The sequence below is a fragment of the Rosa chinensis genome, chromosome 4 (assembly GCF_002994745.2).
Source record: "Rosa chinensis cultivar Old Blush chromosome 4, RchiOBHm-V2, whole genome shotgun sequence".
In the NCBI taxonomy this organism is placed as follows: Eukaryota; Viridiplantae; Streptophyta; class Magnoliopsida; order Rosales; family Rosaceae; genus Rosa; species Rosa chinensis.
Window position 1 is genome coordinate 59,182,114 of NC_037091.1, and position 141,977 is coordinate 59,324,090.

Sequence of the window (141,977 nt, forward strand, 5' to 3'; positions counted from 1 at the left end):
TGTAGAAAGTCGCTACATCTGCCAAGAAATTAGCTTCAAAAGATTGAGCAGTAATACTTTGAATATCTCGGATCAGGGATTTAAGCCTCCAAGGGACTTCACAGGTATTGCTGACACAATTAGGGCTGCGTCTTCTTCAATCAAAATATTTTGATGGTTGAATCTTTTGGCAGCCATAGGACCATCCTTGAGAGTTGAACATTCAACAAGAGGGACATTTGAACATTTTAAACCACGAGCACTAGCAATACGGGGATAGCAACAGTGATTACTGATAACAAATCCTGAAGCAGCAAGACCATTAGAAGAAAGTCAAGAAACCGAACCATTAAAATTTAGTTTGACACAATTTAAGGGTTAGAAAATATGATGAAATTCATGTATATATGCATTTAATTTTTAGTTTATTACACCAAGAAGAGGCTCTTCAACCGATGCGTAATTTCCACATGTGATCAAGGCAAACCTCGACAATACGATGATAGCAAAGACATGTTACTAGAGTCATGAGATGAGGCATTATTGGACCCATTTAAGCCTAAGCCCAAAAGGATAGCCCAGGATTGATCTGGGCTCCATGCACCTAGATGGTTTTGACCGGCAAAACAAAATTGATTTAGGGTTTTGGGGAAAAGTAATTAAACTCCTCGGTTCACAATGGAAAAGATGCCAATAACCGACGATATGGATCAGTTATCCCAGTTGCCGGAAATCATTATGGAGAAAATCCTCCATCTGTTGCCTAGTGCAGAAGATGCAGTGCGCATGAGCTTGTACGCTGTCGAGGACATGGAAGAGTTTTTGGGACTCACTACCATAGTTTCATTATCGTTTTGACCTCGGCATCGATGGAAACTCCCCAGGAGATTTTGTAACTTTTGAGGAAGATAAAACCTTGAGTATACTCTAATACTCCAGCAACAGAAACACGATGGTCCAAAAAGAAAAATCGGAGCCTTTCAGATGAGAGGAATCGAAGAGCACGAAGAAATGGAGTGCAGACCCATGATCATCTTGTTGACCGCTGGATCAAGTTGGTAACGAAACACTATCTCACATCCTTAGATATCTCCTTCATGGGTAACCTACTTGCCGGGTACCGTTTTCCTTGTAGTCCTACTTTGAATCTCGGATCATATATTACAAAGATTGCGTTAAGTGTTTGTATATTGGACAAAGCATTAGTTCAAAACGGTACAAGGTTAAACTGTCTGAAGTCCCTCGATTTGTTGCAAGTTAATTGACTTGAATGGGGTGTTCTGGGAGTTCCTTTCTAGATGTCCTTCCCTTGAAAATTTGGGCGTCGAATACTGTCACGACCAAGGTTAATTATCTTGCCTTTCATTCTCGGCACTGTTCGAACGGTTAGTTACAAGATTACAGCACCCAAAGTTCGAACTCTTCGTTACACATCAAGCACTTCCAAGGGTTTGGATGTCAAAGTAATATATCATGATTTGGAATTTAGAGGTTTTGCACATACATACACCGAATGCTACGATTACAGACAAATATATGGAGAATCTGACTTCGTCATTTCCCTCTCTGGTGGAGTTGAGTTTGGATACCGGTCTCTGATTAACAGGCTGGACAGTTTCGAGTCATCAACTCAAATCCCCAACAATGGGTATTATGGGTGGATGCAAAAACTTTAACGTCAACTTAGATACTCCGGATCTTCTTTATTACTCATACAAGGGTCCTGTATCAATCCCATCCTTGTATAGGCAACAGGACTGTATGAACCTGAAGGTAATGAAGCTTAATCTAAGGACGAACCCTCCAAATAGCCTCGATTCTCATTGGTTTCTTGCATTGCGAAAATATCTTGGGAAGTCGCCACAACTTGAAGGATTCACCTTAGAACTTCATTCTAATCCTATAAAAGTAAGTCAAATATAAGCTCATTGCATTGAGTGGTTTATTTGTTTATTTATTGTAGTAATCACGTCTTATTCCTCTACAAAATAAGCAGATCACATTTTCTCCGGAAGTACCAAGAGAAGAAGAAATTCATCCACCTTCACAAGTCTTGGGTTTGTCACTGCACTTGCCCTTTTTCCAATCACCTTATCTGTAAAAATAAACCATTCCAGATATTCATTTCCTGACATCTAATTCATGAAGGTTGTTGGATTTTAATTTAAGTTGGAAAGTCCAGTCGAGTTTTGTCACGCTCATTTGTATATATTGATGATCAGCTTTTTGTGTATTGCAGTTCATGTGCTTGGAAGAAAATCTCCTCTGCTGTGGAATATCAACAGTAAATGTTGGCGGCATTACATAAAGTCGGTTAAAATAAAAAACTTTTATGCCATCAAAGATGGACATAGATATGGTGAAGATTCATTGACGATATTGGCAGATCTTAAAGAAGGAATAGGAGCGACTTTAGAGCAACAATGGTTGGATACATAAATAGTTTTCACAGAGCACATACATTAATGTGATTCTATCAGTTGAGAATTATAAGTTTTGTTTCATATATTCTCACTGGTGCAATATTATCGATCTTCAGTATTATATGTACTTTCAGTTTCAGCAATGGCAGGTTGCCCAACCGTTATGAACTCATGATCATCAGCAATGGGCATTTTTGGCAGACTAGTGGATCACCGGTGTAGAAAGAAAGGCATATAAAAACATAACCAAAAACACGACTCTCATTGATTTCCAAATGATAGATTTGGAGTGTATAATGTAGAGGACGCTTCAATCTTGTTATAAAAAGTGAGAATCGGTGTATCCCGACTTATAATTTAATAATCAAATTTATCTACATATTAAGTTGGGCTACCAATCAAGGATCAAGAGCAACTGCACCAGCCATTTTTCTTAAGAATAAAAAATTGGGCTACTGAGATCAATTTTGAAAGAAAACACAATAATTTGAAATGTGATAGTAATAATAACAATTATAATTGTAATAATAATATTTTCCTCCTATGTTAATGTTTTTCCATTAGGCTACTGCAAAAATGGAGTGCGTATGAGGTTGTTACTGAACCCTTCAACATAATTCTTATTCAATTTCTTAATCTGGTGTGGTAAGGTTGCCTGAGCTGTCTAGTATGGAACCCCCATGTGTAGAGTTTGAGTTTCAACTTTCACCAGTTTGTGGCCATCAGGTTTGAGAGGCCTTCGGGTTGCGGTGGAGCCTAGTCTGGCTTTGTGGGGATACTATCGTGGACCTCAGTCCGAATATTGACTGGTTGGGTGTGTCATTAACTCGCTAAAGTAACCGAGGTGGCTTGCTACCTCACTCCCAATAAAAAAAAATAAATAAATAAATAAATAAATAATAATAATAATAAAATTAAAATAAAAAAATCAAGAAGACTTTTAAATTCTAATGATGATGAATTCTCGAGTATACTCCATCCACACTAGTATGACCCACATACTATGTGTCTGGAGAGAAATTTAAAGTAATTGAGAAAACAATGGGGAGATTTTTCACACAATCACTACGTTTTTTGCAATTTCTTTTCTTTTTAATCTTTATTTTCTATGTTGTCAATTTACCATATTATTCCTATTGATTAATTATATTTCAAATTTTTTTAATTTATAAGGGCTATATTGGTAAAAAAATTCAAGTTATAGAGAACAAGCTCTATTCTCTTAATAATAGTAGGGTAGAATAGCCAAATTACCCCCTGACTTTTTCCATGACTGCCGATTTACCGGCTGACATTTCAATTTTGATTATCTACACCCTCACTTTTCTAAATGTTGCCGATTTACAGCCTATAGCTAAATTGTAGACATTCCATCTAATTTATCCGTTAACTTGGTTAGCACGTGAAGAGGATTTTCGTCTTTGTAATTGTCACCAAAGAAAAATCTTAATACACCGGCCAACTATAAATTTTTTCCTCTTATCTTCCAATATTACCCTCATATATTAATAAATCAAGAAAAAATACAAACTTACTTTGTTAAAAAAAAATTAAAAAAAATACTGCTATTCGTCGTTTTTTTTTTTGCCTCATTCTCTCCTCTTCTCTGTCTATCTCTCAGTTATCTTCTTCTCAGCATGCCCTCTTCCTCTGTGTTTCTTTTTATCGAGATCAATATAACACAATCCCAACTTGAATCAATCAAGATGACCTTCACATGCTTGTTGTAATTTTAAGTTTCATATTCCATACATATAAATATTTTAATTTGTTCAATGGCTTCTAAATCTTTTGCACAATTCAAATCTCCAATTGGAATCATGGAATACCAAGTTCTCTTATGAATGTTTGAAATATGAATGACCAGTCCTACCTTTAAAGAAACAGAAAACCAGAAACCTCAATTATCAAAGATGGTTTCTCCCTCAGTGATATGATATGATCATGTGACTAGGAAATATTAATTAATTGATCAGTTGCACGCTAACGACCAATCTAGAAATAAAAGGGGAGTGAAGAAGAAGAAGAAGAGATGGACAAGGAAAAACAACAAAGGGCAAGTTTTTTTTTTTTTTTTCCTTCTTTCTTCTGTTTTTTTCCTTCTTTTAATGAAGAACAATTTTGCATTTTTTATTTATTTCTTTCACGAAGTGTTGGTTTGTTTAACTTTTTTTTTTTGGGTGATAGTTGAAAAGACAAAAAAGCCCCTCATGTTCTAACCAAGTAAACGGAAAATTGGATGGAAAGTCTAAAAAATAACGGTAGGGTGTAAATTGGCAATACTTGAAAAAGTGAAGGTGTAGATAATCAAAACTGAAATGTCATGGGATAAATCGACCACCATGAGAAAAGTCAGGGGGAAATTTAGCTATTTTGCCTAATAGTATAGATGAACACGATGAACATCTGATGTTGTCAAATCGGAGCCTTTCTTGGGGCAGGATTCAGAATACCGACCTGCACTTACGCACACCAACATGAATGGATGACTGAATTACATCAAATATACTTTTTGGTTAATAAAAAAAATGTTGATTATAAATATTAAAAGTTGAGATCATCTTATAAGTACTGGGTCACTTGAATTGGTGGTACATAGGAGAATTTCCAGCCTTTCAGATGAGAGGAACACCACCAACACTGACAGCTATCAGGATCATGACTATTGCATCAAATTAATTGGTAGCCAAACACTATCTCATATCCCAAGATCTCTCATTCAATAATGGACAATTAACAAGGTACCGTTTTCCTTCCTAATACTAATTCTAGCTTGGATTTTGGATCACTACAGAAATTGTGTTTAAGGAATTGTACATTGGACGGATCCTTGTTTCAAAAGGGCACGAGGCTAAACCGTCTGAAATTGCTTGATATGTCCTATGTTGATTTGAATGGGCTGCTATATATGGGAGCTCATTTCAATTTGCCCTTGTGAGTTTGGGATTCAAAAACTGTAGTGACTGAACTCTCTATAAACCTTCCAAATTGGAATGTTTGGGTAGGCCTAGGATTAGATGCAAACATGATTTCGAGTTAGTTTATTCGGATTTGCATTAGAATAAAGCAGCCAGATTGCTTCAAACTCTTCGTTACTCATCGCACAAGCCTTTAGATCTCAAAGCAGTCAGCTTTTGGAATTTAGAGGTGTTGCACATACACACAGCGTGTGCCATTACAAACCAATATATGGAGAAACTGATTTGTAGTCTCCCCTCTGTCGTGGAGTTGAGCTTGGTTGCTACTGTCAAAACAGGTGGATTGAGAATTTCGAGTCCGCAACCGAAGTCCTTAACAATATTTTTTAGAGATGGTGGATGCAAGTATGGAGATGGTGGATGCAAATATGTTAATGTCAACCTAGATACTCCAAATGTTCTCTATTACTCATACTAAGGTCCCTTATTAATCCCACTACTGAATTGGCAAGAACTGGAGTATATGAATCTAAAAGAAGTCAAGCTTGACTTAAGGACAAACCCTTTGTTTTATCTGGACACTTGGTGGTTTCTCAACTTGACAAAATGTCTTGGGAGGTTGAAGCAACTTGAAAGATTCACCTTAGAGCTTTCTTCTCCTACACAAGTAAGTCAACAAATATGTGCTCTTCAATATGTTTATATCCGGCCGTGTAATTGTGTCTGTTAATTACCTTAATAATTCCTATTGTTCTCTAAAAATATGTATGTCACCTTTTCTCGAGAACAACTAAGAGATGAAAACATTGATGCACCTTCAACAGTCTTGGATTTGTCTATACGGATGCCACCATCAATAGATTTGCGATCATCTGTATTTATAGGTGGATTTCTTTGGAGTTGTCATCCATTTAATCACCTTAATTATCTGTTCGTGAAACTGGTCCAGTGATCCACATTACAACAGCAATTTAATGAAGATACGTAGTTGGATGGCAATTTATTTAGTTTGGAAAGTTTAGTGTGCTATATATATAGATATGCTCATAATTTATATATTGATGACACTTTTGTGCATTGCAGCTCATATACGAGGAGCTCGTGTTGGGAAGAAAATGTCCTCTGTTGTAGATCACTCCAAAGCAAATGTTGGCGCCATTACATCAAGTCAGTTAATGTCAGAAGCTTCTATGGGACTAAAGATGGACAAAATTACCACATTGAAGATTTGTCGATGTTACTGACAGATCTTGAACAAGTAGGGCAGCCACTTTTGAGCTACAGTGGTTGTTGGATCGAATTAAGTTATTTGTATTCACATAACAATTTTTTTTTTTTTTATAACATTTGTGCGTTCCACTTCTTACATTTGGAAACCCATCAAAATAATGTATAGTTGGTTTATATTTAAGCCAGCTGAACGGCAATATTTAGTCTTGAAACAGAAATCTGTGATATATGGAATGGCAGTATGGCTAATTAATGGGACAGGCATGCATTTAGTCTCATATTATCGTCGACTGTTTTTTGTGAAGATGGCTGCTGAGATGAGAGTCATGAGACTATGACTAATGGGATTACTATAACGGATGACAGCAACACACACACACCTAGCTAGATCCGTTGTCATGGCATGGAACAAAGGTTTGGGATTTTAAATTGCAAGGATTCTCTTCACACTGGTGTAAGGTACGTACACAATCAGAATTGAATATCAAAATATTCTATGTATATTTACGATCAGAATTGGGAGCTAATTCCTTTTTTTTTTTTTTTTTTAAAAAAAAGAGAAAAATCACTCAAAGAGAGCATATTTCCAGAGTCTTCGAAACCTACTACCCAGTCAGAAATTTCAAATATGAACAGTAGTACCATACACAGAGGCGCTGAACTGCAGCTATAGATTCCTCGATCTTCTTTGGAACTGGGGTGGAGTCAAAAAATAAAATCTTGACTGTTAAGCAGTGTTGTGATTGATGATAGAGTTTGGCACTGCCATTTGAACAGTAGTTAATTAGCTATAGAATCAGGGCTCTCTCTGTGTGTGATTGACAGATCAATGGGGGCGGCTATGAAGTCTGATCAGATACCACTCTTAGCTTTTCCCCAGTTTCTTTTTTCAGACTAGACGAAGAATTGGAAACTTTTACTTTGCCTTTCCTACATTCAAGTCTCGCATAGACAAATTTTCACAAGGCAACACTCATGCGTGACCAACACTTTGTCTCTCAGAGTCTCAATTCATCCATCTTCAATTCTATAGCTAGCACATGTCATTCAATACAGATACTAGTAACTAGGAGTACTTGCATGCACCACTATATATTAGAAAAGCCTTGGATTCATAATAATGCACATGAACCATGAATTATTAAAGCAAAACGAAAATTCTAGTATAGACCAAAGTGCACGTGGACTCTTTGAACTTTCAAAGCTATAGTTATTGCCCATTTCAAATTGTACAAAAAGAACTGCTTATTACTCTCAATATATAGTAGTCCTTATAGCTAGGTCTAGGGCTTAGGGGGGGGGGGGGTATCTATGACTAATGGTCAAGACTCAAAATCCATTTTCCCACTACATTTCTGGGTAGAAAAAGCAAAAAGGGTGGATGAAGATTAAAGGGTTCTTATCCCACATGTAGAACTTGGCCTTTGTCTCTCAGAGTCTCAGAGATAGAAGTACACAATCAGCATAGCAATTTCATGTGCAAAAGTACCACTCAAATTGTCATCTATATATGTATATATAGCCTCCTAGCTGGATCTAGGGTTTTAGCAAATTACCCTTGTCTTCTGCTTTTCTGTTAGCGAGGTTTAGTCATGATCACCCAGTGGTCTCTTAGTCTTGATAAGCAACTTTAAAGTTTAAAGTTAAAAGTGGAGGTGATCAAACCTAGTAATACTTTTTACTAGACCTTTTGCCAGTCTAGTCCTTATTTTCTTTGGGAAGAAGCGCAATGATCGATAGCGTTTTTACCATCTGTGTTTTAATCCATGTGGTGAGATCACTATTGATGGGATGGTTTGAATTTTATATTTCTATTCCATTCAAGTTTTCTGTTTTGGGCCATATCTAGTCAAACTGTAGTACTTCTCTGGTTGGCCCATTAATTAATGTACCAAAAATGATGCTAATAAACAAATAAACAAGATAAATAAATTGCAATATATATGTGTCAATGTGTGTGTACAAAACCAGTACATCCATTCATTTGTGTGTGTATACACACTAGTTTTGTAAATGCTTTAGCAAATTATTTCCGCAAAAATTATTGACAGAGTTTTTATCTCCTACTAATCCACTGTTAGTGCTTATTGTAACAAATAAAATATGTAGTGTTAACTATTATTATATGGGAAGGAAAGTACATACTATACTGAGCGGGAAATTGTTAGATTAGTATATATTTATGGTATGCCCTATACGATTAGCTAATGAACAGCTCCGGCTTTGGAGTTGTAGGGTTATTGCCTTTTGTAATAAATAAAGTATGTAATGTCAACTATTATTTATGGAAAAAATACATGTGAAAATTCTATACTGAGCGGAAAACCATTAGATTAGTGTAATTTTATGGTATGCCCTATACAATTAGCTAATCAAACAGCTCCCGACTCCTAATTATCAATTCTCAAAAGGACTATAGAATATCCCAAAAAGTGATAGGTGTATGTTTAAAGTAGTATTTTGAGACAATTTAAGCTATAGATGATTTTGAGTTTGGAGATGGGGAAGACAAAGATATCTTCACTTTTTAGCCAACATTGAGATTTTTGTTCAATTATGTACGATGATGGCACTTATGCTTGCATTTTGTCTAAGATTCGCAAAAAATATGTACCACCATCCCAGGAAAAAAGAATTGGAAAAGTATATAGGTACATAATCAACATGAGAGAGCAGATGATCAACAAACATATATTAGTTACCTTTAGCAGGAGGGACAGTAGTCACAGTAGCACTCATAATGTTAGCGAGCTCTCTTTTACAATCTCAGTGTTTGGCCCTTCAAAAAATTGTACCACAATAACATAAATTTGTATATGCACTTTCATGTAATTGATTAGCACTCAGGTCTCAGGAATCAGTGTATTTTTGGTAATTGGTAATTTTAAGTGTTAAATAAACTGGGGATGTGGTAAGTAGTAATGTCCCTTTCCCACCAAAATTACTATCACTATCATCACCGTCTCTCTTTTAATAACAAAAGTTGGGAAAAGAAAACTCATGCCTTCCGATCTACAGTTCTCCATGCCTGCCTTCTGTGTCCATCTCTGCATATATATCTCCCTATCTATGACTCTCTCTCTCTCTCTCTCTCTGCTTTTTGGGTTTGAGAGAGAGAGAGAGACAGAGATGGAGACTGAAAGAGAGTCTTTTAGAGATCAGAGTAAGTAAGGGCAGAGATCAGATTACTATATTCATATAAACGAAATGAAAAGAGACAGAAAGCTTACACATAGAGAGAGAGTTGGGAATCGAGCATTATTTGGAGCAAAGTGAGTGAGAGTGGTATTGGTAATGAATGAATATTGGTACGCTGTTCTATGCATATATTGCATTACTCTCCTCCTTTGCTGGTCTTTGTCTCCTCTTGTTTCCAAACACGCCAAAACCTAAAACGCACATATAATCAAATGTATTTCCTCCTCTACACGTGCAACTTTTCTCGCTCTCAACCCAAGCACAACCAATCTCTCTCATTTGATTGATAGATTTTGACATTATATATAATAGCTATCTACCTATAGCTTTAGCTTGGCTAGGATTTCCCTGCGCCTGAAAATAGTGAGGAAAAAAAAAAAAGACGATCCCAACATTAAATCTGGATTGTTTTATGCCTCCTCCTAGCTAGCTCTCTTTCTCTCATTTATCTTATTCTCCGGTCTCTCTTTGTCATCCAACAAACACCTAGCTACCATGCATCACCAAAAAGATGAAGACGACTCGGTTTTTCTCACTCTCGGCCCTCCCGGACAGCCAGTTCACCGCCACATCCTCTACCACCAACAATCATCCTCCTCCTCATCTACCCAGCCTCACCATCAAAACCCTAATTATAGCACAAACCATGAGGATGGTGTCACAGTAGCCCTTCACATTGGGCAGCCCTTTACCACTTCTGGACCTTCAAGCAACAACAACAACAACAATGTTCACATTGGTGCTCCTATGGAAGGCCAGTACTGGATCCCTTCTCCAGCGCAAATCCTCGTCGGCCCGACTCAGTTCTCCTGCCCCGTCTGCGGCAAAACCTTCAACAGATACAACAACATGCAGGTGGGTGAGATCACGCTAATCCGGCCTCATAATGAAACGATAAATAAATTAATTACTTGTTATTGTTCCTCGTGTTTCATTAGATGCATATGTGGGGGCACGGCTCGCAGTACCGGAAGGGACCAGAATCGTTGAGGGGAACGAAGCCATCTTCATCCATACTCCGTCTTCCATGTTACTGCTGCGCCGAGGGCTGCAGGAATAACATAGACCACCCGAGGTCAAGGCCGCTGAAAGACTTCAGAACTCTGCAGACACATTACAAGAGGAAGCACGGGACGAAGCCGTTTGGTTGCCGCAAATGCGGCAAGCCATTTGCGGTGAGAGGAGACTGGAGAACCCACGAGAAGAACTGCGGCAAGCTCTGGTTCTGCATCTGTGGCTCGGATTTCAAGCACAAAAGGTCGCTCAAGGACCACGTGAGAAGTTTCGGTGATGGCCACGCGCAGTACGCTGTGGAGCTGTGCGCTGAAGCTGAGGAGGATGAAGAAGAAGATCTAGAGGATGAGGATGATAATGACGAAAGCAGGGACACTAATGGAGGAGGTCAGCATCATGGAGTTGGGTCTGTTTATTTTAACTATTAATTAAGCTAAGCTAAGACATTATAATGGGATGCAGTAGGAGTATGGGACTAGTTGGAGTTGGCTAATTGTTTTGGATATGGTGTAATTAATTAGATTTAGTTTGGTGAGGACTACTTAATTGACTGTCTGAATGTCTGTGTCCGTGTCTTGTGTGTGTATGAGACTGAGAGAGAAAGAGGGAGCGAGAAGAAGAGGACAAATAGTATGATAGCCAAGGTCCTATGCATTTAATGTTGGAAGTGGCAGTTCAATCCTTTAATTCAAGTATCTACCTCTCGGAGATCTCATATTTCCTTTTATTATTCATCTTTTCACGTTGTTTTAACTCTAGTCCCACCGATATCCTTTAACCATCCATTCGACAGTGTTAGAGCAATTCCAACGGCTTCTCTATAATTTTTGTATTATAAGAAAGTAAAAATCAAAATTTTAAGCAATTTTTCTTCTCCAACTCTAACAAATTCTTTATTTTACAGCAATCTCTAAAATCTTCGTAATTGTTCCTTAAAATTTTAGAGATTGTTGTAAATTTAGGGAATTTTATTTTCTCTTTCCTCACTATCCTTAAAAGGGGATAGTTATAGGGAATCTGTTGGAGCAAAAGAGGCTCATTTTTTCCTAAAATAAAGAAAAATCAAAATATAGGGAAGTTGTTGGAGTTGCTATAATCAAGAAGGTTCGCTCGATAAAATGTCTCAAATAGATCAAATAGGAGCATTTATTATTTGAGATATAAATTTTTTGAAACTGATGTCATTCACTACGCATTTGTTTCCTTCAACAATTAAGTACAGCAGAAGGAGAGCGAGTATGGAGTTGTATGGCTTGTATCTCCAAAAAAATGCTTGGTATTATCCTCGTTAACAATTATGTATGATAAATTATTGTGTCATGTTTTCTGTAAGTGAATTTAATTTTTATGCACGCAACGGCGCTCAATGATGAATGTATAGAGGAGTGAAATTCGTACTTCTTATTTTACAATCCACACTTCATGTTTCTTTTTTTAGTATCTTTATATCACTTTTTTTTTTGGCAATTAAAATAATTTATTAATTAAAAAATATAGTACGTAAGGGGGGTGGGGGTGGGGGGGGACATGAAACCAAGACCCCTTAGAAAAGAAAAAACAGCTAACTCAAAAGGCAACAAAACATAAGAAAGATTTAGCAGAGCCGATTGAATCAAAGATCAAGACGCACAACGGGCGTTCGATTGCGGGTAGGGTAAGGATCACATGAATCTCTCTTGGTCTTCAATTTTTTATTTTGAGACTTTGAGAGAGACTTAAGAACATTCTCATCTGCCAGAATTGCTTCACCCTCATCAAGCCAAGAACACACCGGACTTATCTCAGCCTGAGCATATGTTTGATGACCAAGGGGTTCTTCATCTTCCAAATCACCCCAACAGAACTTAGCTTGATGAGCAATAGATTCTACCAAAGTAGAATTTGTATTATTATTGCCAACCAAATTGTCATTGCACTCTCCAACTTCCTCTTGCTCATCTACAACAATGCTCTTTCCTTGCTGCATTCGAGAAAGAATTTCAAATCTATTACCAGTGGAAATATCACATTGTTACAATTCACACTACAAAAAGACAATTTAAGTTACTGAAAAATAAAACATGAAGTGTAGATTGTAAAATAAGGAGTGTGAATTATACTTCCCAATGTATATAAGAGAAAGCAGGACTCTCACCTTTGAGGAATAATCCTATCATGTATTTCTAAGGTAGCTAGACATACTTCAACTTAATCAAAATATAGGATGAGATGTTCTCTAAAATGTGTCAAAATTAAACCCTTTTGTATATTTGGTGAAGATAGACTTCAACTTAGACAAAGTATTCGATAAAATACTGTCAAAAACTGGAGACTAAACTCTGGGATTTCAACCCAATTCGCCACTGTCCTTACCATAACTCACACATATCGAGCCACACAAATGAACAGAGTCGACATTGAAATCGTGAATGTGGTCAGCGAGTGCAGAGAGGAGGGCAGATATACATGAGACAATGACACAGTAGAGAGTCACAGATTCTACTGTTGATACATGGCTTTATGTATATCTTTAGCCCTAGCTTCAATATATATCATACATTATTAACTAATACCTAGCTAGCCCGGTCCGAGTACTATGAGTGTGTATGAACTTCACTTGCTTTTACTACCACTGGTAAAACTTACGTGTCAGTGACCTAGCTAGGGTATGGATATGGACCACTGGTAAAACTTACTACTGTATTTGGGGTTTCGCCCAATAGAGATCGAAGAGCTCTACCTTTTTCCTTTTCAGAACAACTACAAACAGATCATTACGAAACATTTTTAGACTCCCTCTGCTTCTCTCTTCTGCTTTGCTTTGCTCTCTTTAAATTGATTAACCCAACCCTATCTCTCTCTGCACTGTCGACTCCGTCTCTGTCTATCAATCTCAATTCTGTGTATGGAATTACTGAGTACTAAGTATCAATATGGTCCCTTTTTGTTGTCTTTATTACCATTTTTCTACATGTTATGTTTCAGCCTCGATCCTTTCGTTTTCCTTTTTGGCCACTTCAAATTGCCCCTGCATGCATGGATTCATCATGCGAAATTAATTACCAGGGTAATTAATTAGGAGGTTATTTTACTATAATTTTTCAGTTAATTATAAACTAATTAGTCGTGTCTGATCTGTGCGTCTGTGCATGCATTTTGTGCTGCGTTCATGTCTCCGATAAGGGTTACACAAGGTAAAAACATAAGGACTTTGGTCTAAGATTCTAGAACCTAATTAATAAATCAATGCTTTTACTAATTAGTTAAATATTTGTGCAGAGAGATCGAACTTTGGGGTTTAAGATCCGAGGCTTGTTTGCATGCATACATATATAAAATTAAAATTATTAAGATCTTGTTAAACATTTTGATGTGTATCTGTTTGTCACTGCAAACATGGATCTTCGAAAATGAGGCTCCACCATATTCATGCTAAGCAGAAAAAGCTTTGCTTTTAGACATGCTATATATTATGTTTCCCACTCTGTCAATTTTACTCTGTCAGCTCTGCAGTTACCAGTTATTTACCCACAGTGAAAAAGACTGCTTCCAAATAAAAGTGTCCAGAGTACAAAACTTGAATCTTTTTTTTATCAACAAAACTTGAATCTTCACACAAATATAACCAGGCACCCAGGCAGGCAGGCTTCTGATCATATATGATGACGCTGCACTCTCTCTCTCGTTTAGATTCGCATGTGAGCCTTGATATTATATTTATGAATATGAATTGGCTAGCTAGCAGATCATTCGACAATGAATAAGATCATCAAGTTGATACCATAAATATATATGATAATTCAACATTTCCGACGTACTTATTCTGAACCCTGAATCTTAGCTGATATTAAATTATTATGTATCGATCTGCTACTGCTATATGAATTATGAGCCTGTGGAGACTGGACATAATCATCAAATTTTAGATCTTTTCGGATTCGATTCCAGCGTGTAATGAATACATATACCTGAGGTCCGGATGAGCTTTTAATGCATCAACCGGTAAAAACAAAGTCACGTAAATTTAGCTCCTTTCCTTATTGAAGAGATTAGTAAAATGAAAGGAGTTTTAGGACGGATTTGAGAATATTTGTTAGTTGTTACTTCTGTAGTGTAAAATTTCACTTTCTTCATCTGTGAAACTGAAAGGTGTTTGTGAGGTGGAATTGAAAACGATCTGTCGTCTTGTAGTTGTCAATTTGTGACGTGGATCTTTATTCCTTTGTAAAGACTTCACTCACTTCAGTCAAGCTAGCCAGGCACAAGCAGTTGAAAGACGAAGAACAGTTCTTTATGGCTGGAAATGCGCTAAAAGCCTAAAAGCATCCCGACCTTTCTTTCTTTCTTCTTTTTTAACTTACTAACACATCTCATACTAGATCAAAATGGCGCTTGAGATAGCTTCTCATCCATTGTAGTGAAATCTGATGCGCAGGACGTTGTTTGTAATCGTCATGAGAATAACCCTAGCCTAGCATATCCTAGCTCAAGAATTTGCAGAGTTTGTTCCGAAATGTTTTCTGCAATTGTGTGCCTAGATGTTTTAATAATATAGCACATCAATTAGCTACATTTTCTTGGAGATGTAACATTACCATGTACGTTGATTCTTCATCTTCATCGTAATTTAACTTTGCTTTCACTAAATAGAAATTTGCTTCGGAAAAAAACATTGCTCGGTTTCTCTATTTTTTCTGAAGTGCATGTTTCTGATGAGAAAAAAAAAAAAAAAGGCATTTGTTGAAGTAAGAAAAGAGGCTGAGAGGCTGGTAAAAGAGTAAATCCGACAAGGCCCAATGGGCCAGCCTGAGCTTGGACAATACAGCAAAATGGAAAGTGGGCCGAGTCGCTTCTTAGAAACTACGTTGTTCCGGTTTTCTAGTTACAGGTTCTTCCTATTCTTTGAAGCTGCTTCCCTGATTACCTTCTCTGATCCCACCAAAAAAGAGTTGCATTGTTTGAGTTGATCTTGATGACCAAAGAAATGGCACCATTAGAGAGTTCCATTAGTATTCATACTAGACTGTAATTTTAACTTTATGGAGGCTTGAAGTTTCTCAAATACATAAACAAAAACACAGAGGATAAAGAGACCCCAAATCTAGCATTAAATGGAAAATACATCACAAAAATTTAGATTTTGAACTTCCACTTTCCACTCTCAGTTGGTGAAGTTCTTAACAGTTGCTTGAGGCTCTGTGGCCTTGGCCGCCGGAAACGGCTCAACGGTAGGAGACGGCGCTACCGGCTTCCCGGTAAGTTCAGCCGGCAAATCAGCAATACCCTTCAAATAAAACGTGTAAAACAGCTTGAAGGGGAACACAATCTGCTTCAGCTTCACCTGTCCATACACACCCTCAAAGATACCAGATCCACCAGTCACAGCCAAGTAGGTGTCCTCATAGGTCAAATAGGCTCCTTGAACTGAAATATGGCCATAGTCCCCGAAGTAGAAGCTGTAGATTGCCTCGTACCGGTCCCCTTTCTTCTCCGGCACGTTTTGGATCAGCACACATATCCCTGCTGTGATCCCCAGCCTCTTTTCCAAGTCGCCGGAGTAGATCTTGTTGCTGAATGGGACTAGGTCTCCGAGTGAGTTGACTTCTTTCTTGCTCAATCTCAAGTATGCAGGGCTGCCTCTGTCTCGCTCATTCATCTCATACACATTTAGCTCTTGAACTTTTGCTGAAACAAATGAAAGCATCGTGTAAATTTAACAGAGAACAGTATAAATTAGATGATCCGAAAAGGGTTAGTGAGAAAAGTACTTACCGGGTCTTGAAGAGGGCTCTGCAGTCTTCTGCTTCTGGCCGAAGAAGGCTTCGGTGGTGAAGTTCTTCGAGTTTGAGAAGGTTTGGTGGGTTGGTGTGGACTTGAGGGTAGGGAAGGAGTGTGAGAGATTGAAACCCAACAATCTTTGGGTTTGAGAAGGTGAAGAAGACTTGATTGGATTGGAGAGATACAGAGAAGAAATGGCTTTCAGAGAACTTGCAGACGCCATGGGAAAGAATAGAAGTCTAAGACAGTTTCTAAGCTTTTGATCTTGAAATTAAGGAGGTTGAAGATGATGGATATACTGACTGGGGATCTAGGTGGGGGTTATATAATAGGAATAGTTCTCAATAATGGTGTTGAACACGTGGCAGTACTCAATTTTCATTTAAAAAAATGGCGGACGGGATCGGTAGTATAGTGTTTCCCACGTGGATTCTTCTCGGTCTTTTTCAAATAAAATTGAGTTATGTTGCGACTTCCCAATCCAATGTTCCAATGAATCCAATCTCACTCGAGCTAATTTCCAAAGTCTCTGAAAAGTCCATGTTCTTCAATCTTTACAGATTTATATTGACCAATCTACATGTCAAGCAATTCCAGCTACACCACCACATAATGCCATAGCAAGCACGAACAAAATAGGCAATCAGGCTTGAATGTTTCGAAGGTATGACTAGGGTGCCTGATCCAGGTGGGAAAATTCACTAGCACTGAAATTATATATACACCAGAAATCTGCCGGAAAGGAACACGTGTTGATTGGCCGAAGCTTCACACCGTCACGGAGACTTGGACGGTGAGTAATCGAATTTGAGGCTGCATTTTCAAAATCCCGACACAACATTGCTGGTTTTTACTAACCGGCCAAAGGACCTGCATAAAATTGAAAAGGGCATGTACCAAATCAAATTGGAATTACTGAGAAAGTTGGGTCAAACCTTCTGATGTCTAAATATAAAACTTTATCTCTTTATCCCTCTCTGTCACTGGCCTCATTGATGCTTTTTTTTTTTCGATTCAGCCTCATTGATGCATTGCATGTTGGGTATTGAATAGGGAATATATTCTAATTTTGAGGAGACTTTTCAATTTGGGATTAATTATTACATGAATCCAAGTATCTAACAGAAAAGAAGATGAATGGAAACTCATTTGGTTTCTAGTTTTCTACTATATATGCAAGACTTCTGACTATGATGAAATATTAAAGAAAAGGGGAAATACCTTTACCATATCAACATGTGGTTAAAATTTCAGCACCAGTTCTAGTAATCAGAATGGTATGCTCAAACTGCGCGGCAGGGCTACCATCGGCGGTTAGAGTTGTCCAATTGTCTGGCCATGTTACGCACTCAATGCTTCCCATAGTAAGGATGGGTTCTGCAGTAAATATAAAAAGAGAGAGACATTGATGGAATAAGGATTCAAAAATCAAAGTTCTACTGCTCACTCCATAACTTTTGTGCTTCTGGTTATAATATTTATGGTTCCAATAAGGTAAATTCTATGTTGTAGTCATCATACTAGTTTAATGAGTCGCCTTCAGTAAATTCTTTGTGTATTATGTAATACAAAATGCACTCACCAATAGTAAATGTTTGACCTTCAACCATGCTACCAGACTGGTCATTGCCTGTAAAAGATGTGAGAATTAGATACAAAAGATTACTCGAGAGTTATTAATTCAAAGGAGAATTATTAGCAGGCTACAAAAAAACTTGCATCCTCCCTGCCCAAAGCAAAAAAAAGGACATAGGGGAGATAAGAGAATTTTCCAGTCCACATTTCCACAGGAATCATTTGTTTATATTTACATATATCTGACACCCAACCATCACATCATGTGTGATATGTATATCGCTTAAACCTTTGAGGCTGGTGGTGCATTGATTAGATTATTCTTAAGAAGCTGTTCTTTTAAGACGCAAATCCTACCTATCGATGTTATGCAATGGGATAAAAATGTCTTATAATGTCTTGGTATAGTAACCATATACAAGTAGTTCATTGCCTCCTGATATAAAAACCCAACAATTAGCAACAGATTATGTAATAAGTTAGTATCAACTAGTCACTTACGGTGATGTAATATCAATGGTTCAGAATGAAATACAGTACCCACACCATGCCCAACAAAACGTTCTACCACGCCATAACCAAATTTTTCAGCATGTTCACTGAAAAGGATCCAAATACAATGTTAACACTAACAGAGGAATTTATGAAATCAGCCGTGATGTGAAATAAGCATTCACCATATGCAATACACTTTTCACTCTATCAATTACAATTCATAGTATCCAGCATCTATCAAAATAGCGTGTTCAGAGAAGCTAATTTTTCTTGCAAATATAAAAGCCAAAAAAATGACATAGAGAATTAGAGAGTAATGAAGATAACCACTGAATGACCCACATAATGATTTTAAAAATAATCATTTAATACAGTACAAACAAAAGCTTCGGTTTGACTTTATGTTCAAGTAGTTAAGCAAACCGACAATATTCCTTCAGAAGTGCCACACGAGGTAGCTAATTTCAATATTATATAAACCACACATAGAAACTGTTGTTTTGTTATTCAACTCTAAACACTTAAACATAAATCATGCATGCCATCACAGTTATGACACAAATCTATATCCAAAAGCTGACATTGTGAATGCTGCTTACAGTTTGGTACATTCTTTTTGTTGAGGATAGAACTTATTATCTAAAAGATATCTAGAAACTTTTTCTTATCCAACGTATCACGAATAAGTGAAATAATACCTAATTCTCTTTCCAATTTTCTTGAAGCTAGCACCATCCTTGCAAACTGCTATGCCTCTTTCCAAGCACTCTTCCGTTACCTACCACCAAAAGAAACAAAATGACGATATATGAATTAAGGTGACGCATAGATTCTACACGTGGGAAAAATAAAATCTTCATAAAGAACAGACAAGCATAGATCAAGAATAATATTCAATGGGCATGAATGACAAAAATCAACTTTCCACATGTTCAGAGGGGTAATAACCACAAGCTGCAATGATACCAAGCTGAAAAAAGCTTACCTTCACTAGGCGTTGCATACTATCACTGACCTCCCCACAAAGAAATGTCTTTGATGTGTCCCCATGATATCCCTGTTACAGAAAGACATAACAGAGTATGAATAAGAATTGAGCTTCCACCTTTGATAAGGAAGAAAAACTGTACCAAACATCATACATTCATTATCAAATAACAGACAATGATAAAAGCAGCCAATGCACTGAAATACACCACCGATTGAATCATGCTATTCATTATCCAATTATGCAGTGAGGTTTTCAAATATTGATCACCTTTCAGGTCTTAAATTCCACTCATTTTAATGACTTCACACAATAAACTACAGATAATTAATATATACTTAGTTTTCTATAAATACAGTAACACCTATATGATTCTTTATGTAAATCAGTAATAACTAGAACAGATTACTGATAAAATCATTTTGTTAAATCAAATTCAGTAGGTTAAGCATGGAATGAGCTAAGATGAAAATCTTATAAATCATTAAATCAGGAACATACATTTAGGTAGACAGTAACATCTATGTTTATGATGTCTCCGTCCTGCAAGAGTAGAATATCATTAGTGAGTAATTCACAAGGAAAGAAAAAGCTAGTGAGGAAAGGTTTGAGTACTGTGCATGGAGCACCTTGCAAAGTATTCCGAACCTGTAATTGACGAGAATCAGGTATTCCATGGCACATGCACTCGTTAACAGATGTGCACACACTCTTTGGAAATCCCCCATATCCAAGAGGTGAGGGATAAGCACCAGCATCAATAATCATCTGATGCACTGCTTTGTCAATTTCATTAGTGGTTACTGAAGGCTGAAAGGACGAAAAGGCATGTCAATAGTATGCCAATAATGCATCAATTTTCCAAGAGTAAAATACCAATGGTGAATAGTCATAGTTAGAATTGCAAAGGAAAAGTACCAAATTGAAGAACAAAAGGACATTCATTGTTCAGAAAGAAAGTTAATTGAGCATCTGATACATGAAGATGATCAATAAAAAAGCAGTGCTAACTTAAGGGACCTATTCAACTTTTAAAGTCCAAGATGAATGAAAGGTGATCAACATCAACTTTCCAAAAAAAAAAAATCCGACCGTATCATGATTTATTTACATGTTGCTTGAAAATTAAGCAGTTCTGAAAAATCATGGCATTTGGCATTTCAATCTACTCATATAGCCCAATGCTGAACTGTGAGCCAGAAAGTGTATGACCTAAGAAGTCAAATTATGCAAAAAAAAAAAAAAAAGGAACAATAAGCATACACATGCAAGGCTCTGCACTTTGACACTGAGTTGAAGTCAGCAGGCTTTGTTATAAACTCAGCATAGTGAGACTACCTAGAGGCCAAAATATTAACCATTATTAGTTCACAAACTCACCCTAACTAACTTCCCTGCATTGTCTAAGACACGAGCAGCAAGTTCACATGCAGCTCTCATGGCAGCAATGCCTTCAGAACCAGGAAATTGATAGTCACTGGCAATTTCTGGCAGTACAGATGTAGCTGCATAAGGAGGCCTCGGAATGTCATCTGGAACAGGAAGTGTCGGTGACACTCTTCCACGCCTCAATGGCACCGTTCTTCTAACCTTTGTCGTAACTTGACTCTCGCGTAATCTACACAGTATCAAACAATCAACCAACAAGGCCAACTAAGATCATTGACAAACATTCTTAGCATCAATTATCAATATTAATGAGTGAATTCGAATGAAACGCTTTATATCATGGCTTCATTCATGTATATACCTAACACACTATCATATTTCAACTCTACTTTCGAACTTATAACACTTAAAAAGTATCAAATTGCTACTCAGGTGACTGTTACAGGCTACTCTATTCGAATTTTCGCAACACCAAATAGACTGTTACTTATCTACTTTGCAATGAACTAGAGTTTTGATGAATCAGAAACCTAGAACCAAAAAAAAGCAAACGGTGAGTACCTTTTGATTCTCATGGCCTCTTCCAAGCCTGAAAGCCTCCGAGCAAAAACGACGAGTTGTTTCCGAGAAAACGACGCCCTTCCTGGATATAGACAACACATAAACGGCGATTAAGGACCAAAACGGAGGAAATTCAAAAGGAGAAAGAGGATTTGATGAGGTGGCGGTGGTGGTGAAAAGTGTGAAAGGGAACAGAGACAAACCGGAGGGAGTGGAGAGTGGAAATGTGAGCGGGGTCGCCATGAAGAGAGTTGACTTGGCTGAGCTTAGTACGACCTGGCCGTGGACCGGAGCTGAGAGGTGCAGACCGGCGACGGCGGCCATTCTCTCTACGCCGAGAGAGAGTGGAGGAGGGAGTGAGGATAATGGAATTAGAATTCTGTTTTTTTTTTAGAGATTTGGATTTGCTTTCTGGTGAGAGCTGCGGGCTTTAGATTATACTGGGCTTCATTGGCCCATCATATTAAAGGTAGAGGCCCAATTTTGAGGAAGAGACGAGTCCTCCTTTCTTCCCATAGGTTTGAATTTGTTAGGATCAGATAAATGAAATGGTGATTGCCAGTCCAATGATCCAGACATAGGGGACGTGGGAGATTGCTAGATTGTTTAAATAAGACGACGATGGCCCAATAAAACTCGAAGGCTCAACCTCACGCAAGTGTTATTGGTAGGCAGATTAGAACAGAGGTGAACCCGAAATCTGATAATTAGAGGGGCCAGAAAATCTTTTTAGCGGGTTTGTCGAGTTCTTGGCTGTGATGAAATTAATCCTCACTTTTGCTTTTAAATTATCAAAGCCGTCTTGATCAATACAAAACACGAGTCAATTAATCCTCTGACTAAAATTTTTTTAAAAAAAAGCATCTTGCACGGATTGTAAACCCCTCTATCATACACGGCCCCGTTCACATGGTCACCTACTGACCAAATATCATTTGGTCAGTCACCGTTCGATTGAGATCAGACGGTTGACAGCTCTCATCTCATATTTCATCACTTAGCTGTCAACTATCCGATGTCAATCGAACGATGACTGACTAAATAATATTTGGTCAGTAGGTGACCAGGTGATCATGACTGCTATCCTACATTCATATGAACCACACCATTGCCATGTCGACGTCTCTAACATAACTCGAGGGATATTTAGTTCTGATAAGAGGGCACACATTTAGTACTAAGAATATGCCTTCAAGAATGAATGAAGGCTTAATTCCATTTACGATCGAGTTACACAACTTCCTAACAATCTTACTATAAGAAGGTAATTAAAAACGAACAATTCTTAGGTTCATCTCTAGGGTGAACGAGCGTATTCACTCTCATTATCGATTAACATATTCTTACTTAATAAATTTATAATCCAACGGTCCATATCTTAAATAAGATTTTAGAGATCATCTCTATAAAAAATCAATCGAATCAGAAATCGTTTAATTATCTAATTGAATAAAAAAAATGGATGGTTCTAACAACACTTACTACTATTATGATAAACCATCCATGTATTTCATATAAATGAATAACTAAAAAGTCTTCAATTTGATTGGTTTTTTACAGAACTAATCTTTGTGTTACGTTATACAACATGAATGGCCGGATTAGAAAATTATAAAGTTATTATGCCTCAATCGCAAGAGATGGTGAATATGCTCATTCATCCAAGGGGTGAACCTAAAAATTGTTAATTAAAAACCATCATCAAGAACAATTCAAAAGTTAAGATGTGTGTTTTAGTTTTCTAAGTTAATCTCAGTTGCAAAACATATAGATATTAATGTCTACGTATGTACATAATCTAGATTAATTTGGATGTACGGAAGAGTATATATATATATATATAGTATTTTGCTACACAGGGATGAGACTTTGAGCGAGTCAAGACTAGGAGATCAACATCACGACAATGACCTATTCAAAGGAGAAAATAAAGAAACAGTTAACCAAGAAACGTAGAGTCTAATTAAGAGAGACTTACAACCAATAGCTAAACTTGGACAATCTGTGTTCATATAAATGACGATATTATCCGACACCGACACCAGGTACGCTTAGTCAAAACTGAAACATGGATGCCATGCCACAACGTCGACGTTTTAACCGGTAGTAAGTACTGGTCTGAGCAGCTTTAGCTTAAAGTCTTTAAGATTCTTCTGCTACCTGCAAAGCCTATGCCTTCATATTATGATTATTATCCAAGTCGGTGAGTGAAAGAGAGGAAAAGTAATTCAACACGAAACTCAATCATATTACCCATATGAATATGAAAGCTGATCAACTCTGAGTGCATGTGAATTATATGGACGCAGATATATCTTACGTACTACAGCTGCGTGCGTGGTACTATTTCATTGATGTAGCAAGCTGTTGCTGCTGAGACCGAGAGACAAAACGTACAAGGATCATCGACCAAATTAGGGAAACCAAGCGAGCTAGATTTTATTATTGTCACGTACCATCTTGGAGATTAATCCTCGAAAGAATCTAGCTGGCTCGATCTCCAGCTGGCCCCTCTGCGGGTGGACCAAGTCAGTCATCATGAGCCTAACCTAATTCCCTTGATATGATCTTTTGGAATAACATAGAAGAACGTTATGCAAGATTATGACGGCAAAGTAATCGTAAAACAGAATTCGCAAGAAACAATCATCAAGGCGACGCATGCTGCTTATGCGACTGTGTGAGAAATGAGAATCATGTATCGATTGGTCGGTATTTTGATCGTGATGGGAATAAATTTTAGATACTTCACGGATTCTGTGTAAGGACACATTCATTGTTTCCTGTCATGATGTCTTTCATACTATTCTCGTAAATTTGTTCAATGTGGTGTTAAACTGTAAAGCTAGTTAGATATGTGTTTCGAATTTAGTAGTGTTCTTCTAGTCAGATTGAGAAATTAATTCGGTCACTCACACCTCGATCTATAGCTAGATTCAATTAAAAACTTCTAAATCCGAGTTAATTTGTCTTCCATCATTTTGATCTAAACCTAACCGTGATTAATTAACCACCACAACACCACCAGTCCCCATTGTTTGAAAGTACGATCAATTCAAATATATATTAATCTCACACAAATTATATATCAACACTAAATGAATGAGGAGGGGGCCTGCGTTGGTGTACTGGCAGGGGAGAGGATCCTCTCCTAAGCTATTCCCCTCCTAATCTGCCTAACATTTTTATAACAGAGTGACATGTGTGTATAACAACATCCAATGGCATATATTGATTTTCATAAATATTTATTTATTATTATTTTTTTAATCCCTGCTGAGGCAAAAAACAAATCAGACACCTCTCTCTCGAGCTCTCTCTTCCCTTCCTCTTCCCCTTTTTTGTTTCTTCTTTGCCAGTTTTCCAGATCTTGTGTCTCCCTCATGAATACAATTTTTTATGCTTCAAATCTTCAATTCCATCTATTCTCAAAACAGAAATTTTTAAGTTCCATCATTCTTTGTTTCCATATGGGTTCATGTTGATGGATTAAGAGGAGAAGAAAAGGAGGAATCTGGGTTTATATACTAAGATCATGCCTGCTAAATGTCACTCTTCCTTTGCTTGATACTCTTCTTCCTCCCTCATGCCTCAATTCATCTCGCCCTCAAATTTCTCTTTGGCATAGTATGAAGGAGCTTGCCGTGTTCTCTGTCTCAAATTGATCTTAAATTGAGATAGGATTATGACTGTTCCCACCTCTAATTTTCAATGAAAGACAATTAAGGATATGGGTATTGCTATATTTGAATATAATTCATGGGATTTTGCAAAATTTGGGTAGAAGAAGAAGAAGAACTGGAGAGAGAGAGAGAGAGAGACTTCAGGGGTAAAGGAAGAGAAGAGTAGGACGGACAGAAAAAAAAAATGAAAATTGTTGTAGACCATTAGATTCACTATAGCCACATGTCAAATTCCAATGAAAAGGTTAGGCAGGTTAGGAGGGGATCCTCTCCCGTACTGGCAGTACTAGGGATTAGTTACTTGAGCCTGCAAACTTGTGAGTTTTTAGCCTTAATAAATGGGTTGCATTTTTGTCTTCAAGCGGGGTTTTCACACTTGGAGATAGAAAGATGCTCATAACATTTTTACGGCTCTTAACTCTCCACAGGAGGATTTCAGCCTGGATGGAGCATTAGTAAAGGAAGCCAAGGTACTTTTGAGTCATTTTAAGTCTTGTAGTTGGGGTTATGTCCTTAGAGAGGGTAATAAGGCTGCTCATTGTGTGGCCAGAGCTGGCCTATCTATGTCGTTCCCTACCTATTGGTGGAGAATGACACCAGATTGGCTAAATCCAATTCTAGTCGACGATTTAAGTCATTGAGTTTTTGATATGGAGTGTGGTACTCTTTTCTCTGGTTTTGTAGGGTTTGATGAGACCACTATACTTTTTGATGTAATTCTTTATTGAGGATGAATGCATTCCCATTTTGATAAAAAAATAAAATAAAATAAAAACACTAAATTTAAATTAAGCATCTCGATTGTGATATATCTAGCAACCATGACACTGGTGTAGGTTGTATATTCATTCACATAATCAGAAATATTTGCAACTATGGCTATGAGGAAGTTACGAGGAACCATGCATATAATACATTAACTAATTAAGCTAAGCAACAAGTAATTAAGTAATATATAATTTGTAATTATATCCTAATATTTCTTTTTCTGTACAAGTACGAAAGTCTTCTGCATTGAACTCGTCAAATATTAATTCCGAAAAGTCAATCATCTTGTGTGGTTTTTAAGCCTGAGACAATGATATATTATAGAAATAGGAGTACGTACAATACCCATCGAGGCACTATCTCCTGGGAATGCATATATTGACCATTCATATTTAGAATTGTTGAAACTGGTGCATGTGATATACTAATTTGGTCCGTTTAATAATTCACACAAGTACTACTGCACCATTTTGATCTTTTCTTATTTGCCACCATGAGCAATGAGCTAGTCTCAGTCTATAGTCTGCGTGCAGCTAATTAATTATTATAACACGAAGACTTAATCTACGATTATCGCTTGCATGATTTGTTCATTATCGTCGGGTCGGGTTTGTGAATCTGAGAACATAACCATGATCTGTGCTGTCACATTATATAGTGAAAGATCTGGTACATGTATCTGTTTGTCTCCTAGGCCTGAACACATGGATTTTGGACATGAATATGAAGTTATGAGGGCTCGGGGGGTGTGTTTTGATTAATTTCTATTTGTATTGAGACACACCCACAAGTTCATACTGGATATTGAATCTGATCATGATCTTTTAATGTTAGACTCCTTTCGTATTCAGCTCCATATCTCATGCTTGATATCTACCCCACCACAATGATCTTTTTAGACATCATGCAATTGGATTCTTAATGGGTATTGTTGCCTTCCAAATATCCTGCCTTCGATTTAATTGTACCCTTGAGCCGACGTTACATTGTAACGAGCCGAGATCTATTTAGAAGATCTCTAATTCATATCTACTTCCAGCTTTGCATGGTTAACCATCTGTATGTTGTGTACTTAGTGTCTGGAACTTCTATCTAATCAGAATAATGGAACAGACTCAATTTTTTAAAGAAAACAAAAACAATTTTAAACGAATAAAGTTTCAATTTCAATTTTCACTATTTTAAAGTATTAAGTTTTCATGGGACCAATCAAGAACGATTCAAAATGATTTGTTTGTCTATTCAAAAATCAATAATTTGCCATCCCGAATAATCTTATGACGATCGATAAAATGTTCATTATTAGCGTTTGACAAATGAAGCCAAACTTTTATAGGCCTAACTTTTTTAGCAGGAGCAAAAGTTATAATGTTTTAGAAAACCTTCCATACATTCCCTTCTCAAACATACATCAGTTGGTGAACAAAGAGAAATAATCTACAATGTTTTGGAAAACCATAACATAAGAACACCTACACCAACAAGAGAAACAGGTTGAACAATATCAAATTGACAGTTAAAATCCTCCTTTGGAGAAAATTTTGTAAAAACTTCAAATGAAAGCTTTTGCTTTCTTCAGCTTTTTTATGGTCATGTAATATACAACTTCACCTTTTGCAACTTGCAACTACACCTCCCCATCTCCGTCCTCCAACTCCTTCCCCTTCACAAACTACTAAGGAACAAAAAATTACAAAAAATTTATAAAAAAAAAAGAAGAAAAATGTTACAAAGCTCCAATTATCCTTGGTTTCTTGCTAAATTCTAATTCCAACAATTCAATCTCCCTCATTCTCTTCCCCAAAGCATTGCAGCCAATAGGAGCGTCCACACCAGGGGAGCCACTCCCAGGTATTTTGAAAATGTTGACCCCGAATAGCCGGACCATCTGAACCGGGCCGGACTGAACCGGGTTCGGTCCGGTGCTCCGTGCCTTCCAATCTATATAAAGTTGCTTGTCCGGCCCGGTCGACCTCTGGAAACTCACAATGTCGCCGGCCTTGAGATTCTTCTCCTTCACGAAGCGGCTCCACCCTTTGGTCAACACGTAGCTCTGGCTGCTGTTCCAGTAGGAGTACCGGAACCGCCACACTTTGCCGCCGACGTCCTCGAAGTTTAGCAACACGCCCTTGCACGTGCTTCCGTTCTGCAGCGGAAAGTGCTTCTCGGCGTGTTGCTTGGGGATGACCAGCCGGTTCAGCTTGCCCACGTCGCTGGGCGTGACAGCTTTCTCGAAAAGCTGTTCACGCGCCTTAGCGGCCCTGTCCGGGCCCATTGGGCCGCTCTCGCCCCGTGGCCGCCGCTTGCCGTTGGCGTCGAATCCCAAGTTGCGCTTGCTCTGCTCCAGCTCGTCATTGTAAGTGTGCTTCCTCAGCATGTCGACGATTTCGGACTTGGAGTGGGAGTTGAGGAAAGCTGCCTCGATTTCGTCGTCGTCGTTGTCGGTAGACTCTGCTAGGGGTTTGAAGTTAGTTACGGCGTCGCGGCCACGAAAGCGCTGGGCCGCGACGTCGTATGCCCGGGCGGCCTCGTCCTCCTCGTTGAAGGTGCCCAGCCAGACGCGCTGGTGCTTCTCGTAAATCTGAGCGCCCCAGCGGCCGTTGGGCTGGGGGACCACGCCTTTGTACTTGGAGGACTGGAGCTTGCGGGACTCGGCCTCGATTCCGTTCTCGGAGTCAAGAATGACGCTGCTGGCGCCGCTGCCGACGCGGCAGAGGCTCTGCGGCGGCGAAGAGGAGAGCTTGTTGTTTGGTCTCGGAGGCGGTGAAATTGACATTGAGAGCTCACTGCTTGTGCTTTCATCTGTTGTGCTGCTTGTTATATCCATGTTTCTGAGTTGCAATTTGAATTTCTGAAGAAGAAGAAGAGCAGGAGGATAAGAGAAGGTGGTATTGACTATTGATGTGGGCAATAGAGAGAGGAGAGAGAGAGAGAGAGAGTGTGCGTTTATGTGTTCTGTGTTCTGTTATGATGGAATGGGATTTGAAGACTCAGTATATATAGGAGGTGCTGGCCAAGTGGCCATGGTCCTTGGTTTTCATTTGGCTTTTGTTTGAGGGGGGGTTTAATAATAATAATAAAAATAATTAATATTTGTAGGAAAATGAATAAAAATAATTTAAGTGGAGATATGGGGGATGTGGGTCTGGTGGGTCAACCCAGAGATTGGAGGGCATGGTGAGGGGGTAGGAAGGTTCATGGGTTCTTGCGCTCAATGTGAAGGTAAATCAAATAGAAATACAAGTGGTAATTTGGGAGTTTAGGCTCATATAGTATGTGTGGGTTGTGGGTTGTGTATGGTGAGCTGGGTCCCGCTCAAGTTGATGATGGGGTTCACATGAGTATGGACCGTGTTTTTGTTGTGTTCATCCCCCCTGAAACTTTGCTGCTGACTTGTCCCTTCATCCAGCATGGCCTCCATCTCCTCTCATTCATATTTCTACTATCACCAAACCAAACCTCCGTGTTCCGGAGTATGAAAATTTGAAGTCGGAAATTGTTAGATTAGCGAATTCAAGAGAGCTTTTGGTTTCTGAGTTTCGTTGCTCGATTTGGAGCATTATAATATCAGTTTCTAAAATTTAAGTACAACGTCACCAAATACGTGTCGATCAGAAAGTCATGTTTTGCCTTAAAAATTCAATAGTACTTCGAAATATAAAAATAAGCGATCTTGATGTTATTTTACAAGTCCAAAGAAAATTTCGTAATATAAAATTAACTCATAAGATTAAAAAAAAAAATGCTCACAGACAGCTTCAGAACTAAAAATTTATTGAAATTTCTAATTAGTTCTAAATTGCAATGTTGTATACTTGTATATGTACCAAAAAATAGAAACTACTCCTTTATTTTGCAATGTGAGCGAGTCTATGATTGGTGTATGCTTTAGTAGACCAGTTACGAAGTAGATAAACACTGAGGATTTGAGACGCAGACCTCAGGAAGGGGTTAGTTCCACAAGGATGGGTTGTGGGGGCTAAAGTTAAATGGAGAGGATGGATATGGACATGGAGTTATTGGATAGGCATTGGAATTCAATTTTTCCTCAGAGATGGATAAATTAAGCTCGTCCAATAAGAAATCCCCCCCCTCTCTCCACTTACCTGGCTTCACCTCATTCGTCCTTCCCAGCTCTCCTGCCTTGTCCTGGCCAGGTTCAACCTTACTTAGTATTTCCAAATAAGGCCCCAAAAACAGAAAAATAAAAAAAGGAGATCCATTATTTGCAACCAACATTGACATTTCTCCCTCCAAGTGGGCACCATAGCCCCTACCTTGTTCTATTACAAGTTCATGCACACAGCTCTGCGACGTCGGCCGTCGGATTATGATTGCGGATCAGAAGCAGCGGAATCCGACGGCGATGAACTCGTCCTCTAATAATTAGGATATTTAAAGCTTGGTATTGTTTATTTTTTGGGGTTTTTTGTGTACGGATGAGTCCACGGTCTGCTTCAAGGGACCCACGGGGGATGCAAGTAGACCGAAACCGAGGAGCGGTGAAGACGGTGGGTAAAGGAGACTTTGTGGTTTTTCTTTGACAGAGATTAGGGTTTACGTGTAATAAAGGATTAATTGATATTTAATTTTAGGGGTTTGGGTTTTTTTTTTATATATATTTGATTTTCGGAAAAACGGGGACGTACGTACGGTATTTTGTATAGCGTATACGGAAACCCTATCTTTCTTTTTTCGGTACAAACGGAAACCCTATCTTTCTTCTTCGTGTTGAGGCCACTCCTTACAAGTGGGAACTCAAGAAATGATAGAATATGCCATGGTGGACTGCATCACCTGTTTGTACTAGAGTCTCTACTCTCTAGAGATATCTAGTAGAGGCTAGGAAGCGGCGCAAAAAAAAATTTCCTTTGCGGAAACGATTGTTGGTTGTTGATCGTATTTGTTATTTTTGATTATAAAATAATAAAGTTATGATTATGACCAATGTCACTCTAAGATGAGGTTAATTAGTTTCGCCCTGCTCTTTGTTCTCTTTGTTTTTAAGTTTTATACTTATTGTAACTTATATTTTTAAAGCACTAGTGATTTTGTACCAAATGTATCTTGAAAAATCAAATGCCATCATAATTATGAAATTATAGACTCGAAACAACTAATAGTGTGATTTGACAACTGTTTCATCCAACGACACTAAACGGTGTAGACTCCTTTAAGAGAGACTGACACATGGTATGTGATGTCATTAGCCAATTGTTACACTAATAATAATGGTAAATAAGAATAATGAACTTTGTAACACAATTAATAAATAGTATATTTATTGTTTTAAAAATTAAAAATGCATATTTGAAAGTCAATTGACCTTAAGATTTACATTGACTGTGTGTGGTCAAGTTATTGGAACAGGTAAATGGACAACAAATCACACAAATTTTGATTTTGTATGTCCATTAATATTAGCTAAAAGAAATATAATCAAATTAAATCTGCAAAACGATCAGGTCATATTATCATTCATCGGATTGCCACATTAGTATTGTTTTTGTATATACGTCATGACCTATCAAATCCAACGATTAAAGCGCATTATAAATCCAAGTACAAAAAAGAAATAGTAACAAACGTGCATCACATATCTTCAACTTTATGTAATACCTTCTTTGATCTGTTCTCATAATTATTAGACCATCAAGTTTATGGTTAACAATGTTATCTTTTTGGAATCACTTGCTCGACCCCCCACCAACCTCTCTTCTTACTGGTCTAAATCTCTCCGCAAAACCTAATTTGACGACACAAAGGTATATATATCCACAAAATAATTCCTCACTTTAATCATCATCAAATCTTGATTAACAAATTCTTTGAAGTGGGTTTTAGGGTTTATAACTCTCTCATTGGCCTTTCCCCATTTTTGAAATAACCATGGTTAATGGTTATCTCTTAGGTGGCTAGCATAAACTTTAGCTATCATTTTCACCTTAGTTTAAAACATGATCTATTGTATATATGTGTAATAAAAACTAATAAAGACACAACTCAGGTGCTTTAACTTTTTCACCGTCGTCTTAATAAACAAATTAGAGATTCATTAAAAGAATAATCACTTTCTTGTCAACTGTGTGTCATACCCTTATCTCAAATAATCCTGTTTAGGGATTAATTAATCAAAAATTACTATATATAGTGGGCGGTGGTGACGACGAAGATTATTTCACATGTCACTAATCCGAATTGGGTTAGTGCCTAGTTCTCCGCCTAGTAATATGAAAAGCATGCCAAAGCAGAGTGTTATCTGTTGCTAATAGTTTTGTAATTAACTGACTAATCACATCTTCTGCGATTATCTAAATAGGAGTACTATATCAACGTTTAATGGTGGCAGTTTATAAGCCTCTAATACAGCTCTGTCTGAGGTTTTATAATAAGTTGATGAAGACGACACGTCATCGGCCGCCAACGCACTTGCAACAAGTTCCATGTCAAACCCTTTATATAAAAGAGAGAAAGTAAATTTTAACGTTAGCGATGACGAAATACAAATTTGTGGGGGAATCTTTGATATGGATCATGCTCGTTGGGGGAAGATATATACATGCATGTTAGTTTATTCATTTGTTCCCAAAATATATATAAAAACGAAGATAAGCTTAAGAATATATATATTTCGCAAGATTTTTTTTTTTGACAAAAAAAAAAGAACTATAACGCCTACAAGCTTGACTTTAATTTTAATTTTTGGGTATCTTTGCCAAACTTTATGTTATTTAGAAGTGAAGAATCTGATCATGTGTAGTAGCTCTTTAAAAGAATAAATAGGAAAGGAAAACTGTGGAATGTGATTAGATGTTTGTCTTGATAGGTTGGAAATGGATAAAAGAATCTGTGTCATCAACTATTTCTTTGGGTCATGGAAAGATTCATGTGATCAATTAGGTGGTACAAATATAGGATATTTAAGGCATCAAGATAGATATTGTTGTTGATTATTGAATTCAAGTGATAATGTTAATGAGGAAAGGTTTAGGCGTTTGATTCTGTTTTATCAAATCCGTTCAATCTTCACATGCAAAAAAAAGTGACTCTCATCTTAATATCCAATAAATCGTTCGGATCTTCATCTTTAACAAAAGAAGTTAAAGGACTTCTTGATAAGTTATACCCATTCCAATCAAAAGCATGAGCGGGATAAGTGCAAATCCTCATATTCTTTCTGTTAACCTATAGCTTATTTTTGTCTCTATCATTGGTCAAGTTTTGATGACAAATTGCTTACGTGAATTTCTTAAAATTGTATTTGAACCCGTAATAAAAATCAAGGTACATTGTTACTATACCGAAATGCACATCTTAATCTTGAAATATGCTAAATTCGATACCCTTAAAGCCAATAGGGTTCAATGGCTGAAAAACTTTAAGATCTTCATGCAAAATTTGAACGAAAAACTAGCGAAAGGTTGGTTCTTCTAAATGAAGCCAAACTTTTATGTGAAGTTCTATGTTCAAAGACAAAAACGATATATGAACATACAAACAATTAAGTCGGTATCATAAGCAGACAAACTACACCTTCAAAAGTATTTCCTTACCAAGGTGAAGTGCACTACCAGTTGCCCCACGCGGTGGAATGAGCTCGGCTCATCTCGATCAGCTGGACCACGGGTGGTCTATTTTATATGGCAATTTGCCCTAATTGTGAGAAACAGAAACAGTAATATATATCATGAACCAAACTGGTAATTTAAATTCTATTAGCCCTATAATTAGGTTGGGTGGAATTTTCTGCTGCGTCAACAACACGCTATTATTTGCATTATTTAGTTGTTCGCTTCTTATCTTCCAACTTGTTTCTTCCATCTTTTTCTTCTTCTGTTCACGCGCAAAGAAATTAGTTTCATGTTAATTATGAAAATATTAATTAGAACGTGAACATGAGCGGGTAATATTATGATATCCTTGACCGCTGCTTGATTCTCCTACTGATGTGGACAATGAACCGTCATTCCAGGTCCAACCACGTGATCGTATCACCCACTCAACTCTACTACTTCTTACTCGATCATGCATCGATCTTTTTAATTAATCTTAAGCGGCGTTTAGTTCACAAATCAGAAAATGAAATTTATTAATTTCTTGTATTTGAGATGCAAAATGAAAGGAAATCATTTCCTGAACGAATGAAAAATAAGTGGGAAAGTGGTTCATTCCAAATCTCAAATGAAATCACTTTCCACCATTCATTCATTGTATTTATTACTCACAATATATTATTTTATTATATTATTTACAAGTTTTTTAACAACTTTTCTGATAACTTTCTTTAGGTTACCAAACATCGGAATTTAAAATTGTTAGGAAATTTCATTTTTCTTCCCATGTGAAAGACAAATGAATTAATTTCCTTTCCGTGAACCAAACGAGACCTTAGTGAATATATAGTTAGTCATATTTTTCAAGGTTTACAAGTTAATGAAATGTAGGGTCACTTATGGGATATATAATTAGACTTTTCTTCAGGGTTCTCGTGTTTAAGAAAGGTAGTTTTAATGTCATTTCTCAGCAAGTTCTAAATCCTAAATTTGACTAGCAATTGTAATGATTTCCGTTGCTTATTTAATAGTTGGAGTGAGGATTTGGCAAATGCATGGTGTCTCGAGTTCGTCCATGAACATCCCTTGGTTTTGGTAAGTGCTTGCATATGGAAGCAAGATCTATAAACCCTTGAAATCATCTAGGCTCATAGAATGATATATGGTAAACTTCTTCATGACATTCATGTAAAAATGTAACAAGCAAAGTGTGAATTACACCTTGTATGCTATCAATAAACATGCACATGTATATGCATGCATTAATTCTTTTTTCTAGAACCTATAATTTTCAAAATTATTAAGGATTACTTTTCAAACTTTTTGAATTGAGGAATATGATTGAGGTTGGTATCACAGTCACAATAATAGTGATGACCCATAAAATCAAACAATGGGTGAAATCAACCCACAAGTCCAGCGCATAAATTAAAAAACTACTGGGAGAAAGAAATTGAATGGGTCAAAGTAAGCTTTACAAGTCTAGACCTTAGAGTGTGATTGTTGTTCATCAAATCATGGAAGATTCTCTTCATGTTTCTTTCTTTCTGTTTTGGATGGGAGCTCCAAATTATCTTAACCAAATTATACAACTAGGGCAACAGGTATTGTTTGGAAGCTCTCAACCAATAATGATCTCTCCATCCATCACTACTAGTTGAGCCACTAGATGTAAAGTAGTAGTTGTACAAGAAGTCTATAAGTTGCTTTTATTGACCACAATACCAATACCAACCAATTCCCACTGGTCCTACAAGACCCTGTGTGCCACATAACTACTCCCATTGGTTGAGAGCACAAAGTCTTCTTTATTAGGGGTCCATATATTACTCATTGAGTAGATAAGGAACAGTACTGTTGTTTACTTCAATTGGCTGTTCCCCTAGCCAGTCCAGCTCCACTATGCTCGAGTTCACATTAGCTAGCTTAGCCACATTTTCATCAAATGGGTCTCTCTAATAGCTTGGGTTTTATAATAGTACCACTACTAGGGTGTAATATTCTGACCCTTTTTTTTTTTGGTTACAAATATTCTGCCCCTTCTAGATAGAGTGTACATCAAGTGTTTTGATCTTGACCCACTAATTGAATCCAGGCAGTATATATGGGGTCTCATTAATTTGACTTAATCAATGAAATAATTGAGTGTCTACTACTCTCAATTTTCCTCTTCAAACGTTATTTGGTGTGCAACTGATTAATGTTGTTTGTTTCATGTTATATAGTTTACTTTGACTCTTCAAAAGCTTCTTCACATTAATTTCCCATCCAAAACTTGAAAACGTGGATGGATCCTAGTTGTGTTTTCATTTTCAACCGTCATTTTATTTATATTTACGTATGTTACACGTTATGTAATTTAATAAAAACTTCAACAACATATTCTACATGACGAAAAATATAAAATAATTTCGGAAAAATTAGAACCACAAGCATAAAATCCAAAATGATACTAAATAGGGATAGCGGGTCCTTTGACGTTGTTAATGAAGAAAGGAATTGCAAAATAGATTTCCATGGTATTGACAAATTGTCCGTGTTAAGAACTATGAAGTTATGTTGCCGACATGGCACGCATATTTAAAATAGTCAAATTAGGATGTGCCACTTGGGTGGTGTGGTTGGCTAGCATTTCCAAATAGGACCAAATTTGCAATGACCCAATGAGATTGATTTGTGGTTTTGTTTGCTTATGTTGCAGATAAGCATTTATCTATCTTACTCAAAACCTACGTCATCCCCCCTGCCCCATGCCTTTGCCAAATGCCAACTAGCCACCTTCCGATATATTGTTATTACCAATTATATAAGATTAACAAATTCACACTTGGCAAATTATGTGGGTGAGGTCATATTATTGAAAAAATAATCGTTCGTCAGAAAATAGCACAATACGAGGTCAACCAAGTCAACGAAAAATATTTATGTGATTTCTTAGTTTAGCATCTTAGTGATAAGCATAGACTAATTGGAGGAGTCCATATTCAATTAGCACGGTAATTAGAGGAGACTAATCAACTATTTATTGAAGTTGGATCAGATATGACTCAATGAGATATGTGCATGGTGACAACTGGCATTGGAGTATGAAGTTTTAATTTTTTTATACATGATTAATTATCTATATATATTAGCTTTGGTAGTCAACATGCAAGTTACATTAGCCTTTGATCATAAAAGAATTAGAGGAGAGGAGGCTTATGAGCATCTGAGGGGTCAATAACTGGGGGTGATGTAAGTGGCGATGGGTTTCATGTAAGATTAGGTAAAACCTAATCTAAGAGTAGCATTATATTACATTAAACCAGGGGTATTATACTACAGGCTTTTTAGTAGTGTTTTCTTACCTTGTTAATTAGTTGGTACACAAAATTCTTGGTTATTCTCTGTTGGTTTGTTTTTTTTATTCTATATGGTTCAATATATATTCTTTATTACTGGATAATACTAATAGATTTCATGTTACATCAATTTAAACTTGTTCATTTTGTTTAACTGCTTCTTAGCTGGACAAATTAAAATAAAAAAAATAAAGAAATAAAGAAATGCAACAAACCTATTCGCCGGGTAAAAGGAGAGAGGGATTGGAACCCTAGTTTAATATGGTTTATGTAGTTTGAATCTAGTTGCTCTTGAAAAATTCGTCCGATTTATTTTCCATTCTCCAACAAGAAGCTCATGGTATGTTTTCAGATAATGGATCACAACCCATTAAAAGTTTAAAACGGATTGAATTTTCTCTAAGTCATAACGTACAATTGGGTGTATAGTAGTACGTAAATTGAAACAACATCCATTACATGCAACCTGCTTAATTTTCTTTTGGATTAGTGGTGCATATTTTTACTCAAGGTACGTTTACTTTTGTTTGTTTATGTTACTGAATCAAAAGTCCAAATTCATAGTCAAAAATCAAAAGGGCATACTGATTCAGAGGGTCTGATTCTTCTGCAGAATAGTGGTTGGATGTGGAAATATCACTCCCCAACTCTTTATTAAAATCCAGAGGTTCAAAGTCTTATCAGTACACTTTGTAGTTTGTATTAAAGCAAAAGGTCAACTATGGTTTCCATGTCTCATTTTGCCCTAGTCCAAAGTCAAAGCCTCAATGTTATTGTACTCACTTGTAAACCACATAATTCGGCATTGTTCGGTTTGATTCATCATTCCAGTTGACAAAGTCAGAAGGCCGTGAAAAATTACATGCATCAAGCTTAATTAAGAAGTTAATTAATCACGTACCATAGATGTACAAATTCCATCTCTAATACTATTTTAAGTGGTTGCTCTGTTGCTCGATCAGATGAAGATGGATCATTCATATTCGATCTTCTGCAGAAGCAGAAGCAGAAGCAAGACCCCCAGAAACAGAGACTAAAAGTCTGAAAGAGACTCATGGTACGGTGGTTCATGCATGACAACGTGCGATTAATCTGTCACTAATCTTGACCTAATTTGCAAACTGCGAGCGATTATGTTACGCTAATTGTCTAATCATCGATCTCATATTCTCATTCAAAAGAATCAGAGGTCACGTACAGGTGATTATTATGCAGTTAACTAATTTAGTTTTTGACAATTAGTCACAAATCATGTGGGAAACCATGAGAGATTCCTTCATTCTAAAATATCATTGCTGCTGAAAAATCGTAAAATATCGCTGCAATTTGCAACGTGATAGGGAAGGTGAGCTGTAGAGATGAGATCATGTGGTTTGTTGGACAAGTCTATGAAATCGGATTGTTAATAGTCCTAATTGTTTCACAGCGACCGGGTCTGGTTTTCTTCTGATTCAAACAAATAGCATTATGTGCTGCTCCTACCCACTGACTTTTGCAATTTTGTCAAACTAATTAGCATTATTGTATTAAACATGGCAGCTAATTAATTAATTAATCTCACACCTTGGGAACTCATCTTCTATCTAAGCTGTCACCATCTATACAATAAAACTGTGGATTATGATGGGGAGATAATCTAAGCCTCCTCTAATTTTTACAAACAAAAGTGAAAAATTCTATCACGTTAAGCAAAAGAAAAAAACAAAAGTTGATGTTTCTTCACCTAATACAAAGAGATATTTGTCCACAAATAAATTTTCTTCCCACATAAATATGACCCGGCCCGTTGTGTGTTTCTACAATATCATAGTAAAAAGTCTTTTCTTTGAGTGAGAGAACAATCTTAGAATTTATGAATTTTTTGCCAAACAAATCCATAACGCTAAAGATGTGTCAAATTTCTTTTTATTTTAACCGATGAAAACTGTGGAGAAATGTATCATTTTTTCACGGGAGGCCTACTGTCGATCTTTTCATCTTTTACTATTAGAGATTTTGCCAACATATAATTCGTTGAGCAACAATATACTTTTTCATAAAAGTCTTTTAACATAATCTGTGGACAGATATGACTCCATATCTATACATAAATTCTTAAGGCTCATTGAGTCGGTGGCCATAGGCCCAAGCCTAATCTGCCTAGGCCTAGACCCTTTTTTTGTTTGTAATTCTTTTGGTCAAAGGCCGGGATCGTTTGGAGTGAGTGAAGCATGATGTAATCCGTGAGGCCTGTAGTGAAAACTACTTCCTCTTACTATAGCTACAGATGGAGGAAAGGTGAACTCCCCCCATTGTCACTATCAGTTTGGTCTTGAATACTGTTCGAGGTCGTCTTTGCTCTAACGGTTTCAAGCCTTCGATTGCAATCTCCCCTTTGATGATTGTTTTGCATTGCTGGTTACTTGATTAGTTTCTACAAATTGCTTCTGTTTCTATTTGCACTTTGGGCTTGGCCCCAGCCCCCTTGGTTAGCTCATTCATTCATTTACCAAAAGAAAATTAACCAGGAGATAGCTCATTGCATATCGGTTTTAATGGAGTAACTTGCAAGTGGATATAACAGTAGCACAGTATACCAAAATGGTAGAAAAGAAAACAAAAAGCATTCTTCACAAATATATTCTGAAATCAGGAGAAGGTATGTTGATAACAAGCCAAAAAATCCACTACAAAAAGACACATTTCAGGTAAATACTAATCCATGATTGACTGAATGAATAATGTGGGGAAAAAATTTGGACAAGGATTCATTGAAACAATGCTGGTATGTTGCAGTCCATGCATTCAACAATAAATTTACATCAGTATATGCATCAAGGCTGCAAACTGTTGGTATAATATGGCTGGGGCCTTGTGCATTTCTTTCGTCGATAAAAAAATTTCAGAAGCATTGCCTTTGTGCAGATTACTGCTTCAGAGGACCTTGTGCCTGATCGAACAAATTGTTCAAAAATGCAAAAACCATGAATCCAACAAGTTCAGGAGCAGAATGTGCCGTTGTTTATCTTGATTGAGAAATTTGTGCAAACACAATCAAGCCCACCTTCTTGATAAGTGGAATGAATGTTAACAATGTCGATCCACTTCCCTCGGGGAGTTTGTAAAGGTTGTAGATCAGCCTTGGCATTTTGGCTCTCCATTTTAAGAACAGCTATGGACTTCTGTCTATGGTACCTGTTTGTCTTAGCACCAAGTGCTGAAAAAAGAGCCCTTATCTCAAAAGAAAAAAAGGAAGATCCGTCAATTGATGCATGTTCTAATTAGACAAAAATGCCTAGCATTACCTATACACTTGACAACAATCTGATTAGCTGGCTTCTCTAATAAGCTGAATGATATGGGTTAAAAGTCCATACTAGATAATTGAAGAAAAATTGGTTATCCCCATAAACGATCTCTTCTTGGAAATGAGGAGGACCTTGGAAAAGAGTTCAACCAAACTGAACAGGCTCATAAATTCACATTTCAATGATTCATCCAGGAACTTGTAAAACCTCATTCCCGTTACATAAAAGCTGTTTCTGTTTAGTTTGAAACTGCAGATGTATGAAGAAGTCTACAAAAACTAGAATCGTAACTAGTGACAAGTTAACATTCATTACAACTAGATGATCCAACAAAAATTGATAATCCACATCAAACAATATAATTGCACACAGTTGACAAGAATTTAACCAAACTGATCAGGCCGCTATGGCGCTATACTGAGTTGTGAATAGGCAAATAAGCAAAATGACTGGATATGTGCATCTATGAAACATCTTGAGAGGGAAAATAGCAGCCAGTGAAAAGCTGTTTGTTTGTCTTTAATCTGCTTGCAATTCTTGTCTAATAAGAGACCAAAAGAAAATGATAGATTCTCAACTTACAAGAAATTGGCCGGTCGGTAATGGTAAATTGAAAGAGACAAGAAAAAGCTTGAAAGAGGTTATATAAAGGTTTTTATTCCGAAAAGAAACATATATACAGATATGATCAATAATAAAATAAGTTTATTGGCAAATTTTTGCTCACTGCAAATCATACTAACGCATTAAGTCATGAGGAAAGCCGAGGTCCTAATCATTCCTACGCCTTCGGACACAGATTATGTATGTACAGCACCAACAACATCAAACAGAAGATAACATCACAAGATATGCCTACTGCATGCAATTTTTCCCTTCGTAGATAAGCCTCCATTTTTTTCCAAAACAAAGGACAATCAGGCAAGTGATGCCCAAACCTTTGTTCCCATAGGGGATGTCGAAAAGAAAGAGCACTTCAATGGTTAAACAAGATATACAACTCCAGCAAGGGAAAGATCTTGTAACTCCTAGACCAAGGGTTGCAGCTCAGTCCTCTTTTAACGAAGAGGTGTACGTACGTGGTGTTCATGTTGACCTCCCAAAGCCAGAGAAGGTGAGCGTACGTTGGCCTCGTTTGGCCAGTCATACAGAACATCAACCATATATACAACCAAGTAGCGACAACCCACAGCTTTATCAAGATTAAAACAAAATGGTGCAATGAAGAAGATCAAACTGAACTATGACACACTCAATAGCACCGCCGTGCACTCCAATGGAATATAGCTGCTCTGGCACTCGGCCTTCCAGTAAGTTGTTGTTCAGTGACGTGATCGATAACACATAAAATTAACAATAATTAAACCAATGAACCACACGGAAAGCAGGACAGTCCAGAGAGTTTCCTTCACTCCATTTTCTGGCTTTATGCATGCAGAGAGTTGGGGGAAGAAAGAACCCCCTACCGTGTCTATGGATTGCCCAAATTAACAATTAGCTAACATGTAGAAACTTTGGTAGAACATTAGCAATGTGACAATTGAAACTGGTAAGGAACTACTACAGCGTGTAATATTCATCTTTAGTTTTTGGTATAATGAACCATATATATGATTAGATTTTTACTCGCTTTACAAACCTACAGTAATTCTATAACATGGGAAGATCAAACGAAAGAAGCTTCACACAGCCATGAAATGTCAAATAATTTGCAACGCATGCCAAACATGGTTTAGGGTCGGGTTGCATTAGAAGTTTTAGTTTATAATTTCCGGCTTGTGTTAAAAAAATAAAAAAAAATAAAAAAATAGACTTGATCAATGAAATAATCGAGTGTTTACTAGTCTCAATTTTCTTGTTCAAAAGCATCCCATCCCATTAAAATTGAAACTGGTGCAGCCCTTCATTGCAGAGAGAGTTAGAGAGAGAGAGAGAGAGGAGAGAATGGGAGACCTGAAAGCGAAGAAGAGCTCAGCATCAGAGTCATGCAAAGACGTTCCATCTCTCCTCACCTCTTTCGTCGACACCTTCGTCGACTTCACGGTCAGCGGACATTTCCTCTTACCCGAAAACCCCATTCCACTTGCCCAAAATTACACCGACGCCACTACTACTCCGCCGCCGCCGCCGCCCTTGCAAACCTTCTACCCACCGCAGGACCGTCTGATCGCGATCGGCGATGTCCACGGCGACCTCGACAAGACCAAGCAATCACTGCGCCTCGCCAATCTGATCGATCAGTCGGACAAATGGGTCGGAGGGTCGGCCACGGTGGTCCAGGTGGGCGACGTGCTCGACCGCGGCGGCGACGAGATCAGAATCCTGTATTTCCTGGAGAAGCTGAGACGGGAGGCGGCCAGATGCGGCGGCAGGTTGATCACCATGCACGGGAACCACGAGATTATGAACGTGGAGGGAGATTTCAGGTACGTGACGAGAGAGGGTTTGGATGAGTTTCTGAATTGGGCTGATTGGTACAGAGTTGGGAGCAGAATGAAAGCGCTTTGTAAAGGGTTGGAAAACCCTCGAGACCCATTTGAGGGGCTGCCTCTGGGTTTCAAAAATGTCAAGAAAGAGTTCACGGAAGGTTTTAGGGCCAGGATCGCCGCGTTGAGGCCTGATGGTCCCATCGCCGGTCGGTTCTTGTCCAAGAATGTGACTGTGTTGGTTGTGGGGGACTCGGTTTTCGTGCATGGCGGCCTTTTGGCCAAGCACGTTTCGTATGGGCTGGAGAAGATGAATGAGGAGGTGAGGGACTGGGTTCATGGGGTGAAGGGCAGATTGGCACCCGAGTATTGCCGTGGGGCGAACTCTGTGGTCTGGTTGAGGAAGTTTTCTGATGAATTTGCCGACAGGTGTGACTGCTCGGCACTGCAGCATGTGCTCCAAACTATTCCTGGTGCTAAGAGGATGATCATGGGTCATACCATTCAGCAGTTTGGGATTAATGGCGCTTGCGATGAGACAGCTATTCGCATTGACGTGGGGATGTCCAAGGGCTGTGGTGATGGCTTGCCTGAAGTGTTGGAGATCAATGGGAATTCCAGTTTGAGGATCCTGACGTCCAATCCGTTGTACCAGAGCAAGTACAAATCTCCTGCTGCTCAAGCTGGGAGTAGTAGGGAAGGGGTTGGATTTTTGGAGCAGGGACCAAGACAAGTGCAGGTGAAGGCTTGACTTCGTTTTTAAATCCTTAACCATATTAGTCTAGTTAATTCAGCTGGCACTCTTCAAGTGTAAATCATTGTTTATCAACCTTTCAAACTAGAATTGGATGAAACATAAGTACTTTCACTTTACATGGGTCAGCATTCAACATTTTAGCACCTTCACTTTCCTAAGATTATGTGTTTTGCGACTTTTTCTTATCATCATGCTTCGTTTTTTAGTGTTCTTGTTGTTTGTTAAGTTTCTTAATCTGACTCTAGCTTGTATTATACTTACTAGTCATTTGTCTTAAACTGACCAAGGATACCTGCTGGATGATTAGGCATTGTATCATCAGGATTCACTGCCATAACGATTCTTATGGTTATCTAATTTGAGAATGGTAATTATTGCAGAATTACTGTCATCATGATCATTTTCTCTTTTGAGTTGATTCTGTTCACTAGTGTCTTGTAACTATTTGCTGTTGGTCAGAGGGGGACATGTGCTTTAGGGTCTGATGCCTATAGAGTGGAGTGTATATTGACTAATGAGAGTGAGGTCAAGTAACCATATATAAAGGATTCAGCATCGAGAGAATTTGGAATTTTAGGAGAGACCGGGCTGGATTGAAATTGTTTTTCTATCATTGTCCATTTATACCATTCTATAATTACGTAGTTTAGGTATTACTGGCATGTCAATGTATTTTGATGGGAAGCAAACAGGCAAGGTTTCAAAACCATGAATCTGTGGCTTGGCTGTGATGTTGATCCCTGTTTTTGGGATAGGAACATATTCTCTGGATTTTTTGGACTTCAAAGGAAGAGCTTTGGTCATGTTTTCAACTCTATAAGCAGCTACTGTCACCCATAGCAAGTATGGGATGCCATCTTAATAGGTGGGATTCCCAGGTTGCTTGTAGAAACCCATAGATATCTCCGGGCTATCTGATTTTAACTCTTGGGAAGATAATTGGCTTGTGGGGTCATCCTTTCAGTTACTGTTTTCTAGCTTTTACGTCTTTGGATCATCGTGCTTAGTCTTCCTTAGCCTCCTAATTATTCCAGGTTTTATGTGGAATCTCACTTTCAGAATGAACTTTTGTGAGTGGGATGTTGCTGATTTTAGTTCTTTGGTGTTAGGGATATCAAAATTAGTGTCTTCCTGTATTTTCCATTTGTGCTGGATGATCCTGAACATCGCATCTTTGAACCTAATAGGTTTATTGGATATCTTGGTTCCATCAAAAGTTCAATTTTTTATTTTGGATAAATACATTGGATTTGCTTCAAGAAGAAGCCATATGCTTTGAATTTGGTGCAGCTGCTAGTCTTTGCTGATGATTTATGTTTGGGTGATGGAGTTTGTAAGCTCTCTATCTCATTGAAGAAGTGCAGGGCTTCTTTTTGGCGGTATGGTAGAAAAGAAATGGATGAATTTCTTTTTTTTGAAAGGATGGATTTCTTAGGGACAAGAAATAGCGACTTCTGTTTGGTATGGATCAGATTTTTCTGCGATCTGTGTTTTGTTATGTAGCCTGCAATCGGCTTCAGAAGATTAAATTCTAGTTACAGTGCAATTTAGTTCTTTCTACCAGATATATCCGAACCGAGATGGTACTGACATGTATTGTCATCAAGTCACAAAATCAACTGGTATTTTTCACCATGATGTATTCATGTTGGAGATGGTTCTTATAATCCCTAGTTTTCCCAAAAGACCCATTAAAACGGATTGAATTTTCTCTATCGGTTTCAAGCCTTCGATCACCAATGCTTTCAGTGCAGTCGATTGGAATATCTCCGCTTGGTTGATTGCTTTGCATTGCTGGATAGTTTTTGTTAGATTGGGTCTTCTTTGCATGTACAGGCCTCTGTTGGTATTTAGATGGTCTCTGTGGACCAGTTGTATTTTGCACCTGGAGCTTTGCCACAGCACCCGGGGTTAATAGCATCATTCATTTACCAAAAGAAAATTAACCATGTCATTGCATATTAGTAATAAAATTTTAATGTAGAAAAGAAAACAAATAACATTCTTCATAAATATATTAAAAAAGAAGAAGTTTATAACAAGCCAAAAAATCCACTACAAAAAAGACATTTCAGGCAAATACTAATCCGAGATTGAGCAAATGAATGATGTGGGGGGAAAACTCTAAGGATTCATTGAAACAATGCTGGTATGTTGCAGTCCATGCATTCAACTATAAATTTACATCAGTATATGCATCAAAGCCTGCAAACTGTTGGTATAATATGTCTGGGGCCTTGTGCATTTCTTTTGTCAGTAAAAAAAAAAAAGTCTCGTGTAGACTACTGGCTTCAGAGGGCCTCGTGCCTGAACACATTGTTAGAAAATGCAAAAACCATGAGTCCAACAAGTTCAGGAGCAGAAGTTGCCGTCGTTTATCTTGATTGAGAAATTTGTACAGACATAATCAAGCTCGTCATTGTATGTCTTCTTGGTAAGTGGAATGAGGCTAACATTGTCCGATTATCAATCACTTCCCTTGGGGAGTTTGTAAAGGCTGTAGATCAGCCTTGGCATGTTGGCTCTCCATTTCAAGAACAGCTATGGACTTCTGTCTATGATACCTGTTTGTCTTGGCACCAAGTGCTGCAACAAGAACCATTATTTTTCAAACGCAAAAGAAGTTCCATCATTTGAACAATATAGAAAAATGTACATAATATCCATCTAATTAGACAAAAATGCCTAAGATTACGTATACACATGACAACTACTATCTGATTAGCTCGCTTCTCTAATAAGCTAACTGATATGAGTTAACGTCCATCACAGCTAGATAATTGAAGAAAAATTGATTATCCCCATAAATAACTTCCTTTTGGAAATGAGGACATTGGGAAAGAGTTCAACCAAACTGAACAGGCTCATAAACTCACATTTCAACAATTCATACAGGAATTTGTAAAAACTTATTACAAGGATTAGGCAAGGGATGGCTGTTTCTGTTTAGTTTGAAACTGCAGATGTATGATTTAGTCTAGAGAAACTAATTAACTAGTGAGTAGTGACAAGTTAAGGTCTGTTACAACTAGATCATCCAACAAGAAATGATAATCCACATCAAAAAAAAAAAAATTGCAGGGTTCATAAGAATTCAACCAAACTGATCCAGCTGCTATGGTGCTATTTTAAGTTGTAAATAAGCAAATAGGCAAAAATGATAATGCATCTATGAGACATATTGAGAGAGAAAATAGGTAAATCTGCTAGCAATTCTTATCTAATAAGTTATCAAAAGCAAGTAATAGATTCTCAACTTACAAGAAACAAATGACCAGTAATGGTGAAATAGAAAAAGACGAGAAAAAGCATGAAAGAGAAAATATAACTTGAGAAAGTTTCTATCCCAAAAAGAAACATACAGATATGATCAACAAGAAAATAAGTTTATAGGCAAATTTTTGCTCACTGCAAATCGTACTTACGTATTAAGTCATGAGGAAAGCCGAAGTCGTAATCATTCCTACGCCGTCGGACGTAGATTATGTACAGCAACAACAGCATCAAACAGAAAATAACAACACAAGATATGCCTATTGCAATTTTGCCCTTCATAGATAAGCCTCCATTTTCCCAAAATAAAGGACAATCAGGCAAAGGCGGAACACCACACAAACCTTTGTTCCCATAGAGGCTGCCAAAGAGAAAGAGTAATTCAGTGGTTAACAAGATATACAACTCTAGCAAACACAAGACAAGCAATCATCTTGTAACTCCTAGTCCAAGGGTTGTTGCCCAGTGGTCACACCAATCCTCTTTTAATGAAGAGGTGTGGTGTTCATCTCCTACAAAGTTGGCCTCCCAAGGCCAGCCATCGAGAACATCAACCATACAACCAAGTGAGAACCAACAGGTTTATCAAGATTAAAATAAAATGGTGCAATGAAGAAGATCAAATTGAATTATGACATACTCAATAGCACCACCGTGCACTCCAATTGAATATAGCTGCTCTGGCACTCGGCCTTCCAATAAGTTGTTGTTCAATAACCTGATAACACATAAAATTAACAATAAACCAACAAACCACCAGGAAAGCAGGAGGACAATCCACAGAGTTTCCTTCACACTATTTACTGTCTTTTTGCAGAAAGTTCAGGGGAGAAAGACAGCGAGCCTACTTTGTATATGGATGCTAAACAATTAGCTTAACAAGTAGAAACTTTTGGAGAACAGTAGCAATGTGACAAGATGGATAGAAAATACTACAGCGTGTAAAATTTATCTTTAGTTTTTGGTATAATGAATCATATGATTAAATTTTTACTAAACCTACAACCTCTTAATTATAACATGGGAAGCTCAAATGAAAAGGGGTTTACACAGTTATGAAATGTCAAATGATGTGGAATGCACGCCAAACAGTAAAAATAGAACGCGACAGAGCCTCAGTCTACGACAAAAGATATAAAATACATGCCAAGAAAATCCACAATACAGATTTGAGGCACATCACTTACACAAGCTGGAGATTTGAAGAAGTTAAGCTCTCTGGTATAGAACCAGTAAACTGATTGTCTGACAGATCCCTACAAAAAGGAATATACAGAAACTAAGTAATAGAATTACGTCATGAAACCAACCAGAAGGAAGAAAACAAAAATTTAACATAGGTCAACATCTGAAGTCCACAGTTGCGCTACAGCTCTGCTCAACTTAGAATAACAAGTTTGGAGGGGAAAGAAAAGGGTGGAAATAACACAACTAAAGATAAAAAAATATTGATAGTTTAACCCAACTGGTTTGGTTAAGTAAGATGGACTTACAGCCTTTGGAGAGATTTTTGGCCCAGCCCAGATGGTATTGTGCCCTCCAATATATTAGAACTCAAGTTCCTGTGATTATTTGTTTCCAAAGAAAAAGACAAATCAAATTAACTTTACTCTGAAACACTTGAATATACAGAGAACAGAAACTATATATAAATTTTGTAGTTGATACTTACAAGCTTAGCAAGTCCGACAACAGGATGATCTGGTCGCTAATAAAACCTTTCAAGCCTTGGCTTCCAAGATCACTGGAATTCATGATACAATTAATTGAACAGTAGAAAATGCATCCAAAAACTGACAATAAAGCTCTCAAATGTTGAGGGGAGGATTATGTACATGAGTACTGCTAAAAGAAGTGGTCGACTACTGGGCTAATAAACCCTTTCAAGCCTTAGCTTCCAAGATCACTGGAATACATGATACAATTAATTGAACACTAGATAATGCATCCAAAAACTGACATTAAAGCTCTCAAATGTTGAGGGGAGGATTGTACGAGTATTGCTAAAAGAAGTGGTCGACTACTGGGCTAATATAGTTGTCCGAGTAACTAACTAATGGGTACAAGGCCAAAACTACAAAATCAATATAAAAGACCACCATAGTTTCAGAAAATTATCACAATCACAAACACTGGAGAGTATACGTGATTGGTACAAGGGGTTTGGCAAACTTGTGAAATTGGTAATTAACTAATGGGTACAAGGCCAACACTGCAAAATCAATATAAAAAACCACCACAGTTTCAGAAAATTATCGCAATCACAAACACTGGAGAGTATAAGTGATTGGTACGAGGGGATTGCCAAACTTACATTCGAGAACTCAGGCGGATACATAGAATTGTATCAGATGGTTTTTTTTATTTTATAAAAGCACACAAGTAGATGTATTGTAGGAACTAGGGAAGAAAACCAAATCTTACATTTGAGAGATCACGAGAGCAGTTTCATTCTTATTGAGATGGCATGTAACACCCTCCCAAGCATCCCAGTTAGTAGGAGCACAAGGATCGCCATTCCACCCCATCCTATCAGGAACACGGAGCGATTCCTTCAATGCTCTCATAGCGGCAACTGGAAACAATAAGCCCCAAATGAGTAAGCCTCAGTCACCATGACAAAATGTCATTGTCAATCAACAAGTCAACAATACTTGTCATGAAACTTAGAGCATGGCTATCCTAGAATGGTTTCATTCTCAATCAATAAGCTATGAATTGACACATTACCTTGTTCGGGAATCGTGGCAACATCTGCCGGAACCATGGCATAGTTTTCGAGCCCACTGATCAGCGGCACACCAGCCACAGCCTCAAGCTTCACAATCAAATGCGAAGTGCTCAAATTCTTAACAATATAATGCCATGTATACGCCCTGAAACTCCCCACCTCCTTGTAAACGTCAATCCGAGTCACATTGTCGTCATTGATCAATATATCAAACACTCTGTCCCCCACTTTGTTCATCTTTGAATCAATCTCAGCGAAATGAAACCACAGCAAGTAATCCAGCTTGGCGTCCACATCCAAATTGTACTTCAAGATTCCCTTGCCGTCGGCCACAGTCGCCGACTGGTACAGTTTCATCGGAAAATAATTGGGGCCATCTCCGGTGTGGGAAATTGAATTCGTAGTCGTAATGGTTCGGGCCGGGGAACCGGAGTCGACCACTCGGAATGGAGCGTCGGATTGCCACGACCGGCTGAACCGGTCAGTGTCATTGCTGAATCCTGGACCCCACTGACCGGAGCCGCAGCTCAACCGGCCGTAATTGACCAGAATATACTTCCGGCCGTCGTCGAAACCGGCGTCGTACGACTCCGGATCGACCTGAACGATCTGGAGAGATCCGATGACCGGCGAGTCAGTGGCGATACTGTAGAAGCAGATATCGGCTTCGCCGTCGGTGATGGAAACGAAGAGATCGGAGTAAGCTCCGGTGCGGGGGAGGTCCTCCGGCCACGGCGAGCGCCAGCTGAAGACCAAAGTGCCCTCGACGGAAGCATCAAACGACGGCGAGTGGGACTTGCCGTCGTAGTTGTCGTAGACGGTGAATGTGCGGACGTAGTACCTGCCGGAGGGCAAATTGGGAACGACGTAGCAGTTCTTCTTGCCGGAGGCGAGGGGGAAGAAGCGGAGGGTCTTCTCCTGGGGGTGGCGGAACTGGAGGGGCTCGGAGACGACGGAGGTGGCTCCCCCGGTGAAGAAGCGGTCGGAGAGCCACGTGGTGTTGAAGGGGTCGGTGGAGTCGGTGGGGCTGCCGCAGTCTATGTTGTACGAGAGCCCTGCAGTAAGGTGGTGAGACAGTTACAGAGTCAGTAAAAAAAAAAACAAAAAAAAACAGTCAGTTATGGATGAAGACACCGTGAGTGAAAATTAGGTACCGTAGTAGGGATAAGAATGGGCTGAGACGAAGAGCAAGAGCAAGAGGAAGAAGAAAATGGGGAGCGACATTTGGGTGTGGGTGTCTGGGTTAGGACACGACTGGTTGAGACCTCAATATTCATCAAGGAAAGAAAGAAAAGAAAGAGGAAAAGGCGAGATTAGCGGGGAGGAGGGAGACGAATGAGTTGGAGCGGAGAGTAAATGCTGGGTCAGATTTGGACTTTGCTTTCCTTTAAGAATTTTTTTTTTTTTAACAAATGTAGTGTTACAGACTTACAGTTTTACGATTTCAAGTCGGAACTTGTTTTGAATAAAATTATTACGTAGAGATATTTTTCACAAGCTGATGATCGAACGCTAAACATCTTTAAATATTCAAGCCGCATTCGTCTGACTTAAAGGCCTAACTAGATTTTAAAAAATATAGATATTTTTTATTTATTTATTCTATCCCAGAAACTTCCTAATGTAGGACAGAAATTGCTTTCCTTTAAGTTGGGTGATAACGTTATTCAAAAAAAAAAAAATTGGGTGATAACGAATCAATGTGAATAAATAAACGGGAAAATAATAAATGTTTAGTTAGTGGGTGACCTTGACTCCTTGAGTGGAAAAAATAAAAATTGAAAATGACGTCCGTGACTTAAAGCAAGGGGTCACGTGAGCTACAAGTACAGATTGTGAACCGGAGAATCTCGTTCCCCGCCGGAGAATGAGGGAGGAAGGTCAGAGGGGGGTGGGGGCGTCATGCTTACGTAGGCACATCATTTGGGGATTGGGTTTGGCGGCTTTCTCAAAGCTTACATGGACGAGGCACCGCTTTCTTACATGGAATTTGCCAATTTGGAAAACTATATTTCGAGTGATGCACAGAATTAATTTTTTAGGTATATGATCAAGATATCGACCGTTATAAAAATATTGAGAATTTATTTAAATTTATCCAATAACCTAAATCTTTATGAAATCTAATTATATTGATACAGTATTTAACATGTCTTCAATAGAAATTATAACACTAATACAAAATACCTTTCGGGTTTTATTTTTTCAATTCAAAAATCAGAGTAGTCTAATTCCTCTATAAAATTTAGACGGCTAAAATTTAGTTAAAAATAAATTAAAAACTCTGAATAGAACTAAGATGAACCTAATCAATTCAATTTTAAACTCTTAAAAATATTAAACTTAATCGAATCGAACCAAAATTTAAATTTAATTTCAGTTCTCAACTTGAATTAAAAACCGACCTGAACCCACCCCTACACTGATGTTGGCCGACATATGTGGCATTAACTCTTGTTCTTGATTGACTAATTGCATATGACATCTAATCACTTATCCATACCTTTTATCAGTGCCGCTCCTCCATCATTAGATCATTATATGGTGTTGATCGAACAATACACGTTCTCAATGTTCATTAGTTGTATAAGCACGGCCCGATGCTACAAGGTGTTCAAATTCATATAATCCACACTAGCTCATTGACATGCACCCACTAGATGCCAATGAGGGCTCCTAACTTAAAAATTTATTGTTTGGCAATTTCACCTCATAAGTTATGTCCAACCAAATAGGGCATCAGCTTTTTGTTCCTGTCTTCTTGATGATTGATTACCTTTTCATTCCATCTCCTCCATCATTGGATTATTATTTCGCTCTTAAATTGATCACTCGGTTTTTCAATATTTATTCAATATAGACTTATTTTGACCAACCTCTACGTAGAAATTTATTCAACAAAAATAAGTAGTGATACAACAACGAAGACCAAACCAAACCTCTTATGAACAACAACATATAACGAATGCAAAATTAAAATAATACTGCATGAACTAAAAATAAAAAGGGATGTCAAGTACCATCAAACCAGATCATTAGAGGAAACACTTAAAATTAGCAAGAGCCTCAACAACTTAATTATCTTTCTTGAAAATAGGTGAAGAGCAAAATTTCATTTGAGCTATTTGATGTTAACAGTTATACCATGTACCTTGAAGACGTCAAAACCCCAAATGAGAAGAACACCCAAAACTAACAAGAACATCTTCGACTTAATTACCTTTCTTGAAAACTAAATTCACTACGTACATACTAGTTCAGTCACATGCGCGCATCCACTAAGCCATACCGATGAGGCCTCCTGACTCAATATTATAAGATACGATGCCAATGAGGCTTCCTGACTCGACTAGTATTAGATTCGATGCGATGGAAATTGCTAGCTGCATAGCTACCATGCGATTCCGCTTTCAACAGATTAGATACGTCTGGTACTATTTAAAGTTTAAACCTTCGCAACCAGTCTGATATGCAGTGAATACTGCCACTTGATTATTAGTAATTGACACTAATTGTTCCATTAATACTCCTTAATACAATTGTACGTTTTGGTTGGAGGCTTGTAGGGTTTCAGGTTCTTGTTCAATTCTCACCCGTGACATTGAATTGTTTTTATCTACCTTTTTTTATTATAAATCTAACGTCATGTATGTCACTATTATGTCTGTTAGCTACTTAGCGCGCTGTAAAATAAATTTTTTCAATAATGATCCCCCGAATACAGAGACAAATAGGTTAGGTCGATCATCACGTTTTAATATAATTACTCTCATATATTTATGTTTTTGTGTAATAAAATATTCATCGGAGAATGTGATATTTGAATCTTAGACGTCAACCAACATTCAACTAGAGAGAAGTGCCTTATTCTAACTAATGTAAATCACGAAACGAAAAGAAATTACTAATTACATACCTTGTTACAATTAGGTATAAGTTATTGTTGATTACAAAGTACAAATTCTCATAACACTTTCATATTTTCTCTGATTCCAACATATTTCTCTAGATGTGTTATATGAAGCAGAGACATATAATTAGATATTAATAATCAGGACAAAATAACAAGTATAGGACTATAGGTTCAATATTGGATGAAAATGGAAGATCAACTTAGTCTAGTATTTAGTAGCAAAACAGTCCCGTACAATAGAGTTTTGAGTTTTCTATCATCAAACCTGTCTTCGGAACTTGGAAGGGCTTGCAACTTTTCAGGACATAATCCAGCAGATGAGGATAATCACCCCAAATCCTTATGGGTTTAACAAAGGATCCATAATCAAATTTAATTACTCATGGCCACGTTGCTAATGTGAAGCTTAACGGTCATTATCAGGTCTCGTTAACGTTTGGTTTTTCAGTCTATGTCTCAATTTTTGTTTTTATGAACAACACACTTCAATAATTTATAGTGGTTGATCAATTGATTGTGATTAGTTTGTTGTATTATACCAATTGATTTATACTCTTTAACCAAAACCATTTGGAATGTTCTCAAACTAACACGTCATGTATTAGTACTTTTTCATATAATACACGTATAAATGACCTATGTACTAATGTATTTTTATAAAATATGTTCATAGTAGGTACTGTTGAAATAGACTCGTTAAATTTTTAGTACTTTTAAAATCTGAAAGTATTAAAAAATAAATAAAAGTAATATATACAATTTATTTTAGAATTTAAAAATTAATTAACTAAAAATGTTTCAGTTAACTTTTCATTGTTTCTCAAAAAAACAAAAAAAAAAACTTTTCATTGAAACACTAGAAAACATGTCTTAATTTTAATAATTCTCATATCGTTTTCTCTCATTTCTCTATCCATGTCTTAATTTCAATAAATAAATAAAAAAACAAAAAAAAAACATGTCTTAGTAATACACGTATACTTATTTATACACACATCCCATATGTTCCTGACTAGTGTTTGGCTTCGTTTGTTTGCCCGCATTAGTAACCGGATAGGACAAAAAAACTATCTAAGCTGCTGTATGGTGATTTAGATTAGTCTAGGATTGAAAATTTAAATCTTGCTAGAATAGGATATCAACTCCAGCTGGACTGCTGGAGAGGTGGGATATGCACAACAGTACAGGATTATAACCAACTACAAGGATGGATCTTGACCAATTAACCTTTGCGTCTGCATCTCCACTGCGAACCTGAAATTCGAACACGAAAACATTATCCTTATCGACAAGTCTGAATCCAATGTAAATCGGATAGCACCGATTACCCAAACCACTTCCATAACTTCCGGAGTTGAATTCGCCATTATCTTCGACTTCGATTTCCCTACACTTAACTGAGCCATTCGAATCGAAGGAAGACCAGAGAGCCGGGACGCCGTGGCTCTGACCTCGAAGAGAGAGCTCCGCCGGGTTGTTGGGCTAAGAGTGAAGCTTTGGCGGTGGGCTTAGAGGGAAGTGAGATGGAGAAGTGGTTGGCAGAAGAGGCCATGGACTCGGGCATGGGTCAGGGTCAGGGTCAGGTCGGGGTAGAGAAGAGGAGGTGAGTTTGCTTATGAGTATCGGTGGTGTACTGGTGTTGTTCACAACGGATCTGGTTCTTGTACAGTTTTACTTATCCATTCCAGCTCTAATCCTCCTATACCAAACACATGAAAACATTTAAATAAATCTAATCTTATCCTAATCCAATCCAATTATTATCCTAATCCATATCCTGGATGCCAAACGTGGCCTTTAAGTTTATAATCCGCATATTGTTGTCTATGGAATGATATTTAACTTTTTGGAAATTATTCTATGCACCGACGGTGTAAGTGACCCAACCCTTATAAAATAATCTCAACCCTTGATATTTATTATCAACTTTATTTTTAATAAACAAAAAGTGTATTTAATGCAATCTAACCATTCATTTATGTTGGTGCAAGTGCACGGCGGTGCTCTGAATAATCTCTCTTAACTTTTACCGACACAATTATTTTTCTTTTGGTCAAAAGTGTCCCTTGTTTTACTCAATTATCTACATAAATAATTAAAGGGTTTTTCTAAATGTACCCAGTAAATTTCTAAGTATATCCAGCAGAATCATTTTTATTTTTTATTTTTAATTTATAACTAATTAAACCAACACATTTCCCCAAAATGCCCTAAAAGATAATGTACCCAACAAAACAAAACATACTACCCACAAATATCTGGGTCGTAGATGAAGATCCTCTTTACCTTAGAATTGTAACTGGATTTATATCATCTTTGAAGTAGAGTTTTAGTACATTTTCACCTCCTCTCCTTTTGAAACACAATAGAGTGAAACAAAGGATGGACGGTAAGCAAGTTGAATCAATGGCTAGGTAGTCGAAGAAATTCTAGCTTCCCTGAAACTCTTTGCTTCTTGATTATAACAAACTATGATCCGAGGTTCATCATCTAGGACATATATCTAGGTCTATATTTTCTCTTTACACTGGAGGTTGATGTTTTCGAGGATCATCATCCCGGACTCTCGGTTCATGAAATTTGAAATTGAATGTTTATTGTTCAAAGATATGGGTATGTTGTGGTTTGCTGGGTATGATGTGTTTGGCTAGGTATGTTGTTTTCTAGGGTATTTTGGGAAAATATGTTGGTTTAATTAGAGATAAATTAAAGGTAATAAAAAAAATATTTTTGCTGGGTATACTTAGAACTTTGCTGGGTATATTTAGAAAGACCCATAACTAAATAAGAAAGAAGTCCACCTAACGTTCGCAAACATAGTTTCGATGAAAAATTTATCCGCTAATTAAAATATGACAAACTATGGTAAGTAATAACTAATTTTTCAAAATACAACTCAAATTTGGTAAAGATCAATTACAAGTATTTTTCAACAGAAATTGCAACAATTTTAAATAAATTTGAAGGGTTTTTGTCCATTTACCCCATTTTTAGGGATTTTTTTTTCTACTTACCCCATTAAGTTTTTTTAATTCATTCTTACCCAAAACACTCTAAGGAGGTTTTCTCTAATACCCCATTAAGGTTTTTTTTGTTTTGTTTTTAAATACCATTTTACCCTCACCCCTTTGTTATTTAGAGAGAGAGAGAGAGAGAGAGAGAGAGAGAGAGAGAGAGAGAGAGAGAGAGAGAGAGAATAGGAGACTTCGTCGGAGCCAGTCACCGGTCGTCGGAATCCTGCCAACTTTAATCTGAGTCCGGACGCCGCCTGCCAAAATTTTATGAAAACCTCGCTAGAGGTCCCCAAAAAGGTCGCCGGAAAGATTTATTGCCCCAATAGACGTCTATTGCCCCCCAATAGAACTTTCGGTAGCCGGAATGAGAACTAATCTTCATAAAATCAGACAAATAAAACTTTGATTAAAGAAAAAAATGAAGTGATCATATCAATTTAAAAACGTCTATTGCCCCCTAATAGACACCTTTTTTTTTTTTTTTTTCCAAATTTGGAACTAATCTCCCTCGGCACAAGAAACTGATTTTGCCAAAAAAAAAATCCCATTCACGGTTACTCCCTGACGTGCTTGTTGGTTCCATAGTCATAGAGATTGTGAGGATTGGAAACAACACCAACGCCACCAGGAACAGCCTTCAGCGTTTGGATATCGCCGTGCAAGAATTCTCCCTCGACTCGCTGTTGAAGAAATTCTCTTTCGACCTAGTGAAGCTGTCCTTAAGGCGCCAGTGCCGGAAGCTCTCTCTCTTACCCATCAGATCTTGGTTCCCGATCGCCAAGACATCGTCAACTTCCTTGGACCACTCCGATTCGTGATTGACCAACTCGACGACGTTCAACATGCCGTGGAATCTTCTAGAAGGCCACCGAATCTGCAGTGCTGTGAACGACAATGTCTTGGATTCCAGTTTAAGAAAGTTGCTGAGGAACAACCGAACAGTGCCGACGAGATAGTCGCGGATCTCAATCGTGATTCCAAACGTCTCCCTAGCGAGGAATTCGGAGGAGACCTTGAAGAGGAACCGATCGTTCCAAGAGAGAGAGAGAAAAGAAGAAGTCAACGAGAGAGAGAGAGAGAGAGTGGCAATTTGTAATTTTTAATATTTTAAAGTCCAAAATCGTCATTTAACTGTTAAACGGGGTTAGTAGAAATAAAAATATCTTAGTAATGTAAGTGGGCCAATTTTATCTCATTTTAGTGCCACAGGTCAGGAACTCAAATTTGAAATTGGGCGAGAAGAAGACACGATTTAATCACAGGTAAAGCGTTATGTGCGACTTGTCGTCCACAGTACGCTCTTATTTAAGTTCACGACGTGTATACGGTGGAAACCGCCACGGCGCGACCACCGCAAACGATATGAAGTTTACGCCACTAACTGGGTCCCACGCCCACTCTATAAAAATCAAAATCAGACGCACGAAACGAAGGGACGCGTCTTTCCAGCCTGGATTTTGCCCCTCATTCCTTTCCTATTCGCAAGAAATCAAAAAGCATCAATCTCCATTACACTCAATTCCCCCGCCGGTCCTACACGGAAATGACCAAACTACCCCCAATCGAAGCCTAAAAGGAGTAAAGCCAATAAGCCATGGTGTCCTTATTCCCATTCTCTCACTCCACCAGAGTAGCGCAGATGCCACCAAATCATCACCGCCGACTCTGCGCATTCCTCCTCGTCCTCGCCGCGGGCGTACATTTTCCGGCTGAAACCGCCGCCGTGGAGCTCCCGAAGTTCCGGGAAGCGCCTGCATTCCGGAATGGCCGCGGGTGCCCCCGGACGGCGTGGTCCTCGCTGGACGCGCACTCCCACAACCCCTCCATCATCCACATCGCCATGACCTTGGACTCCACCTACCTCCGCGGCTCCGTCGCCGGCGTCTTCTCCGTCCTCCAGCACGCCACGTGTCCCGAGAACATCGTCTTCCACTTCATCTCCACGCGCCACCGCCGCGACGACCTGCGCCGCGTCATCACCGCCACCTTCCCCTACCTCAAGTTCCGCCTCTACCACTTCGACTGCAACCTCGTCAAGGGCAAGATCTCGTACTCGGTGCGACGCGCGCTCGACCAGCCGCTCAACTACGCGCGCATCTACCTCGCGGATCTCCTCCCCTCCGGCGTACGCCGCATCATCTACTTCGACTCGGACCTGATCGTCGTCGACGACGTGGCGAAGCTCTGGCGCATCAACCTCGGGCGGCGCGTGCTGGGCGCGCCGGAGTACTGCCACGCGAACTTCACCAACTACTTCACCCCGAAGTTCTGGTCAAACGCTGCGCTGGCGGCGGAGTTCTCGGGGCGGAGCGCGTGCTATTTCAACACGGGGGTGATGGTGATCGATCTGTGGAAGTGGAGGGAGGGCAAGTACACGGAGAAGCTGGAGCACTGGATGAGCGTGCAGAAACGGCACCGTATTTACGAGCTGGGGTCGCTGCCGCCGTTTCTGTTGGTTTTCGCGGGTGACGTGGAGGGGGTGGAGCACAGGTGGAACCAGCACGGACTCGGCGGTGACAACCTGGAAGGGCTCTGTAGGGACCTCCACCCGGGCCCGGTCAGCCTCCTCCATTGGAGCGGTAAGGGCAAGCCCTGGCTCCGATTGGACTCCAAAAGGCCCTGTCCCTTGGATAGCCTCTGGGCCCCGTACGACCTCTTTCGTCACTCCTCTCTCTTCGCTGATAGCTGATGACGACGGCGCGTCGTGTTTCACGGAGGCTCTGCGGGCAGTTACTGGTGGGGGTAAAAATACCCGACAATGTGGATCTTGTCTGGGCTGGTCAAAGGCAGACGGGAGTTACTGCCGTTGATTGAAGCAGAAAAGGGTAAAAGAAAAAATGGGTTTGAAATTTTGATGAATGGTGAATGGGAAAAAAAATACCAGAGGGCGGTAAAGTAATGTGGCTTTTTATTTTTTTACTGCATGTGGTTAGTGAAGATTCGGAATTCGATGGGGTGCAAGACTACAAGATTGAGGCTTTTTGGGTTTTGGTTTTAGTGAAGGTTTATAGATAGCGGAATAGTGGGTGTATGGACTATATGAAGGTGCGGGGTGTGGCCACTTTTCACTATTGATCAACTAGATTAATCATTGCTTAAAGTTACATCCCCATCTGTGTAGTAGTCCTGTAAATACAATCGCTTTAATTTTTTGTATTTCGATGTGGTCAAAATTAAGAATTCTTAACATTAGTATTTTAGAGTATATAGGAGCTGTAAAAAGAACTGAGTTGCTCTCGTGGTCGAGACCTAAACCTTGAAGTTACCCAAGGAGTGCTTATCAAGCAACAATGTGTATCATCGCCAGATAGTGACCGGCGCTATGCTGCCTTTCAACGGCGGTATCACATGTATTGGCATGACGTATCGGATATGCAAAATAATTTTGTGTCAAAAAGAAACTCTCAATGTGGGTCCTATATCACTGTGTGTATATTAATACATTGTACATGTTCAAGGACGATCGAGGCATCGTGCAAATGCAATGCAGGGGTAATTAAACATTGCATCTAGTTGATTCCCTTGAGATAGTGAAGGCGCGAACTAATCACGTTCACCTTATTTATAGGTTTAGTTGGTGTTTGACAAGTACCCACTGGTCCCTGGACTATTATTAATCAGAAAGCCACCAAACGAAGCTCTCTGATAACGTGGACGTTTTCTCTTTCTGATTGCAATTGACCAAGGGAAGGTATCAATAAACTTGCATGATTAATTAATCCCGTATCGAAAATGCGGTTACCGACCCTAACAGCACCGAAAAAACGGTTTGGTAACCGCACCAAACTAAAACGGTTTGGTTTTATGATCACACCGCACTGAACAGTATAAAAGCGGTTCGGTTGCGGTTTCGGGGCATAAACCGCCCGATTTAAACCAACCCACACCGAATTTATTTTATTTATTTATTATTTCTTTATTGATGTAAATGTTGGTTTTCAATATATAAGAAATCCATTTTTGATTAGGTTTTCAGTTTGTAATAAGTTGCTATGTTTGCTTGATCATTGATATGTGTGTGTGTATGTAATAAGTTGCTATGGTATTTTTGCAAGTTGCTTGATATTTGCCGATTTGTGTGGACTCTACATGCATTCAAAATTTATTTATGCCTTATTGAAATTGTTAGGTACAAATAAACCTGATTTTGGCCCTCTCTTTCTAGTTGAAATTAATAAATCGCTCCAAACCGAAACCGAACCGCACCGAAAAATGGTGTAACCGAAATAATCGGTTCAACCCTTTTGTAATGCGGTTGCGGTTTGATATATAGGCCAACTGAAAAAAGTGGTTTGGTTGCGGTTTGAGCCTCAAACCGAACTGAACCGCACTGCGCCCAACCCTAGTTCTTCTTCTTCCAAACATGGGCTTTGAAAAATAATCTCAATTTTTCAGCCCAACCCAACCCAATAGTTAATTCGATCCAGTCCAATAGATGAGTATACGTGTCATTTGTGGTGGAATATTAGCCACCAATCCTATGGAACCATTTCCCTCCACAAATATACCTGTAATAACCGTCACAACTAGAGAGAGACGCTGCTCTCGCCTCAGTGATGGTGTAGATAAAATCATCAGCACATTTCTTCAAGCAAACTTGAATTGAGATTCCCCAAAAATCAAGCAGCTTCTGAAACCCTACCACGGCGGCCATGGCCGTTACAGTCGCAGCGGGAGGAGTTAGTACTATCGGAGTTGCCAAGCTCCACCCTCACCAGTCAAAACCCGCATCCCATTTTCTGGGCAGGAGGCTCAGAATAACCAAACCCTCCTCCGGTTTAGTAAAAACCAGCTCAAACCCTAAAGCCTTGGTGGTTTTGGCCTCCGGCGGGGAGCTGATCCATGCGGTGCACGACCTGTTTCTGGGGGTGGGGGTGGGGCTGCCCTGCACCGTCATGGAGTGCGGTGATATGATCTACAGAAGCACTCTTCCCAAGTCGAATGCCTTGACGATCACGGTACCCGGTGCGATTCTGGCTCTGGGGGCTCTGTCTTATCTCTGGGCCACTCCTGGTGTGGCTCCGGGCTTCTTTGACATGTTTGTGCTTGCTTTTGTTGAGAGGATTTTCAGACCTACTTACAAGAAGGTTGGAGTTTTTTTTTTTTTTGTTGGTTTTGGGTTTAGGTCAGCTTTTGGGGTTTAAGTGAGGTTTGATTGGGTTTTTGTGTTTGGTTTTGTGGTGCAGGATGACTTTGTTTTGGGGAAGAAGTTGGGTGAAGGAGCTTTTGGAGTGGTGTACAAAGTTTCATTGGCTAACAAGAAGGCCAAGGTATGAAGTAAATTAGTGAGTTACCGTGTTATTTGCAAAACTACTGCTCAGGGATGTATTGACTTAGCTTATTAGCATTATAAGAAATAGAAGTAAGGAATTAGCAGGTTATGTTGTATGTTTGAGGTTTTATACTTGAGACTGTGTTGTGGGAAGAATGTGTTATGCTAATGTGTGAATTTTGGTTGTTACTAGAAAGAAGAGGAATTGGTCTTGAAAAAGGCTACTGAATATGGCGCGGTAGAGATTTGGATGAATGAGCGTGTGCGAAGGGCGTGTGCAAACAGCTGTGCTGATTTTAAGTACGGCTTCCTTGAGGTGTTGCTCTATAATGCTTACTACTACCATATGATTTAAGGGTATCATTATCTTGAAGCATTCTAGTCATTGCCATCGTACGTTCTAGAGTGTATCCCATGACGAGAAATATATTTTTGAATGTGGATGCAGAGTTCTTCAAAGAAAGAAGCTGAATATTGGCTTATATGGCGGTTTGAAGGGGAAACCACACTTTATGATTTGATGCAAAGCAAAGACTTTCCCTACAATGTTGGTACTTTCTCTCGTCGGTCTTTACATGTTTGTTAAATTTTAAGAATTAACCAAATGATTTCTTTGTCAAACTTAGCATGCACGGTTGAGAGTTTAGTAGCTCTAACTTTAATATCCAAATGTGGATCCTTTCACTGACCTGCAATCAACTCTTTCAAGCCTATGATTATTTGATTGCTTCTGACTTTTACAGCAAGTCCTGCTGTAGTTTAACTATTCAACTGCCAACTTCACTCATGATCACATAAAATGACAGGTGGAAACTATGATACTTGGTAAAGTTCAGGACTTGCCAAAGGGTCTGGAAAGGGAAAATAGAATCATTCAAACAATAATGAGACAGATCTTATTTGCATTGGATGGTCTTCACTCAACAGGGATTGTGCACAGAGATATAAAGCCTCAAAATATTATTTTCTCTGAAGGTAATAATACTTCATAGCATGCTATACATCAGTCTATCAAGAAATAGCAAAGTTCAACCATTCTTCAATTTAACTTACGATTTCTTAATTCCAAATTTGATATGAGTAGGCTCTCGTACATTCAAGATCATTGACCTTGGAGCTGCAGCAGATTTGCGAGTCGGCATCAACTACATTCCAAAGGAGTTTCTTTTGGATCCAAGGTACCTTCTGTTAAACCACTTCATACACTGATGTAATTTCTTAAAATCACCTTTCCTGCTATGTTATGCAAGTAGCAGATTGCGTATATTTGTATCAAAGGCATGACAAACTTATTAGTTTGAAGTTTCCTAACAAGAAGAACAACTGATCAATGATTTCATTTGAGACTACTGGAACATACAAATATGCCTTAACAAAGTTCAATTGATTATTCTGCTGGTTCCATACCCAAATACTTGCAGAATGGTCTGATATTGCTGAAGTTTACCAGCTTAGTGTCAAGATTCATCATCTACTTTAGATTTTCTGACCCAAGAACTGAAACTAAAGTGAATCTTGAAGGTGTTCTGGGGACTGAAGAACAGCAAAGCCAACAGTTTAATTTCATATGTAAAAGTTATCTAGATCTAGGCCATGACAAGAATATTTGAAATTCGAGCAAATGGCCCTTCATTTTGTGTATTGTATAATAAATGAGACCTGAGTGTTGATGAAACATTGATACTTGACTATGAATGCGTGCTCACTGAATTAATAGTCTTGAAGGACATCTTTCTGATTTGCATCTTCTATTTAGTACCTAGTTTCAGTTTCCTTATAGCATCTCAGTGACTGTGTGTAGTCCGTTCATATCAGTAGGCATTGACGATGCTATTCGATTTTTCCCTATTTCAGATATGCTGCACCTGAGCAATACATCATGAGCACACAGACACCATCTGCACCCTCTGCTCCAGTGGCAGCAGCACTTTCCCCAGTTCTATGGCAGGTGGAATAACTGTGAAACCATCTCAGCTTGATTGGAGCTAGATTACTTCTCATTTGCTTTAATGGGTTTGATTATATATATGATCTTAAACAGATGAATTTGCCCGATAGATTTGATATCTACAGTACTGGGCTCATTTTCCTACAAATGGTAAGTAACAAAAGTTTGTTGGTAACAGGACTAAAGTTAACAACCTCAGATTAACTGTCTTGATATTCATACAGGCATTCCCAGGATTACGTAGTGACAGCGGCCTGATACAATTCAACCGTCAGCTTAAAAGGTGTGATTATGACTTGGTTGCGTGGAGGAAAACTGCTGAGCCTAGAGCTAGCTCTGAACTACGAAAAGGTTTTGAGTTGTTGGATTTAGATGGTGGAATTGGATGGGAACTCCTGACATCAATGGTTCGATACAAACCAAGACAAAGAATCAGTGCAAAAACAGCTTTAGCATATCCTTACTTTGACAAGGAAGGCCTGTTAGCGCTGTCCGTCATGCAGAGTCTGAGGCTGCAACTCTTCCGATACACACAACAAGATTATGGGGAGGCTGCCAGATGGGTTACTCGGCTAATGGCAAGATCCGGAACCAAGCAGGATGGTGGCTTCACAGAAGCTCAACTCCAGGAGCTTATGGTTTGTACCTCAACTATACTAAGGAATCAGTAATTCATGTTTTCTTTCACAATGATCTCATTATCCTACGTTTTGCAGGAAACGAAGCCTAAGAAGAAGTCTAGTGCTCGGAGAAATGCTCTTGCTTCAGCTCTTTGGCTGCAGAGGAAGATTGTGAAAACATTGAATGAGAGCATGAATGAGCTTAACAACCAAAGGAAGAGTCTCTGGTGGAGCAGGTGGATTCCCAAAGAGGAATGAAGCTTGTAAAGACATACATACATACTTTCTTTTTCTTTTTGTAAATGTTGTGTAGCAATCTCAATTGACCAACTTGGTGACATAGAATTATGTCTAAACCATATATGAAACAAACTAGCTGGAATCTAAAGAAAACAGACCTTGAATAGTGATCAAGAAAATTGTATATTTTGAGCACACGTGCAATGACTTTTACTGGATTATAGATACACACAAAAATATATATGGCACAGTTATTCATAAACTGAAGCTGCACTTTCCTTCAACCCTCGACATCTTTTCCCATCATCTTCTTAAAATTAGAAAAATACAAAAGCCCAGTTGGCCTTAGTTGGGTTTTGCGGTGACGAATGAACAAAGCCAATTACAAATGACCTAGCTAGCTTCTTGAAGCTGGCTATATCTGTAGTCAATGAGCCTCTTCACACAATAATCCATTGATTAATGTCGCTAATGGTACGGCAATCAAGAGCTGTAAAGGACTCATAATTCAAGAACGTGTTAGCTTAATCATATTCAAAGCTTCCCTCTTAAGCAAAAGCCTGCTGCTGCCAAACTCATGTATGTGAACTGGAGCTGCTACTCAAAACCGTACAATCCACCGGGTTTTCACATGCTTCAAGTCCCATCTCTGGTATGGAAGCAATACCATATATCAAAATATTCAATGCCAACAAGAACAAGTATGCATGCTCTGATTATTAAACATTATGATTCAGAGGGGCTTAGAGTTAGAGATAACATAGATCTAATAATTCATAAGTGTATCAGGAGCAATGCCATTGTTAACCACGAGAACTTCACGTGCGACTCTGACCTTCTTGTTCAGTACAACCAGACCATTTTTTTTTTCTCTCAAGTGTAAATGGGGACACCAATTAACAAACACAGCATGAGACACACGATAGCTGCAATTCTCGACCTGGGATGGGATCAACACGTACACTTTGATCACAGCACTGTTTGAGTTCCCAAAGCTTAGTTTTTTTTTTTCTTTTTCTTTTTTTTAGTTTAGTATCTCATGCAACTAAAAAACGTAACTGGGTGTTTACAGCTTAGGTTTGAACAAAGAAAGGAATAGAAAAATGGAAACTGGGGGGTATTGGAAATTGGTCTGTGTCTTTAGAAAAATGCATGGGAGGAGCACAAGATGAAGCAAGTGGGTTTGCTTTGCTTTGCTTCTGCTCGAGTGTGTTTGAACTTTGAAATTATATCTTCGAGCACTTAGATTAAATACTTAAAGGTGGTGATTATATTAGTGCAAAATGGAATCTTTGGTCATAGCTTTGAAATGCTGATCTTGGTCTTCAGCCTTTTGATCATGTTGGAAAAATGGCTTCAGCCCTTTTCATACATTCCTACCGTCTCATTTTAGGACAGAGCTAGACAACTGTGTCTGTTACATTGTCTGTATCAAGATTTTCTGTTTAAAGCAACTATATGCAGAGAAAATCTTCCATGTTAACGGCTCAGTAGCATATTTAAGAATTTCTCTCCGTAGATGCATTCTTACAAAATCTTAGTTTTGCGCCCTTATGTTAGTCTCATATATACAACCTATTTGAAGCATTTCAACACTTTGCCTCCATGATAGTACAAATCACATAAGATGTGAAATTTTTTATATGAGTTGGTGCATACTTCACAGTCCACAAAATAATATCATCCTGATTCAGCAAATTCAACTTCTACCCTTTAATAATATCTCTAAAGAGAACACAAAACGCAGAAAATACGTACTCTATTCTAAGAAACCCACTTATCAACAAAGCAATAGCATCATCCTAATAGACAGTAGCAACATATGCAACCAAATGACCATTAAACTTTTATTAAAGTTACTGTCATCATACATCATCTCCATTTTCTTATATGGGTCAATGACTCATTAGTTACCTAAAGTATGCACTAATTACCGGACTGTTGTTGGAGAAACTAAAAATTAATAATTCATTAACCCTAGCCAAAACCCAGATTTCGCTATCAAGGATCATGTCCCTACAACCCAGGTTTCTGTTATATATTAGTCTATATGATGGTGGTGATGATGATGGTGGTGATTAAGATGATGAAGTCTCATTATAGTCTTCAAACAGTGCTAATTAAAGTTTGTTAATATGCATTCTTATGTAGGATTCAACTTGTCTTCTCCTATTGCATGTTTAGGTGGATCCAACAGAAAAGTTCAAGGTCGACAAACAACAAAGACAAGCACAAAAAAGAAAGGAGTCTTTTTTCCGAAGAGAAGAAAGAGGGCAAATTGGTGAGCCCTGCAGATACTGAATTATCACCTCATCATTTGTAGAAATGTTGAATGCAGCTCATGAACTACCAGAACAATTGCTTGCTCCACTGGGGACCTTTTGGTTAGTAGTGGCCGACCTATTATCCTGGTGGTTAATGCCTATACAAACATATGATGTACAGTCTTGCCGATTTTAGGGCGAAGGTCCAGATTTCCATTTTGGATCTTCACCTTCTATCATGTAATTCGATTATGATATTTGCTTATCTTTAGGTCTATCGGAAAGAATCATTTTTCCCAATAACTTGATTAAGTTGAAAATTATTTGGGCACTATCATCATCATTTCAGTTTTATTTGACATACTACGCTTACAAACTTTTTAAAGTGATACTAAGCCACACTGAGGATGAAACGTTTTATACTTCTCGATTTGCGATCATTATTCTAAATTGCTGGTATATTTTTACATGGTTTTGAGTTCTTTTACTGTGTTGAATCACACTCGTTCTGATTTCTGAATGAGTGTGATACTAGTAATAAATAAAAAATAATTAGTTAATTCATACCTTCACGGTTAACTACTGCTTTCGTTGCATACAAAACCAGTTATCATCAGATATCAGATATATTAAAGAATTACCTATTATCTTATGTCCATAAACATATGATACTATTATTCTACATCTGATGTGAGAGACAGGGCTTTGTATGGATTCATTTATCATTTTCTCTCATACGTAGGGTGATGAGTATGGATTCCAAAGTGGGAAAGGTAGGTCCCTTATTAGGGTGTTGTCTGGTGGGTTTGGGGGCACTGCACACCCTCTCCTGCCCCATTCTGGGCTCTTTTCTTAGACCAATTGGAGCCATGACCATCCCTTCAACCCTCTATATAAACAAACCTCCTTTCCTCTCCATATTCAAACCCAACTCCCACATTCACACAGAGCTCAAAGCTTTCCAGTCATCACCTCCATATCACACAAAGCTCATCTCATATATTCTCATCACTACCAGTCAAATCTAAGCTAGATATGAAGATGAGCAGCAGTGCCAGTAAGAGAAGGCTATCATCATCATCAAGCAGAGGGCTTGGGGGTGTTCTCAAAGAGCAAAGAGCCAGGCTTTACATCATAAGGAGGTGTGTGGTCATGCTTCTGTGCTGGCATGACTGATCTGATTTTGAAGAATCTGAAGTCCTAGCTTAGTTTACTAGCTATGTCAATTGCAAGGGGCAATTGGCTAGGGAAGATTTTTGGTTTTTTTTTCTTTTTCCCTTCACTTTTTTCTATCTTCTTCTTGGTGGAGTACTACTGTAAATAGTGAAGCTAAGGATGTGGTCGGAAAATTAGCTGAAACCAATTTTGTATGGAATGTTCTTCATGGGCTAGATATGTATATCGGATAGCATTAATATAAGAAACTTTCATAACTATATTCCTCATTCCCTTTTTCGGTACATACACTATACTTGTTCTGTTGTGATTTATGTTTGGATGATAATCATTAGCATCGCTCATGAACGAGGATAATTTGCATAAATAGAGAGTTTTAATAATCTAACATGAGTTTGGAATGGGATTTCCAAATTATGGGAGAATTAATTCTGTGAAGGCTCTGCCTCAGAAAGTCAAAGCAACCAAAACCTGGGTTTGTTTCACTCTTTTTCTCTAGCTTAATATTTAATTCCTCCAAACGAGTCATTGTGGAGTCTGGAAATGTCAAACTTATTCATCATCATCAGTTGAGTTTCCAATTGGGATAATACAAAATGCAGGATTAAGATATACCCCCAAATGAAGGTTGTCTTTGCTACCTTGAATTTTTTCTGGATACAGCTTACACTAAACATAAATATGATCGGAGCTTAGGAGCACAAATATCTTCTCCCATAGTGTTTTAGTAAAGATTAAAGTTAAAGGGATCAATGGGGTTATGAAATGGACCATGAGCATCCATAATTTTGGAGAACAATCATAATCATGTAGACCAGTAATCATTTCAACTGAGGATTGGATTTCAAAATTGTAGGGATAGGATTCAAGTCCTTTTTGTGGACAGAATGTCCAAAAAGTGCTTAATTAGTAGTTTGACTTAAACCTAAGCACACTTTGAGTTGTGACAACATTGAACATGGTGTCTAATATTAGAAGCCCTTCCATTACTAGTTTAAATTAGTACCTGTCTATTGTGCTAGCTACAGAAGCCATGTTTTAATCAAAGAAACAAACTGTAGTTGGCTGTTGGCCCATCACTATTGTCTACCCTGATAATAATAGTGATAATAAGCTTGGTCTTGATCTTATTGTCCTCAACCTAACAGCACGAGCATGTCCCTAACATCAATTCCACCTAAGCCTTGTCTTCAACTAAATGCATTATTTGAGACAGGAGCATCAAAATATCGCTCTGTGAATAGACCTGTAAATGAACCGGATTTTGATCCGGACCCGCTCCAAATCCGTAGTTATTGGACGGGTTTGGATCAAAATTTTTGATCCGTTATCCGTTAATGATCCAAATCCGTTAACTCGTTTATTTAACGGATCAAATACGGATTTAGGTCGATCTGATCAGTTAATAATCCGGCCCGTTTTCGTAATAATAAAATATTTTTTTAATTAAATATTATTATTAAAAAAAAATTATATATATATATATAATATAATATATTAAGAATTTCGAATACAAGTTTTTTGTAGAAATCTAAGGGATAGTCCATCACCCAAGATTCCAAGAAGCATTAAGAATTTTGATAATGTAACTCTATTTTTTGTGATACTCTTCATGTTGTTTTAATATTTATTAATATTTTATGAGGTATCATGATATAAATTTAATATTACTATTTAAAATTTTAAAATATTTAAAATTATAAACTGGTAGGATTAGCGGATCGGGTATCTGTTAATCCGGCAGATACGGATTTGGATCGATATATCAATGATCCGCCGGGTTAACGGAGCAGGTTTGGATCGAATTTTTTTTTAAGTAAACGGATTTGGATTTAGTTCGATCCAATCTAAATCCGGTCTATTTACAGGTCCTACCTGTGAAAAATATGTTCGGGTCAGTCTTAATTTGTTCATTTCGGTGAAATAATGGTAAACAAATTAATAAATTTTTATTGACGGTGAACTGAATATGCTTAGCCATAGGGCTGTCAATGGGTCGTGTTGGGTTGGGTTCGTGTTGAGTTAAGGTATTTGTCGTGTCGCAAGATACAGACCCAAACCCAACCTATTTAATAATCGTGTCAAAAATTTAAACTCAAACCCAACCATTTATTAAACGGGTTACCCGTTTCCAACCTCCTTAATTCATTTAACAAATAGGTCGTATCGTGTTAAACAAAATGATTTATTGAAGGGTTAATAATGCGACATATTTAACATAAATTGATTAAATTTACTAAAAACTCCACAAGACGAAGAATATAAATAATTTTATATATTCATAAATAATTAAGGGTTTTTGTCCATTTACCCCATTTCTAGAGATTTTTTTCTCATTTACCCTATTAAGTTTTTTTAATTCTCTCTTATCCAAAACGCTCAAAGGAGATATTCCCTAATACCCCATTAAGGGTTTTTTTGTTTTGTTTTTGTTTTTAATACCATTTTACCCTCACTCCTTTGTTACTTACTCTCTCTGAGTGAAAATGGAAGAGAGAGAAACCATAGTAGACTTCATCGGAGCCGGTCACCGGTTGTAGGAATCCGTCCACCGGTCGCCGGATTCCGGCCAACTTTCGCCGGAATCCGGTGATCGGACGCCGCCTACCAGACTTTTCTGAAAACCTCACCGGAAATATCTATTACCCCCAATACACCTCTATTGCACCCCAATAGAGGGGCAATAGACATCTATTGCCCTCCAATAGACGTCTATTGGGGCAATAGACGTCTATTTCCCCCAATAGTCTATTGTCTCTTAATAGAACTTTCCGTTGCCGGAATAGGAACTGATCTCTATAAAATTAGACAAATAAAACTTTGATTAATGAAAAAAACAAGGACATTACATCAATTCAAAACATTTATTGCCCCCCAATAGACGTCTATTGTCACCCAATAAACCTCTATTGCCCCAATAAATATTTAATTACCCTGCAAATTGAGTGTATATTATTCAATTGAACTTGATAAAGATGTATACCATATATGTTCCATATTATTCAATTGTCAAAAGAAAGAAGTGAAGCCAAATTGGAGAATTTATGTATTTTGCCAAAGAAAAAAAAAACTATTTTCTTCTTCCATTTGGCAGTGTTTACGTTTTTACCTGGATCCATGTTAACACCAAATATGATTAGAAGAAGTTTAAGACATTTTTGAAATGTCGACCCAGAAACCGAAGTGAGCTCTTGCCGCTCCGGTTGAGCTCCCCAGCAACATTGACGACAACGCCATAGGAGCCATCGAGATGAAGAAAGTCCCGCCGCAATAGTACCGGACCCGGACCGGTTCTTCATGTTTCTAATCCAGTACCCTGAGGTGGAAGAACAGCGGATCAAGATTTTCCAGGAACGGGCTTCTGTAGAAAGAGAGAGAGAAAAGAGAGGCGTTTCGTGGAAGGAATGTCGAAAATTTTACCGGCGAGATCCCGGCGACTCAACTCCAAGCCCAGCCACGACTCCTGCTCTATCGTCTTCAAGCGGTGGCTGGGACTCGAGCGGCTAAGCCGCACCACCACCAGTCCGTCAGAGATAGAGAGAATTGATCTAGGCACCCATGTCTCTTCCCACATGGCCATGATCTCCGCCTTCATCTCCCTTCCGTTGCCGACGATCTCCTCCGTCACAGCCACGCCTCTACCGCGGGTTGGCAGAGTTCAACCGTCTTTCCTCGCCGGAGAATAGATCTGGGAGTGGAGGGGGAAGAGAGAGAGAGAGAGAGAGAGAGAGAGAAAACATTTTTTGATGATCGTAGATGATATGTAATTCTCTCATTTTTTTTATGGCTAAAATTGTCATTTTATTATTAAATGGGTTAATGGGAATCTTAATTTATTGATGGGGGTAAGTGAGAATGTTTTAGGTTGAATCTGTGCAATGGGTCAAGGCCCCAATAATTAAATCTAATAATTATAAAGCAAAATATTTCAAATTATCTAATCCTATGATCAAATACTCCCAAAGTCTAAAATTTCAAGAATAAGTATAATATAATCCGGTTATACGAGTTCACTTCGTGTTAGCGGGTTGACCTGTGGCTGACCCATTTATTATATGAGTTATGGTGGGTTGACCTACGGCTGACATGTTTTTTAATCGTGCAGGTTTAACTCACTTTATTTCGTGCGGATTTCAAATTGTATTAACAGGTCATGTCGGAATTAACAGTCCTACTCTGCCATATGATAAGGGTCGCGTCAAAACTCAGACACAAATGAAACCCTGTGGGGCACTCGAATTATTGGATCCCAACTCATATTCACGTGTGCCACGTGTACGGGTAATAATGGGCCTTTCCTTTTGTCTCTTCTTTCCTTTTAAAGGAAGAAGCAGGAATGGTCAAAATACAAGGCACTGCACAATCCTGCAGAGCAGGAGCACAATAATACCATGCTCAGTCACGTCATATCTAGACACGTGTACGAAACACTGAACAACCTTGTAATTTAATTCAAAACCGGGGGCATTTAGAACATACGTAGGACACGTGTCAAGTGGCGGGTCATAATGTCAGGCGCACAGAAGCGGAGAATGCAATGTAATATTCTGCTGTCGGCCACACAGAAGAGTGCCACGTCATCTGGGAGGAGCCGTCTCTTTTCGGGCTTTCTTTCCTCTAATGGGCCTCAGATCGGGTCAAAACGGCAGCCTTATCGTGCCCACGTGCGCCTCCCTAATCCACAACCCCACCACCACAGGAGAAGTCCGATTCTATTCTAATCAAAACGAGTGCGGGGGAGGGGACCGCGCGTGGTCCCCACGCGGCGCCATCTTATAAGTCATCCAATAATGGAGTGCACGATGATCATAGCCCCGGAAGAACTGCATATCCAAACACACACAAATTCCACATCGACGTGGAATCTCGTTGAGGATGTGGTTTCAGTTTCATGATCCATGGAGATTTTTAGCTGGCTTTTGCTTTAGGGTTTTCACTCAATTATAATGTGGATAGGGAATGGGTGATATTGGCACAAATTTTGTATTGTTTTTGAACTATGAACTTAACCGCATCAATTTGAGCTAGTTTTTTTTTTTTTTTTTGTAGAAAATGAGGTAGCAAGTCAGCTCGATTACGTTAGCAAGTTAGTAATAACTAATAACACACTTATCTGGTTAGTATTCAGACCAAGATTCATGAGGATATTCCAGCAAAGCCCTTCGTCGTAGGCGCACGAATCCGAAAACCTCTTAAACCTACTAGCCACAAATTGGTAGGAGTTGAAACTCAAACGCTAGACATAGAACTTTCTTGCTAGGCTACTCGACTAATCTTACCACACTAAGTGGTGAACTTAAGCTAACTTGAAGGACAATTTAGTAGCGTTATCATCAATGTTAAAGTTTTTTGTTCAAGACAAAAATATGCAACACTAGGTAGAAAATGGCTAGTCTTTTATTCTAGTATATACACTTTTTTTTTTGGCTGAATAGAGAGATAAAGGAGGCAAGCCTCCTTATAGCCTCAAAATTTATTAAAAGAAAAATAAAGGGCTAAATACAAATTACTACCCTGTGGTTTAGGTCCAAAATTAATTCAGTCCCTGAACTTCTAATTTCATCAAAAACACCCTTGCACTTTCAATTTTGATCTAATAGGTCCAATTTGTTAGTTTTCCAACAATTGAGTTATTTAACTTGTTAATGTGGCTCATATATGGATTATTTTTTATGATGTGGTGTCGAGGTGGCCTGCATAGTCAATTTAGGAGTGAGTCCAACTATTAAAAATAAATAGTTTTCCAACAAATAATCCAACTATAACTTGAACCCATAATAGAATATTAACGAATTAGACATATTAGATCAAAATTGAAAGTGCAGGGGTGTTTTTGATGAAATTATAAGTCCAGTGACTGAATTGATTTTGGACCTAAACCACAGGGTACTAACTAGTAGTTAGCCCAAAAATAAAAGAGATACAAAGAGAGGGGGACTAAACCAATACCTCCCTAGTGAGGAATAACAAGCAGACAAAGCATCTATAACGATATCGTGGAAGACCTAAACGGTCACTATTACATGATGACAGTATGAAGTGAGGGATCAAATCCCACCAAACCAAGGTTGTAGAAGTAGTACCACTAACAAGTCTGCAACTTTATTACCTTCCCGAAAAATATGAGACGAGCGAAATTGCATCATAGAAATATGGTGCAAACAGTTTCTCCATTCAACCCTTAATTGCCAAGGAATCAAATGGGTAGAGCGAAGAAAGTAAGGAGAAGAGAAGAATTTACCTCTAGCCATATATGCTTCTATTCCCGAACCCGAGCTAACTTCTTTTAGGTCGCTAGAGTCTCTCTCTCTATGTTCACCCCCCCCCCCCCCCCCCCCTCTCTTTTCATGTTAAATTAAGGTGACTGGTTCTTTAATATGTTAAATTAGTATATAGTGGTTAGGTCAGAAGATTATGTTGTGCTAGGTGGCTACAGGGCTGCTGAATCTAATCTCTAAGAAACCCTGACTGCACAGCATGTAGTATTAGCAGTTAAGGTCAGGTAATTACAATAATTTGCATCTTTTAAATATATGATCTATTCTAAGATTCACCCATAAACCAGGTTTGCTTAACTAAGAATCTTGTGAAAAATATGGCTTGGGTAGAGCTTTTAGAAGAGAACAAAATAACCTAAGATTCAAGAACAATGATGATTTGCTTATTAGAGACAAAAAAGCCAGAGTTGCTTTGGGCCTCTCTGTCTGTTCTTTAACCCAATCATTTGCACCAAAGACAACAGTAAGGGCCTGGCTCAAGGCGCTTTTATATCACAGGTCTACATTTCAAGGTGCTTTTTGCTCAGCCTGGAGTCTTCGCTTCATACCGCAAAAGGAGGGTGTCCTACTATGAGACCAAGACACTTCCCTACAATATGTAACAAGACCTCAAGCAAAGGCTAGTTGCAAGGACAGGTCTTACTCTGGTTTCCCTACAAGCACATTGATGTTGGTCATGAAAAAGCACTTCCACAACCTCGAACTCGATCAACTCTCCAAGCCAACTAGCATTGTCTATGAATCGCGCCAAGTTCATGAATGTGCGATGCTCCAACCTGTGCTGCCCATTTGAGTACAGGTGAGCATTTCGTTAGCGTTTTCCTTTTGGCGTTGACAAGGCATGAACTTTCCAATAATTCGAAGGTCCACACATTCATTTTTGTATGACCGGAATCTGTAACATGCTCAAAGTAATTGATTGGTAGTCGTGAACAAAAAATTATGAGCAATATGACCGCTCACACCTGTAAAATGCAATGCGTGAAATACAGAAACAGGAATTTTGCCAAAAGCATCTATTTAAGTCTGACCATTAAGATAAGGATACACATATCTGAGTTGCCCAACATTGAAATTACAAGGAAAAACCCGATACTAAATCTGAATGTTAGTTTGAACGCAAAGGGAGCAAAACAGTAGGTTTGATCAGTGCTTGAACACCAAATATTCGTGACTCATAGTTTACAAAAAGGGTGGTACTTTTCCACCAGATATCAATTCAAGCTGTACTCCAAAGGGTTAGAGATGGACACTCAGCACTCCAGCAGACACGATTGTCAGGCATGGTTTACTCAAAAGATAGTTGCTACTAGTGTGCTAGTGCAGCCATAATCACTAAGCCAATTTGCCACCCCAAGAAAGGAAACTTTCCTGTGATTCGAATTCCTACAAAAGCAATTAAGAAATGCATTACCATAAGAGAAAATGCAAAGAATATATAATTTGGCTAATTCAATAATATGTAAGAACCATGGGCGGAAGAGACAACGTACGAGCTGGCTAAGTCGGAAATCTGGAGGTGTTCCAAGTTCCATGTTAGCAGGATCGAGGACAATATTTTGGCACTCCTCTAGATCCTTCTTTAAATCATCTGCTCCTAGCTTAGCATAATCAGCAAGACAGGGTTTGACCTGTGCTGGTTCACCATTTCCATGTTCACCCCTAGTTGGAGATTGGCTCTGAAGAAGATCATCACATAAAGACAAGCCTTCCACAAGTTGTTGTGAATCCAGCAGATTCTGTGACTCACTGTCCCACCACTTTGGATCTTCCTGAGTATGATTTACATTGTTGTTTATTGCTTCATCATTTGGAATCTCTATGCTGTGTTGATCATGACAGCCAGAATTTTCATATTCATGATGAACTTCATCTTCAACAAAGTCCATATCACGATGCTTCAGTTGCATCTGTAAGTAAAAGTAAGCCAATATCAGTATCTCTTTATATAAACCACAAATTAGGGAAATAGTACATGCAGAGTATATGCAGCTAAAGAACTTGTTAAGGAAGAATATAGCTGCAGGACAGTATTGTTTAGATTGCAATGGATGTGTGCTTTTGTGTTTCTAAATTAATACAAATAAATAAATAAATAATACATAAACAAAAGGAAAGAGGAACCATACTTGAAGAAAGGGATCTGTGGAAGCAACATGAGTATCTTCCCCCAAACCAAGATTAGAATGTCTCCTTTCAGGGCGTGGAGGTTCAGGAGTTATTGACTTGGGTTCAGTGCAAGCAGCAGGAATATCTTCTCCCAAATTGAAAGCAGGGTCCAGAGTTTCAGGAATCACCGACTTGGGAGTAACTGGATCTGCTTGAATCACAGGATCACTAGTTTCAGGAGAATTTTGATCAGTTTTATCAGCTTGCTTGACTTGTTGTTGCTGGTAATATATTTTAGAAATTACATACTCCCCATCCTTCTCATCCTCATCAGTTCCCAGGTGATATTGATGCATGACCCAATTGGTCTTCTCAGCTTTGCCTCCTTTGGCCATGCTTGTATACAGAACCATAATCTTCTTGCACCCTCTTTGAACCCCATCCAAGATCACTGGTTTAGTCCTTCCAGTCTTGTGCCAGCGGATATCACCATACTCATCATCATGTATTTTTCGACGCTTTCGAGTTCCAGTGTTGTAAGCCTTAATTGCTAAATGAAAGAAGTGGGATACACTTCCATCTTGCTTAATACCTAACAATTTAATTTTGGAATCAATTAAATAATATAAGCGTCACACCACTAAACCAAAACATATATTTCCCACTTACCTGGTAGTTTCTTTGGATGGGAACATAAGACTCCCTCATCATCATCAAAGTCTGTGATAAATGCATCAATAAAAGGATGGGGTCTCAAATCCCCTGCACCAGTTTTTGCAAGCAAGTGCCATATAATCTCTTGATCAGTTGGATCAAATTTCACACCCTTGGGTAATCCTGGCCACTCTTGAGCAACCTGGAAAGAAATTGCCAATGACCTCACTTTCCAAGTTGTGCAATATTTGTTCAAATAGACGCACTAATAAACAGAAATAAACTTAAACAAGAATTTCGTTGGGCACACATATCAGCTGTTTACTATTCAATATGGTTGATAAAGGTGATTATATGAAGTCTTATTCACAAGTTACAACTAGTATTCTTGTGATGCACAACATCAAGGCAGCTCGATATCAACATCTGACCTCATGGACATAAAAAAAGAAAAAAAGTTTGAGATTAGAAGGATACTAGATTTGATTGTAAGTCTTGAGGGGGATGTCAGAGATATAAGCAAGACAGTATGTGTTATCTTAGTTTTTATTTTTGTGTTGGTTGTGCGAGTGTGTGCTGAATTCACATTGACTCGCTTAATCAGGTAAGCGATTTTAGCCCTACTAGTGATGCACTCTCTAAAAATATCAGTTTGACCAGGTGAACATCCTTAGATCCTGATACAGGTGAGATCTTCAGCAAGTCAGAAGACTGTATAACACTATCTCTTGGCATTGTCAATTTAAACATACTTAACATAGTAGAACATCTGGAGTCACAATATAAAATGGGAAAATCTTACATCACTGTTGTCAATCATATATTGGCAGTTTGGGCAAGCTCTAGTTGGATTGCTTTGCCATTTGATTCTTGCTGGATCACTTGTAGATGCATTCCTGATTTTTGTTGCGATTCTCTTTTTGTCCACCAACCACGAAGGTCTGCATTGATCATACAAATAATTAACAGTTGAAACAGAAAGTTCCTCTCAAAAATGATTACCAGAATATTGCATGCCGAACCAATTAGAATCAGATATTCTAAAATGCAAGTACAGTGAAAAATATACAAAAAGACATTATTAATAGTATGAGAATCATATTTCGGAATCAAGTACAAGACTGCCTACAATTATCAAACTGTCAAGAAAACTACAGGTCTCAACCATGTATCAGCATATCGTAGTTATATGGAAAGTCTAGGTAATCAAATGGAACGAAACATTGAACTTTGAGTTTGACTAGGTCTTTAAAAACTGTTGGTAAATACATGACTCCTTGCAGACGCAAAATCTTTTGTTGCCGAAAACAACTTGGACAGGAGACCACAAAATTCAAGCTATCAGCAATAAACTCCCGACTTAAGGGACGTAAACCACGCAAGCAAAATCATAGTAAAATGCGACTATAAGCCATACACAATTCAAGAGAATGGGCAGTCTGCCACATTGGAGTTTTTCACCGCAGCAATAGCAAAAATGGATCCAACAATGCCTAGATGACGCAAGGCCACAGTAGCTGCTCTTTATGCTCGCAGCTAAAAGTGGGCACAGTCACTTTCATCATTTGCAGAAAGAAAAAAAGAAAAAAAAAGTACACACCACTATCAAACCCTCTCAAGTCTCAACCTTTCTTCCAAAATCCCACAAACAACATTGACCGGATAACAAATCAACGGCAGCCCAATGAAACAATATTACAAAAACTGAAGCAAAATCCTGTGACTAGTTTGTACTAAAGCTTCGAGCTTTATAATCCATTATTTCAAGAACTGATTTTTACGGAAGCTAAAACTCGAGAGTCATCCAAAAAAAAAAAAACGATCGAAATGAGATAGAGAGGAACTTACCCGGCCATGGGTAAACGGCGATGATGACGATCGAAGGCCACCGACTCCGTGGCTCTTCAGGTTTCTGGGTTCGGTTGACCTATTGACTTGAACAATCGTGGGGGGTATTTAAACCCAACGCGCTTTCCTTTAATCATTTTAAGTTGTTTCTTTTTAATAATTAAGTGACAAAACAAAAGGGGTTTAGGGTTTGAATTTTGAAAACGTGTTCCCGGTAAAGCAGAAACAAAAATTGAAATAGAGGAGGGGAGTGGCACAGCAACTGATTGAAGGTGGTTCCTGTGATCAACGGTCGATCTTGGGCCATCGTTTGAGGACCCTTTTGCCAAATAGTTATGAATTCTTTTTTTCTTTTTCTTTTTTTCATGGAAATTGTTCATCGCTTAAAACTGTAGTAAATTTTTTTTGAGGAGGTAAAACTGTAGTAATTGCATTGTGAACTTTTTTTTATTTTTTTATTTTTTATCATGCGTGCATAATATAGAAAATTATGAAAATTTATAATAATATTGATTGTCATGAAAATGGGACTCGGGGTGAATGCATGCACAATGCTAGTGGCAGTGATGATGGGACTAGCGAATCGACAATGTTGGAGGCGAGATTTGTGAGTGTGGCGGTGTGATTGATGATACTTAGGGTGGTGTTGACGGTGATCTTGGCCCTCTTTTGGTGTTAAAAGGTTTCACTAAATTTGGAAGTGTCTATAATATCTTTTTATAACATAACTATTAAATTAATTCAATAAAATATAAATAGATAAAAGTGTAAATTGAAATTAAAAATAGCCAAATCACCATTATTCTATGTTCCCAAAAAAAAAAAAACTATTCCTTTTAGTCGACCATTTTCCCTTAACACAATGTCACCCGCGAGAAACGCGGGCATGTTACTAGTATATATAATAATGAACACGGATTTTTTCGATTTAAATGCTTAAGATCTCAAACTTGAAGTTTGTGACTTTGAAAAATAAAATAATGCTAAATTTTTTAGGGTACCAAACTGCATGACCTACATTCCACCTAATGTGACACAAAACACAACAAATTAGAGAATTTCATTAAAGGCATGTTTACTAATTATTTGGAATGGAAATAAAAATGGAGAGAATGGTTATGGAGTAAAAGTATTCATGCTTTTACTAACACATAAAGGAACGGGAATGGTTCTGAGATAAAAGTGTTTATGCGTTTACTAACACATAAAAGAATAAGAATAAATGTAAGTTTCACCTCCTTGTTAGAAATCAATTCATAAATACTAAGAAATTTGATTACGAAGGGGAAAATGAGTTTAAGAAATTTGTTCGTAAGGAACACTTCTCCACCGCACCTTGATTTGTGGCTCAGATATTTTTGAAGATTAATTTATTAGCTCGGCCATGAGTGGCTCTAGTTGATAATTAATTAATCATTATTCCATCTTGAGAATTGCATCTAAGGCAATGGTGAAGAGATTGCATTACACCTTTCCCTACAACCGCAAGGCCATCGTAGTGGCCTAATGTTTTTTAATTAAACATGATTAAAACCCATGTGGTTTTAGATGCTAAAGTTGTAACAAGTATGGTGCAGCAAAACAGCTCCAACACCTACATTTGAGAAAATCAATAGAGAGCTAGCGAACAAGGTAGATACTTGCTGCTATATACATGGCAAAGTTACCACCAAGGAAGAGAAGGATCCTCATTCGCGATCAAAAGCAGTCTCCTTCGCATGGGGGCATGCTAAAGTTCTGATCTCCTACAACCTGCTCAAGTTTCGCCAATTCACTGCATACCAGACATCAGATACATGGGGGGCAATAAAGTTGGCAAAGAAAGAGTCAGTTCACGACAAAGGCAATTCAGATTGTGGCATTCAAGCTTTATGGCCTATTTAGAGGCCTATATGGAATCAGTCAAGTAATTTCAGTCAAGCCAATAAAAGTGGCTTTGGAGCAACGACATATAAGAGCAGTGCTGATTCAAGACCTCTTCAGTCAAGACGAAGACCTTTAACTTCGAGGTCTGAGGGGCAATGTTTGAACCCAAAATGAGCATTTTGGCCTGACAAAGCGTGTATTGGAGAAATTGAGCCAATGTTAGTGGCTCAAGCTATATATTGTCGACAAGTTCGAAATATATTATTTAGAGGCTAAATAAAGCCTACCTGCAGAATTATGGAATATTATGCAAGCTGCAAGAAAAGGCACACCCATGCGAATATTCATACTTCATTCAATTAAGGAATATGACATATTTTCCGTGAAGCAAATGGTGTTGCGGATTGACTGGCTCACCTTGCTAGTTTGTTTTACTTTGATGATGTTTGGATAGATGAGACTCATACTAGTATTCAGGATGTTCTCTATGAGGATTATTGTAATTGTTTCTCTGTAGTTCGGGGTTCAGGTGTTATGTCCCCCCCCCCCCCCCCCCGATGCAAAATTATAATTATAATATAATAAATGGAACGGGGCGGGGGGCTGAGCCTCCCAGCTAGGCTGGGTTCCAAACCCCTTAAAAAAAAAATATATGACATGCACGCGGGGAAGCATTCAACTACATTTCATGGTGGCAAATTGGAAAACCTATCATGATTCCATTAGTGCTTAATTGGAAAACCCATCATGATTTGTTTAAGGCCAACCAATGTGGCCTGGTAGCCTATATATAGAGGTTATGACAAAGTAACAAGACACAATTCATCAATTAATCTCTACGATTATCCAAACATCTCCAGAGCAACCCATATTCTTCTCTTACCGGTGACCACACTCCAATCTCATAATCCTTAGGAGCCGACTGTCAGTGCCACCAAACCCTCTGTCAACGTGCTTCGGTCTTAGTCTCCTGGGGAGCTGACTGTAGTACCGCGAACGCAACGGTTACGGAAGCAGCCAAGCTAAAGTTACGCTTTAGCAAGTTCTCCCCACTTCCTAGTGATTTTCGTTTTGCTCGATCTATGACGTCGAGTATCGATTGTATGATTTTGAAGAACCTTAGCAAAAGTCCTCACCACGAGGCACAAAGAATTCCGCGACGAGGTTGGTGCTCTCCTCGTCCATAAGCACTCGAAATAAGTCAGGTTAAGAGACACCCCTGACGACCGTACCAAAACGGTGCTGGCATGCCCCCGCAGAAAAGAGACTGTTGACCAGCTGCAACAAAACTGGAGTCAAACAGGCTAACAAACTCTATTCTCTTAATTATAATATAGATGAATGTGCCACATCAGTTGGGATGCATATGGTAATAGAAAAGATGGTTCATCTACTAATTGACCATTAGCTTTGTGAAGCAAAGGGATTTGGTTATTGTTTGCAAATCCCAACGTATGCATGAATAACAGGTTACATTTCTTCATCCCCAAACGACAAAAAGCAACCTAAATCCTATGCAAGAATTTAACCAGAAAACACAATTCTCTGACTTGGTTACAAATTACAATTTGATTCAAAAGTTGTATCGTGTTTATAATGGCTAAGATAAGTGTATTAGTGCTTGGTAACTATGTATCAATATATCGTCATATTATTTACTTGTTACGTGTTTTGAGAGAAAATATCATCTTTAATAATTATTGTATAAACTTCCAATGATGGTTAGTTTGGAACAAGATGCTGTGATTACATTGTTAGCATTATTAGTAACAAAGTTTATCAGTGATGATTTTAGTTATTTCGGTGTTGAATACAACTCAACATAAGAGAGGCCTTATCGTAGATATATACGTTATAGGGCTGTCAATTTCGACACGACCTGATAACACGACTCGAAACCCGCACGAAATAAAGCGGGTTGAACCCGCACGATTAAAAAATGGGTCAGTCGTGGGTCAACCAGCCATCACCTATTTAATAAATGGGTAGGCCATGGGTCGACCCGCCAACACGAAGTGAACCCGCATAACTCGATTATGCTATACTTCTTCTTGAAATTTTGGACGTTGGGAGTATTTGATCATATGATTAGACAATTTGAAATATTTTGCTTTATAATTATTGGATTTAATTATTTATGAATATATATAATCATTTATATTCTTAGTCTTGTGGAGTTTTTAGTGAATTTAATCAATTTATGCATTTTTTTAGTTAAATGAGTCGTATTGTTAACCCTTAAATGAGTCATTTTGTCTAATACGACACGACCTATTTGTTAAATGGGTTAAGCGGGTTGGAAACAGGTAACCCGTTTAATAATAATGTTGGGTTTAAGTTTAAATTTTTAACACGATTATTAAATGGATTGGGTTTAAATTTATATATTATGACAAGATAAATAGATTGATCCGACACGACCTATTTACAGCTCTAATACGCTATAGGCCTATAGCCCTCCCCGAAGAAATGATCGTCCCACATGACTTGATATTTATCGAGAATGATATTTAAAACCTAATACTTTTTTTTGTCTTGAGCTTAAGATCGAGTTTATTGTCAAGTCATGTCATGGAATGAGTAATTTTGTTGTTGCATTAATTGGACTCTTATCTAGTCGCATCCAACCATATTTTTCCACTCTCCACTCAGTAATTCCAAAGACTTTACAAGGAAGTTGACTCTATATCGAACTCGTGATCGTATTGAACCAGCAACAAGGTCTGGGCCTTGGCCCATTTTACAGGCCCACTCGATAACACTGAAAAATTAAAATTTTCGGACAAAAGTAAGGTAAAAACTAACCAGAGAAGCCGATTCCCCGCAAGATTATTATTTCTTTGTTTCCCACTCTCCTCTCCTTCAAACCCACCATATTCCGGCCACCATGAGCTCCGCCAGAGCGAAGAACTTCCGCCGCCGCATCGACGACGACGATGATGACGACGCCGATACCCCTTCAACCACCTCCACTCTCAAATCCCTATCAAAACCCTCCTCCTCTTCCTCCGCCTCCGCCTCCGCCAAGCCCAAGAAGCCTCAGAGCCAAGCCCCCAAGCTCCTCAGCTTCGCCGACGACGAAGAAAACGCCACGCCGTCTCGCTCCTCCTCCAAGCGCGACAAGTCGTCTTCTCGCCTCGCCAAGCCCTCCTCAGCTCACAAGCTCACGGCCGCCAAGGACCGTTTGGTAAACTCCTCCTCCTCCTCCTCCGTCTCTTCTTCTCTTCCCTCCAATGTCCAGCCCCAAGCTGGAACTTACACCAAGGAAGCCCTCCGTGAGCTTCAGAAGAACACGCGAACCCTAGCCAGCTCTAGACCTTCCTCCGCCGCCGCCGCCGAGCCCACCATTGTTCTCAAGGGCTTGATTAAGCCCGCCGAGGCCGTGAACGGAGCGAGAGAGCTGGACTCCGATAACGACGAAGTGCAAGGAGGGAACAAGGATAGGGTTGATGCCGAGTCACGATTGGCTTCCATGGGGATCGACAAGGATAGGTCGGAGTATCCTGATCAAGCCACCATAGAAGCCATTCGGAAGAAAAGGGAGCGGCTCCGGAAGTCCAAGCCCGCCGCGCCGGATTTCATTTCATTGGATTCGGGGAGTAATCACGGCGCGGCGGAGGGGTTGAGTGATGAGGAGCCCGAGTTTCGGAACCGAATTGCAATGTTTGGGGAGAAGATGGAGGGTAGTAAGAAGGGTGTGTTTGAGGATGTTGATGATAGGGAAGTGGATGGTGGTGGATTGAGAAAAGAGAGCCTAGTAGTCGGAGATGACGATGAGGATGAAGAAGAGAAGATTTGGGAGGAAGAGCAGTTTAGGAAAGGGTTGGGGAAGAGAGTGGATGATGGCTCTAGTATAGGGGTTAGTGCTAGTGTTCCTAGAGTTCATAGTGTGCCACAGCCCAAGGCTACTTACTCTGCAATCGCTGGCTATAGTTTGGCACAGACTCTGCCTGGTGTGTCGAGTATAGGAGGGGCAACAGGAGCATCACAAGGTTCGAATGCTATGTCCATAAATGAGCAAGCTGAAATTGCTCAGAAAGCTTTGCAGGAAAATGTGAAGAAGCTTAAGGTACGAATTGCTCTTCTTGTTGAATTTGATGAATTTTATTGGCTGATGCTTGATGCAAGATCATATGGGATTAATAATGGAATGAGATATTGGCTTTCAGCCCTGACACTATGACATACATCATTTTACTAATTTTTCTTTTCTTTTCTAATACTATGAGTAGAATAGAAGTTGGTTACTTTTCACTAGGTCTGTGGGTATTGCCTCAATTGGCATCAAGAACAAAATGGTAGAGAACATAACTGCTTTGCTTGTATGCATTTCAGTAGCTGAATTGCACCCCCTTGGCATTTACCATTTAGTTCTTTTACTTGCTACAGAAAGTTAAATGCCATGTAGTTCTTTTCCTTGCAACAGAAGGTTACATGTATCCAAGGACCAACAATATCTTTTCTGACTTTCACTTTCTATATGGTCTGGCAATAGTTAGATAGATGTAAAGATGTCTTTATGGCATTAAGGAAACAACTGTTTTGGTTTTATCAACATGCAAATACTGCAAGCCTTTTGTTTTAACTGGTTTAGATATGTATTTCTAGGTATTGACGTATTGGTCAAATCAGTCACTTTTGTGGGTAAATTCACCAATTGCAATACCTACATGAACAACTATACATCTGCAAAAATGTGTGCAACATATGTATATCAGTATATGTGTGACATGTATTTTGCCATGTCACGAAACTCATTTATGGCACGATTAATCCAGAATATTAAATTTGTGTTCAGAGCATATGTATATGTTAATATTTAAACTCAAAATATATTAAATTATTGTTTGTTTTGTTTTGTTCTTTTATTTACGCCTTTTTTTCTTTTCTTGAAAAACTCTCAGGAAAGTCACGGAAGAACACAGATGTCACTAACTAAGGCTGATGAGAATTTATCCGCCTCACTATTGAACATTACTGCTCTTGAAAAGTCTCTGTCTGCTGCTGACGTGAAGTACAAGTTCATGCAAGAGCTTCGCGATTTTGTCTCTACCATATGTGACTTTTTGCAGGTATGCTATAATCAGATCTTATCTTGCTTGAATATGAACTCCAAATTTCCTGAGGGTAGCAGCTATTTATAAATACGGTTGACTGCATTATTCTAAATTCTTTTGCTGTTACCTCTTATCATTCAACACATTCTCCATTAAATCTCGAACACATACACATGCGCACATGTATAAGTTAGTAAGAAAGGAGGAATACAGAAGATGGAAGAAGCGACCAAACATTTAGTAGGAAGTTGGGAACAAACATTTACTGCTCATGCCATCTTGGCCAAAAGAAGACAAAGTCCACTTCCCATATTACAATTCATGCACCATAAGTCCATAACCACAATCCTAGTGTTATAAATTTACATAATTTCTAAGATTAGCTGCGTTACTTACTTTATATGGCAACCCAAAAGGCCTTATGGATTAAATCATTGACACCTATTGCAGATGACTGAATTTCTTAAACAACAATATCTTCTTATGATATTGGTTGGTTTGACCCCATTAATTTGCAGAAATTATTTTTCTTCCATGGATTCTTGTATATACATTATTTCATCAGAGCACTTCATCTATTATGTCTGTCAATCAGAGACGAATCTCTCGCTCTCCCCCCCTCTTTCTTTTACCTGGCGTTACTGAGTGAAAGATGAAAAAAGCTAGTCCTATGAATGGGTTTTGAACTGCATCGGGTCCTCATCTTCATCATTATTGTCATTATATTCACACCCTCTGTCTCCCTCATCTTCTTCATAATCAAGATCATCACTACTTTAACCATGCACAGATCATTAATCAATATTCTGCTTTTGTTAGCATATTTGACTGCTCCTAAGAACATGTTAACAGCTATCTGGTAGTTGATTTCTCACTACATTGGCTAAAAGTATCTAATTACTTAAGAGTTAAGACTTGTATTAAAAGGAGGCTTCTAACTCACCATAATTGAAAATGGAAAATGGGTTCCTATTGATATTCTGTGTGCTCGTTGGTCATTATGTTTATGTTCACTTATTTTCAGGATAAGGCTCCCTTGATAGAGGAGCTTGAAGAGGAAATGCAGAAGCAACGTGATGAACGTGCATCAGCTATTTTTGAAAGAAGAATTGCTGATAATGATGATGAAATGATGGAAGTAGAAGCAGCTGTAAATGCAGCAATGTCTATTTTCAGTAAAGAAGGTACCAGTGCTGAAATAATTGCAGTTGCTAAAAGTGCAGCACAGGCTGCTTCTGCTGCTGTGAGAGAACAAACAAATTTACCAGTCAAGCTAGATGAATTTGGTAGAGATATGAACCTTAAGAAACGTATGGATATGAAAAGCAGGGCCGAGGCTCGTCAACGCAGGAGAAAAAGGTATGAAGCTAAGAGAGAGTCATCCATGGATGTGGACAGTCCTAATCGGACGGTTGAAGGAGAATCAAGCACCGATGAGAGTGACAGTGAGAGTAAAGAGTACGAGTCACACCGCCAGTTGGTGCTTGGGACTGCTGATCAAGTTTTCAGTGATGCAGCTGAGGAATATTCACAACTTTCAGCTGTCAAAGAAAGGTTTGAAGAATGGAAGAGAGAGTATCGATCCAGCTACCGTGATGCTTACATGTCATTGAGTGTTCCTGTTATATTCTCTCCGTACGTAAGGCTGGAGCTCTTGAAGTGGGACCCTCTCCGTGAGAACACAGATTTTGTGAATATGAGCTGGTACTTGTTTATACTTTTTATTGCTAATTATTTCACACCTTCTATGTACACTTGCTTCTCTTGTTGGGCTTAGCCTGCTTGTTCAAGGCATCAGTAGCCACAATATGTCTTTCTTATGAGCACTGAGCACACACAAATGTACTCATGCTGGCTTAAATCATCATACTAATAAGATCATTTTCCCCTGTTCAGGCATTTATTATTAGAGAATTACGGTTTACCGGAGGATGGTTCGGATTTTCTATCTGATGATGCTGATGCTAACCTTATCCCTGCATTGGTGGAAAAGGTTGCATTACCCATTTTGCATCATCAAATTGTTCACTGCTGGGATATTCTCAGTACAAGAGAAACAAAGAATGCAGTTGCTGCCACAAGCTTGGTAACAGATTATGTCTCTTCCAGTGAGGCTCTTGAAGATTTATTAGTAGCTATTCACACCCGTCTGGCAGATGCTGTCTCAAAACTTACGGTATAACATTTGAACTGTCAAACTAAATTTTTGAGTCATTTAAGCAGCGTAAGCACAAGATAGGTGTGCCTGTTTTGATATTGGTCCTATATTCTATAGAACAAATGTTGTTTGATGAAGGTTTTTTTGGACTATATCTACAATCCACCGGATAACGTTAGGTCGTAAGGGTGGGAAATTCTGATCGAAGGAACTTACATGAATTTTCAATCATTTCTTATTTATAGGTCCCAACATGGAGCCCTCTTGTATTGAAAGCAGTACCAAATGCTGCAAGAATTGCAGCATATCGATTTGGGATGTCTGTTCGTTTGATGAAAAATATCTGCTTGTGGAAAGAAGTACTTGCTTTGCCAGTTCTAGAGAAGCTTGCTATTAATGAACTTTTGTGTGGCAAAGTTCTACCTCACATTCGAAGCATTGCTGCCAATGTTAATGATGCAGTTACAAGAACTGAAAGGATTATTGCTTCTCTATCAGGGGTGTGGTCAGGTTCAGATGTCACAGGAGACCGTAGGTATTGCTACTGACCATTGTGCTTTAAAAAGATTAAAATTATCTGCCATTTAAAATAGCCTCAGCCGCACTTAAAACAAACAAGTTTTTACTTCCATAAATTAGCTTGCTTACTGATATTAGCCGTCTCAATGTTATGTATGATTTTCTCAATCAACCTTTTTACTTATCTTTTTGTCCCTTGCATATGATGCACAATTCTTCAACTGATCTAATAAAGGCATGTTTTAACCCCAAATAGGTGTGCTCCAAATTTGCAATAAACTTAGCATCCCTTTTCCCTTCATTTCTCCTCCTCCCATACCTTTATAAAAGTCTTTCCTGCCTTTCCAAGCAGGTTACTGCAGTTCATTTTAAGAAACTTTGTGCAATAAGTGAGGTTACCTTTTATTGTTTTTGGGGAATTAGGTGAGGTTACTTTAGTCGCAGAGTCGCAGATTGGTGAAAAACCCATCATCTTTTGCATGGACATGATGTTGAGTTGCCATTAAGGGTATCCCTCAAATGGTGAGAGGAAGTCCTGTGAGAAAGAGAGGGAAGCATAACTAATGGATTGTTCCTTTGAAGACCAATGAGCCCTTATTTTTTTTTTCTTTTCTCCCTTTGGTGTATTGTTAAGTCTTAAGTTGAATGTACTCAACATAATTATTTTAAGTCTGCTGAGCTAAGCTGACTAAGTCTACATTCCCTTGAAAAAATAGTACTTCACAATTTAGAAGACTTTCTAATTTCAATTTGTTTATGCAACTGGCTGCTGACTTGATGTTTTTTTAAGCATAAGTTTTCCTTCTCTCTCCCCTTTCCTTCTGGGTCTCTTTAATGTTTTGTTTTTACATACAAAGTACTAGATGAGTCGTGTAAAATTGGTAAATTATTACTTTTGAACGGTATGTGCTCTTTAATTTTTTTTTGTTAGTTGTGTCCTTAACTGCATATTTAATGTTATCTATTCATATTCTGAAAAGGAGATCTAATAGTACCAATAACAATGCAGCCGCAAGTTGCAATCACTGGTGGATTATGTGCTGACGCTGGGAAAGACTATAGAGAAGAAGCATTCGCTGGGTGTGACACAAAGTGAAACTGGTGGACTGGCTCGTAGATTGAAGAAGATGCTGGTTGAGCTCAACGAGTATGACAAGGCGAGGGACGTAGCTAGGACCTTCCATCTTAAAGAGGCATTGTGAATTTTGAGAAGCCCGAAGGTAGATATCTGGACTAGAGCACACGTTAAAGGCCACCGGCCACAGATTTTCGACAATCCATCTTTGAGCAAAACAAGGTGCAAGTATTGGACCCCGTAAATTTCAAGCAGACAAGCCCCTCCTTATGTCATACTTGGACATACACAATCAAGCACAGTATCGTTTTTCTCAGAATATGGTTCGCTCCATTTCTGTTAACCATGGTAATTGATTAGAGCAGGATATCCCTTATGGGGGAATCAAGATGTGAAATTTTTGAGAGAAATGATAGGAGAATTCATTTAGATAAATTTCCAGTTGTTACTTGACTTGCTTCTGGTTCAGGAATGCTTCTTGATTTCTGGTGGAGAGTTTTACACCTGCCGTGGTGGCCGAAATGCTACCAAAATTTCAGTACATATTAGATGTTTTATGTTATCATTTTGGATCCTGCAGAAATGACCTGATTCTTGCCTAATGGCATGGTTAGTACTTTATGGTATTATTTTCTCTACTGCTTAATAAGGCATCGTCGTCATCTGTGAAGCAGTTCAACGAAGTAGGTGGCAGCAGATTGCTCAACAAACCTGCTCACCTGAAAGCATAACCCATTTTCAGGTAGACACCTAGTGCTCTTAAGATTATTCATTAAGAACCCTACCAACGAAAATTTCCTCAGCAAAAGATTCTGATAAAGGTATTAGATTGTTGTGAGCAAAGTTTCGTTGTGCAAGAACCTCAAGAAAAATAAATAAATTATCTTTTGCAGTTGAAATATTCGTCATTTCACTAGCCGTAGAAAGTAAAAACTATAAATGGAGGAAAAGGTTTTAAACGAGTTTCAACTCTAATTTTTTCGATTCTCATAATATTCACCTTGTTCTGTTGCTTAACCAAGTTGACAACAGCATTTTAAAAATTTGCCACCTACTGCTCTATTCGTCTTCTAACTACTTGTGCTTGTCTCATCTCTCCATATTCAGCACTACTATTGTAAAACACACTTCAGACCCAAAAAAATACAAAATTGTTAAACACACTTGTTGCAAGAAGTATGTATGGTCCAATTAAGTTTTTCTATTATCCTAGGCTCTTAGCATAGCTGCCGGCGACGGTGATTCGTTTTTACTTAATTTTTATGGTCAAGTGCTCTGAGCATTGTAAATGATTGGTAATGGAGTGGGTGAACAAAACGCATATGCGTATACGATTAAGATACTAAGTCATTGTTTGTGTTGACTAATTAAGAGGATTTAAGATGAATTTTATATCTATACGCTGCTGCAGATTTTAGCATAAGATTCAGTGATTCAATCATGGTGCATATATATGCATTTGACTCGGAATCATTCACCATTTCCGAAACCTTATTGTCAAAAATTGGTTGATAATCATACTATTGTCATTGGTTACAAACTTGGTTTGTATATTGACCGTTGTGGATTTGAGTACTTGATTTAACCAATGATCGATAACGCCAGGGTTAAGTTAATTATCGTACATATCAAAATGTTACTGTACAATGACATTGATGGGAAGCTAGAACAGAACAGCTTGAAGTACTATGCATGTGAGCAATTAGTGGTGACTAGAAAATTAAGAAGCTAATATATATATACAGGCATACAGCTATACATATATATATATATATATATATATATATATTATTATAGTTTGGATCGTGGAAATTGAGTCGCATAATTGATTTTACATGTGATTCTTTAAATGGATGAAAAAAGAAATTCTTTATAGCAAACGTGAAATTCCATGTCACTACGTGGAGGTCATGGCTTCTAGATAGAGTAACTAATGTATATTCAAGTGCACAAAAAGCATATAGGAGTACGTAATGAACAAGGTTAAGATACCAGGCATTATTGTGCATATATTCGACTAAAAAAGAAAAAACATGGTGCATATTATAATATTGACATAAGATCACGCAAGGCCTGAAACAAGAGGATGACTGGGACCCATAATTAACTTGTTTGGTCTTATGTTTTAGCCACTCCTGATCACATGGTCAGCAGCTGACCATGAATTTTCTGGTCACTGACCGTCCGATTGAGATCGGACGGTTGACAGCTCTCATCTTAAATCTCATTATTTAGTTGTCAACCGTCCGATCTCAATCGGACGGTCAGTGACCAGAAAATCCATGGTCAGCAGCTGACCATGTGATCAGCACTCGTGTTTTAGCTTTTCACTTTGCATGTGTCATGTGTGTGTAGATATAGATGCATCAGGCTCGATCTTTGGACTTTCGTCTTTTTCATCTTTGTGTATGTTGCACATTAAAAACCTAGATGACCTAAGTTGAAACTTGGAAGTGATAATCCTACCAGATGTAGGTGGATGCAGTTTGTGCAATTGTTTTCTTGTTTAAATTGATGAATATGGTCTATCAATGGTGGAATCTTTCGTATAGTCGATCATAACATGTGGTTAAATCTAGCTAGGTGGTAGGTAGAAGTTGAACTGATGGCTCTCTAGCTCAGATTGAGCACATTCACGGAGCCCTTTACGTTAGTTAATTTGTGTAGATTCATTTACATCAGAATCAGATCATATAAAATACAAGGGAAACAAATAAAGCACAACTCCAATCAAGTATTATGTTGATACGGAATGCCCATAGCTTTTACAAAGAATTTTAATCGTTTTAGTAAATAGTCTCAACTCTAAACATTATTGTGAAGAGAAAACCTAACAAAGAAATTTATTTAATTTTTTAAATATTTTTTTAGTGATATTTTTTCTTATAATTTGAATATTCTCATAATTGTCGGACGACAAATATGTATAAAATATCAACACCATCACATTACATTGATTACCAAAGCATTGACATAAACTTATCCGAATCTTTACTTTGTTTCCCAAAAGATAATCATCCGAAAATACAAGATGTAGATTCCGATTCCTAGCACGTACATGACTTGCAAATAAGATTAGAGTAAGTAATTAGTCTTAGGACTAAGTTTAGTTTACTCCCTCAAACTTAAGGTTGAAAATCAGTTAGGTCTCCGATTTTTTTTTATAATCACGATGGTCCTTACACTTCTGATTTCCATCACTTGCGTCCAAATTTTAAATTTAGCTTCGAACATGACATCATAAGCTGAGTTGGCACCGACATGAGGGCCCACTTTTCAAATTTTAGACCCCAGGATCCTAGGATTTGGGGGGGGGGTCCAAATTAAATTTTTTTTTTGTTCGACAATAATTTTTTTTTTTTCTTTTAAGAGAGAATACAAAATGTGGTACATGAAAACCAAAAGTCAATTCCATTATGCTTATTAAGGAATACAAATAGGAAAAAGAAAGGAAATAAACATTTCAAATTTGATATAATTGACATAATGTAACACAAAAGGAAAGAACTGATAGATATTCTTTATTAGATTTGGAAACAAATGCATTTTTGTTAATCTATCGGGGTCCATTAATGAATTTGAGCAAGAAATAACCTATAATTAAGGTAAACAATGAAGCTTAGTTAGACTGTTTAGGAAACCAAAGGGGGGGAGGGGTCCAAATTAAAAAAAATTTTGTTCGACAATAAACTTGTTTTTTTTCTTTTAAGAGAGAATACAAAATGTGGTACATGAAAACGAAAAGTCAATTCCATTATGCTTATTAAGGAATACAAATAGGAAAAAGAAAGGAAATAAACATTTCAAATTTGATATAATTGACATAATGTAACACAAAAGGAAAGAACTTATAGATATTCTTTATTAGATTTGGAAACAAATGCATTTTTGTTAATCTATCGGGGTCCATTAATGAATTTGAGCAAGAAATAAGCTATAATTAAGGTAAACAATGAAGCTTAGTTAGACTGTTTAGGAAACCAAGGGGGGGGGGGTAAGCATTTTGGGAGGGGGGGGGGGGGGGTCCAAATTAAAAAAAAAATTTGTTCGACGATAAACTTGTTTTTTTCTTTTAAGAGAGAATACAAAATGTGGTACATGAAAACGAAAAGTCAATTCCATTATGCTTATTAAGGAATACAAATAGGAAAAAGAAAGAAAATAAACATTTCAAATTTGATATAATTGACATAATGTAACACAAAAGGAAAGAACTGATAGATATTCTTTATTAGATTTGGAAACAAATGCATTTTTGTTAATCTATCGGGGGTTCATTAATGAATTTGAGCAAGAAATAAGCCATAATTAAGGTAAACAATGAAGCTTAGTTAGACTGTTTAGGAAACCAAGGGGGGGTCTGGACCCTCCCAGGCCTGACTATGAGTCCGGCCCTGGGTGCAGGGACAGTTCTGAAGGCCTTGCTGGAAGTAGAGGGACTGAGATGGGAGTGGAGGTGTTGGAAGAGCTATTGAGTGAGACTAGTTGAGTTTGGGGCACGATTATCGGTGGCCGAAGTAGGACTTAGATGATTTAGGGCCAGAGAGTTGGGAGACGAGAGATGTGGAGGCCACCGTCATTTCTGAATTCTCAAAGGGAGAGAGTGACTTGGGCTTTTTTGTTGAGAGAGAGAGAGGACATTTTTCGGGGTCTGGTTTTTTTTTTTTCCTTTAATTTTTTATTTCAAAATATCCATTTCGCCCTTCTTGTGGGTTATACTGTCTCTGCTAAGTCAGCTTGTGACGTCATGATTGGAGCCTAAATTTGAAATTTGGATGCACATGATCGAAATTAGAAGTGCATGGGTCACCATGATTAAAAAAAGAAAAATATCGGGGACCAAACTAATTTTCGACTCAAGATTTAAAGGAGTGAACTTAATTTAGTTCCCAGCTAATCTCAATTTCTTGAATTGTGTGTTTTTCGTTGGGTTTTGTTTTAGCAAACCCTAGTTGGCTAGTTGCAATAAACAATCTCACTGCCCTAATATCTCACCATTTTCATTCCCAGTCCCCAGTACAACATGCTTGCGTACAGATTTTGATTCCCGATATAACCCCCATTTACATACATCCCCAGAATTTCTTCAATTAGAAGACACCTGCAGCAATTTGGGATAATTTATTCCAGTAAGTTTCTACCATATGACGATTGAAACCCAGCTGAACTATGTTGAAGCTTGAACGTCACATGGATACAATCGTACGAGGAGTAAAAGATGGATCCAGTTCGTGTAATCGTTTTCTGGTTTAAATTAATTGAACCTAAGGGCGATCCGTGAGGATCCAATCGTTGGATCATCGTATAGATCGGTAAAGATGATCCTCTAGGTGATATGTGAGGGTCCGACCGTTGGATCGTCGTATAATTGTGATTTGTGAATTATTTTTTGTCAAAAAAGGAAAGGAAAAAAATCTAAAAAGATAGAAAATAAAAAAAAATTCAAAATAGAAAACCAAAATAGTTCATATATATAAAGAAAATGGCAAATGAGGGGTTATATACACAAGTCTTAATTGGTTTTAATTACTTTGATTAAAAAGTTAAAAAAAAAAAGTTTATGGGTTTTAACGGGTTCCAACGGAAAACCCGCAAACCCACCGGGTTTGGCCCTCGAAACCCGTTAAGCTAACGGGTTCTTACCGGGTCTGCTCGTTAAGAACCCGGCCCGTTAAGAACCCGCACTATACCCGCACGTTGCCAGGCCTACATATATGCAGTAACCAATACATATAAGTAAACATCTCATAACCAAGATCACACATAAGCATTAAATACATTTAAGTGTTTGTTCATTAGTTCCAGTATAAAACATAAACAAGGTATATATTACTAACTTGAAACAGTGATGAACGATGATGAGAATGAAAACTTCAGTAGTATTCATCTATGCATAGATATGACCATCGAGTTAAATTAATTAATTGCCAACTTCATCGATACTAGAAACCTACTGCAGCTTTTATTGGAGGTAAAGTTAATGAAATCATTCTTGCAGTACATAAGGGCTGTTTTGTTCTCTTCGATCTAGAGCTCGTATATATATATATATATATATATATATATATATGTTTCGAGGCTCGTTGATGACATGATGAGCAAGAAGATGTATTTGGAGAAAAGGTTATTAGCATATCTATGCAGTGAGTACTGACTATAATTAAATGCAACCCACACCATCTGACCCTCATACACGTAGCATTCATATATAGCAAGACAATATAATACCAAGTATCAAATTGAAACTTCAGTTATCCTATCAGAACTAGAAATTGTTATAAGCATAAGGCCATTAGTTTTTGCTGTCTAGAGAATGGGATCAGAGGTTCAGTAAATCAACATGTTTCCAGAAATGAGAGCTCTATCAATAAGAAATTGGCAACATAACAAACTTCCTAAGCAACAATACAACCAAAGAATTATTCAAGGAGGACTCTGAATAGTAATTAGTATATAGCAATCAGTTGAAAATATACAGCAATTCTAACTCAATGAGATACCGCAATTCTAACATCCATATCAATGAACAACAAAAAGAGAGAAGCACAAACGTGTTTATAAGGGAAAAAAAAAACCAATCATGAAATTAATCAAAATTCTTAGCAGATCAAGCTACCCAGACACCAAATCCTTAATCAATCCGTAAAACAATCACAACCCATACACAAATTACAATAGATAATCAATCCATAGTCTTTAATAAAACAAATTACGGTGGATAGAGAAAGAAGAGAGAGAGCAATGATCAACGCAGAGAGAGAACATGAGAAAGGAGAGAAATTGAACCTAAACAAGAGTAATCGAAGGAGACTGAAGCTAGAAAAAAATGAGTGAGAGACGAGGCTGAATCGAAGAACGATGGAGAAGAGATTTGGCGTTGTATAAGACCTGCTTCGAGAGTCCGATGAATTTCGGCGTCTCTGTGTAAGAAGGTGTGGAGGTAGTTTCGGAGACTACATAGTCTCATTTAATTGAGTCCTTATTTCAGCCAAACATGGGATAACTCTTATTTTAAGAAATAAGACAGTCTAATCTCATCCAATCCGTTGTAACAAACGTAGCCTTAGTGTACTATGTTAGGCTCCTATGTAAAAGCATTTCTCATCAAGAATAAATTTGCATGCGCTCCAAAGGGATGAAACTATTTAATAGAGAATACCAAGGTAGCTAGTGATATATGAAAAACCAAAATTCTATGATGGATGCCAGTGTAAATGTGTATTGAACGGTTGAATTGATATATAGGCTATGTTGGGGGGGGGGGGGGGGGGGCTTTTTTGCTCCCCTGCTTATAAGCACAAGAGCAACAAGTGTTTGGTGAGTGAGCTTATCCTCAGCTTTTGGAAAAAGCTGCCCCAGCTTCTATCTAAAAGCAGAAGCTGACTCCCCCCAGCTTTTAGAAGCCAGAAGCTCGCCGAGCATTGTAGGGGTAGTTACTGTTCATTAATGAATTTTTTTAAATCCCGGTTTCTACTTTCCGTTGGTTGAAGCAATTACAGTCATCTGCCATCAAACCCTTGATATCAGTCTCTCGCTCTCCCTTTAATCACAGAACTCATCCATGCTCGATCTCCCTCTCACAGAACCCATCCAGTCGCCGCCACATCTCGCGTATCCCATCTGATCTCCCTCTAATCACAAAACCCATCCAGTCGCCGCCGCATCTCGATCTCCCTCTAATCACAGCACCCATCAGTCGCCGCATCTCGATCTCGGCCTCACTTGCATCTCATCAGGATTTCGGAAGTGAAATTGAAGCCTCAATCAAGCAAGCCTCAATCAAGTAAGTCAGTCTCTCTCCCTCTGCTTCGTTCTTATCTTTAATCTAATTGTTGTTATATTTGTTTTGATTTTCGTAGTTCTTGTTAAAGCTTTTGCATTGTGACTTTCGCAACCTCTTCTAAATCAAAAAACATGCTGGGGTTTGGTAGTGGGTAAGAGTGGATTGAGAAAGTTAAAACATTTTGGTGTGGTGAGTGCTAGTGATCTAGAAGTGTACTACTGATGAGCAAGGTTTGAGTGAATGTTAGTTGGATAGTTGGTTAGCATTCCGCTATGAATACGTGTAATTCTGTAGATGGTTTTGTTGAAAAGGGAATCTAATTTCCAATCCTTGGTTTTGTCATAGTTCGGAGATAAATTTTACAAGAAAGCAAGAACTAGAAATTTGATTCTCCGTAAGGAAATTGGGTACAGTATTCACAGGTATTTATCTATGAATGAATCACTGTATGAGCTAATTACTTTCCTTATTCGATCTGAAGGACGTGTCTGGTTCCAATATATTTTACAGCTTGTTTTGTTTTGCTGTGTACTTTGGGACTTTATTTACTTTTGAATTTTGATTGTGTTTCTGAGGTGCTAGCTGTATGCAAGTGTTTCTTAATTTTGCTTGAAATCCTTGAATGTCGTTGACTGGTAGGAGTTTAAGAATTTGCATTTGCCATTCTTCAGTTGTGAGTTGTGAATTATGACTATATGAGATAGTTAGCAAAAACCTTAGAAGGAACCAAGAAAAACAGAACAGATGGACGTGGTACTATTAGCTTTGTTATTTGTTTCAGCTGTACAAATGAGTGGTGGCGCCTCAAGATTGAGGTATGTAAATCAATTTAATTATTTTGGTTAACAATTTTACTTCATTTGAGGTACATTGAACATCGTATGATTTATTTATTTATTTATTTTGTCCAGAAAAACAAGGAATATGGAAAGTTAAAGAAAAAGGAAATTGCACCCGATTTTGAAGACAAGTTGGATAAGATGTTCATGGGTATTTCAGCCACTGGTCAGCATGCATATTCACCATGATACAAGATGGGAAGGGTCTGCTCATGATACAAGAGTGTTTCTATCGGTACTTCGAGATCCCGAAATGAATTTTCCTAAACCTCCACCAGGTAACTATATTTATTTATAGTTATTTTTAGATCAAATTTTATGATGCTTTGAATGAAGTTTTGTTAAAATTTGACATTTCTTTATTTTACAGGAAAATATTATGTTGTAGATTCCGGATACCCTCAAATGAATGGTTTTTTGGGACCTTACAAAGGTCCGAGACAACATTTTCAACAATACCGTAGGCAAGAACCAAGAAATGAAAAAGAGATATTTAACCAAGCACACTCTTCTCTTAGAAGCGTTATAGAACGCACATTTGGAGTTTGGAAAAAAAAGTGGAAGATTTTAAGGGACATGCAAGGAATATGGAAAGTTAAAGAAAAAGGAAATTGCACCCGATTTTGAAGACAAGTTGGATAAGATGTTCATGGGTATTTCAGCCACTGGTCAGCATGCATATTCACCATGATACAAGATGGGAAGGGTCTGCTCATGATACAAGAGTGTTTCTATTGGTACTTCGAGATCCCGAAATGAATTTTCCTAAACCTCCACCAGGTAACTATATTTATTTATAGTTATTTTTAGATCAAATTTTATGATGCTTTGAATGAAGTTTTGTTAAAATTTGACATTTCTTTATTTTACAGGAAAATATTATGTTGTAGATTCCGGATACCCTCAAATGAATGGTTTTTTGGGACCTTACAAAGGTCTGAGACAACATTTTCAACAATACCGTAGGCAAGAACCAAGAAATGAAAAAGAGGTATTTAACCAAGCACACTCTTCTCTTAGAAGCGTTATAGAACGCACATTTGGAGTTTGAAAAAAAAAGTGGAAGATTTTAAGGGACATGCAAGGTTATTCATTTGATAAGCAAGTGAAGATTGTCATTGCCACCATGACACTTTATAATTATATACAGAGACATGCACAAGGTGATAGACATTTTGTCCGCAGTGAAGAAAGAGAAGGTTATGGGTCAAGTGGTGGGATAGAAATGGATGATGATGTAGAAGAAGAATATCATGGTCACGGTGCACAAGAAATGGAAACAATAAGACATAGCATTACTCAAAGTTTTATGAATGCGCGTAATAGCGTAAACATTTGATGCGAACCAGAAACCAATTGTTATTAATGTTACTAATATATTTGTATAAGTTATTTTTAAAATTGTCCAATATTAATCAGAAGTGTCACCATAATTTATGAAAATTGAAAGTTAACAAAAATTAATAAGGACATAATAAAGATTAAAATTAATAACAAGAGCATTTGAACAACATTGTTTGGTATATAATCAAGGCAAAATAATCTCTCATGTCCAATTTGGTCATTCCCCAAACAAAAAGCACAAGCCAGTTTGATTTACCAAACACTTTACCACTGCTTCTACCACTGACAGCTCCTATAAAAAGCCAGTTTACCAAACACTCAGCAGCTTTGCTTTTCAGCCACTTATTCTCAGAAATAAGCAGAAACCAGCTTTTCTGAAAAGCCCAGCCATACCAAATATAGCCTATAGATGCTAGAAATGGTGCAACAATATATGGCCCTTGGCATTCAAGTAAATGGAACCCTGGTTCACATTCTTGTTGTGAGAATTGTGAGTTTGATAATGCAGATAATGCACATACAGTTGGCCACACTGACTTGGGCCACTGAACACATGAAGTTGTTTGTCAGAAAGCACAAATATCTTTTATGGTCCTAGCATAACATGTGATATAGTTCAATTTTATCTCTTTTTGTATATACAATAGCTTTTGTATTGCAGAAGTTGTGTTAGAAGACTTCCTATGAGTAGTTTTGTATAGATATGCATTTGAGGGGTAAATCTCACTACGTCATTCTCTGACTAGGTGTATATTTTTTTTTAAAGTAATAAAGTTCTCTCACACCGTCGAGATTCTCCATAATACATATATATATATATATATATATATATAATTTTTTTGTTTAAGAAATTCAAGTCTACCCAAAATTTCAATCCTGGATCCGTCCCTGGTAGTAGATATGAACATCAACTACATCATGACTGTCACATTATATCATGACTTATGCATGCTGAAAGTTATATATGGGACACATTGATTGATCGAGCTGCCCACTTCTTTTTGGTCGGTCATACACAGTTATCACTCAAGAAACAGAATTTGTTTTGGTTTAGCAAAAAGCGTGGACATAGTCGTTTTTTAATTCTAGCTTCTTGCATAGATTTTAGTTTACTCATCTCGGGGTTAATGTATTATTAATTTAGGGAAAACATCACCAATGGTCACTGAGTTATGACTTATTCGACACTTAACTCACTGTATTTTCAACAATATCACTTAACTCACTCAGTTTTACATCCGTCTTTCACTTAACTCACTGTCGTTAATTCTGCCGTTAAAAGCTATTAAAATTGAGGGTATATTTGTCTAAACACTAAAAAAAAGCATTTCTAACTTAAAAAAAAAAGACAATTTTTTTTTCAAATTATATTTAAGTTAAAAAAATCATTTTTTATTAGAAATCTCATAAATTTAAAAAATTGAAAAAAATCTAATAAATATAAATTGAGGGTATATTTTCTAAACACTAAAAAAATGCATTTCTAACTTTTTTTTTATTTAAAAAAGACAATTTTTTTTTCAAATTATATTTAAGTTAAAAAATTTATTTTTTATTAGAAATTTCAGAAATTAAAAAAATCTAATAAATGTAGTTTTTTTAAGTTAAAAATGATTTTGAAGTGTTTTGACAAATATACCCTCAATTTTAACGGCTTCTAACGGTAGAATTAACGGCAGTGAGTTAAGTGAAAGACGGATGTAAAACTGAGTGAGTTAAGTGATATTGTTGAAAATACAGTGAGTTAAGTGTCGAATAAGTCATAACTCAGTGACCATTAGTGATATTTCCCCATTAATTTAACATAACCAAATTGCAAACTGAGCTTTACCTACCACTGTACTGTGTGTGTATATGTACATCTTTATTATAAGCTAGCTAGTAGCTGATTCATTATTCGTATATAGATTTAACTAGGTACAAAGGCCCGCGCTATGCTGCGGGTCTTTTAGTTGCAATAATAATTGATGTATTGTTGCAACAAAGAAAAAAAACGAATGAAAACAAAGAAGAATAGTAAAAAAACTTTTATGTACATTGATCAATAGATTGTACAAAATGTCTGCTGTTTTGATTGATTGTTTCTCAGGGACTATTAATATTACAAAAAAAAAAAAAATTGAGAATGGTCCTGACAACCAGTGCTTATATGTACACAGCATGACATTATTTTTCAAAGACTGTTAGCATTACAAAAAAAAAAAAGAATGATCCATATCACAAAAAGTTACATAGCATGACAAAAAGCATAAGATTGCAGAGCAGAAGTAGCTAGGTAAGGTATTCTCACCAATATAAAACTGGATATAAGGACACTGGAAAAGAGTCATCTTTTCCCTACTAGGACACTTAAACTATGTCCTTAAAAGGCCAAATCAGGTGTGCTTGTATCCAATAGAGGACACTTAAATTGTGTTATCATATCAGGAAAAATGTGTCCTCTTTACCTTACTAGGACACCTAAACCGTGTCCTTAAAATATAAAGCAAGTGTCCTTGTATCTAATAGAGGACACATAAAATCTGTTCTCATATCAAGAAATTGTGTCCTCTTTGCCTTACTAGGATACCTAAACTGTGTCCTTAAAGTCCAAAGTAAGTGTCCTTGGACCCAACAGAGAACACATAAAATATGTTCTCATATCAAGAAATTGTGTCCTCTTTACCTTACGAAGACACATAAACCGGGTCCTTAAATGTTGAAAATCATCCAAAAAAATATATATCGCAAGCATTCTTAAAAGCGCTAAAAGGAATATCTTATTCACCAAAATACACTAATTCAATATGTATACAGATTAAGATCCGTTCTAAAGAGAACCAACTGCACAATGAAATTAGAAAGTGCCGTTACTATAATACTAACTTTCTCATTAGGTATGTTCTATCAACCTTGAACAGATCCAGAGTTGCATGAACTCCAATGATTTATCCTTGCCAAAATAAGAACCTAACCAAACAAGCCAATAAAGTCTTTTTCCAGCTTTTCCATCAACCCCAGTTCCAGCCTTGTTTTGATTAAAAAAAAAAAAAAATTCAGGAGTTGATATATTATCTAACCAGCAATTGTAAATTTTGAACTCAAACAAGTCATTCTTCATGCATCCAGTGGATATCTAACATCCATTATGAGACAATAGTATATGCTAAAGGCAACAATTAAGTATCGCATATTATGTAATATTTTATACAGGTAACATGGATACTGACCCTGTACAAGACTACATATAATTCTGGTTTGCTTAATTGCAAACATAAATGGAAACAAAATTAATTCATGAAGCGGTGAAATGATCAAATAGAATAAATTGGTAGAGAAGAGTTTGAAAGGATGGGTCCTGAGTTCATACTTTCAAACAAAAAAAAAGTGTAGTATCATGGTGTAACTAGCAAGTTGAGTAGCATGCTGATGCAGTTAAGATATTTTTAATCCAAGAAGGAAAATATGCTTGAAACAAATTAAATGATCGTTAGGAAAACTTATGCTTTGATTGTAGAATAAAGAGTGTATAGAGGCAAAGAAGGAAGGTGAGCTGCATCAGAACTAATATTGACAATTTCCCCTTTCTTCTTTCAATCACTTCCTAGATGCCATTGATACCTACATGTAGTAAAAAGTCACATTAACATTGCTTCGGCTTCATGAAGCCCAGAAATCAAAGCAGAAAAACAACCAAAACAGTTCAACAAGTATATGAACAGATCACATCATGAATAACATACGAGATAACAACTCAAATGTAAACTAAACCAGGTTAGATTGCACATATTCCACTTGATCATCTCAGCAACATGAACAATGTCATTCTATCTTGATAATTCAAAGGGCAAACTCATCTTCTTTACATCTCTTTAATAATTCTCAAACAGCAGCAAGAAAAGGACCAACAAGAGAGGCATCAAAGAAACCAGACCGACACACCTTGTACTTGCATATGCTGAATAAGCTCGATCAGTAAAGACCCCTTGAAATGCAAAGCAAAAAAATATCAATTATTCAGTACTTGCAAACTACACAAACAACAAACTCATCAGCAACCAAAAATTAAAAGCTAATATCAAGCCTGCAATTATTTCCATGTACTTGTGTTTTTATACGAAAGTGCCAAGGTGAAAAGCAAATTCATATGGCTAAAATTAGAACCCAAAAAGATATACTGACATTAATCTTGGCAATTGTCTTGGGTCAATTAACGACTTCACAGTGCACCATAACATTCTAAAACCAAAATCAGTATTGACAATAAAAATATGATTCATGGTCTGCAATGGAAACAACTGTAACGTCCCGAACCTGAATTCACCGGTTTACTAGTCATTTGGACGGTAAACGACCTTTACTTTCACTCTTACTGTCGTTTCAGTACTTGTAGTGGCCCTAAAAGTTGACTTTTTGGTCGGGTCAAAATTTGAGAAAATGTTCTTCATTAAAGTTGTAGAGGACATTAAACCGAGCGCGTGCATATGTGGTACGTAACAATTGGAGTTCGTATGCGAAAGTTATAAGCGAAATATGAAAGTTACTATTCATAGTAAGTTTCTATAAAAGGTGGAAACTACTGTGGTAAGTTTCCATTTTCGGAAACTTACTGAGTTTTCTCTCTCCTCTCCCCCGATCCTTTCCTCCTCTTCGGTCCGATTTTTCCTTCACCGATTTCTTACTCCTCTGGCCACCCACGACGGAATCTGGGCACCGGCAAGCTCGCTTCCTCCTCCTTGTCACACCTGCGGTGGTGTTTTTCGATGACTCGGCCGAAGGAGCTCGGATTTGAGCCGTGAAGCTCACTGTAGCAATTTGGAAGTTTCGTCGATTTCCGGCTATTCCGACCGTCTCCGACCACCTAACCGGCGTCGAAGGTGCTGTTTTCACCAAGGATCATTTTCCCCCTAGCCTTGAGCCATGATTTGCAGTGTAGAGTAAGAATCGACCAAAACCCGATCCTAGGGTTCTTGGATTTTCTGGGTTTTCTTCACCAGCCAATTTCGAGCACTTAAAGGTAAAATTGGAATGTGCTGTAGTTGAGAAACTTGTTGGGTCTGTTGTGATGTTGCTGCTGCTAAAATTTGGTGGCCACCGGAGCGTGGAGGCACGTAGGGCAGTTTTCTGACTTCGATTTTTAGCCAATTAAATCCTATAATTGATGTAGAGCTCGTAAATGTGAATTTGGTTGGAATTGAAGAAAAGTTGTGTTGATTATGAAATTTTCAGAATTTAGAATTTTCATTACCGATTTACGAGAATCCGACCGTCGGATATCTCTCGGTTCTGCCTTGGAACCTTTAAATTAACGAATTGGTATTAGCGGTATAATTTGGGTTGAATCCGAGAAGAACTGAAGATGTGATTATGAGGATTTGATTTTAGGAATCGTATTTAATTGCCGAATCGTTATTCATGAATTATAATTGTGTACAGGGCGATATAACGAGCTATTGCTCGATGAAAGAACTCGTATGCGTGATCGCCTAAATAGTACTGTGAGTGGACATTTATTTTAAATTAAATGTGCATGCAGTTTATTATTATTTTTCCGATTGAGGTTTAATTTATTATTTGAATTATTGAGTGTTATGATTTTATGAGCTTGATTTCTTGAGATTTATTATGCTCTATGAGTTACGGGATTTTTTAGTGGATTCCTTCCTGAGGGCTTTCAATAGATTTTTCAAGCTATTTATTTTATTATTTATGAGTTATTGAGTGGGGAAATGATTTTCGGGAAGTGACTGATTAAGAAAATATTATGAGAACAATTGATTTCGAATATCGGTTTTTATGAGGATTCACGAGTACGAATGTTTCATCGAATATTTGAGCATGATTGAATTATCGAGATTTATTGAATTTTGAGCTCCGCACTTATCAGCCTTGAAGTTAGATTGAGTTTTCTTTCCGAAAGCATTTATTGATTTACAGAGTATTTGATATATGCTTTCGAGGATTTATTGAGATATTGAGGTTTGAGTTAGCGAGATAATCCTGAGTTATGCTTTCGGTGATTTATTAATGATTTATTGAAGTAATATCAAGTTTTTTTTTAAAGCAAGTAATTGAAAGAGGTTGTTTCCAGTTTATTGAGGAGGCTATCTTCAACGCATGCATATATTACCTAGTTGACAGTCCCTTCTAGGTAATAGTCTAGTTGGCAGTCCATTCCAGACTACATCCCGGTTGGCAGTTCCTTTCGGTGAGTCACTTGGTTGGCAGTCCATTCCAGATGACATGAGGTAGTTAGTTGGCAGTCCCTTCTATCCACTGCCTCCTAATCCGGTTGACAGTCCTTTCCGATGTGTCATTTGGGTGGTAGTCCCCCCCTGATGGCATAAGATGACTAGACAGCAGTCCTTTCTACTTATCAAACGAACCACTTGAAAATTATGTTTTAAAAAGGATTGAGGATGAGATTTTAAGAGATTGCAAGATACTCTATTTTTACGTGATTAAGATTGCAGTAAAGATGATGATTGAAAGTATTTCCAAAATTGTTACTGCATGCGAGGTTTTAGAGAATAACTTGGGAAAGCATTAAGTTTTACTTATTCATTTGAAATTATTTAATTTTCGTCCACTCACTCTAACGATTTTTTAAATTTTTTCCCCCGGGCCCTTCGGTTTTAAATACCCAGTTTGCAGGCCAATTTAGCTTGAGGTCGAGCGTATATGGGGTTGAGGCATAACTGTCATAGCTTCCACATTATAAAAGTATCGGTCCTTTATCTGGTATTCTATTCTCTTGTACACTTGTACCTTAGATTGCTCTGATAACCTATGAGATTAATATTCTTAAGTTGAGAATTGTTTGTGAAATGGGAGATGTTGTGATATAGGGAGCAGGGTGGCTCTGGAAGAATAAGGGTGAATTATTTTAGAAGTGTAATTGTCTTTTTACAGGTTTTTGGGTAGTCCACTTTTAGAGAGAGTTTCGTCAAATTTTTGGTAGAATTTGTTCTGAAGTGGACCCCGCAGGGCCACTTTGGATTTTCAAGGTGAAATCCAGGGCGGGTTCTGTCAACAACCATATCTTCTGGCATCGCATTTCTTTCATCCACAAAATGTCCCAAATTTAATAAAATAGAAGATGTTCAAATAGTACCTTGTGATAGTTGTCACCTCATGAAAGATGTTCAGATCTTCTGAAGACAAGAGACAAGTGACATGTGATAAGATTAAGGCATGGTTCTTGCTTGCAAAGTTGAAGGATTAATAGATAATGTAATACAAAAACAAACATAGCTATACAATCTTAGCAAATACATCCACAGATAACCAAAGTTGAAGGATTGACCAGATAAATAACTTTGCATCCATTTAATGTGAATAACCAACAAGATCAATAAGGACTCAAGTACCTTCCCAAGTTGATCAAATCCATCTAACTGGTTAGGTAACTCTATGAGTGTTCGCTGGATTTCACAATCCGCACTGGTCCATTTGCTAAAATGCCGTCCACCAATAGCATCAATCTCGTCCATAAAAATGATACAGGGCTAGACATGAAGTCAAAAAACAAGGTATGCTTTTTAACGGTAATATGCAGAGAAAATACTGAACAAATTTCATGCCCAAACCTAGTGATCACAAGCATAACCAAACATTTCCCTTATCAATCTTGCACTTTCACCAATGAACTTATCAATAATGGCGCTTGATACAACCTAGGTTTACAGGTAATTGTATACATGAGCAAACAAAAATAATAAGCAGACTGTTGCATAAAAAGTAAAACCTCAATATAAAAGCCACAGACACAAATAACTAACCTTTAGAAAGTTAGCATCTCTGTTGCTTGCAATTGCTCTGGCTAGCAATGTCTTCCCTGTACATTAACTAGATGACTTCAAGTACCACAGACTAGTTAATTGACACATCAGGGGGCAGTGCTCTAGTCAAAGAGTTGCCTCGCAATCCACTGTAAAGTCAAATTCCAACCAAGAGAATCAGAAATATAGTGGATTTTTAACAAATATAGTAAAGTAGCTACAAAACAAAGGATTGTAAATAATCTACTGAATCAAGAACACAAATCAAAGCAAGAGCAAATGCAATACATAGAAATTCATGAAATAATAATTGTTTCAGGTACTCACAGGTACTGCAAAACTTCATTCCAAGATATTAGCCTTGGTATCTCACCAGTGAGCTGGTTCCGAGAAAGATCACTGCAAACATAACAGCATCAAAGCAGAAAAAATAAAACTCATCAGTCCCAAATAGAAAGGAATACCAACAGCCAAAAGTCAGTTCTCAGAGAGAAAGTTTTTAACATAAATATGAAATTCATGTGATTAAAAGCAGGGGACTTACAGAGTTCTAAGGTTTGGAATTTGGGTAAGAGTTGTAGCGATAGGACCAGTCAACTGATTGTTCTTCAAATTCCTGCATTATCAAACCAAATTACACTTGTAAATATTCAAAGAATTTATGAGGCATGCATACTACAAAAACAAAATTTATGATTAAACAGTACTTACAAAACCTCAAGGTTCTTAAGCTTTGAAACCGAGAATGGTATGTCTCCAGACGGATTATTGTCAGATAAATTCCTGCATTTCAACACAGAATTAGCAAAACCAAAATGGAAAACAAGTAAAAGGATGAACAAAGAAAGTCAACATGAAAGAGATGTCTTACAGATACATAAGAGAAGCACAGTTGCCAATCTCATCCGGGATTTGACCAGTTAACTACTTAGCTCATTCCCCTGCAAGTCTCTACGATTCGAAAATAAACAAAGAGTCATCACACCACTTCAGGACTATTACAGTATGAACACACAAAAAAAATAAAAAAATTAAAAAGGAAAAAAAAAATAGTTTAAATAGACATAAAACATACATGGATTCCAAGTTTCCCAGATCTCCAAGGGCTGGCGAAATCTCTTCGCCAAGATTCAAGCTGGACAAATTCCTAAAACAAACTAACCCATAAACACATAATTCAATATAAAGTGAATTGCTGTAGGAGATCATTAACAGTATTAACATAGACAAATAACAGTTTTAGAGAGAGAGGGAAAGAGGAGAGAGAAACTCACAAGCAGGCCACAGAGAGGCTAACATTGTCACAGAAAATTCACAAGTAAAAACCATAAAACTTTTGGAAAACACATTGCAGCTCTTCATTTCCTCTTGTTTCCAGAAAGTTGGGCTAAAAATACAACACTGGGTACATTCAAAAACGGAAACCCAAAAGTCCAAAAACAAATTACACCTCTCCATTTCTGGTTTGTTTCTAAAAATCCTAAACGTTTTGGTCTAAAAACACAAACTGGGCACATTCAAAAATGGAAGCCCAAAACCAAAAACAGAAACAAAAGAAGCATAGTATCATCCACCTTCACCGTTCAGTGACGAAGCAAGAGGAAAAAGCAGAAACAGAGACAACCCAAACCACATAACAACATCCTTGTTCTTCCTCCATTTCAAAGCCACCCTCTCCTCCATCAACGGAGCCAAACAAATCATAGATCTGAAACCCATCAAAAGAAACCAATTTTAAGCTCAAAGACCCGAGTTAGAATCATGGGTCCAATCCAAATCTTAAAAAAATTACAATCTTGATGAATTTCAACACTCGCCTTGATCATATCGATGGGTTGGATGATGTAGGTAGTGAGCATACCGGAGGCTATGGCAGAGTTCCCAATCGCGTGTGCGACGCATAACTCGCCATTCGCATGGCCGCTGGGCTGGTGGTGCTGCGCTGGAGCTCCTCAATGGCATCTTGAAGGGGGTTGGAGGTGTTTAGGAACAGAGGCTAGGTTGGGGGTTTGGGGAGAGACGACGACAACGAACAAATTGGGCGTTTAGAGCTCCAATTTGTTCGACGAGGAGGAGATGCACACAGAGAGAGAGAGAGAGAGAGGTCAACTGAAAAGTAGAGGCGGGTCGAGCAAAATTGTAGTGTGCGAATGTGTGTGGGGGGAAACAAAAGTGGGAATAAGTTTAACTTTGGACGAAAAAATTTGGCTGGCCGGACAAATTATTGCTCCTGTTTTTTAGGGATATTAGGACACTTTGGAAAAAAAGTGTCCTTATATGGTGTCCTTGTAGCCCATAATTGTAGTAGTGTCTGTGTCAGATTGAACCAATGTATTTGTGCTGGTTTGATCTGATGGTGTTGTTGTTTCATCTTCAAAATTGTCACTGAAATATACAGAGCACATAAAGTTATATATCAAAGATTAGGTCATTAATTAAGGGACGGCTAAATTGAACAGATAGAGTGGAAAGGAAACTGCACATAATGGAAGGAAACTGCACACAATGAGTATAGTCCCTAACAGATAGAGTGGTCTGGGAACCCAATCGTCGTTCTCCTCCTCCACCGGCATACCAGATCAATGTTCTCCTTTGCCATCGGTCTGTGTCAAGGGCCGGAGAGCCTGGGTCGAGCTCGAGCACCAAATCCCTCCGGAGATGAGCTGCGATTTTGATTTCGTGATCGGCGACTTTTGTCTTTAGCATGAACTCATCGCCGGTGAGGGATGGCACGAACTCTGAGCTAGCTCCACGAACTGAAACTCCGAGCTAGCTGCACGGAGGTGACATAAAGGAATTCCGAGCTCGCCGCCGACTGTACAATCGATGGCGCCGGCTGCACGAACTACCCGCCGTCTTCTGGGCTGCACAAACTCGTCACCAACTTCACGAGCGTCGGCTTCTGGGTTGCATGACCATCGCCGGCTGAGACAGAGAAAGTCAGATCGGAGAGTAGAGAGAGTCGGATAGGAGGGGAGAGAGGAGAGAGAGGAGAGAGAACTCGATGGCATATGGTGTAATTTATTAATTTGACCGAGGATAAAATTGTCTTTTTATGTTAAATTGGGTAGTGGGGAATAAAAATATGTTGTTGGGGTAAGTGAGATAACTTTGGCTCATTTTGGTGCTTTTAGTCAAGGACCCAAAACAAAATTACTCCAAATCTCCAATGAACTATTACATGAATTACATTCTGAAGAAAAGAAAGAAACAAAATTATTTCTATTTAGACTGAAAGCAAGTTGAGTGACTAAATATACACTTCGATCAAATTTTTTTTTTTTTTAAACCCTTGGCTCACCCCACCCTTACATATGTCAGTGAGAATCGAACCTATGATCTTTACAATGTTAGAATTATACACTTCGATCAATAGCCACACCCCTGTTTAGCTTATATATCATGTGAAAAGTGATTCTACTTTCCCTTGCTCTAAAAGCAATGAGAAAATTTAGTGTTTTTTAGTTTGGTTGTTTTAGCCTACAGGTTGAATTTAACTATCTAGTTATTTAGGTTGTTTTTTACTTGTAGACTCATTTTAATAAATGACTTGAATCATATTCTCTCGCAAATGTACGAATCGTGTCAAGTAAGGAAAGTATTTGGACCTTAGTTTATCGTACTTCCGGGATTAAGTGTTGGACCTAGCTAACCAAGATAATTGACAGTAGGATACTAAAAGCACACAAGAAAAATAAAAAGTAAAATAAAAATTATAAACAATCAAGGCACCAAACCTTGACAATGCTCAGCTTAGCTCACACCAAGCCTATTCAAAGCCACTAACTTGTAGCCTCAAGATGGGTATACACAAATGAGTCGATTGATTTAACGTTTGATAGATGATTTAAACTTAATAAAAAGTAATAAAATGCAAAGCAATTAATAAAAATGCAAGGAAATTAAACTAGAAAAGTGTGAACAATATAATGAGAATGTCGGGTGCTAGGGAGGTTCCTTCACCCAAATCTCATGTGTCAGAAGCTAATCTAATGTAGATGCAAATTTCCTACTTTGACAGTAGTCGTATCCAAGGCGGTTCAATGCTCAAGGACCGAAATTCCCTTTCATGATATTCCTACTCCGGTTCAAGGGTCGTAGGAACTCACTTGGTATGAATTAGAACCGGTTCAAGGGTCCCTAATTCACATCAAGAGACCTAAAGATCGAGGAATTAGACTACTAAGCGACCTACCCGCTCATTCACGCAACGGGTGTAAATCACCATGCTTATAACCCCTCGAATACCAAATTGAAGGTTTCTAGCTTAGGAATTAGAGGGGGTCAAGCCTCTAACTCTATCCTAGACATGCTCAAAATACACACCCTAGAGTTGACTAGGCTCCTAGACATGCATTTTAACTCAACAAAAATAGATATAAACATCCATCATATGAAAATTGCATAATTACATTAAATTAAGCATCTTTTACACAAGATTTGGACTATGACACACAACCCTAGCCCCCAACAACAAAATTACTCACTACCCATCATCAAACAAACATCAATATACATAATTTAAAGAAGAACAAAGTGAAGAGAAATATGAGTAACAAGAACAAGCCACAAATTGCTATAAAGCAATTATGGCTAGCCTGATTTATGGCTCCCCACTTTTACCCAAATTTAATGGTGATGAAGTTATTGATGCTTGGGCTTTTCCTTTGAAATTTGTGGAATTGATGAGAAGATGGAATCTTAGTGATGTTGATCGTATGCTGTGGCGGTGGGGTAGACCACCAGAAGTCAGCACGACGAGGTTGATGATGAAGGTTGAGACGTCCGTCCTGGGGAGATTTTTTGGCCTTGGTTGTCAACATTTGGATATGAGGTTGTTGGTTACAACGTGAGGTAGGAGGCCTGCACTCCTGGGCGCGGTGATTCTGGGAGGCAGGATGGCGAAGGTGTAGATATGGTCGACATCGGAGGTGATGGTGGCGGTAACTCATATATGGGTGCCCAGCGTTTGGGTGTCCAGATTAGAAAACTGGGCGATATGGCTAGGCTGCCTGTGGGCCTATGGTGGAGTTCATTTGGGCTTGAGTTCTACAAGGATTTGGGACCCAGGAGGTGGTTTGGGTATCTGTTTGATCAATTGTGTTATCCATATAATTTCGGGTGTACCGTGTTTATGTGCAGGTAGGTTTCTCATCTCTACATTTTATAAGGATTCTCAATATAATATTACTATGAGTACCACAATTGCGTGCCTGACAAACAGTGATACTTGTGCTGGGACGAATATAGTTTTGATTGGTCTATCGATCTCTTGCATACTCGGATTGCATATTCTAATGGTTTTGTCTCCAAATCTCAAGGTCGTGGCAATTGTCTCATTGTTGGTAATTATCTTGAAGAGGCTGAGAATTTACCTTAAGTTGTTTGCTAGTTTCTCTATAAGTGATTCAGTGCAATATTGTATTGTATATGACTATTGGTGTAGTACACCTTCTGGTTTGCTCTAGCTTCAAGTCATTTATGGCTTGTGTTTGCTCCCAAGTTTTTTCGGGATGCTATTCTAAACGATTGTAATCGTTAAAGTTTCAATGAATTCACTTTTCAAAAAATTTGAGTTTTTTTTAGAGATATTCTCTCTGATAATTTCAATTTTTCTCATAGTTGGAAACTGGCTAATTCTACCAAAAACTCTATAAGATCAAACATAGATTCGGATAACTTAATCTAATCATCAATAAAAGCTGTATATACCCTTGCACGTACGTACATAACTTGCACGTAAGATTAAAGTAATTAATTAGCAAACCCTAGTTGTCTAGTTGCAGTAAACAATCTCACTGCCCTAATTTCTCATCATTTCCATTCCCACTCCCCAATACAACATGCTTGCGTATTTTGATTCCCGATATATATCCCCCATTTACATACATCCAACATCCCCAGAATTTCTTCAAGTAGAAGTCACCTCCAGCAATTTGGGATTATTTTATTTCCAATATTCAATTTTTACAATTAATTTGACTATATAATCAGTATTCACAACAACCTAATACAAAATGAAAGTCTCCTCTCTGTTCATCATTACATCAAACAATCCCAATATGGCTATATTAGTTAGCCGCTAGCAAGGTCACACATAGAGATGGCTGATCATGAGAAGTTGAGGTGAAATTACATACCAACAAGGCAACAAGCAAAGAGATGAATAGGTTTCCAATACGCTTATGTTGGTGAACCAAGCAACCAAATTAGAGCTTCTTTTAGAGCTAAGTAAGCTAGCTAACAGTCAATGCATGAATAGCTACACGTCAAAACTGGTTAGCTGATCATGTCTCTGATGCTGTCCTTAAAGTTTCGTTTAATCTGACCAAACAACGCATTCAGTTTTGTACTCATTCTCCTCTCTTTATATAATAACGTTTTAGAGCATATGTATATCTACCAATCCCCTATATAAACGACCTTCCACACTTTATCCTGCCGAATCAAAGAGCTATACCGTTCTAGCTACCGCTTCGGGAAAAGAATTCCAATTTTTCCTCATAAATAGGAAAGACTTCTGTTTCAACTTAGGGCCTCCAGGAGAAGCCATGACGGTGTCACCTTCTATTGCCTCTGCTGCCAAGAGTGGCCGAGTCCTCATAATCGGCGCCACCGGCTTCATCGGCAAGTTCGTCGCCGAAGCCAGCCTAGACTCAGGCCTGCCTACTTACGTCCTCGTCCGACCCGGCCCGTCTCGCCCTCCCAAGTCCGACATCATCATCAAGTCGTTCAAAGACAGAGGCGGCATCATCCTGCATGTACGTACTATATTATACCTAGCAAGAACTCCATTAAAACGCAAGACTGTCACCAAGTTCGAACCATCCAACAACACTAATTTCTATCTGATCGTTTTTTTTTTTTTTCTCTTTTCTTTCTGATTAAATTTTTCAGGGAGTGATGAGTGATAGGCCATTGATGGAGAAGCTGCTGAGAGAGCATGAGATCGACATAATCATATCAGCCGTGGGTGGTGCAACAATTTTGGACCAGATTACCCTGATAGAAGCCATCGCTGCAGTCGGAACGGTCAAGGTAAATCTGGTTTTTGCGAATCAATGTGTATGTTTCTCTTTTACCGGAAAACAAAAATTGACCACCGTTAGTTTCTTGGTGCAGAGGTTTCTGCCGTCGGAGTTCGGGCACGATGTGGACCGGGCCGACCCGGTGGAACCGGGTCTGACGATGTACTTGGAGAAGCGCAAGGTGAGGCGTGCGATTGAGAAGACTGGAGTCCCTTACACCTACATTTGTTGCAATTCTATTGCTTCTTGGCCTTACTACGACAACAAGCATCCTTCAGAGGTTGTTCCGCCGTTGGATCAGTTCCAGATCTACGGTGACGGTACGGTCAAAGGTATGATACAATACACACACATCTGTCGTACGTTTCCGATATATTCCTTAAACAAAGCCCACCACACGCCTTGAAGGTTACAAAATCCTCATAAATATTATTTTAATGTTTTTCGGTCTGAGATTATCACATGCTCAAAATGTGAAAGCCTCGGAAAACCGAACCTGAGATTAGTTTCTTAACAATAAATTTCTTTTTAAAAATTAAAATTCAGAATCACGTTTGACATTGCAGATTAATAATGTGAATTGTATAGGTAAAAGAAATAAACAATACAGACAAAGCATCAGAATCCTACTCTATGTTTTATTGGGTATCAAACATTCAAACTAACGGATCATGTCCAGCTTTTTATTACTATTTTTTCTTTTTTTCTTTTTCATTTCATAGCTTTGACAAAATAAGAAATGTTTAGATTACAAATTCTCATTAATATGTTGATGAGTTGTGATGGTTGATTATCTAGAATAATTGGTTTTTTTTTTATACGAAAAAGACTATAAATTAAAAACAATATCAAACATTAGGGCTCTTGAAACCTCAATAGGGACTCTATTTATACACACATTTCCACTATTTAGAATAATTGGTTTAAGCTCTCGTTGCAATCATGAAACAGATGAGTGGGGGTAAGGAAAGTACACAAACATATCATATTTGTTTCATTTGTGGTCCAAGTGATAGGGAGATTGAACTTAGCCACCATCTAAACCTAGTACAATCCACCATTTTAGCCACAATCTAAAACTAGTATAATCCACCATTTTGACTCAACAGGCTTGTGGATCATTTGTCGTCTCTTTTGCAGACACATTCACATTCACATGTTGAGAATGAATTGAAGAATTTAGGGTGAAAATGATGCCCCATTTTTTTTTCTTTCCCTAAGAAGTAAGATGGTAATTTATTGACATGCTTTTTTGGTGCACAGCCTACTTCGTAGACGGTCCTGATATTGGAAAGTTCACCATGAAGACGGTGGACGACATCCGAGCCATAAACAAAAATGTTCACTTTCGACCCTCAAGCAATCTGTATGATATCAACGGTCTTGCTTCTTTGTGGGAGAAGAAAATTGGTCGGACCCTCCCGAGAGTTACTGTAACTGAACACGACCTATTGTCAATGGCTGCAGGTCCATTTTATCTTTTTCTACATGCATAATATATAATAATTCAAGTGTATTAACTTTTGTACAATATTGACCGAAGACGACCTAATAATTCAAGCTGTTAACTAATTTGCTCAACATTTCATCTTGAAAAATTGCAGAGAACCGTATACCAGAAAGTATTGTAGCCTCATTCACTCATGATATCTTTATCAAAGGCTGTCAAACCAATTTCCCCATTGAAGGTCCTAATGATATTGATGTGGGCACTCTATATCCTGAGGAATCTTTTAGGACCTTGGATGAGTGCTTCAATGACTTTCTTGTCAAAGTTGGGGGGACGCTAGAGACTGATAAAATTGCCACCAAGAACACGGCGGCGGTTGGAGTTGAACCTATGGCAATCACTGCAACTTGTGCCTGAAGAACATTCTATTCCCTGATGCTCCCAAGAGTTCGTTCCACAATTTGTTTAGCATTCCACGTTTACTTCCAAAGAAGATGTGCTAATATCATTGTTTGGTAAAAGCAAGGAAACTGGAGAATTTCATTTGCATGTGAATATGATCCAGCTGTTTTTATGATTGTTTGGTTATTCAATGTAGTAGTATGCTCAAATATGTGAAATAATTGATGATAATGTTATAATAGTCATCTCTTCTTATGTTCTGCACAAGCTTCAAACCCCAACTTGATTACCAAAATTTGTATAGATTATTGTTGTAGCGTATAATAAGCAATCTGCCTACAGTACTTTATCCAGCTAATCGAGATCTTAAATACGTTTTAAGTTGCAAATTTCCTTCACTTGTGATTACCAAACTTTTCGAAGGCTTCAACTTGTAACAAAGAAGTTTTCTACTGAAAACAAGAGAATGGCCTTTATATACTGAAGAAGACCAATACTTCTGAAATTTCGAAGAGTCCAATCCACATTCCTGACTTAAGACAGTGGTTGACTGGTGGGTAACTGTACGGCTATATAACAGTGTCATGAACATGAACAAGAAAAACTTCAAATGACAGAACCGCTGTTGTCGGTGACTACAAGGGTATAGAATTTACAGTTCTTCCGTATGAAACTACAACACACTAGCATGAACAAAAGGAGGCAGACTCAATTGCTGGATTCAACCAAAATTCACAACCAACAACTTGGGAGTTCTGGAGCTGCTGCTCTTCCTGCTTTAATTGTTTGAAATTATACATGATATATCGGGAGTCTCTGTTCAATACAGACCCGACATATGGGGCACTTTTTACACTTCTCACAGCAAGAGCTGAAATGCAGTTAGAATTAAGATTAGCGACAGCTACAAATCAGTTCTCCATAAGTCCTACTTGAGAATGCTTAGGCATGGTCAAAGAATATGACAATGCAAGGGTAGATGAAGTTACCTGCAAAGCACATGATGCCTGCATGGAAGGAGGACTATGTTAATCTGTTCTTCAAAGCATACTCTGCATAGGATCTTTTCCTGTCGGATTCAATGGATCGTTCAAATAATTGTTATGCAAGATGGGCAATATTGGAAATTCAAAACATTAATATACATTATCTTGTACCAAGAACAAAAAAGTGAAAAACTACATAGTACAGCCTATTTCATATTCAAAACCCACAAATGCCTCCACGGCCCCGGCTCCTTTTAGTTAAATGACATTTGACTAATGAACTTCTTCAGCCTATTGATTCTTGAAAACCAAAATAATAGTTTAGGAAAAGACTGCTAAATGTAGGAACAAGATTATTACAGATGTAAGAGAGAAGGATGGCTCGTGACAGGAAAAGTGGGTAGATGCATTTATGCTCAGGATTTGCAGTACAAGGGGAACTCAGGTAGCTAATTCAATAATTGTATGCATACCAAGGGCTTGGCTTAGTTGAAATCAGTTGTTACGGAAACTTAACAAACCAACATTCAAAGACCAGAAGTCAGCTGACATATTACATTCTGAAGTCTTTCATACTCCTGCTGGCTAAATTTCGTGATTTCTGTTTGCTCACTAAGTGCAGCTTGCAGTTTCCAAATCTGACAGAGGGAAACAGAAATAATATAAGAAAATTATAAACATTAATTACATGTACCAAATATCAACAATGCTGTAATGAAGACAAATGGTTCAACTAAGAGGCAAGAGTATTCCCAAGAAATTAAATAGAGTGTTCACCTCCTCAACAAGGTCCGACCTAGGCATCTTCTTCACTACATCAGGTGAGAAAGTGTTATACCTGAACAAAAGATGAAAGCAAATATTGGCAATGATATCTGTTATTATTTTGCAATAAGCCCTCTACATCCACACAAGGGAACATCTACATATGCAACAACTACTAGAAAATGGTAGAACTATGAATAATCACACATTAGAAAGTGATAGAAACCAATACATAGAGCAACAATAAAGAGGCAAGGACTATTCTATGTTTGGCTCTGATTTGAAGTTCTGACGGGCTGCCCATTGGCAGATCACTACCTCAAATGATTACACTTCCACATTCATCATACAAATACAAGATGGAAACATCCCATATCTGTTGAAATGCTTGAGCACATATGCACAATAAGAGACCAAGATATGAACTAAGCAAAGCATAAAACATTTTATATTTCCTGCAATCAAGTGTGCCATATTGCCATGCATCGCATGATTTGCAAATCAAGCATTGGTATTTTCCCGACGCTAGAATGAACCATGGTGCGGTGTCTATACAACCTTTTCAGTTCCATAGATCGTCAATCAAGAAATTACATTGATGAGGACTTGTTTCAATAAAAAAGCAAGAGGACACAGAAGAAGATTGCCTAAAATTTGCAGAAGATAATGAAGTAAATGAAAGTACTGAGTACAGGAAACACAGACCCTGAAGCTCCGGCAGAATACAGTCTAGCTTGTTCCTCTCGACTTCCTTCATCAATTGACCACCAACCCAGAAGCCTGTCAAAAGGATGCATTATACCAATAAGAATGACTGGACAGGAACTTCTATTTTGTTTGGAGTTTGCATTACAAATCTCTAAAGATAAATTTGAATGTTGAATTCCCCTAAAGTGAAGAGTTACCTAGAACCATGACGCAGGAACCCAAAATAATCACGAACTTTTGATGTTATGACCAAGTATCTTTCAGAAACAACTCCACTACGTACTAAAAGTACAATTTTCTCTATCAACCTATATGCAGCATATAAAACACCAGCTCCTTGCAGTAAAAGAAGAGGAGCAAAAAGAAGTGGAATTGAGATTTGACTAGCACCGGATGGTGTTCCCTGAAAGATACATCTTCTTAAGAAAATGACATGTTGATAATATTCCAAAGTATCAAAATAATAGTGCTTTGCAAACACCTAAGATACCTCTAAGCGCATAAACAGCAGAATCTGGAAAGTGATTAGAGGAATTTTCATAATATGTCCACCAATATCCTGCAGGCTGCATATTCCACTCTCTTCTTGGTCTTCTTCTGAAGAAACTACAAAGCCTCTATTCCAATCAAGATATCTTATGGTCACTGAAGATGAACATGCTTCTCCAGAGTGAGCATGTCTGTGAATTGCTGGGTTATACCACTTCGTGCAAACAAGAAAGGCAAACATCTGTGCAATGCTGTAGAAGGATAAACAAACTTCAACAAGCTAAGACAGAGAATAATAAAGATTAATAATGAACAATTATTTGTAAACATAAAAATAATTGTACCCAAAGTTTATAAATAAGTCCCACCAGCCTAGAGCAGAAATATCACCTGCATGTCAAATAAAGTTACTAAAGCGAAAGGACAGCTGATTGTATGAACATTATTCTTTAACTAAAGGCTGAAATGCATGAGGAAAGCATATGCATGCTTGACAAATTGATCATTGTTCATGTAAGCTTACTATGGTCCATTTTTTGAAAACTTTTGTGGACTGTTTTTAATTTATAAACATCACAAAAGGAAACTGCATCACTACGAAATACTTCTGAGAGATGAAAGGATGTCATTACAACACAACAACACATGTCATCAAATACAAGTAATTCAGTACAAAACTAGAACTCACCATTTATCTTTAGAAGAGTGAATGTTGTGGCAGCAATAAGGAAGACCATAGATATAGAAATCCAGAAGTGCTGGAAGCCAAAGATTGGTAATTCAGCACGGACAGTATTAAGGAGTCTAACTTCCCATTCATAAAATTCGAGTAAATATAACAAAATAATATATAGAGAAGGAAAATATTAATTTCCAGTTTTGCAACTAACTGAAAAAGTAATGGTACTTTAATTTTCATCATCAGATCTTCTTTCTTGATAACAGATTTATTATTAATATTATTATCATCAATATCATTATTATTTCTTATAGAAAATAACAGATTCACGTCTTGATCATGCCAAATAATTTTGTGTTTAGAATAACAATATTGTTATGGTTTTAGATTTCGTCCAAGCTTAACTAATCAACGAAATTTCTTGTACAGCTGCAAGTCTGCTATCCTCTTATCACAAACACCTAGGTGAACAGAATAAATAAATGACACTAAACTTCAAATCATACTAATCACTTGCACCCACTTAAGCCAATTGTTAATACAGTAAGAAATCTATATTTCCAACTCAGTCCTACAATAGACAGTGATAAACTTACAGGAAGAGTTTCCCATATCACATCATCACTCATGGTGTCATCATCACTAGGCATTAGAGCCTTACACATCCTATACAACAGAAACAATAATTACACATCCTATACATAATTTAAACATTCAATAATACAATGGCAACTACATTGGCCTTTTAAAACAAATTAGTTAAAAAGAATTTTCAGCTTGACTGGAGGTTAAGAATTGCCCATAGAAAAAGTAATGGATAAACTTTTTGTGAAATCTTTTATAAGAAGATGTAGCTAGTTCATTTTAAATTATTCTTGATAATTCATTTATGTACAATTTGGATGTCTCCAAGGAGTTTGGTGGAACTGTGGAAGTAGATCCATTTACAATTACAGAATGGCAGAAATAATATGGGAAATGCCCAATTGATGGAAATACAATAATACCTGACATTGTCAAATAAAATTGCTAGTTCAAATGCCAACAATGGCACAAAGACAATCTTCAAGCTTACAACTGCAAACATTTAAAGTATTGATAAGTGATATTGCAAGATAATCATTTACCTACTTATCAAAAAGTAAGATTGTTGCCTGCATACCGTATCTGTTCTCTAGATATATACAAAGCAGTAGTTCAAACGCAACGAGCAAGGGGGTTGCCGTGACAGCATGAAGTGGCGCCCACTGTCAATGGAAAGTAAACATTTACTTTTCTGTCAAGTGGTTTGAAAATACATAAAGAACTAGGATCGCCCACTACAGCAGTATAATCATATTTTCACATGAGAAATATGGCAAAACACAAAGAAGTTGGAATCTCATACGTGACGATCATTAGGTGGCACTGGAGCTGGTAATGAGAATCTGCCTCTTGCTACAACTGCATGGAAAAGCCACAGAGGGGAGAATATGATCCTGCCGTATTAAGACAACAAACTGTTACATATTGGGAAAAAAAATACAGCAAACACCAGCTGTTAGAAGATAAAGCAAGTGAATCCAGATACGATCTTGGGGGAATTCTCTTTTATCTGAAAAAGGTACGGTTCATGGCAGAAATGTCAGTAACTCTTAACACCCTTAAAACCAAAGTTATGATACAGCTTTCTTGAGGTCTCAAGCGTTGCCAATACAACTAGAGCAAAAAACCCGAGGAATTGGTTTTGCAAAGTTCAATATTACATTAACCAGATTGAACTATCTTGCAAAGCGGCTCCAACACAAAAAAAAAAAAAAAATTATATAGTGCAGTTAACAATTAGAAGCAGCAAGCATTATAGAATCTAACCAAAAACACCAAAAATGTCCACCACCCACGACTGAAAAATGCACTTGCAATGTTATCACTAAGCAGAGACCACAAAATTCTCTATTCTAATTTGAAAAACAAACCCACAAGAATACAGAATTACAGAAACATGCAGGCACCATGAATAATATAATATTGCACAGAACTGTCGCCGGAAATGTAAAAAGCTGATGAGTTTCGAAGCAAACCAGATAAAAGCAACAAGAGAAAGATAAAACAAAATTACTCACCACCAGTGGTAGCGGACGGCGTGGTGGAGGCGGAGGACGAGGAAAACGGTGAATGTGAAAAGCAGGGCATGGGCCACAAGAGCTTGCAGGGACTTGGCCACGGAGCGCCACGTCATCCCTCTCCGCTCTACCAACATTAATTTCCCCAAACCACCGGTGAACGGAAATCGAGGCCCGAATATGAATCACAGTCAACAGTGAAGGAACAAGAAGAGGAAGAACTGAAGAAGAAGAAGGGGTCGCCGGAGGTTTTTAAGAGAAGGACAAGGAACAAGAAGGAGACTTCATTTGTTGTTCTGGACTTCATTTTCACGCAAGAAGCCAAGTCACCTGATTGACATGTTTCTTTAGACGGAAATGCCCCCGGTTATTGGTATAATCCGCGGCGAGGAGTTTGGTTAAATTTGTCAAGTAACAACCCTCTTGATTGTTTTGATCAGATACGAGGACAATTTTGCCTTTTAGGGGAAATTTATTTCACACGCCATCTATGTTTTACAAAGTTTTAGGAAGCGACTCTCTCAAAAACATTAGAGATTTCGTTGGAAATGACAGAGTCTCGGATTACGATGAATGACAATTTTAAAGATTCGCTTAACTAATTAATGAGCGTTGTGTGAACAAACTAATGAAATTTCATATTTCGGATATTCTTGTATTTCAAGTGAAAATTTATGATCATTTTTATTTTTTTCATATTTCAACTTTTAGAGTTCGCATATAGTACATTAATGCATCGATGCATTAGACAGATCAGCTGGATAAAAAAATATAATGGCTTCAAGCTAGAATATAACTAAAAAATTAATCTACATTTATTGTATATAACTTCTGTAATTTTCAATTGACTAAGGGCTAGTTTGGAATTGTTGTGACTTTTAAAAAAAACCTGTCGTTGCTGTGTTATGAGAATAATCAGCTGTGAATTAAAATAGTTTCGTGTTAGGTAAATAATATTTTTAAAAGTGCTGTAAGTACATAAAATAACTATAGAGTGTGTTTTGATCCACAACAACTTCTAAAAGCAATCTCTAGGCTGTTTCTAAAATCTACTGTCAGTGACTTATATAACTTTTAATTAAGGGTTTTTGTCCATTTACACCATTTTTAGAGATTTTTTTCCCACTTACCCCACTAAGTTTTTTTAATTCCCTCTTACCCAAAACACTCTAAGGAGGTCTTCCCTAATACCCCATTAAGATATTTTTTTTTTTATTATTATTTTTTTAATACCATTTTACCCTCACCTTTGTTACTTAGAGAGAGAGAGAGAATGGAAGAGAGAGAAACCATATGGGACTTCGCCGGAGTCCGATCACCGGCAGCCGGATTCCGGTCACAGGCCGCCGGATTCCGGGCAACTTCGGCGGAATCCGGCTAATTTTCGCCGGAATCCGGCTAATTTTCGCCGGAATCCGGTCACCGGCCGCCGGATTCCGATCACCGGCTACCACCCACCGGAAAGTTTTTTTTGCCCCCAATCGACGTCTATTGCCCCCTAATAGATGTCTATTGCCCCCCAATAGACGACTATCAGCCATGTATTGCCCCCCAATAGACGACTATCAGCCATGTATTGCCCCCCAATAGACGTCTATTGCCTCCCAATAAAGGGGCAATAGACGTCTATTAACCATGTATTGCCCTCCCAATAGACGACTATCAGCCATGTATTGCCCCCCAATAGACGTCTATTGGAGGCCAATAGACATCTATTGAGGTGTCTATTGCCCCCTAATAGACATTCAAAACTTTTTTCTTTCTTTCTTTCTGCCCCATTACTTGAAAAAAAAAAAAAAAGTTATGATGGTAAGCTAGAGTAATTTTCAAGAATGGATGATTACTGTCATATAGGTCTTTGTGTGAATGCATCTCTGGCACCTCATATATCCAAGGCAAATAATTACAAATTCGTACTCCATACAACTGGCATATACAGTGTGTCTCATGTATAATCAAAATTCCAGAACTGGGCTTTAGATGAATGAGGAAAAAGAGGTAAGAACTTACGAGGGTGATCATTTCTTCAAGGACAGAAGTGACTTGCTCTCCACCTTTGAGAAGAGCTTCAATCTGGGCTTGGTCCAATTTCTCGTGGGCAGATCTATTCCTGTCTTGGACACCCAATCCCTCATCTGGGAAGCTTCCACCGACCTCGCAAGTGCCGCAGAGTCGCTGAAATTGCTTCTCCTTTTTGTGGGTGGGTTGATTTAGATGCCACTGGGATTGTATGTGGTGACAGGAAAATGATGGAGGAGAGAGGAGAGAGGGAGAGATCGTGGTTGGGTGCAGAGATTGTGATGGTGAATATGAACAAGTGGGGAAGAACCGAAGAAGGTAGTGGTGCTCTGCAACATTTTTGGCGCTTTTAGCGGAGCCACCCACGACGACTGAGCCGGGGGAGGAAGCACATGGCTAGGAATCTGGCGTCGGCGATCTGCATCGAAAGTAAATCACAGCGAGCAAAACCGAGGGGGAGACGAGGAGAGAGAGAAACGCCGGCAATCTACACGGAGAGAAAATCATAGCGAGCAAAAACACAGGCGGTGATGAGGAGAGAGACTCCGGCGCCGGCGATTGCACCGAGGAGAGAGAGAGAGAGAGAGAGGAGAGAAGGGATGTGGTTGTAATTCATTAATTAGACTAAGGGTAAAATTGTTATTTCATTTCAAATTGGGTTAGGGGGAATAAAAATCTTTTACTGGGGTAAGTGGGATAACTTTGGCTCATTTTAGGGCTTTTGGTCAAGAACCCTAATTAAGGTTATTTTCTATTTATTTACCAAATATAATAAAATCTAAAATTTTGCTGATTTTTTGTTTAAAGCGAAGTAATTCTAAATGAGGCCTAATTGAACCAATGAAATGATTTAAGTCCCTGACATCAGACCTAGAGAAAATAAGTTTATAAAAATGCTCGGGACAAGTGCGTACATAGATGTGGATGGATAAAAAACGGATAAGAGTGACTTGGTAATGGAGTTATAGATGGCAGCATACGGTTGCGACTTCCTTTCGTCTAAAGAGTACCTGTTTGATTTTTCACCTGTAAGATTTCCAGGATTTAATGATGAGCTAGCTACCTTAATATATTTTTCATTGATAAAGCTAGCTACCTTAATTGACCTCTATTATTATTCCCAGTTATATAATAAACGCATTTTCCATTGATAAAAAGGACATCTAGTTAGTTTTTAATTAATCCTGGTTGGACGTTTGTGCCCCCCGGCCCATTGTTTTGTTTATTATCATCATCATCATCATCTCCTGCAAGTGCAAGGTGCAACTGTCTTAAATTTTATTTAAGAGGAACATAACAAAACAGATGAGGTCTTTCATTGTCTCAGCTTTATAACAATCTCGATTCCATTTATTACACTAGGTAATTAGTTATAAAGTAATTTGAGTTTCACAATCAAAATTAATTGACAATGAATAAAATTGCTCAAATTCTTATAAACTTATAGACAAGATTTCTATTTTTCCATGTGATTTTGGTGCTGCAAAAGAATACGTACTGGGTTGGGTGATATCGATCCTGCAAGATGATCGTCATCATTGTTCATTTTCACGGCAGAACAAGGAAGCTTCGTCACTGTCGGGATATATAGGCAGAGAGGAATCATTGAGAGAGATCCAACATTCGTTTGGTACTTTGGTTCTCAGTTCACTCTTCAGTTTCAGTGTTTGATTTCTCTGTTGCCGACATGAGGCCGAACTTTAGGGCCTTCTGCAGCCCAACTCAATAACCAAATCAACTTCATCACTGTTCAAGCCCATAATATGTGGACCTTTTTTGTTTTTTTCCTCAACTACTTGATGGTGAAGAAATTTTCTGTATCGAGATCGAGGATAATGAACTAAAACTCTTGAGCAAAAATATATATGGTTACAAATATTATGGGTCAAAAAGATTATGACCACAGTAAGTGTCAATTTCTACGAGATACGATATTAAGAAAAACCAATCTGAATAGGTGTAATAATTAAGTTCTCATAGCCAACGCCAACAACAACAACAAAAACTGCATAGACGTCTTCCCGCACTCAATCAAAATTAAAACCCTCCAAATCTGTTAATAATTAAGTTGCCAATGAAAGGCCACAAAATGTGATTTTACTGGTATTCTAGGACTATATAGTAAACTCTATACATATTGGATATAAGTCAAGAGATCCATAGAGTGAGGTAATAACGAAAAAGGAGAGAAATGACATCCTCCTCCTGTGAGCAAATTCAAATTGAATACGAATGGTGCATTTGAAGCCGAAACAAAAGCAAGAGATGAATGTGGCCGTTATTTGTAGTGACATAAGGAAAATTGCAGTGGCTAAAACCATTAATCATCTCTCTAGTATTTCTACTCCAAAACATTATGTTGATCCAGAAATCTCGAACCGTTTTCATTTTGGACTGGAGGTGAGCTTCACTCATATGGAATTGGAATCTATGCATAAGCTAGTCTGCATGAGATACACGATGGGTTGACTAACGACGAGCACCTTATTGATGGGATCGATCAAGATTATCTTGCAGCAATTATCTTTCTATCTTTATGGTTCATTCGATCTTGTACTATTTTGATCCCTTCACTGATATTTGACTCTACACAAAGAAAGAAAAATAAAAATAGAGATCCAAATATTTTTATGATTATAGCAGGTGGAGGCTTATGGTTTTCATAATTCATAAACCTAACAATGCCATGCATGGTTCTGTACGAATATAACAAGATTAATTTAAATACATGCATGCATGGCATGCCACCACATAATTTTAAGAATCAATATTTAATGCATGCGTGATCCATGCCTATTTTAAGTACGTGGATGAACATCACAAGGTCAAATCATTCCCAATCTATAATTTAATAGCATGTCTTCAAAATTGCGATAAAGTTAATTATATTTTCTATCTTAGACATTTGCATTTATAATTAGAACTCATGCATCTCATCAAAACTAGATTAGATCGAGCTCGGAGGAGCTGGCTAGATGAACAGATGACGACATATGATTTGAACGAAGGTTACAGCTAACGTCCCATATTGTACAAACTTGCAACATAGAAATATGCATTTCAACTCAACACGAATTATGATCTGGGATTATATTTCCCATACTCGTTCTTCAAACGGGGCCATACAATAGACTACACTAGCTGCACAAATGCTCCATAACGTGATTGAAATGAATAACTCAAGGTATGATTATTATCAACAAATTAATCCAAGCATCCAAGATAATAATGATAATCTAATTGAAAAAAAAAATTAATACTGATAATAGGCAATGTCATATATAATTAATAATCTTATGCAAAACTCCATCTTAAAACCCATTTGCAACTAAATCTCATTCGATCAATTCATGCTAATTGCAAAACTTTTGGAACTACGAATGGAAATATTGAAAGAATATACATGCAGATGTGATGACCATGCACATTAATTCATGCATGCAACTACACATTCCCAAGAAATTCCAAGATCTTAAGAAAGAAAGAAAAAATAAAGGACGATTCAAGAAATTAAGACAATACAAAAGAAAAATATATAATTAATATATTAATTTGTATATACATACAGATTCTAGTCGATCTCAAAGTCAGTCAATCATATCACACGACACTACAAGCTCTGATGCAACTGAAACTCGGACCGATGACGCAGTGCCTGGATCACTTAATTAGGGTTTCTGCCATTTTTCTAATCCCTTGATTACTGAAAAACCCAGAGAGCCTGAAAACACAGTCCGTACGAATTGGGAAGACAAGAGAAGTAAGTAGTGGTACCTGGTCCCGGTGGTAGTTGTGGGGACGACAACAACGTAGCACATGACGCAAACTAGATCGTCACCTTCATCATGACCACGACCATAACCCACATTGTCATCTAGTTCCAGTTCCCACCAGTACTCCCAGTCTGAAACTACTCTGAACTCTGAACCAGTTCAGTGAAAATGAAGATTACAACAGAAACAACAAAAACACCACACTGCTACGTAGTACATTTCAACATTTGCTCACTTAGAATATATAGAAACAAAGTCTGCAACTTTGAGTTCAAACCGGATCAAAGCGCACTCAACACCACCATTTTCTATGTTTGGATTTTCTACAAGGTTTCTCTCCCACCACGAAAAAGATCCTCCACTGTTTTTTTTTTGTTTGCTACATCACACCAAAACACGCCACACCAGAAAAATAAAATTATGAAAATTGATTAGAGGATATTGATGTTGGTATTATTAGTAGTCCTTTGCCGTTTAACACTGCCTGAAGAATTAGAGTCGTCTCCTCCGCCGCTCTTCTCCATCACAGCCTTGAGCGCTTCTTGTATCGAGCTTATACAGTACTGCTGTTGCTGCTGCTCTTCGCTACTACTTGAATCTTCTTCTCCGGTGATGAATAAAACATTCTTCACGCGTCCACCTAACGTTGTGATCTCAGCTTTCAATGTTCTCAAACGTAATGCCTTGAGTGTCTTGATGAGATCAGGCAACAGATCCGACCGGTCCTCGCAACACAGCGAGGCTTTGATTACGAACTTGCCCTCCTCGTCCGACGCGTCGTCCACGATCAGCTCGTCTGTTTCGGTCGGCACCGGACTGGTCTCTGCTATTACAGACGTCTGCCGTTTCAGCTCCTTCACATGTTGTATCACTTCGGCTAGCAATGAGGCTTTGTCTGTCTATCATCACAAAAATAAAAAATCGATCAACCTTTTTTCGATTAAGGAAAATAAGTAGAATTAAAAATAATGGGGCGTGATTTTTGAAAGAATAAGGAGAATGTGTGTTAGTCTGACTGACAATGGTGCTAGGTTGTCTGTGGCTTTATTAATTTTTTTACTTTGTAGAGACATGGTTTGACTGATGGGTGATACACTGATACATCTCTATGTATCCGGCAAGAAATTTCTATAGGAAGCTTTTAACTGCGCCATGGTTCCTCTTTATCATATCAGCCCAGCGACATTGCCCTTATTCCCTTTTTTCTCTTTTTCCTTTTTTTTTTTCCTTCCTCCACCTCGGAACTACCACACGACTGATCAGAAAGAAAGAAAGAAGAAACAAAAAAAGAAGATGGACCAAAAAGCTATCTAAATATTGGTAAAAATGTAATGTATTGTTAGGTCTTGAAGACTTGAACAACCAACAAGGCATCGATCCTAAACTAATTGAACGGAATAGAATCTTAGGGAGAGATCCACAAAGATCTTTGATTTGAAAAACAAATAAAAAGGGTGGCGATCTTATATACTAGGCAAGCACAATATGATTAAATATTAATTATTATGTGGATGAGTTACTTACTTTCGTGGTGCTGGGTAATAGGCTGCGCAGCTTAGCAAGGTGGTTATTTATTCTCTCTCTTCTTCTTCTTTCGGCCTCGCTGTGACTTTTGGAAGCTGCGAGTGCCTTGGCATCCATGATTTCTTGGGCTGTCAACTTCCCCAGCTCGGCTTGAAGACCGAAAGGAGCCGAACCGGGCTGGACCATCGGTCCTAGCGCCTCCGATAAAATTCTGAGGTGGTGATGATCGGATGATGAACCGTCGTACGTGAACTGTAGTGATGGAGCTCCTCTTCTGTTGAAGAAACTGGCATAGGATGATGAGGGAGCTGGAGGAGGGACTAGAAATGGGTCGATGTTGTTGTCCCCTCGGACAGGAAAGTGGGCCGGGTTGAAAGCGTGGATCGGAGGGAGGGTCCATGGCTGCAGGATTGGAGGTGGAGCTTGATCATGGGGGGAAATCAATCCCCGACCGTACAATTCGTTGTGGTTTTGTTGTTGTTGTTGCATCATCTGTTGTTGTTGTTGGAGAAGCAACTGCTCTTGAAAGTTTTGGACTTGTTGATGATGATGACTCTGTGAACACTCGCCTTGATCTTCTTTCTTTCCACACATCATCTTTATATTGATGCAAATTTGTCAGTTTGTTTGTGTATCTAATCAACTAGCAAGCTAGGGCTTGCTTACTTCATAAGATCATCATCATGATCACTGGTCTAGCTCTGAGGCTCTGAGCGCATACATATGGATGATGATGATGAAGATGAAAAGGAAATTTGAAGAGAAAAGGATATTGGATGTGGAAGGAAGTGAATCAAAGGAAAATGAAGGGTATTAAAAAAGAATATAAGACAAAAACAGAAACCTTACCTTTGCTTGATATATGAAAGATGGTTTTGGTTGTGGCAAAACAAAAGAGCAATACAAAGAGGCAAAGGCTTCTCTCTTTCTCTCTTTCTCTTTCTGTGTCCCCAAAATAAATCTGCCACGCCCTTGATGAGTGAAGAAGGCCCTTTTTATCCTTGAATTGGTTTTCAACTGAGCTTTCCCTTTCCTTTGTGCTTTGTTGGTATCTTTTTGGTTCCTTTGTTTTTCTTGCCCTTTATTCTCTCTCTCTCTCTCTCTCTCTCTCTCTCTCTGTGAATATGAATGTGATGGTGTCTGAGAGACTCAATCTATCACTCTGCACCCGTTCCACCACTCTAAATATATAGGGTTAAGTCTGTTGGTGTTTGAGTACTGCTAGTCTCCTTTAATTACTTTCTTCTTACGGCATTCTCTCTCTATCCCATTCTTCCCTGTAGCTTTCAGGGTGGGATCTTTTTCTTAGTTTTATTTAAGTCTATTATATAATTCTAAATAATTTATATATATTAGCAAACAGTAATATTTTTTTTTGTAATTTAGTTTGTTGCTTAGTGATTGGTTCAAAGCAAATAATTACACTGTGTGAGTAGTGGGAAGGAGCTAGGCAAGGCTAGTTAGGAATGGGAAACAGGGGCACATACTACAATTAAACAGAGTGAACACACAACACACAGATTGTCGACCGACCAAAGACCAAAAAAAGCTGGGTCTATCATTATCATGCATCATATTTAAAATAAAGGCTTATTAGACAAGGGTAAACAATTTTTCATGATCATTAATTAACTTACAAATACTTAGGCCTTTTCCCTTGCTTCATTACCTCAGTCAAGTCCCACGTTCTTCCATATACACTTTGGCTATTTCCATGCCAACCCTTTCTGCTTCCCCAAGACGACTATGTAATCATTGTGTCTTGGAACACACTCCACCCCCTTACTATACCCCTTTCAATATTCATCATCATCTCTATCTCTCTCTAGGCTACCATTTCCTCGTAAATTTGTAATTTCCTTGGTTTCAGTAGTGCTTATATGTATTTGTTATGTGTATTAATTATTTATGCTTCCTAGATATATAAATATATATATATATATATATATATATATATATATATAAAGTGTTTCTTGGGTGCGGATGTTTGTATCTAAGCATTAGGTATGGATTTCCATTTTTTTCCATTTTCTGATCACACATTTATATCTTAACCGTTCAGTTTTTATATCCTAATGTATAGATCATCTCTGCAAAATTTCAGCCAAATGTCAAACCAGAACCGTTCATATTCATTGTTGTAAATTGCAGTTTTGAATGCCTTAACGATCACCAATTTGGCTGAAATTTTGCAGAGGTGATCTATACATTAGGATCTAAAAACTGAACGGTTAAGATGTAAATATATGATCGGAAAATGGGGAAAGAATGGAAATCCGTACCTAAGCACCCAAGAAACACTTTATAATATGACCCAACACTTATAAAATGATCTCAACCCTTGATATTTACAATTAATATTTTTATTAATAATCTAAGAGTGTATTTAATATAATTTAACCATCCATTTATGTTGGTGCAAATGCACGTCGGTGCACTAAATCCTCACATATATATATATATATATATATATATATCAATTACAGAGGAGTTAGCTATCTCAACCAAACAATTCATGGCATGGTAACTAGTTTTCACATGGTGATGAAATAAGGCACGTTTGTTCATCTTTAAGAACCGACTAAAACTAACATATCTAATAGATCTCAGTCGTTGATATTTATAAACAGTTTTTTTAATAACACAAAAATATACTTGATATTATCCAACCGTTCATTCTTATTGATACGTGCGCGTCGGTGCACTGAATACTCTATGATGATTATATACAATTTTTCTTTATTGTTATGGAAGAATTAGAAATTTATTGTATAAATAATAAAATTAAACAAAAAATCTTATTTGAGAACAATATACAAAAGATAATAATATTCAAAGTTCTATACGTCTTCCTCCTGTTATGGGGAAGAGATACTTGATACATACAAGGTCATGTGGTTTTAACACACACACGTATGTATGATAGTCATGTAATTCTTTGTCACATTGCAAGTTTGCAACAAGGACAAAATGATGAATGGTTAGAAAAAAATACCAAAAAGTGCAGATGATTTCGGTAGTTGGTAAGATTGTCCATTCCATTCCATTCCATTAAAACTTGAAAGGCCACAACACAAAACACCAAGGAAATGGAATAATTGATGTTTCCAAGCACTTTTTTGATGTGGTGGCACACTTTTCCAAGCCCCCTCCTTGTCGTCTTTGTGCTCCTAATCTCGCACCCAGGAGCCCTAGAATATCCTGCCTCCATTGGTTGCTGGCTGGCCCTAAAGAAGTTTACTCCTCCTTTTTACTCATCGTGTCCTTATGGTAAAAACAGACATACCACCCTCAATATATATATTTAATTATTTATCATGCTGCTTAAAGATCTGGGTAATCACACAATTTCATATAATTATCAGTGCCTTTAATTACTTATCATGTCTTTATAGTAACCCTAACCTTTTGACACTTTAATTAGTTAGCTTCTGCAGATTAAGGAAAGCACATGCACTAGCTAAGTGATTAACAAGTACAAACAGGTGTTCATTCCCAATGTTTCCCTCTTGTGCACCACTTTGCCTACATTTTAGTACGGCACTCCTCTGTGTTACCATGTTTAGGTCAAGTCACAGGCTCACAAGGGCACTGTTCTCCCTGCCCTTTGCTTAAGTCTGCAGCAATCTACCCTAGCTTTATACATGTCCATGATCATACTCTACATATAATACTTTTTCCGTATTATTAATTTATGTCTACGGCTTGGATATCGATCCTAGCTATAAGTAAAGAGGGAAAGAGGGTCGTCTTTGGAGCTATAGCCTTTGTGGTCACACGCATGGTTTGGTTTGGTCCCAATTCTTTTCAATTTGTTTTCCATCTTTTTGAAGCTTAAATTGTTTTTATATACCCGATCTAACAATGTGGCCTGGTTTTATATATAAATTACAGCAGCATGCTGCTTCAAACATTTGATGATAGCTGCAGCACCACTAGCCTAACGCACGAGAAGAGCCTTTACATGTATGTGTTTGTGGGGTGTATGATGACATCAGTCCCACCCTGTCATGACGTTTGTTCCCCCAAGCACTATTTGGTTATTAGCTCGATCTCCATGCATCATCCTATTTAGTTCCGGCATTGTGAAGCTTGCAGCTTACGATCGAGCTGTTGGGTTTGTAATGATGAGTGGTCTTTGAATTCTCTTTCACAACATTTGTTTCTAAAAGTACTTCATTTTCTTTCTAGTATTTCTTCAACACGAAGTTTCATATATGTTATGGCGAAGATGAACCAAAATAAATTATCAAAATTGACCAGAAGAAAATATAGTAGATCACCGAGGTTTTGTAGACAAATAGTAGATCGAGAGAATTCAAAATGTAATGTGCGTGTCCGGTTTATATAACTACGTACCATTCATCTTTCGCATAGTTCTGTGTAAAGAGATCGGATATAGGGAAACATGGCCTTAATTACACATTGGTAAATAGGATGATTGATCTTATATATACTTTCGTTCGTAATTATTCAATCTCGCTTCTCATTGTCCTCAACATCTTCTAGTTGAGTTATGAATAATCCATTCTGTGTATTTCTTCAAATACATTAGTGTGTTCATACTATATCATACAAAATAATAATGTCTTAGTGTGCGTACGTACATATGTATTAACCGCGACTGGAGATGAAATTTAATTGATCACCAACCGCTCCAATCTTTCTGAACAAAATTATTCTTTACTAGCTTTTTTTCATTTCAGGTACAAAAATAGTCGTTCCATTTTTACCTACCTGAAATTCCAATAGAAAGTTGCTAGTCTAGGTCTGCGCTCCGAACATGGAATAACCTACTCAGTACTTTGAACAATGATGAAAACATGGGGTTAAGTACACGCATGATCGATCCATGTCTGCCTCAGTGCCTTGTGTAAAACCTCAAGTTACAACAAGCAAACTTTAATTCTTAGTGGGCCAAACTAGACATTTTCTTGTACACTGACATACATGGTACATGTAAATCTATGATCTTACAGAGTTACAAGAGTTACCAGTGGATTTTTTACGTTAATACCGGGTAATTAATCCCGTTTAGTAGCCCTGACCTCACTCAATTCATGATCTTACCGAGTTACATGAGTTACCAGCAGTGGATTTGTTACGTTAATGCGGGGCCTTGACCTCACTTATCTAGATGATGGAAGTGCCAGTTTTGAAGTTAACAAAGGGAAGTTCCACTTTGAGTTTGATATATTTAGTAATTGATACTTGGTACTTGGCCTGTATTATTAATTTCCTTCCCATATTTCACTCATTCAGCCGTTCCCTTTATAGAGATATCTAGCTACCCACTTACAGCCTCCAGCTAGTGCTTTGTATCTGTCACTCCAATTAGGATATATATGATCATTAATCCAAATAAATCCTTACATTAGCCACTCAAGATTGCGTCTCGCATTAGACAGACTCCTTCACTGATACGAGTACGATGTGAAGAGAACGCCAAAGTTTTTAGAAAAGATGATTACGTTACTCGATTCGATTGATTCTCACATTAGTAATGCACTGGAAATATCTCGATCGGAAGAGATTGTAAAACCAAAATTAGCCTAACGTATGATTAAACACTTTGGATAAAGCATTAACATGTTACATATATAGTGAAAAGCCCAAAACAAAAACACTTTATATACATTATATATACCAACATTAACCAAGATAATCAACAATAACTAATCCTACTGTTTTTTTATTTCGCATAACTAATCCTACTATATATGATACTCCAGATGTGGTCCATCTAGCTAGATGGCCACAAATAGTAAGATAATGTAATATCGTATGTAAGTATAGTTGTTTATATAGGAAGTGCTTGTAATTAAAAAAGGGATTAGTGATCGTCCTGGTGTGGTTGCAAGTTGTAACTGATAAAGTAATCTGAGGTTCACATCTAAAATCAATTGACAATAGATTTAGTAGCTCAAACCCTTATAAATCCATAGGCAATGTCACATTTTTTCCATGTGGGATGTATATATTCTCAACACGCCCAGCATGTGTGGAGAATTTTCAAAACATGCATACACGTGAACAACTTTTGAGTGACGTGGAGCCCGCACATATATGATAATGGATAGAGTGACTCAAATCCTTATAAACTCATAAACAATTCTCATTTTTCCCATGTAGACGTATATATTCTCAATACTTAAAAGTCCACATAGAGGGGGGGGGTCTAAGTCTTCTCCATATCTATATTATAAACCCGGGCTTTGCTCTGCTATATAAAAACCAGAAAGACAGATTAGGCACTCATTTTAATTTAACTCACTCTCGTTTTGTCACCTTATTACAAAAGTAACAGAATCCTCTTTCAATCTGTATATGTGCTTCTATAAAGTCTATTAAACTTTTGCGGCGTACGTAATATTCCCATTATCAAATATATAATATACAAAATTAGTTGAAACTCTAGCCAAATGTTGGAACCCTAGCTATCCATTCGGATACTACTTTTTTAGGATTAATATTATTATTCAAACATATATACCTAATAATTATTATTTTCATATGAGGCATCACCTTCCTGATGATTTTCAAAGTAGAGCTGCTTTTGAACTGCAGGGTCGAGTGGTCGACTGACCAGCCTGAATTTATTGAAAATTGGTTGGACCAAGATTGGCAATTGATCTCTTCAGGGCACATATAATAAGATTCCTTCCTGCATATCCTTGCTATAGTAAAATATCTAAAGGCCCATAACACCGAAACCAACTGCTAGCTAGGGTTAAGAACTTGGACTAAAGAGAAGTGGAGTCGTATTCAGATTCTGATATTGTTAAAGACGATATCTCTGAGTGGGCCAAGACAAAATCTCAGAGCCAAAATTCCACAAACCTTCAACTTCCCAATAAAGCAGTCGTAGCTAGGGTTTAAATGGTCTCTACCCTTTAGCCTTAAGCTAAGCTAGCTGATTAGTCGGACGTATTGTATAGGAGTAGCTGTCCCGGTCAATATGGATTCTGGATGAACAAGAATATATACTCCATATATAGTTCCCGATGCGGTTTGGAATTTTGTAGGACTACTACACCCAATTGTCCAAGGGGTGTGCCCCTATGGTGGGACAGTGCCATTGTGCATATAATCATGATGATACCCTCCACCACCAGGCCAGTTTTACTCGATCTATATATTTACGTATAGGTCTTTGTCAATGATACCAGAGGAGAAATTCTGTGATACTTGAAATGATCTCGAGCCGAAAGTTGAGTCCTTTGTATATGGTTTCTGTCTGTAAATCTCAGATATCAGAGAAGGAGGAGCTCATGAAAATGGCAGGGTCTTTAGAAAGTGCAACATGCACCTGCCAAAGTTTAAGTACTTGGCGTGCCCTAATCAAATGGCTTTAATCTTAAGCAAAGATTGTCTTTTTTGGGGCATGGAAAAGTACTGTTTTTAACGTTCTGGTTTACTTCATGGGAATTGTATTTAAAAAAAATTAAGGGGAAATCTAATATTCTTTGCAGCTTAATTGGTTTTTCGTCTTTGATACAGACACTGGGCTGATCTATGCCCACAAAGGCCCATACCTGATTAGGCTCACAAATGAGTGTAATAATTTTAGCAGGACAGACATTTAATCTAAACAAATATATTATAAAGCATTCAGAAATAGTAGTGTTCACTTGGTCATCTACTCATCCAGGGCCGGTCCTGAGATTCTAACGATCTGAGGCGAATTATTAAAATGTGGCCTCCGAGATATATATGTGCGAGTACACACACACACACACATATATATATATATATATATATTTTTTACCAAATAACAATACAAAATCATGTGTTTTGAATAAAAATAAAAGTAGAACTAGAACTAATAACAAAACAAAAGTATATGAATTTTTAATCATAGATAAATTTCTGAAATACAAAAAGAAAAAAATAGTTAAACATAAAATTATATGGAAAAGAAAAAGAAAAAGCAGGGTTTGGGCCACAAGCCAGGGAAAATTGTAAAAAAACTGAAAAAATGAGGGTGGGGAGGGAAGCAAGGTTTGAACATTGGTTGGGAATGAATAATTTAGCAGCAGTGCTGCTAAAACAAGGCTATATTTCATCCCAGATAAACCAAATAATATATATGTATTAAAGATGACATACATATAGGACGAGATCTTCCGAGGCCCCCTGGGACAGGTGGCCTGAGACTGCTGCCTCAGGTGGCAGCCCTCAGGGCCAGCCCCGTACTCATCCGGCAATGAAAAATGTATGATAACTTGTTCTTAGGTTTAACATCAAGAACAGTGATTAAATACTTAACAAACATATATATCATCTCAATTTTTAATATTAAATCTAAATGAGGATGATCAATATAAAACGTTTATTCAAACTAAGCAAATAGAAATTCTAGTAAGCTTCTCTCTGCTTATTCTCCTTCTCAACCGGCAATTTATTCTCATTGAGTAACAATTTCAAGATCATGGTTTTAAAATGAAGAAGTTATAAATCAAAGAGCATGTATTCCATACATTGGAGGGTCAGAGAGAAGAGAATGTTCTTAACGTTGATATCATTTTTGGTGGAAAAATTTCAATATAATCCAACCATTTACACTCAACAAAATATATAACTAATGAGTTCAATTCATTTGCTAGCTTCAAAGTCCAAAAGGGATGATGCCCTTGGGCCTCGGGCAAATCATGGGTATATATAGAATGGGGACCAATTGCCCCTCTACCTATCTACTGGACCCATTGAAGAATGAAATCTGCGAATACATAATGTAGTATAGTTTTAGTACAGTAGTACTCCATAGAAATGAAGTTAAAAGTCCGGTAAAATCCTTATATAGTACTCAAATTATCACGAAATACATTTTTTAGTACCTATAAATTTTCAGTGAGTCCAATGGTACTTGCACTATCCTTCCATTAACCCTTTTAGTACATCCATCCATTATTCCATTAAGGGCACGTTTACTTACTTGGAATGCAATGGAATGATTACGGGGTAAAAACATTCCTACGTTTACTAACACATAAAGGAATCGGAATGATTCCGGGTAAAAGAATTCCTGCGTTTACTAACACATGAAGGAATCGGAATGGATGTAGGTCCCACCTCTTTATTAGGAATCGATTACTGAATACTCAGGAATTCGATTACGAAGGGGGGGAGATGAGTTTAAGAATCATTCCTCCGGAATCAATACTGATTCCTTTATTCTCCCATTCCACTTGTCTCCGATTCATGATTATTTTCCGTTCCAAGTAAGTAAACGTGTCATAAAATGCCTATGTGGGGGTCATGTGACACTCATGTGAGTAAAATAGCAAAGGTAAAATAGTATTTCATTCATATTTAGAAATTATAGAATTTAATATATTGAATATCTATAATTAAAAAAAAATTTGACACATAAAAAAAAAAAACCCAATTTATTCTTCACTGTTCTCTAGATACTTTGGGCAAATTAATTAAAGTACTTTTCGTTTTGTTTAGTTTCTTTTTTTATGAAAATTTAATATATATTAATTTGGGTCAACTTATGAGATAACTTTTTTCTCAAACAATTAATAGGATTAATCAATGGAGATGGTGGGTAAACCTAGATATTCACTAAATTCAATTTTAGGTCTTTTTTTTTTAACCTAGTTTAATTTATTTTAATTTAGTTTATTCAAAAATTTGTAAAAGAAATACAAAAATAGGTGTTTTACGATTTTACCCATACTTTAACAGAATAATTGACGGAAGTACTAAAAGCAAGTTCACATGTTGGGTCACCGGGTCACTTACTATTCATTACTTTTTAGTGTATATTTTCATTATCTGGGTCACGAAATACACTGTGCTCGTGACCCAGGGCACGAAATACACTATGCAGGTCACCATGGTGACCTAGAACACTGTACAGGGTGACCCATGACATGAAATACACTGTACTTGTGACCCAGAGGGTGAAATTAACACTAAAAAGTAGTGAATAGTGGGTGACCTGGTGACCAAATGGGTGGACTAAAATACTTAACGGATGGATAGTACAAGTACCACTGGATAGTACAGGTACCACTAGACTCCTTAAAATTTGTAAGTACCAAAAAATGCATTTCGTGATAGTTCAGGTACCATATACTTTATTTTACCCACTACCACTATTAAGAGTTGGTTTACCATTACATGGAGTAAAACTTATGAGATTGGATTATTGGAATCATAAAATTTACAAAAACCAATAAACAAAGATTCTCAAAAATTTCTAAAACTGACATTTTTTGACCAAAATCTCATATTCTTACCAAAAAAAAAAAGCTTGATTTTTAATATTGCCTAAATTGACATAACTAAAGAATGTCGCCCCAATTTTTTTTATTTTTTACGATTTTTTGAAGACAGAAAATTAGAAGAAAAAATATATTATTTATGGTACTTTAATCATAATTCATGCTCAAAAGCTTATGGAATAGAACTTATAAGATTGAAATACCTAAACTTCAGAACAATGAGTATCAATAGATTCAATACATTGATGTATCGTGACGCTCTTCGTAGAATTTGAAACATAATGAGAGGCATGCATGTCCAAATTAGTAGGCTCCATATCCATCCAGTGGTTGATAATTGATGTGCGGTACTACTCTGAGTGACTGTCTGATAAATTTTGGAATCATCGGAGAATGCAAGAGCTAGCTAGCTAGCTAGAGACATGTATGATTGCGGAGAAGGTAGCATGAGCTAGCACGACGTTGCAGCCACATATGTATATGCTCTCAGAGAAAGATCAGCAAGCTAGCTAGGTTGTATGATGGCAATGGAAGATAGAGACCCACATGCAGTACCAATAAATGTAAATGAGCCCCCCAGATAGGGAGTGTTAGACAGTTAGCTTAGGGTTCAGGGAGGAGGGGGGAGACAGAGAGAGAGAGAGAGAGAGTTAACTGGGGGCGTTCATTCTTTCATGCACGGACAGCTAGCATGCAGTGATGGTTTGGTTGTTATTATTGAACGTACGTGATCATCAAGATGGATTTGCACTTCACTAATTTCCTTCACATGTTTTTTCCTATTAATTTATGTATATCGATGTATAGATCATGCTCTTGTAGTACTTGTGATTAGTTATGCCCATATCTCTTGATATGAGTCTTGAAACGGGCACATGAGACCAGAAACAATAGCAACATATCCAGCCATGTAGATTTGTCCATCTGTTGTCTGGTTATATTTAATGTTAGATCTGAAAAAATTAACACTATCTCGATTATTATAGCAATCATGTACGTACGGGCTCAAAATGGCGTCATTGAAATTCAAATATTCAAGCTAGCATAAGCTGTGCTGCTGGCCTTAAAAGACGACGAGACTAGTTTGCGGCCGACGAACATGCATTTGTGTGATAAGGGGTTAGGCCAAAGCTTATCTCAGTCAATTTACGGATATTTCTATTTCATTCGTACGTGCCTAAAAGTTATAACGTTGTAGCTCATCATGTAGCTATGTATGCATAATCTAGATGTAATATATTGTGAATCTTTTTTAGATAGTGAATTGCATCATTCTCCAAATCGTATATGGTGTAATATATTTTAATTTGAACCCTAAACCCCAACTCTCCAAGATCAATCACCTACTGTGCAGTGGTCATCAGAAGAAAAAGGTTGAAATTCCATAAATTTTAGGGAAAATTGTCCGTACAGTACCTGATGTTTCAGCTAGCCATTCTAAATTTTTGTGTTTCAAGTTTGAAAAATATCATATATAATAGTACATGAGGTACTGACCCCAACCGAACATCCGTACATAAAGCCATTAGCTCTGTTACGGAGGTTCCCAACTGGCATATTTTGAAGGGTATTCTCGTCCCCACATGTATTAATCCATTAATTTTGTTTCTAAGCATTTTTTTCTTCGTTTTCTTTTTCCTACTGTTCTTCCTCTACTCTCTCTCTAGGATATGTAGATATTGTTGCTTTTAAGCATCGAGCATTGGAATCAAAACTTCTGGCGGTAAAAAACGCTTTGAACCCTAGAGAGCCAAAAGAAAAAGAAAGGAATCGGTGGCACGCCTTCGTGGCGGCATCGTCGAATGGGTTAGGGTGGACCTAGTGTCCAGTGTTGATTGTTCATGGAATAAGCCTAGTTGGAGAGGGGGCTGCATGGTGGCTTCGCTGTAAAAAATGAGAGGAGGTTTTGCCAAGGAAGATCAGAGTAGGTTCAGCGGTTGGTGGGTGGGGCGGGGATCGATCTCACAGCGATAGGAGAACTGCCAGAGGTGACAGCGGTGGGTGGTGCGATGACGGATTCCGAGGGATCCAGATCGGATTGGGGTGACCCGAGTTGCTTTGGGTCTTTTGGAGTCATGTTATGGATTGGGGGTGGTGCGGGGGCGGGGGGCCTGAGGCTGCTCGGTGTGGTGAGTTGACCGCCGGTGGGTGGACGACATCGTTTCATCTTGCATATCGGTGGCGAGGTGCCAACAGTAGCTTACTCTATTGGATTGGGCTAAATAGGTTTTGGGCATGGGCTCTGGGCCCAAACTCCTTTTATTTTATGCTTTATTGTTTTTATTGTTATTAGTTAAATGTGGCTTTATGCTGTCAATAAGTTCCTACCACTCTATGGTAGGGCGATGTGGGCTTGGTCCCTGTTTGCACACTATGTGTGCCTTGTCTGGCCTAGCGAGACGGTGAGCTATTTGTTTGATCAAATGAACACAACCTCCTAGTGGCATGATAAAATTGAGTGCCGCCAGATTTATTTTTGTGTGGCAACATAGTGGGAAAGCTGTGCTATTTGTAATGATGCTTCTTCGTTTTATAGTTATCTTTTCGTTATGTTACCGCTATGTCAAAGCAAATAGAGTAGTCATTAGTGCATTCTTTGCTAATTGGTGCTGGTTAGAATACATATTTTTTGTAGAGAATCTTGGTATTATTTCAGGATATTCTCTTTATACTTATTGTAATTTGGAGTTCACGCTCTACGTCCCCCCCATGATTCTACAATTTCATTAATCAA

The 141,977-nt window shown here is 37.8% G+C and overlaps 14 protein-coding genes and 1 long non-coding RNA gene across 19 annotated transcripts; 8 read left to right on the top strand and 7 right to left on the bottom strand.

The window, feature by feature from the left end:
* The first annotated feature begins 9,452 nt into the window (after positions 1–9,452).
* LOC112197342 (zinc finger protein WIP6) lies at positions 9,453–11,492 on the top strand. Its single transcript, XM_024337959.2, has 2 exons — positions 9,453–10,603; positions 10,687–11,492. Exons 1-2 carry the CDS (start codon positions 10,244–10,246, stop codon positions 11,188–11,190), a joined length of 864 nt encoding a protein of 287 aa, XP_024193727.1. The 5' UTR covers positions 9,453–10,243; the 3' UTR covers positions 11,191–11,492.
* Positions 11,493–15,738: 4,246 nt separating this feature from the next.
* Positions 15,739–16,895, bottom strand: LOC112197345 (allene oxide cyclase, chloroplastic). The gene is made up of 2 exons (XM_024337963.2): positions 16,514–16,895; positions 15,739–16,426 (listed from the first exon to the last, which is right to left on the bottom strand). The coding sequence occupies exons 1-2, from the start codon at positions 16,740–16,742 to the stop codon at positions 15,903–15,905; spliced, it is 753 nt and encodes a 250-aa protein (XP_024193731.1). The 5' UTR covers positions 16,743–16,895; the 3' UTR covers positions 15,739–15,902.
* Positions 16,896–17,013: 118 nt separating this feature from the next.
* Positions 17,014–21,931, bottom strand: LOC112197343 (methionine aminopeptidase 1B, chloroplastic). 2 transcript variants are annotated; one of them, XM_024337961.2, is made up of 11 exons: positions 21,731–21,931; positions 21,528–21,609; positions 20,958–21,195; positions 20,226–20,387; positions 20,079–20,120; positions 19,575–19,646; positions 19,288–19,367; positions 18,596–18,693; positions 18,102–18,149; positions 17,747–17,896; positions 17,014–17,389 (listed from the first exon to the last, which is right to left on the bottom strand). In XM_024337961.2, the coding sequence occupies exons 1-10, from the start codon at positions 21,849–21,851 to the stop codon at positions 17,751–17,753; spliced, it is 1,089 nt and encodes a 362-aa protein (XP_024193729.1). In that variant the 5' UTR covers positions 21,852–21,931; the 3' UTR covers positions 17,014–17,389; positions 17,747–17,750. The 2 variants fall into 2 exon arrangements, with proteins under 2 accessions (XP_024193729.1, XP_024193728.1); XM_024337960.2 differs by having other exon boundaries at positions 17,018–17,389; positions 17,741–17,896.
* A 5,556-nt stretch (positions 21,932–27,487) lies between these two features.
* On the bottom strand, positions 27,488–28,959 carry LOC112197821 (AP2/ERF and B3 domain-containing transcription repressor RAV2). The gene has a single exon (XM_024338704.2). It carries the CDS (start codon positions 28,803–28,805, stop codon positions 27,705–27,707), a length of 1,101 nt encoding a protein of 366 aa, XP_024194472.1. The 5' UTR covers positions 28,806–28,959; the 3' UTR covers positions 27,488–27,704.
* Positions 28,960–42,018: 13,059 nt separating this feature from the next.
* LOC112196688 (shewanella-like protein phosphatase 2) lies at positions 42,019–43,530 on the top strand. The gene has a single exon (XM_024337105.2). The coding sequence runs from the start codon at positions 42,104–42,106 to the stop codon at positions 43,334–43,336; it is 1,233 nt and encodes a 410-aa protein (XP_024192873.1). The 5' UTR covers positions 42,019–42,103; the 3' UTR covers positions 43,337–43,530.
* A 1,894-nt stretch (positions 43,531–45,424) lies between these two features.
* Positions 45,425–50,707, bottom strand: LOC112196687 (receptor-like protein 4). Its single transcript, XM_024337104.2, has 9 exons — positions 50,501–50,707; positions 49,346–50,401; positions 49,040–49,190; positions 48,288–48,359; positions 48,109–48,177; positions 47,803–47,871; positions 47,256–47,333; positions 46,768–46,976; positions 45,425–45,928 (listed from the first exon to the last, which is right to left on the bottom strand). Exons 1-9 carry the CDS (start codon positions 50,568–50,570, stop codon positions 45,813–45,815), a joined length of 1,890 nt encoding a protein of 629 aa, XP_024192872.1. The 5' UTR covers positions 50,571–50,707; the 3' UTR covers positions 45,425–45,812.
* Positions 50,708–57,720: 7,013 nt separating this feature from the next.
* LOC112197003 (probable galacturonosyltransferase-like 3) lies at positions 57,721–59,468 on the top strand. The gene has a single exon (XM_024337522.2). It carries the CDS (start codon positions 57,868–57,870, stop codon positions 58,960–58,962), a length of 1,095 nt encoding a protein of 364 aa, XP_024193290.1. The 5' UTR covers positions 57,721–57,867; the 3' UTR covers positions 58,963–59,468.
* Positions 59,469–60,679: 1,211 nt separating this feature from the next.
* LOC112197002 (serine/threonine-protein kinase STN7, chloroplastic) lies at positions 60,680–64,590 on the top strand. The gene is made up of 10 exons (XM_024337520.2): positions 60,680–61,360; positions 61,460–61,543; positions 61,739–61,861; positions 61,994–62,092; positions 62,352–62,520; positions 62,630–62,723; positions 63,400–63,493; positions 63,587–63,643; positions 63,718–64,131; positions 64,210–64,590. Exons 1-10 carry the CDS (start codon positions 60,926–60,928, stop codon positions 64,369–64,371), a joined length of 1,731 nt encoding a protein of 576 aa, XP_024193288.1. The 5' UTR covers positions 60,680–60,925; the 3' UTR covers positions 64,372–64,590.
* Positions 64,591–67,400: 2,810 nt separating this feature from the next.
* LOC112197004 lies at positions 67,401–68,066 on the top strand. The gene has a single exon (XM_024337523.2). It carries the CDS (start codon positions 67,653–67,655, stop codon positions 67,791–67,793), a length of 141 nt encoding a protein of 46 aa, XP_024193291.1. The 5' UTR covers positions 67,401–67,652; the 3' UTR covers positions 67,794–68,066.
* Positions 68,067–75,198: 7,132 nt separating this feature from the next.
* LOC112200568 (SUPPRESSOR OF GAMMA RESPONSE 1) lies at positions 75,199–78,917 on the bottom strand. The gene is made up of 6 exons (XM_024341604.2): positions 78,683–78,917; positions 77,637–77,775; positions 76,850–77,036; positions 76,201–76,772; positions 75,565–75,981; positions 75,199–75,457 (listed from the first exon to the last, which is right to left on the bottom strand). The coding sequence occupies exons 1-6, from the start codon at positions 78,688–78,690 to the stop codon at positions 75,407–75,409; spliced, it is 1,374 nt and encodes a 457-aa protein (XP_024197372.1). The 5' UTR covers positions 78,691–78,917; the 3' UTR covers positions 75,199–75,406.
* Positions 78,918–83,340: 4,423 nt separating this feature from the next.
* On the top strand, positions 83,341–89,973 carry LOC112197428 (transcriptional repressor ILP1). The gene is made up of 6 exons (XM_024338094.2): positions 83,341–84,617; positions 85,453–85,620; positions 86,630–87,309; positions 87,502–87,781; positions 88,009–88,298; positions 89,292–89,973. Exons 1-6 carry the CDS (start codon positions 83,436–83,438, stop codon positions 89,482–89,484), a joined length of 2,793 nt encoding a protein of 930 aa, XP_024193862.1. The 5' UTR covers positions 83,341–83,435; the 3' UTR covers positions 89,485–89,973.
* Positions 89,974–96,932: 6,959 nt separating this feature from the next.
* Positions 96,933–99,093, top strand: LOC121052465. The gene is made up of 5 exons (XR_005809162.1): positions 96,933–97,140; positions 97,812–97,955; positions 98,052–98,257; positions 98,350–98,759; positions 98,852–99,093. It is a non-coding gene; the product is annotated as an uncharacterized LOC121052465 (long non-coding RNA).
* A 14,541-nt stretch (positions 99,094–113,634) lies between these two features.
* Positions 113,635–116,223, top strand: LOC112199978 (leucoanthocyanidin reductase). Its single transcript, XM_024340977.2, has 5 exons — positions 113,635–113,844; positions 113,981–114,121; positions 114,206–114,443; positions 115,375–115,578; positions 115,716–116,223. The coding sequence occupies exons 1-5, from the start codon at positions 113,635–113,637 to the stop codon at positions 115,976–115,978; spliced, it is 1,056 nt and encodes a 351-aa protein (XP_024196745.1). The 3' UTR covers positions 115,979–116,223.
* Positions 116,224–116,435: 212 nt separating this feature from the next.
* Positions 116,436–122,008, bottom strand: LOC112200098. 2 transcript variants are annotated; one of them, XM_024341116.2, is made up of 14 exons: positions 121,693–122,005; positions 120,978–121,068; positions 120,753–120,837; positions 120,598–120,667; positions 120,187–120,256; positions 119,600–119,669; positions 119,256–119,301; positions 118,913–119,162; positions 118,620–118,825; positions 118,420–118,494; positions 117,727–117,787; positions 117,507–117,587; positions 116,953–117,032; positions 116,436–116,834 (listed from the first exon to the last, which is right to left on the bottom strand). In XM_024341116.2, the coding sequence occupies exons 1-14, from the start codon at positions 121,827–121,829 to the stop codon at positions 116,756–116,758; spliced, it is 1,401 nt and encodes a 466-aa protein (XP_024196884.1). In that variant the 5' UTR covers positions 121,830–122,005; the 3' UTR covers positions 116,436–116,755. The 2 variants fall into 2 exon arrangements, 1 of the variants encoding a protein (XP_024196884.1); XR_002936156.2 differs by having other exon boundaries at positions 116,801–116,834; positions 117,423–117,587; positions 121,693–122,008.
* Positions 122,009–127,619: 5,611 nt separating this feature from the next.
* On the bottom strand, positions 127,620–130,165 carry LOC112195748 (transcription factor bHLH30). Of its 3 annotated transcripts, none has more exons than XM_024335936.2 (3): positions 129,858–130,165; positions 129,009–129,605; positions 127,620–128,383 (listed from the first exon to the last, which is right to left on the bottom strand). In XM_024335936.2, exons 2-3 carry the CDS (start codon positions 129,603–129,605, stop codon positions 127,916–127,918), a joined length of 1,065 nt encoding a protein of 354 aa, XP_024191704.1. In that variant the 5' UTR covers positions 129,858–130,165; the 3' UTR covers positions 127,620–127,915. The 3 variants fall into 3 exon arrangements, with proteins under 3 accessions (XP_024191704.1, XP_024191706.1, XP_024191705.1); XM_024335938.2 differs by having other exon boundaries at positions 129,009–129,717; XM_024335937.2 differs by having other exon boundaries at positions 129,009–130,165.
* Between the last annotated feature and the right edge of the window lie 11,812 nt (positions 130,166–141,977).

What these genes read in the sequence shown, in the direction of transcription:
- LOC112197342 (XM_024337959.2), top strand. Translation starts at nt 10,244, where the DNA reads ATGCATCACCAAAAAGATGAAGACGACTCGGTTTTTCTCACTCTCGGC. An exon ending in ACAGATACAACAACATGCAG is followed by an intron (nt 10,604 to 10,686) that starts GTGGGTGAGATC and finishes GTGTTTCATTAG; the next exon opens with ATGCATATGTGGGGGCACGG.
- LOC112197345 (XM_024337963.2), bottom strand. Translation starts at nt 16,742, where the DNA reads ATGGCGTCTGCAAGTTCTCTGAAAGCCATTTCTTCTCTGTATCTCTCC. An exon ending in AGAGCCCTCTTCAAGACCCG is followed by an intron (nt 16,427 to 16,513) that starts GTAAGTACTTTT and finishes CATTTGTTTCAG; the next exon opens with CAAAAGTTCAAGAGCTAAAT.
- LOC112197343 (XM_024337961.2), bottom strand. Translation starts at nt 21,851, where the DNA reads ATGGCCGCCGTCGCCGGTCTGCACCTCTCAGCTCCGGTCCACGGCCAG. An exon ending in ATGCAGGGAAGTTAGTTAGG is followed by an intron (nt 20,388 to 20,957) that starts GTGAGTTTGTGA and finishes TCGTCCTTTCAG; the next exon opens with CCTTCAGTAACCACTAATGA. An exon ending in GTATGCAACGCCTAGTGAAG is followed by an intron (nt 19,368 to 19,574) that starts GTAAGCTTTTTT and finishes TTTTGGTGGTAG; the next exon opens with GTAACGGAAGAGTGCTTGGA.
- LOC112197821 (XM_024338704.2), bottom strand. Translation starts at nt 28,805, where the DNA reads ATGGATATAACAAGCAGCACAACAGATGAAAGCACAAGCAGTGAGCTC.
- LOC112196688 (XM_024337105.2), top strand. Translation starts at nt 42,104, where the DNA reads ATGGGAGACCTGAAAGCGAAGAAGAGCTCAGCATCAGAGTCATGCAAA.
- LOC112196687 (XM_024337104.2), bottom strand. Translation starts at nt 50,570, where the DNA reads ATGTCGCTCCCCATTTTCTTCTTCCTCTTGCTCTTGCTCTTCGTCTCA. An exon ending in TGCCACGATTCCCGAACAAG is followed by an intron (nt 49,191 to 49,345) that starts GTAATGTGTCAA and finishes TATTGTTTCCAG; the next exon opens with TTGCCGCTATGAGAGCATTG. An exon ending in CAAAAATCTCTCCAAAGGCT is followed by an intron (nt 47,872 to 48,108) that starts GTAAGTCCATCT and finishes TCCTTTTTGTAG; the next exon opens with GGATCTGTCAGACAATCAGT.
- LOC112197003 (XM_024337522.2), top strand. Translation starts at nt 57,868, where the DNA reads ATGGTGTCCTTATTCCCATTCTCTCACTCCACCAGAGTAGCGCAGATG.
- LOC112197002 (XM_024337520.2), top strand. Translation starts at nt 60,926, where the DNA reads ATGGCCGTTACAGTCGCAGCGGGAGGAGTTAGTACTATCGGAGTTGCC. An exon ending in TTAAGTACGGCTTCCTTGAG is followed by an intron (nt 61,862 to 61,993) that starts GTGTTGCTCTAT and finishes ATGTGGATGCAG; the next exon opens with AGTTCTTCAAAGAAAGAAGC. An exon ending in TTTCCCCAGTTCTATGGCAG is followed by an intron (nt 63,494 to 63,586) that starts GTGGAATAACTG and finishes GATCTTAAACAG; the next exon opens with ATGAATTTGCCCGATAGATT.
- LOC112197004 (XM_024337523.2), top strand. Translation starts at nt 67,653, where the DNA reads ATGAAGATGAGCAGCAGTGCCAGTAAGAGAAGGCTATCATCATCATCA.
- LOC112200568 (XM_024341604.2), bottom strand. An exon ending in CCATCCAAAGAAACTACCAG is followed by an intron (nt 76,773 to 76,849) that starts GTAAGTGGGAAA and finishes TTAAATTGTTAG; the next exon opens with GTATTAAGCAAGATGGAAGT. An exon ending in CCACAGATCCCTTTCTTCAA is followed by an intron (nt 75,982 to 76,200) that starts GTATGGTTCCTC and finishes TTTTACTTACAG; the next exon opens with ATGCAACTGAAGCATCGTGA.
- LOC112197428 (XM_024338094.2), top strand. Translation starts at nt 83,436, where the DNA reads ATGAGCTCCGCCAGAGCGAAGAACTTCCGCCGCCGCATCGACGACGAC. An exon ending in CCATATGTGACTTTTTGCAG is followed by an intron (nt 85,621 to 86,629) that starts GTATGCTATAAT and finishes ACTTATTTTCAG; the next exon opens with GATAAGGCTCCCTTGATAGA. An exon ending in ATGCTGTCTCAAAACTTACG is followed by an intron (nt 87,782 to 88,008) that starts GTATAACATTTG and finishes TCTTATTTATAG; the next exon opens with GTCCCAACATGGAGCCCTCT.
- LOC112199978 (XM_024340977.2), top strand. Translation starts at nt 113,635, where the DNA reads ATGACGGTGTCACCTTCTATTGCCTCTGCTGCCAAGAGTGGCCGAGTC. An exon ending in GAGGCGGCATCATCCTGCAT is followed by an intron (nt 113,845 to 113,980) that starts GTACGTACTATA and finishes TAAATTTTTCAG; the next exon opens with GGAGTGATGAGTGATAGGCC. An exon ending in CCTATTGTCAATGGCTGCAG is followed by an intron (nt 115,579 to 115,715) that starts GTCCATTTTATC and finishes GAAAAATTGCAG; the next exon opens with AGAACCGTATACCAGAAAGT.
- LOC112200098 (XM_024341116.2), bottom strand. Translation starts at nt 121,829, where the DNA reads ATGTTGGTAGAGCGGAGAGGGATGACGTGGCGCTCCGTGGCCAAGTCC. An exon ending in GCCGTCCGCTACCACTGGTG is followed by an intron (nt 121,069 to 121,692) that starts GTGAGTAATTTT and finishes TTAATACGGCAG; the next exon opens with GATCATATTCTCCCCTCTGT. An exon ending in GACTTATTTATAAACTTTGG is followed by an intron (nt 119,163 to 119,255) that starts GTACAATTATTT and finishes ATCCTTCTACAG; the next exon opens with CATTGCACAGATGTTTGCCT.
- LOC112195748 (XM_024335936.2), bottom strand. Translation starts at nt 129,605, where the DNA reads ATGATGTGTGGAAAGAAAGAAGATCAAGGCGAGTGTTCACAGAGTCAT. An exon ending in TATTACCCAGCACCACGAAA is followed by an intron (nt 128,384 to 129,008) that starts GTAAGTAACTCA and finishes TTGTGATGATAG; the next exon opens with ACAGACAAAGCCTCATTGCT.